Raw genomic sequence first — 144,179 nt, forward strand, 5'->3', positions numbered from 1 at the left:
CCGCACTCAACGGGTGGCGTAGTCGATCAAGTTAACATCTACTGCCTTAGACTGCCACTTAGTTTGACACCCTGGGCATGGACCGGGTCACCGCCACAAGGACTACTACCCCTACCCAGATCCGGCTCCGAGTATCCCCTGAACATGACCCAGGGGGTGCGTCAGCAGCATCAAGATATATCAGATTTTTATGATCCGTAAGAACCTGAACGGGAAATTCCGCACCTTCCAAGAAGTGGCGCCAGTGTTCAAATGCGAGTTTAATAGCCAATAATTCCCGATTACCAATATCGTAATTCAGTTCAGTCTCCGAAAAATTTTTTGAAAAAAAGGCACAGGGATGTAATCCATCCCCGTTATCCTGAGACAATACTGCGCCAACCCCCACAGAGGAAGCATCAACCTCAACCAAAAACGGCTTAGTCACATCAGGCTGCATAAGGATGGGAGCAGAGGTGAACCTCTCCTTGAGATACACAAAAGCTTCAATGGCCTCAGAAGACCACTGAACCGCATCAGCACCTTTCCTGGTGAGATCGGTCAGAGGTTTGACAATACTAGAAAAATTTTTTATGAATTTTCTGTAATAATTGGCGAAACCTAAAAACCTCTGTATCGATTTCAAACCAATAGGCCTAGGCCATTCCTGTACAGTTTGAACTTTAACCGGGTCCATCTCAAAACCTTCGCTGGAGATAATGTAACCCAAAAAACTAATTCTCTGTACAGCGAACTCACATTTCTCCAGCTTAGCAAAAAGCGAATTGTCCATTAATAACTGTAATACCTCACGTACGCTCCGCCAATGAGACTCCATATCCGGCGAATAAATCAAAATGTCATCCAAATACACAACCACATTTTTGCCGATCAAAGGTCTAAGGATGTCATTAATAAGATTCTGAAAAAATGCAGGAGCATTAGTAAGACCAAAAGGCATAACCAGATTCTCAAAATGACCCACAGGAGTGTTAAAAGCAGTCTTCCATTCGTCACCCTCCTTCATGCGCAACAGATTGTATGCCCCCTTAAGGTCAATTTTAGAGAACCACTTGGCCCCCATTAACTGGTTAAACAGATCAGGAATCAATGGCAGTGGGTAAGGATTGCGTACAGTAATTTTGTTAATCTCACGAAAATCCAGACAAGGACGTAAACCGCCGTCCTTTTTTTTTACAAAAAAAAATCCAACCGCCACAGGAGACTTAGAGGGCCTAATGTGACCGGCGGCCAAACTTGTCTGTATGTATTTCTCCAAAGCCTTCCTCTCAGGAATACTAAGGTTAAATAAACGACTTTTAGGAAGAGTCGCTCCAGGGACAAATTCAATAGAACAATCATAGTCTCTATGGGGAGGCAAAACCTGCGATTCCTTCTCAGAAAAAACTCTCCAAAAATCCTGAATAGGAACAGGCAATTCTCCCCTATCCAAAGCTGCAATACGCTTGTTACAACACTTGTCATAACATTTATGGCTCCAGGATTTAATTTCACTGGTAGACCAATCCAGTACAGGATTGTGAAATTTTAACCAGGGCAATCCCAATATTACAGGAGAAGGCAAGTTATTCAAAACTACCAAATCCAATTTCTCATGGTGAACACCATTAATAGTGAGAGGAAATTCACAGACCTTGAGAGTAATATTCTTCAAAGGGGAACCATCCACAGAAACCACAGCAATGGGAGATGATAAAGGTTCGGGTTTTAAATTGAGTCTTTCCAAGAATCCCCCATCAATTACATTCAGAGTAGACCCACAATCAGCAAACACCCGAAATTCCATTAATTTTTCCTGAGCAATCGTGGAAGCAGCTAAAAATACACCCTTGGAATTTAAACAGGCAATACGGGCATGACTGACCATTTTCTTTTCTTTCTTCATACGAAGCTCACAGCCTTTAATCAAATGACCAGATTTTCCGCAATAGAAACACAAGCCTTCAGAAAATCTACGGTCTTTTTCTTGAGAGCGAGGTGCCACCGATCCAATCTCCATCGATTCACCACTGTTAGTACACACATTCTCATAACCAGAAACTGACATAGCAGAGGATTTGCTCTCATTAACCCTTGCACGCAGTCTCCTATCCACCCGTATAGTTAATTGCATAGCCTGTTGCAAATCTTCAGGTGTAGGATAAGCAATTAGCAGGACTTTAACCCTTTCATTGAGCCCAGCAAGAAATAGACTTTTCAGAGCAGAATCGTTCCACCCTGTTTGAGTAGACCAACGACGGAAATGAGTACAATATTTTTCCACATTACCTGATCCCTGTCTCAAACGTCTTAACTCAGTCTCAGCTGATGAGACACGGTCAGGATCATCATATAATAGTCCCAAAGCAGAAAAAAAACTATCCACTGATCTGAAGCATGTATCACTAGGTTGCAAAGAAAAGGCCCACTCCTGAGGCTCTTTGCGCAAAAGTGACATTATGAACCCTATGCGCTGGGATTCATCCCCAGAGGACTTGGGTCTCAAACGAAAATACAATAAGCAAGCATTTTTAAATGAAAAAAATTCAGGTGTTCACCAAAAAATAAATCCGGCAAACATACCTTAGGCTCCAAGAAATGTGCTCCAGGACAGTTACTCACGTGCTGACGGAGCTCGGCCACCTCCAGAGAGAGTCCCTGCAGGTGTTTAGCCAAATCCTGAACCGACACCATGATGGAACAGAAAAATCTTTCCTTAGAGAATTTGCAGGCTGGACTTACTGTTATGTTCTGCTACCAGAGCTAAGGAAAGAGAGGAGATCTGTCCCTACGATAGAACTCAGCTTAATCCCTACGATGTAACAGGGAACCTGATCCTGCGATCAGACCTGCTAAAGTCCTAAGCTAGTCTGTACGGAGACCTATAGATGTGGGGAAGGAATCCCTACAAGTACTAAGGACTGGGAGGAAAATGGGACACCTCCTAAGAGAAATAGTAGCAGACAGACGAACAAACAAAATATATAGAACATAGAGGTCCGTAGACCAAGCAAACTAACAGAGTTAGATACAGAGCACAGGCTAGCTAGAAAGTAGTTATACAATGAAGTCCAGCAAAGCCAGAAGGGCGGAGCAGGATTAAATAGGCCAACAAGGTCATGTGACCAGCAAAGGAAAAAACCTAAGAGCAAGGTTCTAACACACTGTGTGTGAGGCACAGGGCAGAAGAGAGAGAGCCAGCGAAGAGAGTGATGACCTGGGAAGGTACATAAGAAAGGGGTCCTGTTCAAGTGCACCTAAGTTATCTGAGAGTGGGCTAGATCACTTCCCCGGAGGACACAGGACGATGTGGGCAGTTATAATCCGGAAATTGTAACCTGGAGCATCTTGATAACTGTGAGTAAATACTTGAAGACTGCACCCCGCTGTGTCCTTGACTTAATTACTACGCCACCTGCCTTGCACTACACCAACAACATCTACCTCATCAAGTCCTATATACTGCCCTGGGGCTTAGTTCTGCCCGTGGAGAGCTGAACCATCTTTGCTGCGTCACCAACAGCCCCAGTGGATCTGAATAGCAGCGGCGGCCACATATAGTCGCATACCACGGGTGGCATCACAAACTTTATTCCCCTTTTCTATATTCCCACAATTGACTGTTCTTTATTAACTGCCCTGGGACATGGACCGGGTCACTGCCACCGTAACTACTCCAATAGAACCGACCGGCCCGGCTACCGAGTACCCCACGGCCCCAGGGGGCGCGTCAACTTTGGCGCTGTGAACAGGATGTACCGACCCGTTAACCGGGTCTTGTGTGCTACAAAGAAATGGCACCAAAATAGGCCCCTCCCACTTGCATATGTGTCACCCCAGGCCTGGATGCCACAAATATTAAAGGCTGTGTCTGAGAGCAGGAGGGAGGTTCCCTGGTTAGGGACCATTAGCATGCAGCACCTCCTGTCCCAGGCCAGTAGGGGGAGCTGGCTGCCCCTATAAAATCTGGAACTGGGGCAGGGTTAGGGAGACCAGAACCCACTTCTGAAGTGAGCCGAAGGGTTCTCAGAGGAAGGGACAGGTCAGCAGCAGCTGAGGAGTCCGTGAGGCAGAGGAGAAACTGCAAGCCAGGGACAGAGGCGACGAGAGCCGGTCCTGGCTGAGAGAATCACACAATCGGACATTGGGGTCCGAGGCTGTCAGGGTTATAAGCCCAGCAGCAGAGAACCAACCCGCGAGGGATTTCAGGTCCCTTGGCCTAAGAAGCCTGGAGGCTCCGCCACACAGAGGGACCAGTACAGCGAGGAGAAAGCAAAAGGTACCCAAGGCCCGAGTCGCAAGCCATACAGGCGAGAAGTACACGGCCAGCTCAGGGACGTGGGCTATTACACCACGAAGAAGGGGATAGTCAGAAAGAGCATAGAGAGAACGGTAGGCCTACACACTCACCCTGACCAGTGGGGTTCCCCGAATCCTCTCAGACACCCAGGCCCATTCCTAACCGGTACTACTGTTGGGTCATTAATAATATCTATAATAAAGACCCTGAACTGTTTGAAGCGGACTCTGAACTCTTACTATTGCGGCCTGCACTATCACCCCCAACATCCACCTACACTACCCTGGGGCTAACTCCTCCCGTGGGGAGTTATCCTACCTCTGTGCTGCACACCAACACCAGCCCCAGTGGCCTGCCCTGCAGCGGCGGTTATCCCTGACCGCAATCCACGGGTGGCATAGTTGGACATTTAAAGCACTGATTGATAGACTGCCACAACTTGGTCTGACCACCCTGAGCCACGGGATCGGGTTGCCACTACTACCCCCAGCATCGTACAGAAGCCCGGTTCCGGGTACCCCACGGCCCAGGGGGCGAGTCACATAGACTGTACCAGAGTTGTCTGTCACTCAGGCTGAAAGGTGCCAGCCTTTCCCTTTGCATCAGACTGAGGGGGGGAGACTGTCGCCTCCCCCTGCAGAGGGCTGTGTGATCCCATCCATCCATTCCAGCTGCTGCAGCTCTGTGCTGTGTGATCCCAACCATCCAGCTGCTGCAGCCCTGTGCTGTGTGATCCCATCCATCCATCCATCCATCCCAGCTGCTGCAGCTCTGTCAATACAACACAAGTGTGAGAATGCTGGGCACCGTAGTAAAGTTCAACCTGGACAAGGGCTGGGGTTTCATCCGGGAGTCCAATAGAGCCCAGGACGTATTTGTGACCAGGAGGGATGTAGAGTCGCACCTCCAGCAAGGTAATCCCGATCGCGACCTATATCCCGGTGATCGAGTCACTTACACCCGTCACCGTGGAGAACGTGGGTGGTACGCACTAAATGTACACAGAGTGGAAGAGGAGAAGGACGTACCCCTGCCATCAGAAGCTGATGACCTGGCAGGGCCATCCAGTGGTGACCCAATGCATCCCCGGAGGGAGCACCACCACTGAACTGAGTTAGAAATCAGAAAAAAATGATATTGTTACCCGGAAGGGTATTAGCATAATTCTTGTGTGTCAGAAAGTTTTATAGTACCGGGATAAGAACAGGACATTATAGGTTGTGGACAGTGAACAGCCAGAACTTTTATTGTAAAAAGTTAGCACTTCTTAAGGTGCTTCTTGTTGGTTTTATAGACCATTGAACAAAAACCCGTTTGGCGTGGCCGAACACCTGGTCCAACAAGTGAATCAGCTATGCCCTGCAGCCACACCCAGGGCCTACGTTGGGGGTTTTAGGACGGGTCCCTCATTTTGCACTTACACCAGTGAGATGGACACCCTGATAAGGATCTCAGTCTGCTGAACTTACTTGAAAAAGTGATAAAATGTTTTATATCTGAAAGAATGTTATTTAAAGTGATCTTATATTGATTTATATACCGATAGTTACATGTAACGTTTAAGAAAAAGTGCCTCCCATAAAGGGAAGAAAAAGTTATCTACTTTCTAGTTACCGTTTTTACCTGTAAAAGCATTTTAAAATTTTGTCTGTCTTAAAATTCTTGTTTTACTCTGTTCCAGCTGTGTTTAATGGGGGGAGGGGGGGGATGTGGCGCCCCTGCGGGTCCAGTTGCCACAGAGGTACTGCATCTCAGCCAGAGGTGTGGTACCCCACTCTCAGGTAAGGAGGGAGCACTACCCGGGACCCAACCACTCACATCCAACACTACACCACTTCATAAGGAAAGGTCCAGATAGCTCCTAAGGGAGAGCACAAGCCTGGTCCCTGTTAGGAAGGTGGAACTAAGTAGAGGAGGTGGGTGGAGGAAGTAGTTTAGAGGAGCACTGACAGAACAGTATAAAAGCAAGGGTAGAAACATCTACAAGGAGTTGAGTGGAGTTGATTGTTCAGAGGACCAAGAGGAGTAAGGTCCTGACGGCGAAAGGGATCAGTAAAAGAGGCCCAGGAGGAGAGTGAGGAGAGAACACCAGAGCAGTGAGAAGGGCTCCAGAGATAGAAGGGATCCTAGGGGCACGACGAGTGCGGGATGCCACCTGTGCGCCGGAGTTCACACTGACCGTGAAGGGATCAGGCCGCAGAGGGGGACCGGCCCCAGACTAGTTGAGGACTGCAAGACTCAGCTAGCAAACCGGAGGTTGCGGTATCTTCAAGTGCCATAGCCACACACATTCGCTGAAAAGGTGGCCTTATAGGACAAAAGGGGACAGACCGGATGTCGCCCAACAAGGCCCGTGGCCACTGGCTCCGGACACTGTATGTGAGGCACAGGGCAGAAGAGAGAGAGAGCCAGCACAGACAGAGACGACCTGGGAAGGTATGACGCGCCTCCAGGGCAATGGGGTACTCGGAAGCCGGGCCTATGGGTGCCGGTGGGGGAGAATATCACGGTGGCTGGCCCGGTCTGTGGCCCAGGGCGGTCAACAAAAAGGGGAATTATTTATAGGGGATTTGTAAAGTGTTCGTGACGCCACCTGTGGAATGCGGCTAAAGGGAGCCGCCGCTGCGGAGCAGTCCACTGAGGCAGATGTTAGGACAGCTTCTGATGGAACGGCTCCCCACAGGTGGAGCGGGCCTCAGGGCAGCGTGGGGAGATGGATGGTGGTACCGGTGAGAGACGGCCAGGACAGTTCAGGGAGAAATGACAGACACTCACACGGGGGTTCGCTTTGGTACCTTTACTGGTGTAGATGCAGGTATGGTCCAGGGTACTCTGTACGAAGAGTGCACTTCTGGACTCTCCCCAGTGAGCGGGTATAGGGCCTCCTGATCCATTGCTTTCACTTGCTAAGCTTCTGACCTGCCTGGAGCTAGGCCTGGCTTAATTACTGTCTCTCTCTCTTGCACCAGCTGACCTGGTGGTAGGGCCTTCTCTTGGAGATCACTCTCCCTGGACGCTGGGGCCTCCGTGACTCCTAGCCCTGGTACAGTAGTCAGCGTTGGTCGACCTGGGACTTGTAGTCCTCCAGGTATCCGGTGGTCCCTACTGGGTATAAAGGGACCCTGTAGGCGCGGACCCAGTATCCGGTGTATTGTTCGGGGTGAGCCTGGTACGCTCCTCTGCCCTCTCAACTCCTCTCTCCTTTCCTCTTTGCTGTCGGCCACACTCGGGGCCCTCACTACTCAGCAGCAAACGAGCTGCGTCTTCACTGGTCTAAGTGCCAGCACACTCTCAGACTAAACACTCCAGTAAAACTGAGCTGCCTGGCTCCACCCTCCCAATTTATAACCCTATCAGGGGTCCCTCTAGTGGTCTGAGGTGGTAGGGTGGTGTGTGAATGTGTGAGGGCCTCTTGTGGAGAAGTCCATCCATGCACCCTACTGGGTTCTGTGGCACCTGTGTGTAGCAGGGCGCCACATTTTCCCCTAGTACAATTCAGTACTCCTGGACTGAAGCATTTTGTAACAGGTTAACAAATAATTATAATAACAACAAGTATGACATCATTAATAAAGTTACAGTAAGTCCCGTAACCTGGTGTCCATTTCACCGATGAAGGAACATGAGTGACCCGCCTGAAAACCCTCAACGTAGGCCCTGGGCGTGGCTACAGGGCATAAGTGATCCAGGTGTTGGACCACGTCTTCGGCCACGCCAAACGGGTTTTTGTTCTGTGGTCACTGAAGGGGCACTCCAGGGAGTGCAACTATGTATAGGAACAGTTTTTGGGCTGCTCACAGTCCTCAGCCTACGAGTCTTTATACCATTACGGGTAACTAAAGGCACCTGTTAATTTCAGTTTACATAATAAACAATAAGCAATACCCTACTGGGTAACTATTTACACTGCAGGTATTTCTAACTTATTCCTTGTACCTGGCAGGGACCTGGCCTTTTGTACTGCGTGTTGACCTACGTAGTACTGGGGTATTGTTGATGTCTGTGTTTGTACTGTCTGATACCCTATCAAATCTACTTGTGGGCAAATTGTAGAATTGTCTTAACCTCTCGATGGGACTGGCAAGTACACTGGTCACTGGGCCTACTGACTCTTCTTCTACCGGTGATCCTTCTTCCGGGGAATCTTCCTGAGCAGGCTCTTCTGGGGCACTTACAGGTCTTATTTGCAGTGGAGGGTCTTCTGGCTGTTGGTAGAAGTGCTACCAGGAGATTTTGCAAAGGCGCTGCCTTCTTGGTGTAGTCCTTTACAAGCCTCCGGTAATACCCGACCAGTCCCAGGAACTGACGTACCTCCTTGAGATTCTTCGGTTCCGGCCACTTCTGGATGGCAGTGACCTTCTCCTGGTCTGGTGCCACTCCCTCCGAGCTGACCATGTGCCTCAGGTACTGAACCTTCTGTTTGAGCAGGTGGCACTTGGAAGGCTTCAATTTCATCCCATACCGGGACAATGCTTCAAATACCTCCGCCAGGTGCTTCAAATGGTCCTCATACGTCTTGGAGTACACTATCACGTCATCCAGGTATAGCAGCACGGTATCGAAGTTATGGTGTCCCAAACAGCACTCCATCAATCTCTGGAACGTTCCAGGGGCATTGCAGAGTCCGAACGGCACACTGTTGAACTCGCAGAGTCCCATCGGTGTAGTGAAGGCCGTCTTCTCCCGGTCCTCCTCAGCAACTGCTACTTGCCAGTACCCACTAGTGAGGTCAAGGGTAGAGAAGTAATTTGCAGACTTTAGTGCAGTCAGGGATTCCTCTATACGCGGCAAAGGGTATGCATCTTTATGTGTTATGCGGTTTACCTGTCTGTAATCTACACACATCCTCATGCTTCCATCCTTTTTCCTGACCAGGACCAGGGGAGCTGCCCAGGGGCTACAGCTATCTCTTATTACCCCTGCTTTCTTCATGTCATGCAACATTTCCTTCGCTTTCTGGTAGTGTGCTGGTGGTATGGGCCTGTAACGTTCTTTGATGGGTGGATGGTCACCTGTGGGTATATGGTGTTGTACCCCTTTGATCCTCCCAAAATCAAGTGGGTGTTTGCTGAATACCTGTTCGTATTCCTGGACCACCCTGTGTACACCTTGTTTTTGATGGACAGGAGTGGTGTCAGTCCCAACATGGAGCTGTTGACACCAATCCCCCACCTGGGTTTCTGAGTCATTACCCTCCACTGTGTCTGATGAGGTTAAAGACTCTACTGTGTGTATGGCGTCATCATTCACAGTATACAATCTGGCAACAGTGGCGTATCTTGGTAATTTAACTTCCTCCTCCCCACAATTTATGAGACGTATGGGTACCCTCTAGCAGTTAAGAGTGTAGGTCTGTGCTCTGAGCTAATGGGCTCCACTACCGCCTGGTAGTTCTGTTTCTTGAGACCTATTGCTGCCCTACACCAAATCAGCATCTCACTCATTGGGGGGATCACAATGGGTATCGGGTCTGTCACCCGTACATTACCAATCTCACCACCTGTTAGCTTTACCTGTTGCTGGTACAGGAGGGCTCGAATCTCTCTCTGGAGCACCTTCCTCTGCCCTGGTTTGGCAGTGTCAGCAATCTGTTGGAGCAAAAACAACACTTCTCCCAAACAGTAACCAACAATATTCGTACCAAGTATCATATACAAGTCTGTATCACCAGGGTTAGATTCTACTACAATCAGTCCTTGGTCCTTTAGTTCCGCTCTCCCCACCTTCACTGTCACGTCCTTAACCCGACTAGGTTAAGAGGAAGGCCGTTAGAGGCATACACAGAGAGGTTCGGGGCTGGCGGGCGGAGTTCATCTACGGACCAGTACCTTTTGTAGAGGACATCAGGTATGATGGTTACCTGTGAGCCGGTGTTCAGTAACGCAGGTGTAGCAATGCCGTCCAGCACGATGAACAGGAAAGGCCTCCCTCCTATGAACCGATGGCACCATTCCCCCCTTTTCTTTCCTTGTGCTTCACATATTTTTTGTGCATTGCTACTATGAGTTTTTTTACTGTATATATGGGGTTATTCCCTATTTTTACTAATTTTTGTTTGTCTTAGTTTTTATTGTATGTCCGGAGAATTGGGTCTTCTGTGTTGAATGACATATATTCATGACTGGCCTGGACTGTATATGAACTTTGTCGAATGCTGGTGGACTGATCATTTAAAGTGCGACATGAGAACATTACTGCCTAAACTTGAACATCCTATATGCTGCATCAAGATGGTGGACTGATCATTTAAAGTGCGACATGAGAACATTATTGCCTAAACTTGAACATCTTATAAGCTGCATTAAGATATTGGATACACTGTTTATTTATGCAGATGTTGATTTTAGACCTAAAAGCTGTACCTTCTGGATCTGCCTGCACGCATCAGGTGCTGTGCGCGTGCTCCGCTCTCTCCGTTGTGGGTCGCGCGCTCAGCTGTCTGTGCGGGGCTGGTGCGCGCGCGGGCGCCTGGTCACTTCCTGTGCCGCGCGCCTGCGCTTGCGCACTAGCTCCTGACGGCATGGGCGCGCGTTCTGGGGCGGGGGGTGGCGGCGCATGCGCCGCTCACAGGCACCAGGCCAAGCCTACCCACAAACCAGGTGATCGGTCACGTGAGGCCACACGTGACCGACACTATGGCTGATAAGAGCTCCGCTCTCCCATTCCTTTTCATTCCCCTTGAGGAAGCGGCCGTTGCGGGCCGCGAAACACGCGTCGGAGTCTGCCATTGCGCGCCACTGGTCACTGGTTTACTTTTGGCCCCTTACTGGGTAAGATGATTTGAAATCATATATTTCTCCTATGTGAATCCCCCTTATTGGCAGGTAGTATTATTGTTATGTCACATGGGTTACATATTTGGGTTTGTTTGGTATTTATGCATATTTATGAAAAACAGTTAATTTATATATATTAAATTCCTTACTACTCATTCCCTTTAGTGATTTACTTTCTATCTGCCTTTATGAATTTTTAGATATAACTTGGGATTTTGGGGATGTGACTACTGGCCTTTATACCAGTGACCATCGCTACCATCTATATGTAATTTTAACTTTTATTATCTACATTGTTTTGAGTATTTTTAATAATGATGTAATAAAATTGTAATTTTTTATGCCGACAAAAAAACTCTTTTTTCCTCAATTTCGATTACATGTATTATGAGTTGGCATATTTTGGCGCTCAGGGAAAGTACCTTCTCCCAGATGTGCCAATACGGCTATAATAGGGTTAAACTGTTGATACCATCTTGATGGGCCTGGTTGATTTAGTCCTGGGTGTCGGCCCTCGGCCCCTGGGTTTGCTCGTTTAAAGGACAGTTCCGCGCTGTGTGGCCTGCCTTGTGGCAGCGGTAACAGATGAAGTCTCCTGGAGGGCGACGTTGGTCGTTGGTCCTCTCACGGGGTGGCGTTGTCCTCCTCCGGGGTGGTGTTGTCCTCCTTCTTCTCCTCATCCAGGGGTCATCCTCAGGGCTATCGGCGAGTAGGATCCTTCCTTCCGGCTCGGGCTCCGTCTGTAGCTGCAAGGTGCTCAGGACAGTGGCCAGGGTTTTACTTAGCTGGCACACTTCAGAGCGCAGGCTGTCCAGCTCGCTAGGGGGCACTGTTTGCGTGTTTGTTTCAGTCGTCAATGAAGGAGCAGTGGGTGCTGATGCCACTGGGGTGGCCCCACCCTGGTAACGCTGGATAGCAGTCCCTGATGTTTCCAGGGGCTGTAGACCCTTAATAGCCATGTCCTTGAGGGTGTCAAAGGTGGCGTCTGGATGATCTAAAGCCCACCACTGTACAGCTCTGCTCTCCTCCTGGGACCTCAACCCCCGGATGAACTGTTCCATCAGCATTTTATTCTCATCCTGTATGCTGGCTGGACTAACCTGTTTTAGGGCCCGCAGGGCTTCCTGTAAGCGCCAGGCATAGTCCCGGATACTGTCCTCAGGTTTCTGAACACAGTGGTAGAACCTCATCCGGAGATCTGTCTCAGTGCGGTTTTCAAACACAGTTTGCAGTCTCTTAAAGATAGTGGATACTGATTCCTGGTCTGCGGCTGGCCAGGTTTCATCTTCCCGCTCTGCGGCACCAGTCAATTCTCCCAGCACAACAGCAGCTCTCTGTTTACCAGTCATAGAATACATGTCCATGGGTATCAACGGAGTCACGACCCCTGCCAAGTTGAGCATCAGGAGCGTTAACCGGTGCTCCGGCGGCTTGCTGGTCGTCGGCCATGGTTGCGCCCCCCTAGTAAACCGTAGCCTACCTTCTTCACTTTTTATCGGGTAGGCCGCAGCTCCGCGGGCGACGGTCTTCTTCCAGGACCTTGCGTCGCTCGCGTCTGACGTCAGAGCGTCCACTGGACTCCTTCCAGGACCTGACGCTTCCTGGTTCGACGTCAAGGGTGGGGCGTGTCCTGGGCTTTGCGCGCTTCCAGCGGTTATGCCTCTCCGATTCCCACGGTTACGCCCCTCTTCTTCCCGCGCGGCGACAGGAAAATGGCGGATAATGGTGGGAAACCTCGGGAATGGCGGGAAATATTCACCACAGTAAGTGTTACAGTCTTTTAAGGCGCACAGTACCCAGTGGCAACGGGCACGGAATCCTGTTCGTGATGCCAGAAGTTGACGCGCCCCCAGGGCAATGGGGTACTCGGCAGCCGGGCCTATGGGTGCCGGTGGGAGAGAATATCACGGTGGCTGGCGCGGTCTGTGGCCCAGGGCTGTCAACAAAAAGGGGAATTATTTATAGGGGATTTGTAAAGTGTTCATGACGCCACCTGTGGAATGCGGCTAAAGGGAGCCGCCGCTGCGGAGCAGTCCTCTGAGGCAGATGTTAGGGCAGCTTATGATGGAACGGCTCCCCATAGGTGGAGCGGGCCTCAGGGCAGCGTGGGGAAATTGATGGTGGTACCGGTGAGAGACGGCCAGGATGGTTCAGGGAGAAATGACAGACACTCACACGGGGGTTCGCTTCGGTACCTTTACTGGTGTAGATGCAGGTATGGTCCAGGGTACTCGGTACAAAGGGTGCACTTCTGGACTCTCCCCAGTGAGCGGGTATAGGGCCTCCTGATCCGTTGCTTTCACTTGCTAAGCTTCTGACCTGCCTGGAACTAGGCCTGGCTTAATTACTGTCTCTCTCTCTTGCACCTGCTGACCTGGTGGTAGGGCCTTCTCTTGGAGATCACTCTCCCTGGACGCTGGGGCCTCCGTGACTCCTAGCCCTGGTACAGTAGTCAGCGTTGGTCAACCTAGGACTTGTAGTCCTCTAGGTATCCGGTGGTCCCTACTGGGTATAAAGGGACCCTGTAGGCGCGGACCCGGTGTCCGGTGTATGGTTCGGGGTGAGCCTGGTACGCTTCTCTGCCCCCTCAACTCCTCTCTCCTTTCCTCTTTGCCGTCGGGCACACTCGGGGCCCTCACTACTCAGCAGCAAACGAGCTGCGTCTTCACTGGTCTAAGTGCCAGCACACTCTCAGACTAAACACTTCACTAAAACTGAGCTGCCTGGCTCCACCCTCCCTATTTATATCCCTATCAGGGCTCCCTCTAGTGGTCTGAGGTGGTAGGGTGGAGGTGTGTGAATGTGTGAGGGCCTCTTGTGGAGAAGTCCATCCATGCACCCTACTGGGTTCTGTGGCACCTGTGCGTAGCAGGGCGCCACAGGTACATAAGAAAGGGGTCCCGTTCAAGTGCACCTAAGTTATCTGAGAGTTGGCAATTGTAACCTGGAGCATCTTGATAACTGTGAGTAAATACTTGAAGACTGCACCCCTCTGTCCTTGACTTAATTACTACACCACCTGCCTTATGTTTCGTTCAATCGAAGTGGTCAGTCCCTCAGTTCGCCAGGGGGACTGGGACAGGAGAATTTTACAGCAAGAGTCCAGATGCTAAACTACTCTAGCTTTGTGTAGCCCCTCTTCTCTATTAGCCTCCAACGACAAAATCATGATTGGCCCCTCTAATTAAATATATTTTAATAAATTTATAGTTGTATTTAATCCCAGTGTGCATATTTTGTATACTGGTTGATTGGGACATTTTTTATCTATTAATATTTGGTTGATAATGGATTCTGTATTAGGACTCTAATTATAATATGCTACCTATCAATATTCCTTTGCCTATTATTATATAGGTATATACACACATTTGCCTAATTATGGTGGAGTATTCAGCATATTCAATATTACTATCTCATTATCCCCCCCCCCACCCCTCCTCGTCCTTACCACCTAGTGATTTATTTACAGTATCTAGTTGAATATTTTTATTCATCATTGTAATGTTTCAACTAGATAGATTATCTATGATATACTCTGATATTTATTAATTTATTTGAATAAATTCTATGATGATGATATTGGGTGAAAAGAATATAGATGGTATTTTCGATCATATTTGGTGGCACGATTTTGGTCACTATATTACGGTGAGTGTGAGCAGCGCGATTATGTTGCGGTCTATCTTCACTGTTCCATGAGCTTACGCGATATATGTTACAGCGTGTGTTATTTGATGTCAGTACTAGCCCTTTCCGCGTCCCCACCGCTTTGGCGGACGTCCTTGTACAAACTGTGGAACGCAGCTTGCGTTCCACATCCTAGGCAATACCGGTAGTTACGCAACCGGAAGTGACGTATGACACAGCAATACGCGATGGGGGAAGATATGGATTTTGGAACGCAGTTTGCATTCCACCTCCTAGCCAATACCGGCAGTTACGCAACCGGAAATGACGTATGACACAGCAGTACGCGATGGGGGAGTACATGGTTTTTGGAACGCGGCTTGCGCTCCACACTCAGGGTAATTCCGGAATTATTTACAGGTGAACTCTTTCCGTAGTTTTTTTAATCTTGTGGCGCACATCATCCGGAGGGGGGTGTATAAATAGATGGTGTTTGCTATTCCACACACGGCTATACTCCGGTATGGAAGCACTTATTGCCAGTTTTCCTACTATGGTCTTTCTCCTCTAACATCTTTTTGTCCCCTGATGAGCCCTGTATTGAGGAGGGGGTGAAACGCGTTGGGACCAGTTTGAAGGGACACTTGTTTGCTGATGGCTTCATACCACCTTGAGGGATTAAGAAAGCGGATGCCTGGTGTGTTTGGAATCATTCTGTGAAGTCCTTGATTGTGGATCCTTTTTTGGACTGGGACTATACAGTTACCTATTGAGGGGTCTAAAAGACATATCGCTCAAGGCATCTGCCGGAACCTCAGATGGACTAGAGATCAGATAAGTCCATTTCTCTTTTTTGGTGCTTTTTTGACCAGTATATTTCTTACTTAATGGTTTCTATTGTTGCTCTTATTTATCTATTTAAACGAGCAAGGATGGGGGGGTGAGATCCTACTCTATTGGTAACGCATTCATGGGTTTTATTCCTCTGTGTATTTATATATAATTTTTTTTTGTTCCCCCCACTGACATAAATGTTGTGTGATGTCTGATGTTTAGCATGTCAATTATGACATGACTAGTATTTGTTGCTGGCCATTATGTATGTTATCCTTTGTGTGTTTGTTTAGGGATACCTAGGGATAGGTGAGGGACAGCCTCCGAGGAGCGGGGACACCAATCTGCATTGTTAGGGTGAAAACACTCCGCTGTCAGGTAGGTAGAGTCATTTTATTAGGGCCGTTTAGGGCAAGCCTGACGGCATAATTTACTACCCTTACTATCCCTCCCTCATATGGTGCTTCTATTGATATGTGTAGTTATGTTTTGTCCCATTTGTACCACTGAGTACACTTTTAAGGGTAATTATTAAAAGTTACGGTAACTTTTATTGGGTATATGTTCTTCTTTGTTTGGTTTACTTGATATTATATATCCTCCTTTTTTGCCAACTTGTTTTGGTGTAGTTTTACTGGTTTTTCTACGGTTATAATCCGGCAATTATAACCTGGAGCATTTTGATAACTGTGAGTAAATACTTGAAGACTGCACCCCGCTGTGTCCTTGACTTAATTACTATGCCACCAGCCTTGCACTACACCAACAACATCTACCTAATCAAGTCCTATATACTGCCCTGGAGCTTAGATCTGCCCGTGGAGAGCTGAACCATCTTTGCTGCGTCACCAACAGTCCCAGTGGATCTGAACAGCAGCGGCGGCCACCTATAGCCGCATACCACGGGTGGCGTCACAAACTTTATTCCCCTTTTCTTTATTCCCCCAATTGACTGTTCTTTATTGACTGCCCTGGGCCATGGACCGGGTCACTGCCACCGTGACTACCCCAATAGAACCGACCGGCCCGACTACCGAGTACCCCACGTCCCCAGGGGGCGCGTCGCTAACACTTATATGCTTTTTTCTTGACCATTTTTTTCAGTGCATTACAATTCACAAAACAGGTTGTTTGAAGTCTAATGGTTAGTGCACATTTCATCTTTCTTAGATGGGTACACTCTGTAACCCACCTGACAAAGTGCTAACTAAACACTAAGAATGAACATATGCCCTGCATGCAATGTGAAAACGACATATGTTTTGTCTTTTGAGCTACTTTAAACCGCTTAGGGTTTCCACAGACTCAAAGCTGTTAAAAGAAATGACCTGCCCAATCTTCAGGCAGCTTCTTCTTGGAAACCACTCATTAGTTTATTCAATACAAGTTAAAAAAAAAGCTGGAGTCAAAAGACCGAAAAGATGCAAAAGCAACCGCTTCAGGGTAAAAGATGCCGGCATGTCCTGGAGCATCTTCCGCCCAATAAGCTCAATGGGTTTGCACACGTCTAAAAGATATTGCGTGCACATAACCTTGGAGTAAGTTTTGACCACATCAAAAAATTCTGTGTGAAGATACCCTAATATAGGGTGAAGGTATTGTTTTTTGTGCTGCAAAAACCTTGCTAAAAACGGCATCATAAACCGTTAGAAAAGTGGATTATGAGCCCAAATTTACATTAAAAAACACTGTTTGCAAGAAGATATTGAAATGAGAAAGTGAGAATTTTTTCTTACATATTTTCCACTATCAAATAGCGGCAAAAAACATTTTTGCCATGGTTTTTATAGTAGTTTTTAGTAAAGTTTTTACAGTACAACAAAAAATACACCATATAATTATAACTGTATAAAAAAACATTCTGAAAAAAAACACGTCAAAAACTGCATCTAAACAGCGTAAAAAAAAAATAATCTTTCAAAAACACAATAAAAACTACATATATAAGAAGCAGATTTTTAGTCAGAATAATCCATGACAAAATTGTACCCTAAGGGTATGTTCACACTTGAGTCTATTTGATGAGTTTTAGGAGAGAATCTCTTTAATCAAAACTCATGTTTTTTTAACTCCTTGTGCGTTTTAGAGATTATCTGCTCCACAAACTGAACAGAAAACACTGTATAAACATAATTTAAGCATATGTGCACACGACTTATAAGAATTGCACATAGATGACCTCCATATACTGTCCGTGATTTTCACAGACGCATAAACTTGTATGTGTACTTTTTATCCGTGACTCAGATCAAAAGAGAACATGCCTGCGTGATTTTTTGCAGACCACTTGGTTTGCAGAAAACATGTGACGCGCCCCCAGGGCAGTGGGGTACTCGGTGTCCGGGCCTATGGATGCTGGGGGGGAATATGTCACAGTGGCTGGCCCGGTCCGTGGCCCAGGGCGGTCAACAAAAAGGGGACAGTTTATATGGGATTTGTAGTTTGATCGTGACGCCACCTGTGGTTTCTGGTAATTTGTACCAGCGCTGCTGCAGACCTCTGAGGCAGTTGATAGGGCAGCTAGGATGGAGCAGCTCCCCACAGGTGAAGCGGGCCTCAGGGCAGTGTAGAGTTTGATGGTGGGTGGTGATGCTGGGGCTTGTAGTGCAGTGGGGATGGCGCATCTGAAATAACTGACGGAGGCAATGGAGTGCAGTCATCCGAGTTTTACTCACAGTTCTTGTTCAAGGTTCTCAGGTACACTGTACGGGTGTCAGCCTCCCGCGTCGCACTGCGTCCACCAGAACAGGGGTTCAGCTCTTCCTCAGATATGTCAGGAGCGCTTGACGGAACCCCGCTTTCTTTATGTTCCTAACTAAACCGACTTCCCGCGCTGGGTATTCTCCCTCCTGCCCTATGCTTCTTCCCCACAAACAGTCCCGATCGGGTGCTCTGAAGTCCCTCTGGGCAACCTGGAGTTCCCGGACCTACTTGACCCTCACGGTGACTAGGATGAGGCTGTGGCGACTGCACCATGGAAGTGCAGAAGCCTCCGGTTTTTCCAGCCGAGACCTAGAGTAACACGGCTGGGCCAGGGACCAGTCCCCTTCTTGCGGCCTGATCCCTCTGACACCTGGCAGATTCGGGGCGTACGGGTGCTGTCCTGCACTCACCGTACCCCCTGGGATCCCTTCTGTAGAACGGAGCCTTTCTCCTCTGCTCCCCTCCTGGGCCTCTATCACTAGGCCCCACTTGTAGAGCAGAGCTCCTGAAGAGACTCTGCTCCCCTCCTCTCCTCACTGAATCCACACTGACTAGCCTCTGCCACCCTAAGATGGCTTCCCTTTATATACCTCCTATTATGGTGCTCCCCTATTCTACATCCTCCACCCACACCCACTACTGGTTCCCCCTACCTTTGGTTCCCCCCACTCCAACCAGGGACAGGGCTCAGCAGAAACACAGTGCATGTTGCCCCTCCGGCTGGCCTGGAGCAGTGTACTGTTGAATGCGGGTGTTGGGGTTCCGGGCAGCACTCCCTCCTTACCTGAGAGAGGGAGACACCACACCTCTGGGTGAGGTGCAGTACCTCTGTGGCGACTGAACCCTCAGGGGCGCCACACATGAACATGTGAAAAACTTCATAGACTATAACGGGTATGTGTTCTATGCATGAAAAACACTACTGTTCATGTTCATGATTCACAAACATCTGAATGAGGCTTTAAGAGTTTTTTATGTGAAATGGATCATATCACAGAGTATTTGAAACCAGGGGCGTACATAGAAATCATGGGGCCCCATAGCAGAAGCTCTAATTGAGCCCCCCTCCCCTCCCCCCACAAAAAATAAATATCTGTCTGTGTCACAGAAGAGCAGATCTGACAATTTTCCAGCCTTTACATAGTAATTTTCCTCCTGCTGAAGTCCTAGATTCTTCTTTCATTGCCCCCATAAAGTATGATGCCAATAAAAGAACCCCCCAAACACATAATGATACCCCCATGGTGCATTCCTCCACGTTATCCTCCACATGCACAGTATAATGACCCTACTGTGCCCCACCTCAACTCCCATGCCAAAGTATGGTGACCACAACACAGTATGATCTCCCAACTGTGACCCCCACAGAGCCCTCCATGCAGTATAATGGGCCTACATACAATATAATGGCCCCACACAGCTCTCCAAACAGTATAATGGCCCCACACAGCCCTCCAAACAGTATGATGGACCCCACACTGTGAGCACAACCCCCATCTGTGGACGTCGGGCCCTCATACCACCCTTATGGAGTCGGTTTCTAACCGTTTGTGCAGACGCATGCACATTTGTGGTCTGCTGGAGGTCATTTTGCAGGGCTCTGGCAGTGCTCCTCCTGTTCCTCCTTGCACAAAGGCGGAGGTAGCGGTCCTGCTGCTGGGTTGTTGCCCTCCTACGGCCCCCTCCACATCTCCTGGTGTACTGGCCTGTCTCCTGGTAGCGCCTCAAGCCTCTGGACACTACGCTGACAGACACAGCAAACCTTCTTGCCACAGCTCGCATTGATGTGCCATCCTGGATGAGATGCACTACCTGAGCAACTTCTGTGGGTTGTAGAGTCCGTCTCATGCTACAATGAGTGTGAAAGCACAACCAACATTCAAAAGTGACCAAAACATCAGCCAGAAAGCATTGGTACCGAGATGTGGTCTGTGGTCACCACCTGCAGAACTATTCCTCTATTGAGGGTATCTTGATAATTGCCAATAATTTCCATCTATTGTCTATCCCATTTGCACAACAGCATGTGAAATTGATTGTCAATCAGTGTTGCTTCCTAAGTGGACAGTTTGAGTTCACAGAAGTTTGATTTACTTGGAGTTATATTCTGTTGTTTAAGTGTTCCCTTTATTTTTTTGAGCAGTGTATATAAAATAGGGAGAATAAAGATATTTGTCTCTCCTTATCTTTGTCTTCTCACCCTTTAAACTGATTCCCTTCCTAGGGAAATTAGATTTATATCTCTCCATATTTTTGCAGTAGCTAAACTGCTCATTGGAAACAAATGGAAATCTCCTTTTATCCCTACCATTAATGATATCTCATTGATAAAGTCTCAACACATAACACTTTTGAACTAACCTTTGCCCTAAAAAACAATACTCTTCCAAAATATGAAGCCAGATGATCTCTATGGAACCTACTCTTTCCTTTGAATGTAGATTACCTTTCTTATGATAAATCCTAACTGTTAGCCAGTTGTTGTTTTTTTTTTGTTTGTTTTTTTATTTATTTATTTTTTTCTAAAACATGAAATGTGTTTTAAGTATACTATAATGTACATTGTTTTATTTGCGTTAACATTTCTCAGATAATTAATTTGTTCTCCCTCTCCTTTCATTTCTTCTCCCTTCCCAGTTTATTCTTTCCTCAGTTAACCTGTCCCCCTATTATTTCTCCTCTTTTCAGTCCCCCTTTCCTTTTTTCAATTTTCCTTCCCTTCTCTACCCCTTTTCCTCTCTCTTCCCTTCCTCTTTTTTCCTTCCTCTTCTCCTCTCTCTTTCGTTACCTTTTCCTTTAGTTTAGATAGGTTAAAGTATAGCTTGTTTTTCTCATTTCCTAGCTAATATTCTTCCATTGTTTGGTTTTCTTCATTATTCTTATGTATTTTATCCCCTTTTTGTTTTTATTCCCCATTATGTAAAATTTCCCTTAATAAAAACCATTTAAACAAAAAAAAAGGGTGCTTCTACTCAATACTGAGCAAAGGGTCTGAATACTTATGACCATGTGATATTTCAGTTTTTCTCTTTTAATAAATTTGCAAAAATGTCTACATTGGGAAGATGGGGTGCAGAGTGTACTCTAATGAGAAAAAAAAATAAACTTTTTAGAATTTACAGGGGTCTGAATACTTTCCGTACCCACTGACACCAAACACCAGAACCACCACCCCTAATGGGGCCATTATTCTGTATGAAGAACTATGTGGGGACCATTATACTGTATGGATGACTATGTGGGGCCATTATTCTGTATGGAGGACTATGTGGGGCCCATTATAGTGTATGGAGGACTATGTGGGGCCACTATTGTGTATGGAGGACTATGTGGGACCATTATTCTGTATAGAGGACTATGTGGGGCCCATTATAGTGTATGGAGGACTATGTGGGGCACATTATTCTGTATGGAGCACGATGTGTTGCCCATTATTCTGTATGGAGGACTATTTGGGCCCATTATTCTGTATGGAGGACTATGTGGGGCCCATTATTCTGTATGGAGGACTATGTGGGGCCCATTACTCTGTATGGAGGACTATGTGGGGTGGATTATTCTGTGTGGAGGACTACATGGGGCCCATTATTCTGTATAGAGGACTATGTGGGGCCCATTATTCTGTATGGAGGACTATATTCTGTATACTGGTGGGCCCACGACTTTGTCCAAGTTTTTAATTTTGGCCCTTTGTGTTTTTGAGTTTGACATCCCTACCTAATATGTAAATTAGGTTACTTGGTTTTTTTCATTGTGATTTTTAGATGTGTTTTTATGGCGTTTTAGACACTGAGTTTTTGTTGTATTGTATGTCATGTTTTAAATAAATCTGCTTTGTTTTTGATACTTCCTGGTATTTGGCTTTGACTAAACCTTTTTGATACAGCCATGTGCGCATTAGATACCTTTTTAGTTCGTTTCTGCAGCGGAAAAGCACTAAAAACACATATGTATTTTTTACAGCGGATTTTTCACATATAATGCAATTCAATGGGTAAAAATGTGCACACAAAACTCAGCTTACCCATAAGAGAAATTGACATGTGGATTTGAAACATGCACCGCGGGTTAGTTTACACTACGTTAAAAAACCAAACAAAATGGGCATTAGATTTCTATAAATCCCATCCACTTTCCTGTAACTGTAAAACACTGCGAAAACACCCATTGTAAAAAAAACTATTGTGGGAAGTTAATCTTTAACTTCATCAGATCAAAATAGACAATACAATGGACATTCATATTTACATTTAATACCTACAAAGAGGCTCCACGCCCATAGTTATGAGACTCTTTTCATGAATACAGTGTATGATTTTTTTTATTATGATATCATGTCTGTATTTTTCATCTCTGCACTCTGCTCGGTCATTGGGCACACCATAACACCGTCTTTTGTCCCTCATCTCTTTGAAAGCAGTGGCTTATACCTCCACTGTAATTACCAACTAACAGATGTTTTGGCATCCTACTAATTAAACATTCGTTAGTGAGAAATCAGAAGCTTTGCTCCTAACATATGCTACAGTCTGTCTGCTTTGTGGAGTCATCAACTGCAGAAGTGCAGTATGTGGTCGCAACAAATCTGCGCTCCGGCTTATGTTGTGCTTGCTCTGATTTACTTCATTCATTTTAAACATGGAAATGTGAAATGTATAGAATAAAACACCAAGTAACCACAAGTTTTTCATCAGTTACTTCCTGTTCTCTAACCGCCTCTAACGAATTAGGAAAACTGTAAAGAAGGCGGGGAACTAACACTACAAAACCTAGTAGAGTGTAAGTCCCTTAGCCCTCTCTGTAGTAGACTTCATTATAGCATCCTCCCAAAATGTGCACCCTGAAGCTTGACACATCAATTACAGACTTAAATAAAATATGAATCTGTTTATTGGGAGAGAAAAAAACAATATATTTCATAAGTGCTGATTTACCACAACATGTTGGAGTAAGTTTAGACATAGTGTAAAAATATCTGCAATGGTTCTGCGGTAAAATCTTGCCTTGCATAAGAGTAACTCTGTGACAAAATACCCATACTACAGATGTGAAATGCCAACGATTGTTCTTGAATCACACTGTAATCAGATGGAGCCGGGTCACATATTTCACTATAGCTCCCATAGATGTGAACAGAATGGAGCCATACATTACACCACTGCACCCATAGAAGTGGACGGAGCAGTGGTACACATTACACCACTGCTTCCATGCATATGAATAGAGTGGGGGCATATGTATCTAACCCCATCATGTGTGATACGCTCAGCTGAGCCCTATATCTAATCCCATCATTTGATACACTACACTGAGCCATGTATCTAATTCCAGCGTGTGTTACACACCACATATCTAACCCCAGCGTACAATACAGTAAGCAGCACCAACTAACAGCTGCCCTTGGTGACACTGTAGACGTGTCAGTATCACTTTGCAGTCACCAAAAAAATGGATGTGTATATTGAGCCTAACTTTATCCTCCCATATCCTTTTGCAAACACCCAGAAGAGGAGAGTAATGACATCACACACATGTGAGCTGATCCCGCCCACTTTTACTGCAGTTGTAATGTGAGCTTGCAATACATTAGGTTTTCATAGCAAATTTCAGCAGCTGCTCTCCCTAGTGTTTAAAACTGGACAATATCAAAACTTTTTAAATTATTTTTCAGATTTTACTCCATTAAAAACAAATGTTTTTTTTTAAAATTAAATAAAAAATTAAAGCTGTGCCCCCCAGATTATCTCCACAGCTTCATATTGTAAGCAGAATTACAGCATGTGACTCGCCCCCTGGGCCGCGGGGCACTCGGGACCGGGCTTCAGTGTGAAGATGGGGGTAGTAGTGGCAACCCGATCCCGTGGCTCAGGGTGGTCAGACCAAGTGCTGTGGCAGTCTATTTGTATGGTTTTGAATGTCCGACTACGCCACCCGTGGATTGCGGTCAGGGAGGACCACCGCTGCAAGGCAGACCGCTGAGGCTGATGTAGATATGCAGCACAGGGATAGGATAACTCCCCACGGGAAGAGTGTAGCCTCAGGGCAGTATAATAGGATGCTGGGGGTGATGGTGCAGGCGCAGCATAAATCACACAGAGTCAGTGGTGCAGTCCAGGGTCTTTTACTCACAGTTGTTATCCGAGTCACTTCTGCAGGGAATGACTGCCCAAGCCGTGCTGCGTCCACCAGGTGAGGAGCTCGGTCAACCCCCAGGCAATTCAGGAGTATGGCACAGGACCCCCTTCTGTCCTTTCTCCGGCCTCTCGTGCCCCACCAGTGACCACACTTCTGTCCAGCTGCCTCGGGCCTTCTCTTGGAGAAACCTGTCGCCGGTTTCCCTGACCCTATGTGGTGCCTTCCTAGTGGGTGTAGCAGGGGGTCGCACCAATAGATGATCACGACCTCCGGTCTTTGGCTGAGGCATGATTTACCTCCACCAACTTAGGAATCCGGTACCCTTATTCTGCCTGACCCTTCACCCGATATCTCGTGGGTTCTTAGGGTCCCTTCTGCCTTCTTGTTTCTGGAGCCTTTCTACTCCTCTTTCCTTCCTTCTCCTTCTTCTCTCTTCCCTCAGGCTCCGGCCTCTGTGCTAGGCCTGCCCAGGGAGCAGAGCCCATTCAGCAGCTCTGCTCCCTGCCTTCTCTTCTCACAGAACACTGAACTCCCTCCTAAGATGGCCCCCACCTTTTTATCTGCTTCACTGTGTCTGAGCTCAGGTGACCTGCAACCAATGAGCTCCTTCCTATGCTCCAGAAACAGTCCCCTACTGCTCCTACATCACTGGGTTCTCTACCCCCTCCCCACTCCAGCCAGGGACATGGTCAGTTGTGCCTACATATATATATAAATGGGAGCACTGTCGAGCTGTCCCCCGGAAATGGGGTGTGTGTGGTGTATGCAGCTAACTGAGCCCTGGTCCTTACTCCATCCTTACCTGGGAGTGGAATATCACACCTCTGGTTGAGGTGCAATACCCCTGTAGCAACCAAACCCTCGGGGCGCTACACATGCATATATGAAATACACTGCAGAGAAATTAGAGCATCCTGTCCCTATAAATTCAGTATGTTACATGACACTGGCCAGCAGCCAATAGGATCGCTGCATTTGAATTTGAAAAAAAACAAACTGTCAATCATGCTCAGTCTGTTACAGGACAGTGAGCAGTGAAGATGGATGTCGGTGAGTGCTCCCATCCCATCATCTGATGTAACTGACAGTGATTTATCTCATCTCCCAGAAGCTTCATTCATGTTATCTGGAATCCGCTGATGATTTTATCCTTTCATCTAAACTTAAAATAGGAGAGAAACTGGGCAGAGCAGACAAATCTGCCATAACGGCTTTTGTCACCCGCCGCTAGGGGGAGCTATCAGCATAATATATATCTACTGGTGCACTGTGCTCCCCCTAGTGGCTGCAGGAAATTTTATCTTTAGGTTACACAGGACAATCTGCTGCCAGTATTATTTATTGCCACTAATGTCAATGGGATTAGTGTTCTGGCACTGTTAATGAGGGTATGCGCTGTCAATGAGGCCTATTTGGCTGTCATTTTTGTGGACTTACCTGTAATTATATTTACAGGGCACCAGTACAATCCAGTGAACCATATGTGTTATTACCTATACTAGTGCCACTAGTACCTTTATTAGCACCCAGTAAAGGCTACGCTCCATGTGGTCATATTGCCTACATGTATGAGTGTAATGAGGGTCAGTCTTTACGCGCTGTCAATGAGGCCTATTTGGCTGGCATTTTTGTGGACTTACCTGTACTTATGGGCATGAAGAACACATGCATGCCATACATCTTTATTTACAGGGCACCAGTACAATCCAGTGAACCATATGTTTTCCATGTGGTATTACCTATACTGGTGCCACTAGCACCTTTATTAGCACCCAGTAAAGGCTATGCTCCATGTGGTTATATTGCCTACATGTATGAGTGTAATGGGGGTCCAACACCGGGGGAACGCTCACTATGAATATGTGTGGAAAGCTGCAGTGTTTGTGTCTTTATCAGATCTGCGACTAAATCTTTTTTTAATTCGCAGATTTTTCTATGGCTTCTACAGAAGACGATATATACAGGATGGCAGGGAGCCGCAGATCTCTGAGGGTCAGCATCTTCATCATAATCGGACCCCTTGTCCTATTCTCCATCCCTGATGAGTGATAAGTGGACACTCACCGGATTCTGTTTTCTTTAGGACATTTACCTCCGCCAGGAATGTGTTTTCGAACCTGGACACTTCTCATGTGAGATTATTTTTTTAAATTAAAATAATTCCCAGTTTATCGGAAAATATAGTGCCATTTCTTTAATCCAGCATTTGATAATCCAGAACATCTATTAGTACAGCACAGAATAGCAACACAATGTAGATGGAGCAAAAAGTTAGAAAATAGTTCTAAATAGATTATATGCTCTTCTATGCCCAGAATCGTTCAGAATCTATCAGGTCATGTTGATGTTGGAATAAAGGAATTTTCCTGTAATTTTAATGATTTGATGCCTCTTGACATTGTGTGATTGATCTCCTTATCTGGTTGTGTTTTCTTTCTAGATGATCCCAGCACAAAAGAGGAGAGAGAACAACAACTTCTGATCTATTGCACCAGATTCCTGCCATCACTGATCTTCAAGATGGAGGTCACTGATCATAACGCATATTATGTCATCCATGTTCTGGCCATAGATGTAAAAGAACGTCTCAGTAGACAACTGACTGAATCTATTCTTTTCTTAGCGCCTCATGTCGACCAACCGTGAAGCTCAGAAGAAATATCTGTCAGATCCTTTGGATGAAGAAAAACCTGAGCCAACATCAATGACGCCAGAGGAGCAGAAAGAGGAAGAGATGAAGATGTCCAAGGAGGCAATGAAATATTGGGAGGTAAAATAGCTTGAAGAAGATGAGGCAGAAGACACCAAGAAGAAAGAAGAAGAAGATGAGAAGGCATCAGAAGCGAAAGAAGAAGTTGTGCAGAAGAACAGCAACTCGACTAGAAGTGTTCAGCAATCAGCAGCAGCCGGCACGAAGACAGAAGATCCGCCAGAAGTCCATCCTTCAATACATGAACACCAACCTCAGAGGAAGGAGGAATATCATCTGGACCATCCTCCTCAAACCAATGCGACGTTGATGGACTCTATGGAATCAACATTCCAGCTGTAGTAACATCGACACCTTCAAATCTAAAACTAATAAAAAGCATAGACATAAAATAGCAATTATTAGATTAAAAAATATTAACAATGCTGTAAAAACATTATAAAGACTTTTATAATATTAGGAGTAATAATAGTGTGTAATATTGTAATAAGGAGCAATAACTATAACATTAATTGTATAATAATGCTAGAAACCTAAAAATAGCAGCAGGTTTGATCCAGGGTTCTAGGACTGATCGCCTTTTCCCGGGCTCAAGAAGGAATTTCCCTCTGAGACACCAATTGGCTGAATGTGTCCAGGGGTTTTTGCCTTCTTTTGGATCAAAATCTTTAGGAACAAGAACCTAGGTATTAGGAAGGTTACAGTAGAATTGGCACTAGTGGAATAGTAATATAATATAGTATAAAGTGTAATATTAAAGATCATAAAACAGTAATAATTTCACTAGCAAAGTAATAATAAAATTATACTATAATATTAGAAATAAAATATTAATAATATTTATTCAAATTGTAATAGGTATTAGGAAATTTGATCCAGGGTTATAAAACTGATCGCCTTTTCCCGGGGTCAAGAAGGAATTTTTCCCCTGTGACATGAATCGGCCAAAAGTGTCTAGGTTTTTTTTGCCTTCTTCTGGATCAATAGCATTAGGAATAGAAATCAAATTAATAGTAAATAGAGAAATAATAGAAATATTAGTAACAATAATCATAATATTATTAATAGTGAGTTACAAAAATAGAAATAAATATTTAAAAAAAAATAGTGGTAGTAATAAAATAGCTATATAAATTATAATAGTATAGCATTATTAGAAATAGTATAATAATAGCATAGTATATTATTAGGCATTAGCAGGTTTGATCCAGGGTTTTAGGACTGATTGCTTTTTCCCGGGGTCAAGAAGGAATTTTACCCATGACACAAATTGGCTTAATGTGTCCAGTTTTTTCCTTCTTCTGGATCAACAGCTTTAATTTTAGCGATCCCAAATACTAGAGTAATAATAGCAATAATAAGTACAATAATATTGTAATAGTAATGAAAGGATGTGATTGTGATGATAAGAATAGTATAAACTTAATAAATAGATTAGTCTGTTAGTGTAGGGCCCCATCTGATGAGGTTGCCTTGTCGTTGGCAGATGGGCGTGCACAATTTGATCAAAATGTGCACTAAGAACCTCAAATTTATAAGTATAGTAAATAAGGAAGTAATAAATAATTATAACTTTGTGTTGTCTCCTTTATTTTCCTGTAATAAAGAAAAACAGAAAATCCAACACATTTGAACATTTGTATCTGTAAATCGCAATTGTGTTAGGTTAAAATCGCAAAGCAACACCAAAGAAATCGTTATAATCTATCTTGCAATGAGGCGCACAATGTAACTGTCACCTGACACATGCCGCCATGTAACCCTAGCATAATATATATTACTGGTAACTGATTGGTGGTTATTTAATAGCCTCTTTATACCGGCCGACCATCACACTTCCATGCGCACAGTACAGAGGTGATCTGACTCATTTAGCAGGACCTGGTCCATCAGCCATATCAGCTGTCTGTGGCTGGAAGGACAGAAGTCCTGAGAACTGCTGAGAAGTCCTAAGAGTCGCTGGCCAGGTACAACGTCATTGTTGTGCGGTGATGTACATATGACGTTGTGCCAGGATGGCTAATAAAAAGAAGAGCCGCAGATGCCGGGAGGTAGGTGATGATTTCTAGCGCTCCTGTCCGATGGCTACAGATTACTGACATTGCTGATTGGCCTGTGTCCTGCAATCGATTTGCACTAATTCTCTCACAGAACAATTATCAATACAATCATTTTAGGCACATACTATAGAATATCATTGTCCTCAGCAGGACATTGTGCTGCCAAGAATGATGATCTTTAAACAACCTTCAAAACGTCATTTGCTGGGTGATTTGCAGCCTATTTAGAAAGGCCGATATCAGGAAACAAGCTTTCATAGGAATGCTCATTACTGATTATCCGCCAGTGTAAATGCGCCCTTAGTTTTATTTTAAGGTGTGAATAAGCCCCTTGTCCACAGCGTCCCCATGCAGCTGCACAGGGTTCATATTAGTGGGTCCTTTCCGTTTCTTAATCTGGAGAATTCGTCAGTAATGTAAGGAAAATTGTCTCCAAACTGAACAAACCCTTTAATTCTAAAGCATTGAAAGATATAAAGATTGGTCCTGAGAGTCCTGGGATGAATTGTTCCATCATGGCTGGAGAAAGAAACAAAAAGCTATTCAATTGCTGTGTCTGGATTTGTGCAGGCTGTGAGCCGTGTATGACAGTTCTCAGGGCCGTTCTCCATAAATATTCACCCTTATCATGTTTGTGCCTTTTAGTTAACCAACCAGTAGATCAGGTGCCACATGTGGCTCTCAGGATCCCCGTACGTGGCTCCCCAGCTGTTTACACCTGTAGACACCATTGTGCTCTAGTGGCACCACAGAGATTGCGCCATTACCACAACTTGGTTCCTAAATTAAAAGCATGTCAGTAGAAGTTAAAGGGGCTGTCTCATGACTGACAACGATGACATATCCACAGAACAAGCCTTAAATGTCTAATAGATGATGGTATCCAACTCTGGGACCTTTATCTATCTCCGGAATTGGGGTCCCCCAATAACCAGCTCAGACTATTGCCCCAGTGGCAGGAGACATTGCTGCTCAAGCGTGTCTCTCTCTATTCACTGCAATAGTGGAGTTCATGTATTCATTTATTGCAGTGTGCTGACCCGTAGTGTGTGAATATATAGGCTTATAGAATGTCTGATGCCTTATCATGTACATCCTTCAATGGGTTGTACATTACATTATAGACTAACAAAACAACAACAGATCGGAGGATATGAAAATTGTCTAACATAAACAAAACCCCCCAAGAAAAGATAGCCTTTTAATGATAATGATTAAAAGGAAAATACTAATTAGTTTCCAGACAGTAAATTATAGATGGCCCAGATGGTAACAATTGATATCCACTGCTAAGCGAAATACGTACAGGGAGAAGGGTTCAGAGGGATAAGGGAACAGAAAATAGATACACTTCCTTAACGATGTACCCTACAAATGACCCAAATTGACCGCGGAGGTTGGCACCCTAGATAAGCACGCACGATTGGCGCCCCTAATCACCATTGTCTTGCCATAGGAAACCCTAGAGAGCCCTATACACAAATAAATCCCTTATATGAATGAAATCCCCCGATATGAGGAAGACAGAAATAATATCATACATATACAAATGGACTAGTAATAATATCCAGACAAATACAAATGGACTAGTAAAGTGACTATCCCAAAAATATCACAGATTAAACACTATATTACGAAAGGTCATCAATATAATAGCTCAACCGGCTATAAAAATCTATTAGTGCTCCTGAAATCACCCTGCAAGGGTGTATAATTTAAGGTATATAGCTCATAGAAGATAGAAAATGGCACAGGGCAGAGACGTAGCTAGGGTTCAGCTCAGGGGGGTTGGTAAAGGAAACAGCTGGGGCTGATATTATCAAGCTAGAAATTTCCATGGATATTGGCCCTTCCCAACCTAAAAATACCTGTCCACAGCCTCCCCAGAATTGGCACATCCATTAGATGCATCAGTTTTGGCGCTTTGCCCAGGGCTTCCCAATTGCCCTGGTGCTGTGGCAAACGGGGTAATATTTTTTGGGGTTGATTTCAGCTGTGTAATGTCAGCTGGCATCAATCCTAGTGGTAAGTAATGGAGAGGCATTTGTCAGACACCCCCATTTGTAACCTGGTAATCCAAAAAAAAACACACACAGAAAAAAATACTTTATTTGAATAAAGATTCTCCCACACTATCCCTCGTTCACCAAATTATTTAAAAAAATGTTCATACGAGGCTCCTCTGATGTAGTCCACGATCCCTGATGTCTCTGGCATCTGTGAATAGTTATTCACAGACGTCGTGTAGTGAGGATAACTCTCATCAGAGCCACTGGCTCAATGCTTCGCTCAACGAACTGGTATTCGTCGAGATCAAATAAGGGTATACCATCTAAGCGTCTATCATAGTTTGTCAAAACACTACCTGAGTCAGAGCCACAGTCATGGGATGAGATGCAACAACTACCTGTCCATGAAAAACTGAAGTGGATTAATGCTGCTAATGAGGAAATGAAGTCCCTTCATGAACTTCAAACTTGGAAACTCACCAAACTACCACAAGGCAAGTAAGCAATCAAATGTAAATGGATTTTTAAGGCCAAGTATGATTCCGAAGGCAAGGTTCACAGATATAAAGCAAGATTAGTCGCAAAAGGATATTCTCAAAAATATGGTGAATATTATGATACCATATTTTCTCCAGTTGTTAAGCACGCCACATTCAGGACTCTAATGGCTGTAGCTGCTGTACAAAAGATGCTTGTCAGATATTCGGACATCAAAACTGCCTTTTTAAATGGTGACATTGAAAAGGACTTGTACATGACTGAACCTGAGAGTTATATCAAAGAGGGTGAAGAGAGTCTTTTTGGCAAACTACAAAAATCTATCTATGGTCTTAAGCAATTTGCAAGAGTGTGGAATAGCAAAAATGAACAAAGTCTTATTGGAAGAAGGATTTAAAAGAGGTTAAGCAGATCTGTGTTTATACACAAAATGTATAGACGGAAAGTGGATGTATATTATCTGTGTGTAAAGTGCCTGAGCGAGGTAGTCGTGGACGAGCTGCTGCTTCTGCAAGCTCTGGCACCCTACAGGAAAATTGTGTCCCTGTCTCGATGTGCTGCTGTGTGTGGAGTGCATCACACTCACTTGTGGCCCATAGGCCTCCACTGGCTCCAGGCTTTCATCTTCCGGAACCGCAGCACACAATACAGGGGACACCGAATACTTTAAAACAGTCAAACTTTTACTGAGCAGTTTATGGTCATTACAATGAAGAATGTAGGATAAGGCATAACAGGTTACAGTCTTTCCCACAGGTACTGGACATAACTTCAGCCCTAGTTCTCGGTCTGGGTAGAGCATCCCTCTCCGCCCCTGAGAGTTTGAGTCCATGTTTTCCTGCAGCACCGCAGGCTTAGTGCACCCTAAGGCTCTGATGTCCATCTTGAGGTCCCCAGGCCGACAGACGGATACACATGAAAGGGTTCTATGGCAATCCACTGCCCTGAGTAACAGACTCATTTTTCAAAATGACCAATTTACCACATACAAGGGACAAATAGCGTCACACCATGACCAGACCACATATTACCACCACATAGTGACCAAATAATACCACATACAAGGGACAAAAACCGCCACACCATGACCAGACCACATATTACCACCAAATTGTCACCGAATAATACTACATACAAGGGACAAATGCCGCCACACCATGACTGGACCACATATTACCACCACATAGCGACCGAATACTACAATACTGATTATTAATAAAAAAACACAATATTATCATAAGTGCCATTATACACGGGAACTCTGTACATAGTGTCAGTGTACAGGTAATACAGTGATCACCAGTGACATTATACACAGGAGCTTTGTATATAGTGTACAGGTAATACAGTGATCACCAGTGATATTATACACAGGAGCCCTGTACATAGTATATAGTGTATAGTGTCAGTGTACAGATAACACACTGACCGGTGACGTCTCTAGGTGAAGCCCTTCATCTTCGCTTTTCTCCTTCGTCCAGTACAGACCGCCATCACTTCTTCCAGCCAGGACTCGTCTCTGCATAAAATAACACATAGTTATCTAGAGCACATTCCCCAATTTCTACAATACACAGCTGAATACAGACGTGCACCCACCATTAATATATAATTAGTTATTATGCAACCCACCATTCCAAATATAAATTGTAATCCACCCCTGTGCCTCCACTAACTTAAAATAGCCACTTTCCCCACCTAATAAATATATAAATTAATTAGAACCTGTACTGTTTCCTCCAATTTATTACCAGTCACACTCCGGCATCCTCAACACCCCCTTCTCTGTACCTCTTGCTCACCCGATTCATTATATTTACATGCACTCTCTGCCCCAATTCATTGTCATGTCCATCCTCTCCCCACCCCCACCCTCTATTCATCATCATTTACTGTCCCCCACTCCCAATTCATCATTTGCTCTCCCCCCAACTCTCAATTCAGCATTTGCTCTCCCCTGTGATAGATCATGTGATAGTTCACGTGAAATTAATTTGGCACAATATTAATATATTAATTATAATAATTTTTTTACATTAATTGTATGACTTAATATTGAGCACAATTAAGTATGCTGACATCCCCTATATAAAGTATGAGACCCTACACACAATATGAGCTGCCACAATCCTCCTATACACAGCAGGAGGCTGCACGTAGCCATCTATACACAGCTGGAGGCCGCAAGGTGCCATCTATACACAGCAGAGGCCGCACGTAGCCATCTATACACGGCGGGAGGCCGCACGTAGCCATCTATACAAAGCGGGAGGCCGCACGTAGCCATCTATACACAACGGGAGGCCGAACATAGCCATCTATACACAGCAAGAGGCCGCACATAGCCATCTATACACAGCAAGAGGCCGCACATAGCCATCGATACACAGCGGGAGGCCGCACGTAGCCATCTATACACAGCGGGAGGCCGCACGTATCCATCTATACAAAGCAGGAGGCCACACGTAGCCATCTATACACAGCGGGAGGCTGCACGTAGTCATCTATACACAGCGGGAGGCTGCACATAGCCATCTATTCACAGCGGGAGGCTGCACATAGCCATCTATACACAGTGGGAGGCCGCACATACCCATCTATACACAGCGGGAGGCCGCATGTAGCCATCTTTACTCAGCTGGAGGCTGCAAGGTGCCATCTATACACAGCAGGAGGCAGCACGAAGCCATCTATACACAGAAGGGAAGCCGCACATAGCCATCTATACACAGCTGGAGGCCGCAAGGTGCCGTCTATATACAGCGGGAGGCCGCACGTAGCCATCTATACACAGCAGGAGGCCACACGTAGCTATCTATACACAGCGGGAGGCCGCACATAGCCATCTATACACAGCGGGAGGCCGCACGTAGCCATCTATACACAGCAGGAGGCCGCACGGCGCCATCTATACACAGCAGGGGGCCGCACTTAGCCATCTATACAGAGCAGGAGGCCGCACGTAGCATCTATACACAGCGGGAGGCCGCACGTAGCCATCTATACAAAGCAGGAGGCTGCACGTAGCCATCTATACACAGCGGTAGGCAGCACGATGCCATCTATACACATCAGGGGGCTGCACGTAGCCGTCTATAGAAAGCGGGAGGCCACACGTAGCCATCTATACACAGCGGTAGGCAGCACGATGCCATCTACACACAGCAGGGGGATGCACGCAGCCATCTATACACAGCGGGAGGCCGCACGTAGCCATCTATACACAGCGGGAGGCCGCACGGCGCCATCTATACACAGCGGGGGGCCGCACGAAGCCATCTATACACAGCAGGGGGCCGCACGTAGCCATCTATACACAGCGGTAGGCAGCACGGTGCCATCTATACACAGCCCGAGGCCGCACGTAGCCATCTATACACAGCAGGAGGCCACACGTAGCCATCTATACACAGCAGGAGGCCACATGTAGTCATCTATACACAGCGGGAGGCCGCACGGTGCCCCCCAGATACAGCGGGCAGCCGCACATAGCCATTTATACTCAGCGGGAGGCCGCACGGCGCCATCTATGCACAGCAGGGGGCCACACGTAGCCATCTATACACAGCAGGAGGCCACACGTAGCTATCTATACACAGCGGGAGGCCGCACATAGCCATCTATACACAGCGGGAGGCCGCACGTAGCCATCTATACACAGCAGGAGGCCGCACGGCGCCATCTATACACAGCAGGGGGCCGCACTTAGCCATCTATACAGAGCAGGAGGCCGCACGTAGCATCTATACACAGCGGGAGGCCGCACGTAGCCATCTATACAAAGCGGGAGGCTGCACGTAGCCATCTATACACAGCGGTAGGCAGCACGATGCCATCTATACACATCAGGGGGCTGCACGTAGCCGTCTATAGTAAGCGGGAGGCCACACGTAGCCATCTATACACAGCGGTAGGCAGCACGATGCCATCTACACACAGCAGGGGGCTGCACGCAGCCATCTATACACAGCGGGGAGCTGCACGTAGCCATCTATACACAGCAGGGGGCCACACGTAGCCATCTATACACAGCGGTAGGCAGCACGGTGCCATCTATACACAGCCCGAGGCCGCACGTAGCCATCTATACACAGCAGGAGGCCACACGTAGCAATCTATACACAGCAGGAGGCCGCACGCAGCCATCTATACACAGCGGGAGGCCACACGTAGCCATCTATACACAGCGGGAGGCCACATGTAGTCATCTATACACAGCGGGAGGCCGCACGGTGCCCCCAGATACAGCGGGCAGCCGCACATAGCCATTTATACTCAGCGGAAGGCCGCACGGCGCCATCTATGCACAGCAGGGGGCCACACGTAAGCATCTATACACAGCAGGGGGCCGCACGTAGCCATCTATACACAGCGGGAGGCCGCACATAGCCATCTATACACAGCAGGAGGCCGCACGGCGCTATCTATACACAGCAGGGGGCCGCACGTAGCCATCAATACACAGCAAGGGGCCGCACGTAGCCATCTATACACAGTGGGAGGCCGCACATACCCATCTATACACAGCGGGAGGCTGCATGTAGCCATCTATACTCAGCTGGAGGCTGCAAGGTGCCATCTATACACAGCAGGAGGCCGCACGAAGCCATCTATACACAGAAGGGAAGCCGCACGTAGCCATCTATACACAGCTGGAGGCCGCAAGGTGCCGTCTATACACAGCGGGAGGCCGCACATAGCCATCTATACACAGCAGGAGGCCGCACGGTGCTATCTATACACAGCAGGGGGCCGCACGTAGCCATCAATACACAGCAAGGGGCCGCACGTAGCCATCTATACACAGCGATAGGCAGCATGCTGCCATCTATACACAGCAGGAGGCCACACGTAACCATCTATACACAGCGGGAGGCCTGCACGTAGCCATCTATACACAGCGGGAGGCCGCATGGCGCCATCTATACACAACGGGAGGCCGCACATAGCCATCTATACACAGCAGGAGGCCGCACGTAGCCATCAATACACAGCGGGAGGCCGCACTTAGCCATCTATACACAGCAGGAGGCTGCACCTGCCATCTATACAAAGCGGGAGGCTGCACGTAGCCATCTATACACAGCGGTAGGCAGCACGATGCCATCTATACACAGCAGGGGGCTGCACGTAGCCGTCTATACAAAGCGGGAGGCCACACGTAGCCATCTATACACAGCGGTAGGCAGCACGATGCCATCTATACACAGCAGGGGGCTGCACGTAGCCATCTATACACAGCGGGAGGCCGCACGTAGCCATCTATACACAGCGGGAGGCCGCACGGTGCCCCCCAGATACAGCGGGCAGCCGCACATAGCCATTTATATTCAGCGGGAGGCCGCACGGCGCCATCTATGCACAGCAGGGGGCCACACGTAGCCATCTATACACAGCAGGGGGCCGCACGTAGCCATCTATACACAGCGGGAGGCCGCACATAGCCATCTATACACAGCAGGAGGCCACACGGCGCTATCTATACACAGCAGGGGGCCGCACTTAGCCATCAATACACAGCAAGGGGCCGCACGTAGCCATCTATACACAGCGATAGGCAGCATGCTGCCATCTATACACAGCAGGAGGCCACACGTAACCATCTATACACAGCGGGAGGCCTGCACGTAGCCATCTATACACAGCGGGAGGCCGCATGGCGCCATCTATACACAACGGGAGGCCGCACATAGCCATCTATACACAGCAGGAGGACGCACGTAGCCATCAATACACAGCGGGAGGCCGCACTTAGCCATCTATACACAGCAGGAGGCTGCACGTAGCATCTATACACAGTGGGAGACCGCACGTAGCCATCTATACAAAGCGGGAGGCTGCACGTAGCCATCTATACACAGCGGTAGGCAGCACGATGCCATCTATACACAGCAGGGGGCTGCACGTAGCCGTCTATACAAAGCGGGAGGCCACACGTAGCCATCTATACACAGCGGTAGGCAGCACGATGCCATCTATACACAGCAGGGGGCTGCACGTAGCCATCTATACACAGCGGGAGGCCGCACGTAGCCATCTATACACAGCGGGAGGCCGCACGGCGCCACCTATACACAGCGGTAGGCAGCACGGTGCCATCTATACACAGCCCGAGGCAGCACGGTGCCATCTATACACAGCAGGAGGCCACACGTAGCAATCTATACACTGCAGGAGGCCGCACACAGCCATCTATAAACAGCGGGAGGCCGCACGGTGCCCCCCAGATACAGCAGGCAGCCTCACATAGCCATTTATACTCAGCGGGAGGCCGCACGGCGCCATCTATGCACAGCAGGGGGCCACACATAGCCATCTATACACAGCAGGGGGGCGCACGTAGCCATCTATACACAGCGGGAGGCCGCACATAGCCATCTATACACAGCAGGAGGCCGCACATAGCCATCTATACACAGCAGGGGCCGCACGTAGCCATCTATACACAGCAGGGGGCCGCACGTAGACATCTATACACAGCGATAGGCAGTACGCTGCCATCTATACACAGCAGGAGGCCACACATAACCATCTATACACAGCGGGAGGCCTGCACGTAGCCATCTATACACAGCGGGAGGCCGCACGGCGCCATCTATACACAACATGAGGCCGCATGTAGCCATCTATACACAGCGGGAGGCCTTACGTAGCCATCTATACACAGCAGGAGGCCGCACATTGCCATCTATACACAGCGGGAGGCCACATGGCGCCATCTATACACAACGGGAGGCCACACGGCGCCATCTATACACAGCGGGAGGCCGCACGGCGTCATCTATACACAGCGGGAGGCCGCATGTAGCTATCTATACACAGCGGGAGGCCGCACATAGCCATCTATACACAGCGGGAGGCCGCACGTAGCCATCTATGCACAGTGGGAGGACGCACGTAGCCATCTATACACAGCGGGAGGCCGCACGTAGCCATCTATACACAGCGGGAGGCCGCACGGCGCCCCCCCAGAGACAGCTGGAGGCCACACACAGTAACGCACGCACACAAACATATACAGACATATACATACATGCATAAATACATTTGAAACGCAAAAATACATATAAACAAACAGACATCACACAATGATATCTGCCTGCGCACACACACTCAATCACAATCACACACACTCACTCACTCACCATCCCCCGGCTCGGCTCCAGTCATCCAGCTCCTCTCCGGTGCAGCAGTGCTGGGCGCACACTGCGTGACGTCATGCTAGCAGACACGGCCGCGCACAGGGTCGTGTCTCCTAGCTGTGACGCGGCCGGGCCAGCACACAGGGAAGTTAACAGGTGCAGTGCTGGCCTGGCCGAAGAAGAAGTAGTGCCGTGCGCTGCTGCTGGGGAGCGGTCTGGGACCCCCCCGCCTCTGCCTGCCGGTATGTGCCGTATTGGCGCCCATATATTATAATGAGGGCAATCTGGCCATGTCCCCCCCGGAGCCCCGGGTGGTAGCCCAGATTGCCCTCATTATAACCCGCCTATGTTCACACCTATGGCGACATGTTTTTAAAATGCTTGAAGCTATACCCAGGCACCATACTTTTTGCTTTTTAAACTTAGCAAAAAGTATCCATTCTGTCTGTGTAGACGCACAAAATGTATAATTTGGCCCAATATGTCCAATTGTAATAAGGCTACGTTCCCACAATGAACTTTTTGTGAGTTTTTGATGTTGCAGATTTTCTGCACCCATTACATAAAATAGGTTACTTGTAGTGTTTCTAAAATACACAGCGTAAAAAAAACTTATTGCGGAAATGTAGCCATGTATCCAGCCATTGATAATACTGATTTATCTCCCCAATAGGGCAAATAAGAAGTAACTAATGGACAGTCAGGCAGTATTACATTAGTTGTATATTAATGCACTCAGACAGGGAGGGAGCACGATCAAAACCAGCGGCAAAGAGGCAAGGACAAACCAGATCAAAGTCTGCAAAGCACATGGGACAGAAAACAGGGGAGGGTTCCTAAAAAGGGGTGAGAGGGCAGGGAAAGGGTGTAGAGTCAGAGAGCAGTGCCAGAGCACAGGCAGGACAGTGAGAGGGAAAGCTAGCGAGGAGGAGGGAAGGAGAAGAGAAGTGGAAGGAAAGAAAGACTGCTCAAGTGACATACAACAGACACACAAGAAGGAAAATAAAAGGGAAGGAGTGGCAGCAACAGGGGTGAGAGGTGGAGTGAGGGCAGGGGATGATTAAAGAGGCTAGAAGGGAGGAGATGGCAGAAGGAGGAGAAGCTGAAGGGAGGGGAGAGATAAGAGGAGGAAAGGGGTGAAAGAGGGAGGGCAGAGATGAGATGGGAGGTTTGTTGCAAAACAGCTCTCTGGAAGTGATGACACCAACAGAAAAACCTTCCAATAACTTCCTATGAGACCAACAGCAGTAGAAGACTCAGCACAGTACCAGATACACAGTGGGGGAGGCTGCACAAGAGGAGGCACACACATGAGGCTGGACTGCTCCCAGGGGACACTGGATATACCACACATAGGAGACAATCATAGGAGGCTACACAAAAGTTGTACAGTTGGAAGCAGAACAGAGTCCTGCACATGGAGGCTATACAGCACAGATGGGAGGTTGTATTACACAAGAGTTGTACAAAGGAGGTGCCTGACTACTGAGGACACACAAGGAAGAAGCACTGACTCTGCTGGAGGTGGCATACAGGTTACACATACAACCAGGAGCCCATGTTATAGCAGGCTGCAGTGAGCTGTATGGGGCAGAAAGACTACAGGAACAGGAAGAATACAAGAAGTGACTGTATAAGGAGGAGGGCGGCTGCTGATACACAGAAGGTAGAGGATCATAGCTAAAAGGGCAGCAGAGCACCTACAGCGTATATACTGGGTCACCGAAAAACACTTCTGTAAGGGCATCGTCCCTCTGAAACTTCGTGTCCTCCAGAGGTCCACCTCTCCCACCTGGAAGCCCAATGAATATGATGCGAGGACCAAACCCAGGACTATACAGGAATCTGCCAGGACCTTACCAGGTAATCTTTATGACAATTATACCAGTAATCCTAAATATCTACTGCCATATAGTGTCTGACTTTTATTGGTCCTACTAGAATATCCAAGAAAATTGTTTAAGTAGTAATTCTAGGATAAGCATTAATATCCGGATCAGCATCACAAAGCGTAAAGATGAATTCGCCAACACAGTGAGCGTCCTCCTGGTCATCTGATAATGTCTGATAATCCGCCACTAACAGCACAAAGATGAAACATGAAATGGGATTTCACACAGCAGGGATACATTTCCTTTTTGTGGGGAAGAATCCATAGATCCAAGATTCTTTACCCGATAAATAAGTTTTATATACTTTTCTATGACTTGTCTTAAACTCCAGAATATATGATAATCCAGAATGTATTAGGTAATAATGATTAGGAATAAAACAATTTGTCTTTATAATCTGGTAGGTTCACCACGTAGTACACTCTACGGCGTCATGAATATGGCCAAAAGAATGTATGGAGCTCAGTCGCTTGCCAAATGTATGGAGCATTGCTTCCATGGGAGCCCAGCTCTATACATAGGCCGCCCAGTGGCACACTGGTCCAGACAGCCCCATGGCACATAGCTGTAAAGGTCTCCATGTGGCACACTGGTCCAGACGAGCCCCATGGCACAGAGCTGTACAGATCTCCATGTGGCACACTGGTCCAGACAAGCCCCATGGCACAGAGCTGTACAGGTCTCCATGTGGCACACTGGTCCAGACAAGCCCCATGGCACAGAGCTGTACAGGTCTCCATGTGGCACACTGGTCCAGACAAGCCCCAATGGCACAGAGCTGTACATGTCTCCATGTGGCACACTGGTCCAGACAAGCCCCATGGCACAGAGCTGTACAGATCTCCATGTGGCACACTGGTCCTGACAAGCCCCATGGCACAGAGCTGTACAGGTCTCCATGTGGCACACTGGTCCAGACAAGCCCCATGGCACAGAGCTGTACAGATCTCCATGTGGCACACTGGTGCAGACAAGCCCCATGGCACAGAGCTGTACAGATCTCCATGTGGCACACTGGTCCAGACAAGCCCCATGGCACAGAGCTGTACAGGTCTCCATGTGGCACACTGGTCCAGACAAGCCCCATGGCGCAGAGCTGTACAGGTCTCCATGTGGCACACTGGTCCAGACAAGCCCCATGGCACAGAGCTGTACTGGTCTCCATGTGGCACACTGGTCCAGACAGCCCCATGGCACAGAGCTGTACAGGTCTCCATGTGGCACACTGGTCCAGACAAGCCCCATGGCACAGAGCTGTACAGGTCTCCATGTGGCACACTGGTCCAGACAGCCCCATGGCACAGAGCTGTACAGATCTTCATGTGGTACACTGGTCCTGACAAGCCCCATGGCACAGAGCTGTACAGGTCTCCATGTGGTACCATACAGGCGCTGTGCCATGTGCATGCAGATTTCCCGTGGTCTAGGCAAAGAGAACAATATTGTTACACCTTACAGTAACTGAACCGTTTAGGATTTTCCATGACCGATTGTAATACTGAGTGCATTGTTTTCTTTATGAAAGGAAAAAAAAAGCTTGTTTACATCTAAATACGGACTAGAGAAACACAATTTGTAAGAAAATCCCCCCTCTCCTCTCGGAGATGTCACTCGAGGCTGATGATTTCAGCTGTCATTTATTCGCCGTGAATTTTTTGATTAATATCATTTTATTTCTGTAGCACTGACATTATTCCGCAGCACTTTACGATTGAGAGTGGACATGTGGAAACAAAATAAGACATTACAGAGAAACACATAATTCAGAATATACCAAGAAGAGTGAGGGCCCTGCTCGCAAGCTTACAGCCTACAAGGGAATAGGAGTTTTATTTGTAAGGTTTAAATGGAATCTGTCTGTAGGATTTCACCCCCCAAACTATTTATATGTGCATATAAGTCCGGCAATACCTTTACATTCCCAGTCCTTTCCTCCTGTACTGAGAAATCAGCATTTGAATTAATATGCAAATGAAGCTAAAGGACTATGGTAGATCTGAAGCCTCTGTCACTCCAGCTCTATTCCCCGCCAAGCGCCGCCGCCTCCTGCTTGACTGACAGCCTCTATGCTTTGTGACTTCAGACAAAGAAGCCTTCAGTCAAGCAGGAGGAGGCGGCACTGAGCGTGGAATAGAGCTGGAGTGACAGAGGCTTCAGATCTACAAATAGTTCTTCCACCTCACTTGCATAACAATTCAAACGCCGCCGATTTTTCAGTAAAAGAATAACAGACTCGCAATGTAAGGATATTGCTGGACAGATTCTATTTTTTGGCGGTGGCAGATAGTATTTAGCTATAAATTGAAGCTTATTGTACAAATGACCAATTAATCAGTACATTCAGTTGACCAACTGGTTGGACAACTGATGGCTAGTTGAAAGTGGAATTGTCAAACTGCGATGTTGTGCTATCTAAAAGCACCATTAACAGCTAAAGGCCTGCGCTCCTGATATCCAAAAGGGCAACAAAAACATTTGAGCCATTTGGCTACTAGAAATGCAAAAGGTCTACAGTGGACACAAAGTACTTTTGTCCTCATACATGCATCAGATTCTGTAAACTCTCATTGACATGATTGTGCCTATACTCTTTAGTACACAAATCTCAAATACTTTACCCACAGCCTCCTCTGGTTCCAAACTGTGCCACTACCTATCTATGCCTTTGCCCTCATAGATCTGTGGGAAAAAATGTGGTTGACAGCATTACAGACTAAACTATGGAGGGATTCTTCCATAAAAGCCATCAGAGCAGAATGCAATACATTCAATTTTACACTGCATTATAAATTATGTTAGTGTCCGAAGATAAGACGTTAATGTCAGATGCTTCTGTTGGTAAATGATCATAGTTAGCAAATTGGTCATAGACAACTGCTTTAAATAACACAACTTACTGATGGCTACTAAGCTATTTTTGTTTGTGAATTACAAAGCTTTATTTTGATAAGTTTAACTTTTAATGGGTCATATCAAAACATTTGAAGACCTAAAGCAAAAATACAACTTTCTGTCATTGCTTCCCCTATGTTATTTTTCAGGAAGCTCTGGACTTCTTGTATAGTGCACTCATTTCCCTGCAGTTCACTCTTTGTCTGCTTCTAATCAGAAAGCACATTGAAATTTCATTAGAGCTGTGTGAGGAAGCCGTCTAATCATCATGTGTAACTGTGATAGAAGTTAGTGTTCCCTCATGTGAATAGCTAGTATGGAACAGTGTGAAAATTTGTCATACAGGAAATTCTGGTGCCTGTATGAGCGACAAATCCCCTCAAGTGAAAAAAATAAAAGCATTTCACCATTCCCAATTCAACTATTGCTATGGAACTGTCCCATAAGTGGCAAGAAAAAGAGCAGGTATGTAGAGTTGAACAAAATGATTTGCAGAAACCTGAGGAAGAGGCCACATTGCTATGCTGTGGACGCCAGACACAAGACCTGAGGAAATCCTCTTATCTGCCGGCATCCCTAATGTCTCTTCTGGTCAGTAGGCCAGGTTCAACGTCATGCCATAGCATGAAGAGGCGCCGGGGATGCTGGCAGGTAGGAGAAGGTTCGCGGGGCTATGGTTCGTCGGTCACGGACTTCCAGTGTGGCCTCTGAACCAGCATCCAGAGAATCTTTTTGCTCAACTCTACAGATAAGAGATTGACATATAATTCTATATTGGAGGATTATGAGAATCTTTAGATGTAGGTGAAGTTTCCCTTTAATTAATGATATGGTATGTACAAAAATTAGACGTTATCCCCTATCCTGAGGATAGGGAATAATATTGGGGTCGGACCACTGGGACCCCTACTGATCTCTGAAAAGCCCCACCTAAATGGAGTGGAGGTTGGGCAGGCGCACCTCTACTCCATTCATTATTAAAGGGACTGCAAGAGAGAGCTAAGTGCTCCAGTGTCTGACACTGAAATGCTTGGCCTTTTCAGACTGTGGATATACACTTCTGTTTAGGTCTTCTGTAGTTCTTTGTAAATGGTTTAACAAAGCACATGTAAGTCTTTTTGAAAGCAGACCTGTCACCAGATTTTAAAATACAAACTAGCAACATTATTAAATAAATCTCCTAGACCTGATGAAACTGGTATAGTTGCTTTGAAAATCCATGTCATAAATAAAATAAATAAGCATTTTAGACCAGGACTAAGACGAGATGGAAAAACTTTCAGAAAATATTATAAAGCCACCCAGATATGTAATTTGAAAGTAAGTACACCAGCTTCATCCAATCAAACATTTCCATTTAATTATGTATGTGCTTTATATTGAATATTTGGTGACCGATTTCGGAGTGCCATGACTTGGAAGTATCCAGGATGGAATGTGTTCAATTTGAGGCAGAATTGCCCAGAAAGCTAGTAGACAGCAGATGAATCTGAATACTGAGTGGTGGTACTAACTAGGCCTTTGTTTGACTGCTGTGTCTCAACTTGTCTAAGCGCGGTGTTGTCGAGTGATTTATAGGCTGCGCAGGTGGGTGAAAAATAGGAGAATGCGATCAGGCAGAAAGTGATTTTTTTTTTCATTAAAAAAGTCAGTAAAAGCCTGCAGTGGCGAAAGAAAGCTCATCAATAACTCAGCATTGCAAATTATGACAAAGCCCTATTTGTGCCAGAAAGGGAAACAATAAGTATGTTGGGTTTTTTTGTGCAGTTTTAGGAAGTTGATGTGAAGTTATTGAAATATAGTATCTAGGAATTAGGGTTTAAGTTGATTTAAAGGGTAGACTTGTGAAAATAATCATAGAAAGGAGGGTCCCTCAATCAGAAATTCAGAACCACCAAAGTAGACTTTCTACAGTCGTCTTATGTTTTTGCAGCCTCAGGATGTTTTTATATTATATCAGCTGTTGGCCGGGGCTGCCAGGAGTCAAACCAGGGTGTGATGAGCTGATTGCCCTTCTGGTCACATCTTGAAAGGGTTGTCTCATATAAAACAACATCCCATATAACTCCGTGTTGAGGAATTTTGCCCACTTTTACAACCACATTAGACAGTCAACACCAAGTTGCAAACCTAAACCCTTCTAGAAACTTGTTGCCAGTACTGAGGGATAAAACCCTAGTTCCTAGGGAGGAATTAGGCTATGTTCACAGAGTTTTTCAAGTAGTTTTTGTAGCAGAAAGTGAGCAGAAACTTTCCTAATCCTCCTCGAATAAAATTGAAGTTTTTGCTCTGAAAACTCAGTAAAAAGTCTCCATGTGCACATACCCTTAAGCTTTTTACCAGCTGAGTTTTTTGAGGAACGTTGTAAGGAGATCTTCTCGAATTCCTCTTCAAAAACACTTGCAAATTTTTTTTCTCTTCATTTCTATGGCAAATCAACTTTGCCGTTCATATGAGGAGTTTTTTAGTTTTGTTTTTTTTTCTTAATTTCCTAAAGAGATTTTGGAAAAACAAGGGGATGTGACTTCTCTAGAGCAGACCTTGAAGGACTCTGCTCCGAACTGTTCACTGTCAAATCAAAAGCTCTTCAGGAAAAGAAACATTAGCATTTCCTAAAGTGATTTATGTAAAAAAAAAAAAAAAAAAATAGGAAACATTTTAACAATCTAGAGTAAAGGAGTATATATTGTGTCATAGTATCCAAAATATTGACAAGAATTGGCTTTCAGATTAAACATTGTATCTTTCGTTTTCTTCTAACTCATATTTCCCCTCCCCGACTTATAAACAGCAGTATCGTATGACTACCTCATGACAAAACCACAAGATTAATATTTGCAACGCAAGAAAGAAAAAAAACACAACTAAAAATGTACAAAATAAACTGACACACATAATATAGAGAATGTGTTATATGTAAAAAGCGGAAGTAAGTGAACTGGTATTTGTAGCATGGAGCGAGAGGGATTGAGAGTCACTACATGCAGTCATATTCCATAACATCTTACACTAAACCTTGGCCCCTTGTTTGTCTCATTTCCCTCCCACATTAGCAATAGAAGCGTTAAGTGAACTGCCACTTCCCAGCATGCAATGTGCAGTCTTTGGAGAGGAATCTGGTCTTTCCAGCTAGGTGAGGCATGCAAACAGCACACCTGGTGCAGGGGAGTGGAGAGGGAGAGTGGGAGGGAGGTGGCAAGCAGTCAGAAGAAAGGCCTCCTGAGAAAAGCATAAAAACAGCAATAATACAGTATAAAGCAAAGGCTTTGCCTAGAGAATAAAATGCATGTACAAGGCCCTAAGACCTCATAAATAAGTTGTACTAAGGTCCCAATTTGTACAATGCTGTAACATGGACGGCATCCATTCCATTAATTTCACCAGGGGTTGTAGTGGTGCATAGGGCTTTACTGATGGGAACGTGGCTTGCATTATTTGCTGTGTTTTTTTTGGTGTTTCCTTTTATTCAGGAAAATATATATCTTTGTAGCCAGTAGGTAGAAAAATATTTAGATTTCAGAGTCCTCAGTGGTTGATATCTTTTAATGGCTAAGGCCACGGCCCCACTATCAGTATTCGGTCAGTATTTTTTCTCAGGAGTGGGAGCCAAAACCAGGTGAGGAACAATCAGAGAAAAGGTATAATAGAAACAAGTCACCAATTCTGCATTTATCACCTACTCCTGGTTTGGGCCCCCACTCCTGAGAAAAAATACTGACCGAATACTGATAGTGGGGACGTGACCTAACTGCAAAGATGGTAACAATTGCAAGCTTTCGAGACTATGCTGCTCTCTTAATCGGGTATAGAGTCTCTTCTATACCTGATGAAGAGGCCTGAGTAGTCTCGAAAGCTTGCAATTTGTTATCATCTTTTCAGTTAGCCATTAAAAGGTATCAACCACTGAGGATTCTCAAATCTAAATATTTTCCCTTTATTCAGAAATCTTTTTGTTTTCTTACCCTATCGGAAAAAACATGAAAAAATAACACCTAGAGTATTCCAAGTTTAGACAAAAATATTAGGAACTAAGAAATGTACCAAAAGTATAAAGAGACACTGCAAAAATGCACCATTGGTAATGTGAAAAAACAGCAAAAAAACACACACAAAAAAATCTTTATGTGAAAGACCCCCCCCCAGCTCCATCGCACAAAGCATTTTGAGAAAGTCACGGTGGCTTTTATTTCCACTGAGACCAGATGTTGGCTGTAAAGGTTCACACATTCATGAGATATGTTCTGTGCTCAGATTGTGGATCTCCTGATCTGAACTAAATGCCTCATAGCTAGGCATACTGTATGAGGCAGCTGGTCCAGGTAAACAGACCTGTTGTTAATTCAGGTTGGAGACCTGCTGGTTGAACCAGGTATTTCAATCCGAGCAAGGACCATGTATTTCAGAAGTGTGAACCTGGCCTAAGGAAATATTTCTGAACTCATACAGTGATTTGCACAACCGAATCATGTCTGTTTTTAATACAGTGGCCCCTGAGGGTCCGTAGATCATGAGCATCCAATATTAACCATTCACCATGTCCCTTGTGTGCATGGATTTCTCCAGAATCTGAATTTTTGTATATTATAATGTGCTGTAGATGGTGAAATAGTTGAAGTCTTTGGAATTTTACATTAAAGAATATTTTCTGAACTTGTTCCACAATTTTTAGATGCAGGTGTTCACAGATTGGTAAACCTCTAACCATCTTTGCTTCTGAGAGACTCTGCCTCTCTAACATGCTCTTTTTATCCACAATCATGTGACTTAGTTTAAAATTGATCCTTTAGCTGTTTTTCATCAGCACCACTTACCTTTCCAGCCCTTTGTTAACCCTGTCTCAACTGTTTTGAGATGTGTTTGTACCAACCGCCATATATTTGTGAGATGCAGAAGAGGTGAGCGGATGGTTTCTACAACCCCGATTCCAAAAAAGGTTGAGTTGCTGCCTTCAATTTCTAAATTAGTTTCGTTTTTGTTTTTTTTTTTCAAATTAAATGTCTAAATTTTAACTTTTGATTAGTGTTCTATGTTCTGTTGTGAATATGCCTAGAAGAGATTTCAAAATTATTGCATTCTTGTTTTCATTACATTTTACACAATGTCCCAAGTTTTTTTGATATTGGGGTTGTATTGTATCTGCTCACCTTCTATGCATTACACACACATGGCGATTGGCAACAAAAATCTAAAATTTTGACTCATCAGAACACAGTACAGATTTTTACTCATCTAACATCCAGTCATTGTGTTGCTTGGCCCAAACAAGTCTCCTTTTCTAGCTTGCGGTCCTCAGTAGTGGATTCTTTGCAGCAATTCAACCATAAAGGCCTGCTTCTAACAGTCTCTTCTGAACATTTGAGATGCGTCTACTACTTTATGACTGTGCATCATTTACGAGGGTTGCTATCTCGGGTGCTGTCAATTTGCATTTTCTGAGGCTGGTAACTCTGATGAACTTACCCTCTGCAGCAGAGGTAATTTTTAGTCCTCCATTCATGGGGCTGGTCCTCATGAAAGACAGCTTTTTCATAGCGATTCATTATTTTTATTACTACATTACAGGATGCATGTACAGTACAGACCAAAAGTTTGGACACACCTTCTCATTTAAAGATTTTTCTGTATTGACTACCACTTGAAGTTCATCAAGAGAATGCCAAGAGTGTGCAAAGCAGTCATCAAAGCAAAAGGTGGCTACTTTGAAGAACCTAGAATATAAGACATATTTTCAGCTGTTTCACACTTTTTTGTTAAGTATATAATTCCACATGTGTTAATTCATAGTTTTGATGCATTCAGTGTGAATGTACAATTTTCATAGTCATGAAAATACAGAAAAATCTTTAAATGAGAAGGTGTGTCCAAACTTTTGGTCTGTACTGTACATAAAATGTAGCACAGATTCATCTCAACTAAAAGCCTAGATCCTTAGATCAGAAGTAGAACAGACATTTATAGGACATTTCATAACTTTCCCAAATTCTTATGAAAAACTTTACAGCACATCCTGCATTGTACTAATGTACCCAATATATTATATATTTTAGGAGTCGGGGTCTGTCCATTTTATACCGACTCCACCAAAATGGACACCGAATTCAACTCCACAGCCCTAATAAGCACCTTCATCCCTGCGACATAGAAGCAGATAATGATTTTCTATTAGATATGTTCAATCTGTACATGTATATAGCCAGTGGCATAACTATAAAAGGTGCAGGGGTTGCTGTTGCATCTGGGACCTGAAGCCAATAGGGGCCCAAATGGTCCCTTTGGCCCATATGAAAAGACCAATATTAATAAAGATAGTGGGGGACCACGTTTCCAGATTTTGCATTGGTGCCCACGAGCTTCAAGTTATGTCACTGTATATAGTTCTATATATTACACATCAACTAAACCATTACCGCAGCTGACACGCTGCATACCAGTCACGTTATTTCCATTACTTGGTACATCAAGTACAATCTGGACCACAAAAGGATGTGAGCAAGACCCTTCTCTGCATCAAATGTAATTATGTGTATCTCATACTTAGTAGCATGGTACTTTCTCTGGTTATTGAGTTCATGCTTGTGAACATAGTTTCAAATGTGGTAATGATTTTATTTCTCCTAGGCCACATTCTGACATGGTGAATGTGTTGTGGATATTTAATGAGGAATCCAAAAATCAGCAGTGAAAGTCAGTTGAGCTTTGTAAAGCAATGACAGCCTGAAAAATCCAACAGGGCTGGATAATTTGTGACGGCTGTAAGCGACCCCAATAGATGCAATGTCACACAAGTACAGTCACATTTGTATTTTGATGGGATGTTCTACTTTCTTTCCAGAGTAACATTTCTTTTATGCAGTGGTACCTGGCAGAAGTCTTGAAAAATAAGAAACAACACTGTAAATATTGAGTCTTTCCATTAACTTTTAAAATACTTATAACTGTACTTCAGTAATCATAGCTACATCTGACTAAAAGAGCTAAAAACACTGAAGCAGTAAACGTGAAAACCAAATTTTGTGTCAGTCTCAAAACTTTTGGCTACAACTATACAAAACAAGTCATAAGGCTAGGGATACGAGACGACTTTGGATGTGACGTAGGTTGTGCAGCCAAAGATCGCTGGATTCTGCTGCTACATCACATCATGATCCGAGCCAATGGAGTTACATTACAACCCACAAGGTACTACGACAAGAAAGTTGTAAAAAGTGAGCAGGTTTTTTTTTTTTTTGCAACTTGCTTGTTGCAGTTACCTTGTAGGTAGATTCGACCCACTCACTTGCACTATGCTACGATGTAGCCATGGCATAGAGTGATTTTTATTTAATTTTTTTGGGCTGCGTAACTTGCTCCCAAAGACACCCTGTATCTTCAGTCTAAGGCCACGGCCCCACTATCAGTATTTGGTCAGTATTCCGTCAGTATTTTTTTCAGGAGTGGGAGCCAAAACCAGGAGTGGGTGATAAATGCAGAATTGGTGACTTGTTTCTATTATACCTTTTCTCTGATTGTTCCTCACCTGGTTTTGGCTCCCACTCCTGAGAAAGAATACTGACCAAATACTGATAGTGGGGCCGTGGCGTAAGGTCACGTTCACACATTCAGTATTTGGTCAGTATTTTGCATCAGTAATTTGTAAACCAAAATCAGCAGTGGAACAATCCGAGGTAAAAAGTAATAGAAACACGTCACCACTTCTGTATTTATCACCCACTCCTGGTTTTGGCTTAGAAATATTGAGGTAACATACTGACCAAATACCGAATGTGTGAAGATGGCCTAATTGTGTTTATCTTATTTAATTATTGTACTTCTGGGCTTTCTGAGCAATCATGTTATTGCCGTACTGTGCTGAAATGCGTGCCCAGTTAAAAAAATGTTGTTGCATACAGGGCTCTGCAGTCCAAGTCTATGTCCATTTTGGTACATTCGGAGTCGGTATAAAATGGACCAACTCCTAAAATATATAATAAATTGGGTACAGTAGTTCAATGCAGTTTGTGGGGAATATTTTTTCATAAGAATTTGGGAAAGTTTTGAAATGTCCTATTCCTGATCTAAGGGTCTAGACTTTTAGCTGAGATGAATCCGTGCTGCAGTAAATGTATCACTTAAACATGAGCCATGTGTGAGGGAGTCGGAGTCGTGGAGTCGGTGTCATAGAAATTGAGGAGTCGGAGGTTTGGCTTACCGACTCCACAGCCCTGCGTATACGTGTGTATATTTAAAGGGTTGGCTCAGGTTCTTTCTCCAGGAGTGCATCGCTCCTCTGTCTTTTGACTACCAGCTTGTTGGTGGTTGAGGAGCTTCGGAAGATTGAAAGTTTGGACCAGCACCTTGGTTTTGCTACTGGACAGAACTGTGGTTGTAGCTTTGCCTCTGTAGCATCGTAGGAGTGCAGGGGCACATTCAGCCATTGCAGGCTGTAAACCAAAATGCTCTTTTCCTAGGAAACTGACCACATCTGATAGACTGAAGAGATGGGAGGAAACCTAAGCAATAAGTAGTAAACTAGAGAATTTAAAATCCCTCACTTCTTTGCAATTGGGAGGATTTTTTATAAGAAGTAAATTGCAAAGTTGCTTGATTGAACCCATTGAGATAAACCCTTTAGGCTATGTTCACACTCAGTGATTTTTCTGCATTTTTTCTGCAGCCAAAACTTTCTCTTTTGGCAGTAAAAACACTGCATTCAAAACGCCTCATTTTCACACTGTTTTTGTCACTTTTTTGGCACCATTTTTTGTGTGCTTTTTCTACAGTACATATTTAATAAAGTTAGTTTTATTCTTTTTCAATGCTTTTTATGGGTGAAAAAAAAGCAAAAAAAAGCTTAAAGTATAGCTATGCCACAGATTTAAAAAATGCTGCAGTTCTCAAATTCAGTCAGGAAAAAAAACAAGCAAGCGTATGAGATTTCTGAAATTTTATAGCTTTTGCTGGCACTGCAAAATGCAGCTTTCAATTTGCATAAAAATCACAGCAAAAAAACGTTGCAAAAATGCTAAGTGTGAACATAAGGGTTCTATTTTAAATATTAATTGTATTAAATAGTCCTCAATGTCATTGTGATCAAACGTTCTAAAGAAGCTTCTACAACCTTCTTCAGTTCATTTTTTGCCTTGCATAAATGTAATAAATCTTCATTTGAGCTGATACAATATCTACACTGCTCAAAAAAATAAAGGGAACACTCAAATAACACATCCTAGATCTGAATGAATGAAATATTCTCATTGAATACTTTGTTCTGTACAAAGTTGAATGTGCTGACAACAAAATCACGCAAAAATCATCAATGGAAATCAAATTTATTAACCAATGGAGGCCTGGATTTGGAGTCACCCCCAAAATTAAAGTGGAAAAACACACTACATGCTGATCCAACTTTGATGTAATGTCCTTAAAACAAGTCAAAATGAGGCTCAGTATTGTGTGTGGCCTCCACGTGCCTGTATGACCTCCCTACAACACCTGGGCATGCTTCTGATGAGGTTGTGGATGGTCTCCTGTGGGATCTCCTCCGAGAACTGGACTAAAGCATCCGCCAACTCCTGGACAGTCTGTGGTGCAACATGACGATGGTGGATGGAGCAAGACATGATGTCCCAGATGTGCTCAATCGGATTCAGGTCTGGGGAACAGGCGGGCCAGTTCATCTTGCAAGAACTGCTGACACACTCCAGCCACATGAGGTCTGGCATTGTCCTGCATTAGGAGGAACCCAGGGCCAACCGCACCAGCATATGGTCTCACAAGGGATCTGAGGATCTCATCTCAGTACCTAATGGCAGTCAGGCTACCTCTGGCAAGCACATGGAGGGCTGTGCGGCTCTCCAAAGAAATGCCACCCCACACCATTACTGACCCACTGCCAAACCGGTCATGCTGAAGGATGTTGCAGGCAGTAGATTGCTCTCCACGGCGTCTCCAGACTCTGTCACGTCTGTCACATGTGCTAAGTATGAACCTGCTTTCATCTGTGAAGAGTACAGGGCGCCAGTGGCGACTTTGCCAATCCTGGTGTTCTGTGGCAAATGCCAAGCGTCCTGCACAGTGTTGGGCTGTGAGCATAACCCCCATCTGTGGACGTCAGGCCCTCTTACCACTCTCATGGAGTCGGTTTCTAACAGTTTGTGCAGACACATGCACATTTGTGGCCTGCTGGAGGTGATTTTGCAGGGCTCTGTCAGTGCTCCTCCATTACCTCCTTGCACAAAGGCGGAGGTAGCGGTCTTGCTGCTGGGTTGTTGCCCTCCTACGGCCCCCTCCACGTCTCCTGGTGTACTGGCCTGTCTTCTGGTAGCGCCTCCAGCCTCTGGACACTACGCTGACAGACACAGCAAACCTTCTTGCCACAGCTCGCATTGATGTGCCATCCTGGATGAGCTGCACTACCTGAGCAACTTCTGTGGGTTGAAGAGTCTGTCTCATGCTACCACGAGTGTGAAAGCACAAACAACATTCAAAAGTGACCAAAACATTAGCCAGAAAGCATTGGTACTGAGATGTGGTCTGTGATCCCCACCTGCAGAACTACTCCTTTATTGAGTGTGTCTTGTTAATTGACAATAATTTCCATCTATTGTCTATTCCATTTGCACAACAGCATGTGAAATTGATTGTCAATCAGTGTTGCTTCCTAAGTGGACAGTTTGATTTCACAGAAGTTTGATTTACTTGGAGTTATATTCTGTTGTTTAAGTGTTCCCTTTATTTTTTTGAGCAGTATATATTGTTGCATTCGGTGTGCCTTTGTGTAGACATGCTTTACATTTGGATGTAATTCCAGCTCATGTAGAATTGCCAGCTGCCTTATTATAAATCACACAAGCTGGGATTTAGTTATCATTGTTGTATATGGAAACATTTTAAGGGGAGGATTATAAAACACTCTTGTGTACGAGGTTTTGCTTTTTATAAAACTTGAGCTAAATATGCACCATTGAATGCAGGGCCGGCTCCAGGTTTTCGTGGGCGAAAAAGTCTCAGTGGGCCCCTTTCACACACACCACGATTCATGACGCACAGATACGGCGTAATATATATATTACATTTCTCCGCCGTATCTGTGCGTCATATATATTACGAGTATAGCTCAGAAACCGGAAGATCCTCGCAGCGCACAGTGCAGACCGGACAGTATAGTCCTCCATACAGTATTATGAGCCCCATATAATGCTCCATACAGAATAATGGACCCCATATAATGCTCCATACAGGATACTGTCCCCCATATAATGCCCGATGCAGGTTGGGCCCCATATAGTGCCCCATGCAGGCTGGGCTCCATATAATGCCCCATGCGGCCATGCCTGCTGGTCCCCAAATAATGCCCCATGCGGCCATGCCTGCTGGCTCCCATATAATGCCCCATGCAGCGATGCCTGCTGGCCCCCATATAATGCCCCATGTGGCCATGCCTGCTGGCCCCCAAATAATGCCTCATGCGGCGATGCCTGCTGGCCCCCATATAATGCCCCATGCGGCCATGCCTGCTGGCCCCCAAATAATGCCCCATGCGACCATGCCTGCTGGCCCCCATACATAAAAAAAAAAATCAAATACTCACCTCACCTCACCTGCTGCTGCTCTTCTCCAGAGTCCGGACTCCTCAGCCGCACCGCCGGCGTCTTCCCGCTCTCTGCTGCACTGTGACTGCTCAGAAGAGGGCTCAGTTTAAAGATGTCACCAAGCCCTCTGACCTGAGACGTCACCGTGCAGCAGAGAGAGTGAAGACACCGGAGCTGCGGAGCGGAGACCCGGGGAGGGGTAAGTATTGTGCTGGCCACCGGCCGGGGCCCTGACCAAGCGGAGGAGGCCTACTCGCGGGAACTGGCACCGCAATCCTCCGCTCACAGGCCCCATAGCGCGTCGGGGTGCATGACAGCGAGTGGGCCCACCCGCCTGCTCAGGGCCCCGGGTGCTGACACCGGGCCTGATTGAATGCACAAGTTAGTTTTCTTTTTACAGACGCAATTTCCGACAGTCTGCTAAATAATTTTCATCAGTGTTCGGTCAGTTTTTATAATCAGTAATTTTCTTGTATGCCAAATAATAAATGAATTTTCAAATCTTCTCCTACCCATTACAGTGTCAAAAATGGACAGGACATGGATAACCCATGGATGGCATCAGTGTGCTGTCTGTGCTTTTCACAGACCTAAAGAAATAGGGCACAATTCATCAAAGATTTTATTTTATGGCGTCAAAAGCTTTGAAGAGTTGTATAATTTTTGCACAATTTGAGGCTTCACTAGAATTATGCAACTTTTTGCATCAGTATGCCATTTTTGCCCAGCTTTGACAAATGGACGGAGCTGGGATAGGGGCCTGGCGACCGCTACTCCTCAAATGCACGATGAGCAACCGTGTTGGCCAGAAATATAACTCCAGCAGGGACTGGAGTATGATTTGTGAAAAGGTGCACACAGAGAGGTGCATTCCACTTGTCCAGTGCTCCTGATTCATGAAGAGTCATGTGCTTCTTCATGAATCAGGAAGGTCTGACTGCAGCTCACATCTGATCAAGATCAATGTATCAGGCCAAATTAACCCCTCTGCAGTTAAACCCGGGTATAGTTTGGCCCAGGCCAGAGTATACCCGGGGGATAAACTGTCCTAGGCCAAACTATACCCGCGGGTGTAAAATAGCCTAGGCCAAATTATACCCCTCCAGATTACAATATACCCCTCTATTTTATGAGCCCTTGTAAATTAGATAGACTTTAGATGCCATTTTTTAATAACCTAAAACTGACTTAAGCTATGTGCCCACGATGCAGAAATGCTCCGGATTTTTTCCTGAGCGTTTCTGCATCACCCTGGCAGAAAAAACGCATGCGGATTGTACATGCGGATTGTACATGCGTTTTTCCTGCCAGGGACAAGCGGATGTGAAGCGTTCTTCACTTGCATTTCCGCATGCGGGTTGACAAGTGCTTTCCAAGAGATTTTAGCATCACTCTTGGAAACAGCATGGATTTATATAATGTGACCGAAAGAATGGTAAAAAATAAATATATACTTACCTTCTGATGGCCCCCGGTGTCTTGCTTCCCTCGGTTCTCCCTTGCCGGCAGCGGTACACTGAAGGACCTGTCGACGTCAGCGTCGCGTGACCCGTCACATGACTATGACGTCAGCGCAGGTCCTTCAGTCCATCGCTAGCTGCCGGCATGAAAGGACGAGTGCAGCGGGGGCCGCCAGAAGGTAAATATAATCTTTATTTTTTATTTTATTCTTTTTTTCACAGTTTCTATGGTACCCGGGTCCGGAGGAGAGTCTCCTCTCCTCTAGACCTGGGTACCATCCGCACATTGAACGCATGCATTCCGCATGTCCTTATCTAGTGAAGCGGAATGCATGCGTTCTAATGCAAGTCAATGGCGGCGAAAACGCAGCACTTCCGCAAAATAATTGGTAGTGCTGCGTTTTTTTCCGCAATGATAATCCGGAGCGGAAATTTCCGCAGCATGTGCACATCACATGCGGATTATCATTGGGGGACATGGCAGGCCTTCTACCATGCGTTTTTTAAGCGTTTCTGCAGCGTTTTTGCCGCTGCGGAAACGCTTAAAAAACACATCGTGGGCACAAAGCCTTACACTTAAGGCCCCGTCACACTAAGCGATATCGCTAGCGAGATCACTGCTGTGTCACTTTTTTGGTGACTCACCAGCGACCTCACCAGCGATGTCGCTATGTGTGACACTTTGCAATGATCAGGCCCCTGCTGTGAGGTCGCTGATCGTTGCAAAGTGTCCTGGACCATTTTTTGGTCGTTGGCCTCCCGCTGGCCAGCACACATCGCTGTGTGTGACCAGCGGGACCAACGATCTGGCTGGTAACCATGGTAAATATCGGGTTACTAGGGGCACGCGCGCACTTAGTAACCCGCTGTTTACCATAGATACCACTCTGCTACGGTGAGCGGAGGCTCCAGCGCACCGTAGCAGAGTGGTATCCATGGTAAACAGCGGGTTACTAGGGGCACACGCGCACTTAGTAACCCGATATTTACCATAGTTACCAGCCTGCTCCTGCTTAAGCAGCAGGCTGGTAACAGGAGCAGGACATCGTGGAACGATTCTTTCCACGATATCGCTGCTCCCCTCATCGCTCGTGAGCCTGCCTGTTTGACAGCTCACCAGCGATGTATTAGCGATGCAGCAACGATCCCTGACAGGTCGTATCGTTGTCGGGATCGCTGCTGCATCGCTTAGTGTGACGGGGCCTTTACTGGGAAGGTTTTTGTGTTGTTAATCACATGATGAATATTGATCTTACAATACAATGTGACTGGTAACGGACAACAGTCATTACATTTGAGATTACACTGTTGTCCATTAAGATAAGTGATTTTACCTTAGAATGCAATTGTAACTTGATCTTATCACTTCACTGTCTCTGATTGGTTGAAAAGTGTGCAGATCTCTATCATACTCAGACACACAGCTGCTTTTAATGTGTAACTACCCAGAAGTGCTGTAAGATTATTTACCTCATTATATCTTTGTTAAACAAAAACCCAATAGGTTCAAAAGTAGCATGGTAAAGGGATCAGCTCAAGGCATGTGCCTTGGATGACCCCGTAAAGCAACTCCACAAGGAACTAATAGCATATAGGAGGAAACTGGAGTCTTTATGCTTATTAAAATATAATCTTTATTAAATAAAAAATGTATAAAAAAAACACACAAAAATGACCAATAAAAAGGCATGGCAGAGAAACAAAAGTGCCAGCAACTCAAAACACTAATGTCACAAAGTATGTACTATGTATGATTCAGATATGTACCAAATAATAATCTTAATAAAAGGTATACATAGACAATATAGGTGTATAAAGTCAACACCTGGGTACAATGGGCATTGGCCACAATAGAGGGCCTCAATTATCATTACCATCAGACGTAAAAATTTACCATCATGAAAAGAAAGTGCAAACATGCCCAGGTGGAGTTGTCAGCGGCAGAATCGGGCCCCCAGGATCCCCGACGCGCTTTTCGCTGCTTTCTTGTCCTGCTTCGTCATGGGGGAATGCTTTGTGAGTTGACTAGCAGGACCTTTAGTTGCCGCGGCAACCTGTCATGTGGTGTAAAGCCTGGCCAATCATGTGGCGGTGTAAGCGACGCATGCGCATCTGAACGTCCACGTCACCGTGACATCAGCAGCATTGGAGGTGTGTGTGTGCAGAGGCGTGGATAGTAACTATGGCCACCGGACGCACACACCGCAATGTGGAGACGCCGTGGGGAGGTGGGACAATGGGCGAAGGGCAGGCGCATGCGCTCATCACCAAGCATGGAGCAAAGTGTCTCATTATATCTTTGTGGAAATCTAATATTTTTACTGATTGTAATGTTTCTGGCTCAAGTAATAAGTCTATGTTTTTAGAACTTTAAGAATTAAGTCAATTATCTTCTTACATAACTTGCCTGACAAACTTGAACCCCCAATAACATTAAATTAAGTAATTCTTGTGTATATCACTCAACGCTGCTGATATCAAGGGAGGTATAATCTGGCATGAGGGGGTATGAAATGGCCTAGGCCATAATATACCCGGGGTATAATCAAGCCTAGGGCGCTTTAATCCCGGTGATAGTCTGGACTCGGGGAATACTATGGCCTGTTACACCAGCATGAAAAACACCAGTCTTGATTAAGAGCCAATAGATTTGTGACTCTGATCAAAAATAGACATGTTTTTTTGCAGATACTCGGGTATGTGAGCAGCACTGTAGGCTGTAATGGCTACGAATTCTATCATTGAAAAACAATAATAGAACCTGCATCAGAAAAACTGAGGCGAGAATTGTACTAATTGTACAGTAAAGCACTGCAGACAGCACTTTACTATACAGAGAAACACCAGAAAAAAGTATGCTATACGGATACGTTTTTTTTTGCAGTGGCTCTCTTTGAGGAAACACAGACCGAAAAGGGCCCCTCTGCAAAAACAGCATATGGGCCCTTTGCAGTTTATTAGCTGTAGTGCAAAAATCCACCTGCTTTGGAGGTAGAAATGGGCCCTCTTACCTCCTGGGCCTCTGCTGCACCAATGATATGTCCGCCCCTGCATACCACTGTGGCTACTGTCAGGCATAAACTACCATTGAGCTCTGAGTATGTCCACCATAGGGTACATGGACACTGCAGAGCCCTCTGTGTTGTGCTGCCTCTGTCCATACACTGTACCTATGTTTGTTTCACATGAAACACTGAGAGAGCTTATGGGTCTTGTGGCTGTCTTATGGTAGATTGTGGTAGATTTGTTGCAGGAATTGCCGCTAAAACAGCCCCATTGAAATGGATGAAACTGAATTTATGTTGTGCAGCATGGAAATATAGCCTTAAGGCTATGTGCCCACGTTGCAGAAATGAAGCTGAAAATTTCTGCTTCATTTCTGCAAGTCCTCTCCCGGAAAAACGCATGCGGAATTCCGCACGTGTTTATCGCGCGATTTCCATATGCGGAATTGCCTTGCGTTTTTTAATGCATTGCAAAAGGCAATTCCGCTTGCGGAAACGCAAAATTAATGAACACGCTGCGGATTTTTGAGCGCAGCATAAACGCTGCGGAAAAATTCGCAGCATGTGCATAGAACTTGCGGAATCCCCTTGGGGACCATGGGGGGCGGATTACCTAGCGTTTCACAAGCGTTTACGCTGCGGAAATTCCGCAGCATAAACGCTTGAAAAACGCTACGTGGGCACCCAGCCTTAGGGATTTTCTCAACCTCAGTCTTCAGGCGCACATTGCTCCCCGGACTGCTGGTTTCCTGCTTTTCAGGGGAAAGGGGTTTACTCCTGATTGACAGTTTAGACTTTTGTCATTGTTGCTCTGCTTGTTCAGGCTCTGATTGCCTGAACTGTGCACTTTCTGATGTTGCTGTGAGGTAGCTTTGCATCTGCAACATTGGAGAAGCACAGGGGCGGTGAAGTTGCCCATATCCAGAGACATTGTCACTGCTGATAGTATATGCAGAGGTGGCCGGTAACTTAGTCAATAAGCTCTAGACAATAAAATTAAAAATCCCTCCATTCTTAAGCATAGAGAGGATTTTTAATAATAAGTAAATTGCAAAGTTGTTTTTTTTACAAGCACTCTGCAATTTTACCCACTTAATATGATAAGAATAGCCCTTTAAAATTCCCCAACACCTCATTCGGCCAACAGCTCTTCCTCCTGACTTTCTCCCGTAAACATGCATGCTCAGTTTGGCAGAGAGTTCATGTGTTTTCAACAAGGGAGAGTAAGTTGCTGGCAGACAATTCAGACATCAGCCTATCTCCTGCAGAAACAGTGTGATAGGTCCTCTTACATATTAGATGGTCAGCCGATTCTGGAGAAATTGGTGGCTTTGGCCATCATAAAATGGATTGTCCATGACATCAAGATCAGATTGTTGATACCCTTTAAGGGAGGCAGGAACACCACAAATGTATACCCAAGAATGACCACTAATTTAGACTGCAAGGATATCTATCACCAATTGCTGACTTCCTATCACTGATCACAAAAACGAAAGTCCCATATACAGCGTTCACATATCTCCCCTTTTCTCATAGATTGTAAGTGGCACTACAATGTGAATGCTCTGTTGCTGCCCTATTCAGATGGGGAACTTAGGACCCCCTTTCTCGTGATCAGTGGTGATCAAGAACTAATTCAATAAAGGTCATTTGAATTAGGCTGTTGCTGTAACTGGGGAACAACTTGATTCATTAGAATTTCGAGATACTTATCTCCTGTGACTGTTCCATCAAAAAATATTGGTCCTAAAACACCAAAACTTGAAATACCACCCCAAACATTGACACCAGGCTCATTTAGTTGTTGCTCTAATGTTAAATGCATGTTCTCATTATACCAGTAAATACAATTATGTCTGTTAATATGGCCGGATAATTTGAAAGAAGCTTCATCACTCCACATAATGTTATCTAAAATTACTGGATTTTCTTCAATTTCGTTAAGCATAATCTCACTAAATTGCAGCCGCCTGTCTGGGTCACCCTCCAATAAACCATGAATTAGATGCGGACGATAAGCTTTCCACCCAATAGATTTCAGGATTCGCATGATAGAAGCTCGTGAAATTCCCAATTCCAAAGAGGCTCTTCTGGTGGACTTTTTTGGACTCTGAACAAATGTTTCAGCAACAAGTTGTTTATTATCTTCTGTACAGACTGTTTTGGGTCTACCAGTTTTTGGAGCATTAAGGATTGAGTCAGTGGCATTGAATTTGCCACGAATGCGGTAAATGGTTTGTCTCTTTGGGGCTTGAGTACCAAATGTTTCAACCCAATTTGCTCTAACGGTTTCAGCATTTTGAGATTTCCAATATTCTGTTAAAATCTATTTTCTTTGATCTGTATTTTAATTATTTGCCATTATGTGTTATCTGAATTACCTGAAAAGAAAACAGATTTGGGGGAGAGCTATCTGTGAAAACTGGATCTGTGAAACTGGCTCAGTTGCCTTTAGCAACCAATCAGATTCCACCTTTCATTTTCCAAAGAGTCTGTGAGGAATGAAAAGTGGAATCTGATTGGTTGCTAAGGGCAACTGAGCCAGTTTCACGTTACACCATGTTTGATAAATCTCCCCCTTCATAACCTTATTACTCTTTCTGTCCCCCTACTTTTGGACCACCCTGTATATATATCACTGTATATGGGGTATTTCCCCCCTCTGTTTATCCCCCCATACATCTCTGTATATGAGGTACTTCCCACCTCAGTGTATCCCCATACATCCCTGTATAAGGGGTATTTTCCCCCTCTGTTTATCCCCCATACATCCCTGTATAAGGGGTGTTATCTACCTCATTGTATCCCCCATAAAGCTCTGTATACGGGTACTTCCCACCTCAGTCTATCCACCATACATCCCTGTATATGAAGTATTTCACCCCACTGTTTATCCCTTATACATCCTTGTATAAGGGGTATTTCCCCCCTCAGTGTATCTCCCCATACATCCCTTTATATGGGGTATTATCCACCTCAGTGTATCCCCCAGACATTCCTGTATATGGGGTACTTCCCACCCCCCTCAGTGTATCCCCCATACATCCCTGTATATGGGGTACGTCCCACCTCCCTCAGTGTATCTCCCCATACATCCCTTTTATATGGGGTATTATCCACCTCAGTGTATCTCCCCATACATCCCTTTTATATGGGGTATTATCCACCTCAGTGTATCCCCCATACATCCCTGTATAAGGGGTATTTCCCTCCTCTGTTTACCCCCTATACATCCCTGTATATGGGGTACGTCCCACCTCCCTCAGTGTATCTCCCCATACATCCCTTTTATATGGGGTATTATCCACCTCAGTGTATCCCCCATACATCCCTGTATAAGGGGTATTTCCCTCCTCTGTTTACCCCCTATACATTCCTGTATATGGAGTACTTCCCACCCCCTGCAGTGTATTCCCCATACATCCTTTTATATGGGGTATTATCCACCTCAGTGTGTCCCCCATACATCCCTGTATATGGGGTACTTCCCACCTCAGTGTATCTTCCTATACCTCCCTGTATATGGGGTATTATCCACCTCAGTGTGTCCCCCATACATCCCTGTATATGGGGTACTTCCCACCTCAGTGTATCTTCCTATACCTCCCTGTATATGGGGTATTATCCACCTCAGTGTGTCCCCCATACATCCCTGTATACAGGGTATGTTCCACACATTACTCGCTCCCATCATTTGTACATTACAGATGGCATTCTCATTTCTCTGCATGTAAATCACAGTATTTGTGGTTTCTACCTCACAAGGCTGAGGTGTAAATCACATTTCTGTACAAACATCACAAAGTTTGGGATATAAATCACCTCAGAAGACACAGTTTACAGTGCTGTGGTAGTAAATCAGGCTTATGCATGTATAATTCACATTTTATCTGCAGAACAGCACATGCCATCGGCTTCAGCACAAACAATCCTCTCAGACAGTAAACATATGCTATGCTTATGGGACTGCTCGTTCTTAAACGTGTATTATAGAAGTCTGACGTAATAGATTATTTACTGTGATTCGCTTTTAATTGAACAGTCCTCGCACATAGGCTAATTATGCAAGTAATACGTATGTGTCGTTGTTAACAATTGACATAATCAAAATGGCCTAAATATGGCCTAAATATCATAGTAAAGCATCATGGATCGTGTAGTTCCAAATCCTGGAACGCTGTAAACAAGTACCTAGAAGAGAACTACAAACCCATAATGCACTGCGGTCACATGACACACAACGACCAATGAGATTCAGAGGCAGCATACTGAACACCCTGGAGGTTCTGGTGAAGTATGTGGAAGTCTCCAGAAGCTTGTTACAGCCAGATAACAACTGTCCCGGTCAACTCAGGGTCCATCGCTGTGTTATGTGTCTGTAAATGGGCGCAGTGTACTTGTAATGATCGGTGACACTTTCGTTTTCGACAGACCTCAACTCCCGGCGTGCTTAGATATTCTGTGCTGGCATTCTGGGACTTGTAGTTTTGCTTTTTAAGAAATCCTAAGTAGTGTTGAGCGAGTATGTTCTGTCCGAGTATGCTCGGGCCGAGCTCCGAGTATTTACAGCTGCTCGGTGATATGGTTGAATCACTCCCGTGTGCATGATTTGCAACTGTTTGACAGCTTTATTACATGTGAGGAATGTGTAAGAAATAGACATTCCTCACATGTAATAAACCTGTCAAACAGTTGCAAATCATGTGCATGGGAGCGAGTCAAACATATCACCGAGCAGCTGTAAATACTCGGAGCTCGGCCCGAGCATACTCGGCGAAAGGATTAATAGTACATACTCGCTCAACACTAGTCCTAAGCTATTTTATTGCATTGTAAATTATCTAAAATATATATTTACAATGTGCAATACCTGAATTAGAAATCACTCCCTCAGCATGATTTTGTAATGTAAATTAAAGGCATGGCTGTAATATAGAAAACATTTATGCCTTTGGCGAAGAAATGCGCTTTGTTCATCTTTAATCACCAAATTAAGTTTTCTGCTAATTAGATTTCGGTGCACAGGGGCCGGACTGTGCACTGGGTCTTCTCCTTGTCTGTGATTCCTGCCTCCTCTGCCTGCTTGCTGTCTGTGATTCCTGGCCCCTCTGCCTGCCTCCGGTCTGTGATTCCTGGCCCCTCTGCCTGCCTCAGGTCTGTGATTCTTGGCCCCTCTGCTTGCCTCCAGTCTGTGATTCCTGGCCCCTCTGCCTGCCTCCGGTCTGTGATTCCTGGCCCCTCTGCCTGCCTCCAGTCTGTGATTCCTGGCCCCTCTGCCTGCCTCCGGTCTGTGATTCCTGGCCCCTCTGCCTGCCTCCGGTCTGTGATTCTTGGCCCCTCTGCTTGCCTCCAGTCTGTGATTCCTGGCCCCTCTGCCTGCCTCCGGTCTGTGATTCCTGGCCCCTCTGCCTGCCTCCGGTCTGTGATTCCTGGCCCCTCTGCCTGCCTCCGGTCTGTGATTCCTGGCCCCTCTGCCTGCCTCCGGTCTGTGATTCCTGGCCCCTCTGCCTGCTTCCGGTCTGTGATTCCTGGCCCCTCTGCCTGCCTCTTGTCTGTGATTCCTGGCCACTCTGCCTGCCTCCGGTCTGTGATTCCTGGCCCCTCTGCCTGCCTCTTGTCTGTGATTCCTGGCCACTCTGCCTGCCTCCGGTCTGTGATTCCCCGGCCCCTCTGCCTGCCTACGAGTTGGAAATCTCCTTCTGAAACAGACGAGGCAATTTACAGGGCACCCGAGAAAAATTGCAGTTTACAGTTTGGCATTTAAGATGTTGGAAAACAGAGGGGGATGCTGTTCCAACACCCCACCTTTCGTACAAAAAGTGACCCAATGCGTGGCAGTAGGTTGTCATGACAGCCAGGGACCTAATTAAGGCCCCCCGTGACTGCCATGTTACTACACCTATGAAGCCCAGCCACTTGTTCGTAGGAGATTGTCAGATTTGCAATACAGCAGTATCGCAGTGTATTGTATATGTGATCAAACAATTGCAACTTCAAATTCCCTAAATAGACTATTTAATTGAAAATATAAAAAAAAATAATAATGATGAATAATTAATACTACGCCACCCCCCCCTTTTCCCCAGGAAAAAAAAAGTAAACTTTTAAAGGGAGTCTGACCTCATAGTCATGCTGCCAAAGCACAAGACAGCATGAATCATAGTCCGGTTCATTCTTTTAAGTCAGGTATGTTTTGAAACGCTATGGCGTGGCCGGGACCATGAGATTCAGGTGACTAGTCTAAGAGGCATGATCTCGGTGGGTTTTCCTGACCCCGCTCCCCATAACTGACAGGGTTGCCCTGTACACACACATAGGGAGAAACATGTCACTCAAAGGGGGCAGGGAGAATCTGACGGTGACCGGCCTCCTGGACTAGTTATTCCAGTCTCAAGGTCACCGACATTCATTTATATGTATGTATGCTCTCTCTGAAATGCGGCAGCTTTTTAGAGTAAAACATACTTGGCTGAAATGACCGAGCTGGACTCACAGTATGACCACATAGTTTTTGATTGCCTCAAAAAAGTTCTATGAGAGCTTTCTAGTAGAAACCGATTCAGGAAATAAATGCTCCTTTATTGAAGAGTTTTTAATTTCCTGAAGTGGTTTTGAAGAGTTTTGGAAGAATTTTTTTCCTTTAGTGTTTTGCAGCTTTCTGATTGGAAAGTGCCTAGTTTGGAGCAGATTTCATCAGGAGCCATTTCAAAGAAATGACACGCACTTTCTTTTCTCCAACTGGGCATTTTCAAAACCTTAAGTGGGAAAAAAAACACTCATATATAGAAAGAATCTTTTGATCATTTTTTTTCTCAGTATTTTCAAAAAATTCCTCAACAAAACTCTTGTGTGCACATACCCCAATTTATGCTGCTCATGGTTTGGGCAACATGAATCACATGTCAGGTTCCCTTTAAATTGCCCCCTATTATTTTTTTAATCAAAACATAAATAGTGAAATCTAAAAAAATGAAAAAAGGTAAATATTTAGCATAGCATAATTGTCTGAACTAAAAAAAGGATAAAAAATATTTATCCCATACAGTGAATACTGAAAATGGAAAATGATAGAATCTGTGTTTGTTACTTTGCATCCACTGAAAAAGGGAATTAAAAGAGATCAAAAAGTTTTATTTACCTCAAAAATTTCATACCATAAAAACAAGTTTTTGTTACAACTTTGTTGACTGTAAAACTCAAAAAGTTAGGAATCATGGCAGAAGGGGAGGCAAAAATGAATGCAAAAAGAAACTAAAAATGGCCACATCTCCCAAGGCGAAAGATGTATCTTATTCTTTACACATCACTACAGTGCCAAACTACACGCAGGATAGCCTGTAATTATGGAGACACATTGGTCTGCATAGGAGATGTACACTATTTTATTTATTTTTTATGTATTTTTTTTTACTTTAGCTTCAAAGGGTTCAATAAAAAATTGCTGCAAAATTGTACCCTTTGATTAAAATTACACTAGTGCTTGTATTGTTCCGTGCTTTTTAATGCAGCTTATATTACAAAACTACTGTACGTGTTCTGTTTCTCAAAGCGTACCTCTAATAAAGTTTACAAGCGCTTTAACAGATGGTATGGCTTGGTGTATTTCGATGCACAGCTTTGTCGACTGGAATGACTGAGAACTATCGTTATGGTCAATTATTCCTATGCAAATGAAATAAACAATTTCACTTTTTATTATGGTTTTATCTTAAGGCTATATCCGCCATCTTTCTGATTTTCATTCTCTTACTGATATTTTTTTTTCAGCGCCCCGGTATGATGCCTGGTGCTCGTATGCCTGTACCGGGCATGCCGGTTGGATCGCCTATGCTCCCCACATATGGACCAGGATCGCCTATGCGACCTGGTATGAATCCTATGTTGATGGACTCATTTAGAAAAAGACTTCTGACCCCACAAGGCCATCCTTCCATACCAAACCAAAGGAGGGGGTGAGTAGTTGTAAAAAAAAAGTTTTTTTCATAGCATTTTATTAACTGATATAACTAGTATAGTTTAGAGAAAAAAAACTTTATGTACCCAAGGCCTTATTTTTCAGAATCTTCCTCTCATGGAGCAGAGAGTAGCTGTAAATAGTGTCTTAAGACTACTTCAGATGTCCGTGATCATCGATCCGATCTCGGATTGCAACCCACAGACTGGCCAGGCGTCTTCTGAGCGTAACGGCTTCATATATTTTTATGAGGCTGTAACACTGGGGGTCGGGAGATGTGCGGCCAGTCCGTACATTATGATCCGAAATTGGACCGATGATGACGGACATCTGAAGCAGCCCTAACTCTGCAGGATCTGTCCTGTATTACACATTCCCTTTTTAATAAGCGCTGTGTAATGCTTCCTTTCTCCTGTGATGGCGCTGCAGGAAAACTACACACTTAGGCCAGTTTCACACGTCTGACATTCACGGATTGCAATATCCAAACTCAACAGCTTCATTGGCACATATGAGGCTATTGAGATCTTTTCAGGAGACCCGCAGTCGGTTCGCACAGATGTTTGAAACCAACCTTAAGCTGCATTTACACTGAAAGATAAGTGTGAGCATTCTTAAAAACTATCGTTTCATGATTATCTTGCAGTGTAAACAGGCTGTTCATCACCCTATGAACAAGTAAAACTCTCATTTGTCGGGTGAAATGATCTTTTGCGCAGCACTAAAGATCATCATTCTTTGCGATGCACCTTTCTGTGTAAACAGGACTCACTGTTGAGAACGATGGCATCCTATGCTCACTAAATGATCTATTACAAGTCTACTACAGATCGTTCAATGCATATCATTTACTTTGGTCTGCCTGTGTAAACAGGCTATTAAACGACCGCTGATCGGTCAAGGCTTATTGATCGGTGATAGTATGGTGCTGCCGGTTGGTCCATGTAAAGGAACCCTTACTCCCAGGTTTTCCAATGGCCTTTATCCAGATCTTACCAGCAAGTGTCATGGGACACTTCAAATAAATAGGGATTGTCTAAAGCAGACAACTCCTTTAAATACATTAGTACTTTGTAAGATTTTGCAGCATTTTACACAGCTTAATAATTAGTCGCTTATGATTTTATCTAGAATGAAGAGAAGGAAAATGGCTGATAAGGTTTTACCACAGAGGGTACGTATCATTTATTACCTACTTCAATTTCCTTAAGAATTTCCCATTTTTTGCAAATAAAGTGTATTCACTGAGTTCTTAAAGGGAATGTGTCATGAGTAAATTACCTATTATTTAAATCGGGTTTTCTAAATGTATTTTTTATACTTTTTTTTATTTTACTTATCACTATCTATAATTAATAATAATAAGAAAAAAACGCAGAAATCTTGGCACATTAAAAAAACTCAGAATACCCCTTTTAAAAAAGAAAGTAAACGACAAGTTCATTGTGACTTGTGTTTGTTTTATGACCTTTATTTATGGGACCGTTTACATTTTTACATCTCCTTACCTTTTATTTCTTCTTGGCAGATCCGAGAGCTAGTCCCAGAGTCACAGGCATATATGGATCTCTTGGCTTTTGAGCGAAAATTAGATCAGACAATTGCCAGGAAGAGGATGGAGATCCAAGATGCCATCAAGAAACCTCTGACTGTAAGATGAGTGATGACAGGGAAGGCTGGAGGGGGGATGTGTCTAAAATCTTTGGAACGTTGATTTCAATTTCTTTTCCAAGTTATATAAATGGTTTAGGCGTTGTACCATGACTTCAATTTTTTACAGAACCCATGACTGCTATGATTGTTTTTTTGTTTCTGATACCTTTTTTTTCCTTTTTCACGTATAATATTTTTTTAGGTTTCTGTCCGGTACTGTATCTTCTTTTTACTGGATAGATTGCCGCACCATGCTAAATTATTCTGACATCAAAAAGCTATGGAATCCTGAAAATTTAGCATAAATGTGCACAAAATGTCCTGCTCTGTTCACATCTATAGCTTTTATTTATAATGAAAGCTATAAAGCTGATACGTATTTCTCACACAACTCATTGACTTATAAGTGGTCCATCAGGGATCCATCAAGATTTGCTGCCATTTTGGCAGCAAGAATATCACTGCCTGCAAAGATATTCCTGCCAAAAGTCTCAACACAACCTCCCACTCAAGAATGAGCATGGAAAGTGCACAATGTACAAAACACACAGGAAAATCTTTAGATTAGGACCACAATCCTGAACATAAGAGTTTTTACTTCTTACTTTAGTTGCATTTATATTTCTCACTAGCTTAATTTGCTTATTACAAGGGGACAATATTCCAGTATTGCGTAAAGGGGCACACTGTCCAGTATTGCATAATTGGGCACACGGTCCGGTATTGCGTAATTGGGCACCCTGTCTGGTATTGCGTAATTGGGCACACTGTCCAGTATTGCGTAATTGGGCACACTGTCCAGTATTGCGTAATTGGGCACACTGTCCGGTATTGCTTAAAGCTTCACGCTGTCCAGTATTGCGTAATTGGGCACGCTGCCTGGTATTGCATAATTGGGCACACTGTCCGGTATTGCGTAAAGGGGCACCCTGTCCGGTATTGCGTAATGCGGCACGCTGTCCAGTATTGCGTAAAGGAGCACCCTGTCCTGTATTGCGTAAAGGGGCACGCTGTCCAGTATTTTGTAATTGGGCACACTGTCCGGTATTGCGTAAAGGGGCACCCTGTCCGGTATTGCGTAATGCGGCACGCTGTCCAGTATTGCGTAAAGGAGCACCCTGTCCTGTATTGCGTAAAGGGGCACGCTGTCCAGTATTTTGTAATTGGGCACACTGTCCGGTATTGCGTAAAGGGGAACGCTGTCCGGTATTGCGTAATTGGGCACACTGTCCGGTATTGCGTAATTGGGCACACTGTCCGGTATTGCGTAATTGGGCACACTGTCCAGTATTGTGTAATTGGGCACACTGTCCAGTATTGCTTAAAGGGGCACGCTGTCCAGTATTTTGTAATTGGGCACACTGTCCTTTATTGTGTAAAGGGGCACCCTGTCCGGTATTGCGTAAAGGGGCACCCTGTCCGGTATTGCGTAAAGGGGCACCCTGTCCGGTATTGCGTAAAGGGGCACCCTGTCCGGTATTGCGTAATGCGGCACGCTGTCCAGTATTGCGTAATTGGGCACGCTGTCCGGTATTGCGTAAAGGGGCACGCTGTCTAGTATTGCGTAAAGGGGCACGCTGTTCAGTATTGTGTAAAGCGGCACGCTGTCCAGTATTCCGTAAAGGGGCACGCCGTCAGGATCCTCTGGTATTGCTGGTGAGAGCGGCTGGTCAGGTGACTGAAAGTATGCGAATTGCATACTTGCCGTCATATGCCGACTAGACGTGCTTGGCCTCGCTCAATATAAGTGAATTGAGCGAGGCTGAACATGTCTAGTAGGAATGTGGCAGAATTATGCAAATCACCTATTTGCTTTCACATGACCGCCTGCTCTCGCCGGCATCCGAGAATGCAGTAAGGATCCAAAGGTCTGGAGTCTGAGTGATTGCAGACTTTTATGAGAAGACTGGACAACCCCTTTAAAGTGGACTACATTATTTATTCAAATGAGCTTTGCAAGCAAAATTGATATTCTTAGTTTATACCGAGTGCAGGGTCCGAAATAACACGGTTCCTCTTTTTGGTGCTATTTGAACCCCTATGTCATGTTTTGCTCCCTGAGGCCATGCACTAGATGTAACACAATGTATCTGGTTTGCCAGAAGCCTTACTTTATTTTTTGGGGGCTGATGGACTAGGCATTTCTCTATATGTATTTGCACAGAACATGCTGTCTGATATGTGTCTTTGTGGTAATTTTCAGTCCTGGGTGACATTGTTACGTTAATTTGATAAAATCAATTGTATATTGAATATTTTGTCTTTGATTTAGTTTATGGATAAGTGGGCGATAAAAGAGAGGTTTAATAAGTTCATATCTCACCTTATCCAATGCCCAGTTTTTTAACACTCTTCTTACTCTACAGCAAAAGCGTAAGCTGAGGATATATATCTCCAATACTTTCACTCCAGGCAAACCTGACGGAGAGGAAGCAGAAAAGATCAGCTCCTGGGAGCTACGGGTTGAAGGAAAACTGTTGGAAGATGTAAGCATGAGTCATTTTGCTGATGAGGATTTAGTCATCATACACTTATCTTCTCATACACAGGAGTGCCATAGCTGGCTGTTAAGCACTCACTGACATGTACCTCTATTGTCTATGAACTGCTATGGTTAGGGCTGCCAGAGTGGTTGATCCTTGCAGTGATAATGAAATACAAATACTTTTAAGAGATAAAATACTTTTCGACATGGTTTTAGAGGTCCAGGTTCTGTGCTTCCCCTTTATGTGATATTTTTCTGGCTTTCTGCAGTAGTCACTAAGGGAAGCTAAGGAGCATAGTGAAAGGGTTATTCTCATCTTCTATCTTCAGGAGCACATTGCTCCTCTGCCTTCCAGCTTTCTGCATGATGAGGAATGCTGCGCTCTTGAAGATTGATAGTTTGGACCAGCAGCATGGCTGAGTCGCTGGTCTGAAGTGTGCGATATCTGATGCTGAAAGCAGCAGCTGCTTTTCCTCTGTAGCGCTGGAGGAGTGCATTGATCAGCTTCAGAGCCATCCAGCCAGCTTTGGAGAGGTACTTGCAAGCTCTTCAAAAAAAAGAGCTTGTAAGCACTTTTCTTGCCTAGGAAACCAGCCAATGCTGATAGACTTCAGAGGTGGCCGGTAACATAGGCAATGAGCTGTAAGCAATCGAACTAAAAATAGACTTTTTTTAAACAGATAAAGGTTATTAAGAAATAACAGGTTGACATACAAATCACATTACAGCATATGAAGGAGACAATCATGCACAGTGTATCACTAGGATACAACAGTATATAAAGAAGAGGATATTAAAAGTATATCCACGTATCATATGCAGTATACATACGTTTTGTACAATGAGTGCAGATATTAAAGGGGTTGTCCAGTCCAAATCGATAAGTCTGTGTGACTGCAGACTTATCAATTTCCCCAGTGCACGCACTGTGTGCTGCAGGGATTCGCCGGTTTCTGAGCTGGGATCGGAGGGTATATATGAGTTATACATACTCCCGGCCAGTGGGCGCGACCTCGCTTTCATACATTTGTATGGAGCAAGACCGCACCCACTGGAAGGCCGCGTCACTAAACGGGGTGCGGCCAAGCTCGATACAATACCCGCGCCCATTGGTAGGGAGTATTTATAACTCATACATACCCTCTGATCCCAGCTCAGAAACCGGCGAATCCCCACAGAGTGACTGCAGACTTATCGATTTGGACCGGACAACTCCTTTAAGCAGATCTGAGTACAAACAAATCCAACAATAACATAACAATGACATGACCACTGAGCCAAAATCTGAGGAGCAGCTTCAGTCCTGGAGGTAAGTATATGGGTTTTTTTATTCTATAATTGGAATTTTAGCAGTTAATAAGCAGTGGTGGACAGGTGGACAACCCCTTAGAAGTCTGTTTTCCATGTGCTCCCCCTTAGTGGTGGCGAATAATAACCCAAATAAAAACTTGAACTTAATGGTGGTGTGAAGCAAAGGAAAGGTTTTGAAGCACAGTAAAACTTTGAAGCATCATGGGCAAATAGTGACTGTAGTGTGGGCAAATAGTGACTGTGACTTGACTGTAGTGACAGGTAATTAAACTTTTATCTGGCATCTGGTAACACAGATAGCTGATGCCGGGTACCTCTACAGAATAGTAATATCATGGGATATTTAACAAGTATTGATAGCCCTGATCAGAGTTCGTCCCCTTCTTATACAGTATTCCTACATTTGCAGCCCAGCAAGCAGAAAAGGAAGTTCTCTTCATTCTTTAAAAGTCTTGTCATCGAGCTGGACAAGGACCTTTACGGACCGGATAATCACTTGGTGGAGGTAAGCGAAATAAAGGGCCTTGGTTAAGATGGCAGTGTTCAATGTACACTTATAGGTATCGTTTGGGCATGATTTCTACACATTTCTGGGTGTCTCTCTAGGGTACAGCATTTACAGTTCATATATTTAGATCAAGCTCATACATTAATAAAATATATACTGAAAAAAATATTAAAAATAGTAAGAACATATAACAGTGTGACCCATCCATGTGCGCTTGTAACTGGTATATTGTAAGCACTCAAACAATGGAGGTATCATACAATTATGGCAGGCAGTATGCCAGTTACTAAGCCTAACAGCTCCAACATTACCTTTAGGTTGGAGTCTATAGATAGATAGAATAAATAGATAGACAGAATATATAGATATCCCATAGACATATAATTTTACAAGCCCCCTACATATAATAAACGTTCACCCTTTAGTGACTTTCATGTGGCACTAAAGCTAAACCTATTAAATAATTAAAAAAAAATGATGTCCCCTATTTTGATACCCAGCCAAGATAAAGATGACACACACAAAAATGTTATTTTAAAAAACAGTCCCCCACACATCATTCACCAATTTATTAAAAAAAAAAAAAAAAAACATGAAGATCCAACATAGCCCCCCGAATCTAAAGTAGTCCAAAATGGGAACCTGAAAGACAAAAAGAGAGATGTAAAGAAATAAAAATAGGTAACACTCCCTCATTCACCAATTTATTAATAAAAAAAAATCCCTGCAGCTCCGACGAAATCCATGGCGTTCCTACGACGTCCAGCGACTCTGTACAGCAACCTATGGAGTGTCACTACTGGTCATGTCTCACGCTAGATGACATTAGTAATTCAGTAGCGTCATCATGCGTGAGACATGACCGGGAGTAACCTATGAGGCATCATTCTCAGAAAACGCTTGATAGGTTGTAGTAAAGATTCAAAGTTGCTGGCTCCCTTCAGACCCGGCGGCTCTGAGCAGCGGTGACTTCAGTAACTACACCGCTCATCAGAGTCGCTGGCAGCTCTGATTCTGTACTGTAACCATAGGTCACTACCGGTCATGTCTCACGAGCGATGACGCTCCTGAGTTACTGATCTCATCGCTCATGAGACATGACCGGGAGTGATCTATGAAGCGTCGTTCTGATAACGATGCTCCATAGGCTGCTGTACAGAATAGCTGGACATTGTGGGATCGCGATGGATTACGTCAGAGCTGCAGGTATTTTTTTAATAATAAATTGGTGAATGAGGGAGTGTCTGATCGGTGGGGGTGTGACACCCGATCAGTTGTGCCAGGTGTCGGCGGTAACCTGAACTGCTCCATTATGGAGCTGCACAGCACAGCTCCATTGACAGAATGGTGGCTGCAGCTGGGTACTGCACATCCGCCCCCTATTCAAATCAGTAGGGGGCGGATGTGCAGTATCCAGCTGCGGCCACTATTCCGTCGACAGTGTTGTACTATACAGCTCTGTAATTCAGCAGTTCCGGCCGCCACCACCGGAAACTGCTGAATGGTGGCGATGGGTGTCGCACCCCCACCGATCAGACATTGATGACCTATCCTAAGGATAGATCATCAATGTTAAAGTACTGGACAACCTCTTTAACTGGTTTGGGGTCTAATACCCCTTTGATACAGAGTGTGACACAGATGACTGCCCCCTACTAATAACCTGCTGGTCAGATGTAGTGATATTATGATTTATAGCATTCAGGTGCCGGATGCATTATTATTATTATCTGCTTCTTACAGTGGCACAGGATGGCCACCACACAGGAGACGGATGGCTTCCAGGTGAAGCGTCCCGGAGATGTGAATGTGAAGTGTACCCTGCTCCTTATGCTGGATCATCAGGTAAGAACTGAGAAAAGGAAGAAACAGCTCTGTATAGAATAAGGGGATGTTATACACGCAGCAAGTTTTCTGACCAGGAATTACGTGATTAAAATCCATTGCGTATTACAGCAGCAGCATAATGTGTGAGATTTCCCAGACACTGAAAATAAAATCCACAGCACATTTCACTTTATCATGCACAGGGTATAGTGTGAGGACACACATTTTTGCCGTGAATTTCGCTATGGATTTTCGGTTGCTTATAATGGCTGGTGTCAGAGTCTGGTTCTTGCTGGTTAAAACAAGTAACAGACAGAGGGCAAAATGTGGTGTGGTTAGAAGTAGTAAGACTTTCTCCTGAAATAGACTGCATGTGTTGTGCGGCTCCTGTGGACCTCATCAGTAGTAGTCCATGCTCAAAAGTGCGACACGTGGTCGAGATATTGATATGAGTGGGATGTATACATTTAATGCAATCGTTTTCTTTCTCTTTTCCTCCATATTACTTTGGCAGCCTCCTCAGTATAAGTTGGACACTCGCTTGGCGCGCTTGCTGGGTGTTCACACTCAGACCCGTGCCAACATCATGCAGGCTCTGTGGCTATATATTAAGACTAACAAGCTGCAAGACAGTCATGAGAAGGAATACATCAACTGCAATCGCTACTTCAGACAGGTAGGAGAGTCATCAGATGCTGATCACTGAGAAGCCAAAGCCAAGTCCTCATATCTTTTAATACTACTACAGAAGCGTACGTCTAGAGCTACTTATCATTCACAAGATAATGTGCATGTATTCTGCTAAAGGACCAACATCCTTAAAGGGGTGGTCTCAAGTTTGGAAGTTAGCTTCCCAAACGTTGGGGGTCCAGCCGCTGAGACCCCGACCGATCCAAGAACTGGGGCTCTTCAGATCCCCGTGTGAATGGAACAGCGGTCAATAATGTGCACATCTGCTCCATTCATTCTTGTCCAATTAAGAATGAATGATGCGGATTATCAACCACTGCTCCATTCACACGGGGCTCTAAAGAGCCCCAATTCTTGGGATCATTCGGGGTCACAGCTGTGTGGCCCCCAGCGATCAAAAGTTATCCCCTATTTACAGGATAACCTTAAAGGGGTATTTTCAAGTTATTAATCAGCCTAATACACCATTATGGGTAGAAGTAATGTGTATATGAGCATTCATCATCTGTCAGGGAAAACAGGGACCAAACACATGACCCATCTGTTCTCCAGGAAATAAGCTGCCGCCAGAGCTGTCTGGCAGCTGCTTACTCTGTTCTTATTGAAAACACATGAACACTCAGCCAATATGAACATTTATGTGTATTGGTGACTGGAAGAGATTGCCATCAGCCAAACAAGCATAGAGCTGACAGCTATTGCATGTGTATGGCCATTGTAGGATTGTTTCTCCGCTATCTCTCCTGCTTATGTCACTTCTGCTGCTTCCTCGTCTAATCTTCTTCCACTTATTCCCACAGATATTTAACTGTATCCGAATGAGATTCTCAGACATTCCCATGAAGTTAGCCAGTCTCTTGCAGCACCCAGACCCTATAATAATTAATCACAGCATTAGGTAGGTGCACCTAAGGTAAATGGGATCATTTTTTCTAATAAAAAAAAAATAACCTAATACACAAGCTTACTTTATATTCTATTCACCGTTTTGCCTAGTGTGGACCCAAATGATCAGAAGAAGACGGCCTGTTATGACATTGAGGTTGAAGTGGATGACCCTCTAAAGTCCCAAATGAGCAACTTTCTTGCATCTACTACAAACCAGCAGGAGATCGCCAGCCTGGATACCAAGGTTAGACTCCTCAATCTTTGCCAAGATCCATAAACCAACCTGTTCTCTTCCTTCTATTAATTACGCACGTTGATGTTTGACTTTTAAATGTATTTTCTGACTTTTACCCCTTTCAGATTCACGAGACAATCGAATCCATCAACCAGCTGAAGACACAGAGAGACTTCATGCTAAGCTTCAGCAATGATCCACAGGAATTTATCCAAGACTGGCTGAAATCCCAAAGCAGAGACCTCAAGGTAATGCTAAAATCTATTCACTTACATTGGTTTTCGGTATGATGAAAGCTCCTCATATACAGTAGGCTAACGTCAGCCAAATCTGCCAAGGATTTGACCAACAGTCAAATGTGTTTGGGGACTCTTGACAGATGATTATCTGGGGAGTTAAGGACCTGACATGTCCGATCCTTTTGTTCTCCCTGAGATAGGCTGCCACCAGACATGTCTGGCAGTGGCTCTCTCATATATCACAGGAGCGCTCAGCCAATTGAGTGCTCCTGTATATGGGGGAGATGGCCGAAATAGCTGCCGGACAAACAATCAGCCGAACTATGCTTATGTATTCAGCATGTGGGCATAAGTATATTTGTAAATACCTTGTGTTGCTGATACTGCCTGTGAGCGGCGCTATCGGGCTGACGTCACGACAATGAATGGGGAGAGGGAGAGCGTGCGGTGGATGCTGGGCTGTGACGCAGGGGAATAACCCCGCCCACAACCCAGGAGCCACCGGTGGAACGCGGAAGAGAGAACCCTGGCTGCCGCCTGGACTTGTCGTGACATCAGCGGATGTCACCGCCGGCTGCAGCCGGGGGGTCACATGATGCCTGTGAGCGCCCAGTGATAGCGCCGCTCACAGGCATTGTCTGCAACACAAGGTATTTACAGAGATACTTATGGCCACATGCTGAATACATTGGGCAACTTAAAAAAAGTACCGGACAACCCCTTTAAGGTTTCAATTATATGGGAATTTTTATACATTAAAGAGGTCGTCCAAAATAGGTCATCAGTATCAGATCCGTGGGGGGTCTGACACCAGGTATCCCCACCTATCAGATCTGGTGGCAGCTGGATGTAATAAAGCTGCGCTATTCAGCGCTGATCACATTTCCATCCTGCTGTAACCAACAGCAGCTGATGGGTGAGGGTGTCACACCGACTGATCTGATATTAAACTCCTATCAATCAACATCATTACTCTGGAAAACACTTTAAGGAAAAAACTGATACAGGTGATTTATTACATTGTTGTTTTATTGCTTATTTTAGATCATGACAGATATGATGGGAAACCCAGATGAGGAAAGACATTCAGAGTTTTACCAGCAACCGTGGGCTCAAGAAGCTGTGGGAAGACACATCTACTTTAAGGTCAGTTTCTACAATTAAAAGTTGTTAACTCCTTCTATCCCATTCATGACATCCCCATTAACAAATGCAGTTATGGAATAATGAAGAAGACTTAAGCTGTCCTTAGATATTAGACAGCAGGTGGCCAGACGATTGCTTGGCTAGCAACTATCTCACCCAAATTTCACACACACATGAACTCTCGGCAACACTGAGTGCTCCTTTGTTTTCAGTGAGAGTCGTATGGCAGCCTCTTATCTCTAGGGATAACAAAAGGATTTTGTGTTGAAATTCAACAGGCCGGATTATTCTCTACCTCGACATCATCATCTATTCACATCTAATTTAGCGGTTGGCCGATCCTGTCGTAATCACAATTTTATCTAATGTGTATGGGGGCATTAAGGCTATGTGCCCACGTAGCAGGTTTGATGCAGAGCGTTTTTGCATTTCTCTGGCAGAAAAAAACGCATTCAGATTTACATGCGTTTTTTCTGCCAGAGAGAAGCGTTTTTTCAGCCTTTTCGCATGCGTTTTTTCAAGCAGTTTTCCAAGCAATTTTCAGCATCTCTTGGAAAGTGCTTGACAAGTTGATCACACACTATAAATCCATGCAACCGGCATGGATTTATAATGTGTGAACAACTGATGCTTTAAATGCAGCATCTATAGTAAAAAAAAAAAAAAGAGAATTAAAACGTTAAAAATAAAAAAAACCTGTATACTCACCTCTCCGCCGGCCCCCAGTCTGCTCCTGGCCGCGTCCTGTCTGCTCCCTGCCGCGTCCGCAGTGTACTGTCAGGACCTGCGATGACTTCATTTAGTCAGCTGATGGTCACGCGACCATCACCTGACCGCCGACGTCAGCGGTCGCGTGACCATCAGGTGACTAAATGACGTCACCGCAGATCCTGACAGTACACTGCGGGATGCCAAGGAGAGAGGACGTGGCCGGGAGCAGACCGGGGGCCGCCGGAGAGGTGAATATACAGGTTTTGTTTATTTTTAACTTTTTTATTTATTTTTTTTCACCGCGTGGTAGCCGGGATGAAGAGGAGTTGTAGTCTCCTTCATCCCGGGTACCATATGCTGCAAATTCGCGGCCATTGAATTTAATTGAAACGCAGCAAATCCACATATACCTGCGGGTTTTCTGCGTTTCAATGTTCCTCAATGGCCGCGAATTTGCGGCGTAATCGCGGTAGAAATGGTCATGCTGCGTTTTGCAACGCAATGCGAATTCCCCGCGCTAATTAGCGCATCATGTGCACAGCACATCCGAATTCACATTGCTTTGCATGGCAGACGGTTTTCCAAGCGTTTTCGCAGCCGTAAAAATGCCGCAAAAACGCTACTTGGGCACTTAACCTAAGGGTTTGATTGCCTCTGCAATGGTGCACATTCAGAAAGCAGACTCTGTTGTACCCTGAGTTTACTTATACATGGTAAATTACATACCACCCCAATTACTAGCAATCTAGCTAGAGCAGATCAGGTCTCCGTTAGTCAGAGCCAGCTAGGGACCAAGAAGAGAAGACAAAAGCGGTTTATTACGGATTCTGTCTTCTCTTGTTCAGGCTACTTATCGCAGTGAGAGCTTTGTAGTGTATAGAAGCGTTAATGACGGTTTTATAGTAGTGATTAAACACATCAATTAAGGCTGTGTAGTGTATAGAAGCATTAATAAGAGTTGTGTAGGGAAGGACTTGCGGTATTGATGTGCAATACAGTGTGGTGCATGTCTTTTGCAATGATTCACTATGGTAAAGAGATGGTGCAGCATCCATCTGGGCTGTAGCTCATAAGCATATAGTGCATCTTTCAAAAATGATGTTTCAAATTAATCTTATAGCTGCTAAAATGTGTCAAGGCAAAAAAAATGGCAGATCATTAAGGAAGACCTGTCACAAGGTCAGAAGTGACCAATTTTAACTTAGATTTTATTCCCAGTGCTCCCTTGAGTACTCTTTGTTTTTTTAATCTACCATATGGCGGTATGGTATTTAAAATTAATTTTTATGGTCTTTACCAGGGGGGCGATGCTCACAGGATTCTCTGGGGGCATCTCAGCATAATTACCCTGTGAGCAATTCCCCCTAGGAAAGACCATACAAGTTTGCATATTGGGGATACTACTTAAAAAGATACACATGTCTGAATCCAAAGGGTGTATTGAAAAAAAAAATACTCAGGCGAACAGTAGGAATAAAATAGGAGTAAAAAAAAATTCCACTTTTGACAGGTTTTCCTTAAGGCCCTTTTAGGGCTAGTCATAAACTGGTTAAGAATGTCATACCCTTTAGATAGTTGTCAGGTGCAGTCCTTGTTTGATAGCTATCTGCCCACCATTACACCATAAATCTGGCCAAAAGTGAATGTTTATTTCAATGGCAAAACACAGAGGATCAGCATGTAGAAATCCGGGCAGGCCTTTCTGAGTTTGCATATTATTTTCTAAGTATTTCACTCATCTCCTGCAGAAATTCATTTCACTGTTTTTTTTCGTTTTAGGTCCAGCAAAAGAGACAGGAACTTGAGCAGGTTCTGGGGATTCGTCTCACCTAAACCCTCTCCAGAACTGGCTTTCTATACATTCCATGTGCCTTGTTTTTAATGTCCTTTATCTGTAAATGTAAATTTTTATGTTATGTACCCAGTCATAATGACTGTGTGTAAGCTCTCAGGTACGATAGGGATGTGCTGCCTTCATTTTATTAACTCTTTGCCTTAGACAATCAGCAATGCCAAAGCTTAAATCAAAGTCCTACATTAGTTTTGTCCTTCCTGTGCTTCCACATAGAGCAATAATCATCGGGTGGGTAACGTCTGCATACACACTGCACAGATTTACTACTAGAAGGTTAGGCTGGCACTGCTTTCAGGGCTACAAAGACACATAATATAGTCGTAGCTCACTAGAACAATACATGAAATGAGGATTCAGTTTTTCTAAATGTAATATATATATAGTTTAAAGCGATAGAGCAGAAATATATGGCATTACATGCAGCTTTAATTATTAAAAAAAAAAACACATCAGGAAGGAAAGAAATAAAATTATTACCATAGCTTCAGTGATGCAGGACTGCATCGCCATAATTGTGTTGTCATCCCAGTGCTGTAAGAAAAGCTCCTAAAACTGCCATGTACAGATGGTGAAAAGCTGAATTTATCATTAGTAGGTTCATAGAAGGGCTGCATCAATTGGTTCTATTGCAGATGTCACCTCTGGACCGCCAACGGGCTGTGTTGCTCCAAGTATGGATCACTGCAGAACACTATGGTGACCTAAGGTTCCTTCAGAAGAGCTAAAGAAATTCTGCGACCATCTGAAAGCAGTACGTGGTTCGACTCAAACCAACTTGGATCACTGAAGGTCCCACTAGTGATCCAAGTTTAGAACAGTGGGACCATGGGAGATCCACTTGGAATAAAACCCAACACAGAGACATATAATGCACTTAGCAGGTGATCCAAATAGTTAAAATATTATCTGCACCATCTGTTTATGCCAAAATAAGGAATCAAAACATTAAGCTGAACTAAGACATCCGTGTATCACGGTTCATGATGCACAGACTGTCCACTCGCCTCCTGACCCAAACTTTACAGCCTCATAGGTAGGTGTGTAAGTTCAGGTGTACATCACGGTCCGAGTACAAACCGTGATGCACAGACCTCTAAATTTGGCTTTTGGTTATGTGCATACAACATCTTTTTCAGGTGGATTGTGTCCCTAATCCACCTAAAAAAACGCTCTATAAAATAAACGTAATGCACAGCAAGGTCAAAGCGACATTGCTGCGCACATGTCGCATCTTATGTCACTTCTTTTAACTACTTCAGAGCTCAGAAACACTGTAGTGGTTAAGGGAAGAGACGTGCTTATTCTTCCCTTCCATTGGGAGAGCGGCCGCAAGAGCAACGGCGAAACCGCCAGCTTTTTTCTGAAGAGGCTTTGTCATGGGAAAACTCGGCAGCATCTGAAAGACGTTGCATGCACACTTTGAGTTTTTGAAGGGACATCGTGTTGAGAGTAGTAGTGCTCATGCAATAGTCTGTATACTTGGACTGAAGTGCCAAAAACAAGTGACATTTAATATCTTCACATTACCAAAGCTCAGGAATAGGAACCCTGTGGAGATTCGCAAAACGTCAAAGTAAGGTTGGAGTTTCTTTCTTTCTGCTTGTAGATATAAAGCAACATCCAAGTCAGTTTCTTAGTAGCCATTTTGCATGTATATTCATTAGATCAAGCATAAGAACCATTTGCACTATATTCTGGTGGAGGATGCTGGGTACAAGGGTTTTGGGTTTAATTTGTTTTAGTAGTTTTTGAGGATATTGTGAATATTATGTTTTCCTCTTTCTAGGGGCCTTAATATGCAAATTGCTAATATATGAGATCTTTGCACTACTAAGTCTAAGGTAACCACCAGCAGCCATGTTTGCAAGAATATTTTTTTCCCTTTTCTGCTGGTGCGTTGCATCATTTCCTGTGTATAAAACATGACATCTCACAGCCAGCTTAACGGAGGATGCATGGGATCGATGCTGTGAATTTGCCTTGCAAAATGTAATCAATCGTGCAACTTGGAGCCATATTGTTATTTTCTCAGGGCATGTCCTATGGATGACTGCAGATGTGGGTTGTTCTTCCAGTTCTAATAGGAACTCTTACAAATTTTGTGAAAGTTTATTCAGGAAAAGTTGTGATATAGGAACAAGTTATCTGTAATTGCTTGAATGTATGTTAGGATAGGCCACACTATCCAGGGTCTGCTCAGGCAGCAGCCATCACTCACCCACCTACTCATTAGCTGGGTTATTATTGGATGAGTGCTATGGTGAAAGCCACACGGGCGCAAGCTGTAGCCATCAAATAAAGGTGCGACATTGCAGGGGTAAATATTTTAGACCTAAGTTATCAAAGCAATTTAGCCAGAATTCTAGCATAAATCGCTTTGAAAGTCAACATTTTTGCGCAACTCGAAGATGTGCAAAAATTTGATGATTTGGAGTCCCCACCAGCTCCAGCAAAATGGACAGAGCTGGGGCGCAACACCACAGTTCATCTAATTCATGACAAGCTGCGGCGTTCCTTACACCAGAAACCTTAGAGGCGTGAATCAATCAGGAGCGTAGGACTCCAAATTCCCACTCATCAAGAAGGCCAAGAAAAATCACCAGTCTTGATAATCAAGGCCATAGTTGTGACACAGCTTTTACTGCAGTTTTATATAAACCACGTAGAATATTCCCCCATTATTCTTTCACAATAATCTAGCCCCTGTCTCTGGCTTTTAATACTATGTTCACACTTGGCTGATTTATTGTAAAAAATACTACATATGAATGGAGTGTGTAAAAAAAAAAAAAAATCCGCTCACCGGTATGGCTCAGATTTGTAGCCGCAGAGATTTCTGCAGCATGTGAACATACCTTGCAAACTGCACTGTATAGACAATTGCACATTTTTGTTCCCCTCAGAGGGCGAGCGGGGAAAAACAAAAATCCATCCAGTCTGAACTTACCAGTTAGTAATGTAGCATTTGTTTTGCATTAATACTTAAAGGGGCTGTCTAGGACTAATATTGATGACCTATCCAAAAGGATAGGTAATGAATATGAGATGAGTGGGGGACAGACACCCACACCGATCAGTAGATGACTGCGATGTATTCATGTGAATACGAGATAATTTACAGTACTCGGTAGTGGCCACTAAAGTAGAAGGCTGCTGAGTTTCCTCCATATCTGTCAGCAGTTTACACCATGCAAAACTACTGGCAGGAATGGATTGATCTGTTTAGAGTACAGACCGGCCGTGGGTCTTCTGACCAGAACTGAAAAGCCCTGTGGACACATACAAATCTGTTGATTTCGGGTCAGGCAACCTGCGACCGGTCTGTAGAAGGACCGTGATACAGGGATGTGTGAACTGGCCTTGTTTGCAGCATGACTCTTGCAATAAAGTGTCATTCTGGCACTGGAGGCAGTCACTAACTCTATTGTTCTCTCCCGTCTCTGTAATGAGCACTGTACAACTCCTGCACTCTTTATTGATGGCTGTAGCGTCCAATCTGTAGCCCACCACAAGCATTAATCAAGAGGGGAAGGGACGTTAAGCGTTCACTAGAGAGGATGAAGAGAACTTCAGAGCGGAAATGAAACTTCTGCTTTAGACAGGTCTCCTATCCATCCTGACAGTTTCCCTATAAACAAACACGCGAGTTATTCTGTGCTCAGAACAATACAGGTTATTACTCCGGTAGTGATAGATGCTACACATGCTTAAAAGAGGTTGGCCACTTTTTTTTTTATTGATGGCCTATCCTGAGGATAGGTCATCAGTATCTAAAAATTGGTGGGGGTTCAATACCCGGCACCCACGTCAATCAGCTGTTATGGGAATATGGGTGGATCTGCAGTACTCAACAGATGCCACTATAGAAACGACAGAACCAATGTGTTCCGGCTGCATCAGAGAACTTCCTGACCGCGCCGGTAACGGCTGATCGGCGGGGTGATGGGTGCCACATCCTCACCGATCAGATATTGATGGACTATCTGTCAATTTAAAAAAAAAAGAAAAGAAAAAAAAAGTGTATTGGCCAACCCTTTATTACTAACTGCAAAGTCTGACCCCCCTGTATGGCCGTTCCCGTCTGTGGCAGATAGGCATGCGGTAAAATGGCTGCAGTCGTTTCTCATCTGTTAGTGATGAGCAGCTTACAGCGCTGCGGGAGCGGGGTCTGAATGTTTTTTTTTTTTTTGCTAAATATTTCTTTGTTGTTGTTGAATGGTTCAGAAATAACAATAAAAAGCTTTTCTTTTTTTAAATTTGTTCTGTTCTTTATTAAAAACAGATGACAGATTCCGTTCCAGTAATATTACAAAAACAAATCCAGATCTAGATCGCTAGTAATTGAAAAGACATCTCACAATCCAACTTGCTGCTATGTGATCATCAATTACACACCCGAAATACAGAATAAGGGCTTTTACATGCATGTCAGGGTAACGGGATCGGCAATTGATGGCGTCCTGTGACAGGAGCTTTTCCCTTTGGATACAGCCCCCTGGCAGGTTACAGTAAGATGGAGACAATAACAGCTCAGTTCTGGGAGTAGAAGTGTTTGCCCTCGGGTGCCCCGACTACACAAGGGAGGCTGGAAACAGGCGCAGCAGCTGTACATCGCACACAATGGGGCTGACAATAGCTCGTATGGCGTGTTCATTTCCATAATTTCTTTATAGACATGTTCTTCTCGCTGTCTTTCTGCATCACCTGAAAATAGCAGCAATATGTTAATAGCCATTTCAGTTTATGTACATGAATTAATACTTGGGTAGAGTCTGTATTGTTCCTATATTAGTTGTATCGATGCTGCACAAAGCATTGCCTGTCTGGAAAACTCCGCACAGAACTAAAAAGGGCAAAGGAGCGTATTGCTGTCTAAGTGCGATCCGACAAAACATCAGCTCGCTCTTGGATTAATGTTAGTCTATGGGGCAGTACACGTCCCATTTTTTTTTCCCTCGGACAGAGAGAAGAAAATTGCTATATACTCGAGTTTGATCAGATATTCCAATCGCACTCGGCCACGCAAGTCAATGAGTGCGTGGGAAACATCGGATTTCACTCGGATGACATCTGAGTGCAGTCCGATTTTCACGCACTCACAGTAGAGAAGATGGAGAAATGTATTTCTCCATCTTCTCATCTGAGAGAATCGGATCGCACTGTGATCAGAGAGTCATTGACAAAATCTACCAGATTCTTTCAGATGAAAGACTCTACAGCCGTCTGCACCTGCACTAAACATACACGGCTGTAATAGCCAGACTGCGATTCACGCTGCCCATGGTTAGGTCAGAATGAAGCTCCCCTCCCTGATCTCTTTGACTGACAGGTCTCTACCTATACACACATACATACACAAAGATCAGGGAGGGGAGATTCATGTGGACCAAACTAAGGGCAATTTTGAAAAACTGCAGCATGACAGGGAAAACAGTAAAAGGCTGTCCTTGGCGTATGCATCTTAGATGATTTCTTTGAGTCCACTCCCAGGCCAGATTTTAAATGTTTCCTCAGAAATGCTGCAGTTTCAGACACAGTTGTAATAATGTAGCTGGTTTCTGGCTCAAGCTGACCGAGCCACAGGTACCATGAATCTCCTGTCAAGTTCCCTTTAAAAAGGGGATCACTTCTGAATCAGTAGCAGTATATCTCAGGAGAAGGGAGACATAGATTTCTTCTATTTCCAGACATCAAAGACCAAGAGGCCTGTAATCCATCCTGTGCGCAATAAAAGGCTCTGGCTTCTGAAGCTCCCACCATCCATTAACACAGAGAACCATGTGAGGGTCTGCTGTGCACACACGGACCTTGACTCCATAGAAGCTCCATCCTGTAGTTGGGTAAGGGAGTGAAATGGTAGGGAGTGTGGGCCATGGTAGCATATTTAGGCCACACATGCTGCTCACAGTAGCACGAGCAACATGTGGCCTGGTGGTGTTGTGATGAAAAGGAACACTTTGGCCGTACCGCTGGTTCCACAACCATATCAATGTAACATCAAGCTTTTAGTGTAGCTGCAATGAAGATTAGAAGGGCCCGGCTACTGTACATTATGCCACCCCACACCATAATCTCAGGAGTAAGGACTACTGTGACGTTTCCTCAAAGTCCTCTTCATGACCTCACGCCACCGCTCTCAAAGGTTATCATGGTGCAGAGCGGGATGGCAATTAAGGTGTATTTTCTGCACTTCTTGCTTTTGTCTTGTATGCAATGATTGCCAGAGATTGGTCTGGAGACCACCACATGAACAATGCCATGAAGAGGCCTTCATGGGCAACGTCACACTGGTCCTACTACCAAGACTATGGTGTGGGATGGCATTATGTACGGTAGTTTTACCGCTCTAGTCCTCATTACAAGTGCACTAACTGCTCAGCACTACAATGTTTTGGACGTGAAACCAGAGGTACGGCCATTTCTCCAAAGTGTCGAGCCTTTTTTGTAACACACCAGGTAGCATGATGCTGGTGTTACTGTGAGCAGCCTACGTGGTCTAAACATGCTACCATGGCCTGCAGCGTCTCTGGACTTGTCTCCTATGGACACATCTGGGACATTATTGGTAAGAAATTGCAAAGAGAGCTGACCGCAGCCGATCTTGAGGATTTGTGTGCCCAAGTGCATTCAGCGTGGCAAAACATTCCTCAGACAAGTATTAGTAATATGTTATGACTCCTGCTATAAATTATATAAAAGTATGGAGACCAATGATTCCAAGCTTGATGCAGCAACAACCCTGGGTGACTTTAGGGATGCAGCTCCGTTTTCTCCCCACTCCTAATCAGCCACTCAGGAGCCAGTGTTCACATAGTGTATTGCAAAGTGGCAGCACTTCATCTGACAGCCCTATCTAGTATTAATATACAGCAACATTCTTAAAATATTATGGAGCTATAAGTCCCAGCAAACCAAGTCAACTTGAAGCTTTATAGCAACCACAGAAGTTCATGATGATTTTTTGCACTTAAAAGGGGTATTCCCATCTCCAAGATCCTGTCCCAATATGTAGTAGGTATAATAATAATATTAGCAAATACCTACAATTAGAAATGTAGTATAGTATTTTTGATTCACTATCTCTGTCCTCATGTGCAGGCCTTGCAGGACCTTAGGTATCCATGGTTACGACCACTAGCAACTAGCTAACTAACTGACTATCAGTGGACGTAACCATGGATACCTAAGGTCCTGTGATGCCTGCACATGAGAAAAGAGATAGTAAATCAGAAAAATACACTACATTTTTAATTGGAGATATTTGCTAATATAACTATGTAATAATATTACTACGTATTGGGATAGGATCTTGGAGATGGGAATACCCCTTTAAATATAGATACATGTCAGATGTTCATAGAGCAGCTCCGATATAACAAACTCCTCAGTGATTGCAGCTATATTTATTAGGAGTTTTTACATGAGAAAGCCATTATTACAACTGTATTATCTCGTCTAAGCAGAGACAGGCGAAGCCATCATCTTACCTTTGCTACGGCCATTTCAAAGTCTTCTTGTGTGACATGTACCCTTCTCTCACGCAAAGCGTACATACCTGCCTCTGTACACACGCCCTATGATCAGAAGAAAGCAAGCGAGAAACACATTACTCTGACAACAGGGGAGCGAGCGTGTAATTATAGTGTTCTTACAGGCATATTACATGTACGTAGGGAACAGTGCTCAGACTTCGAACACCCAGACAGTCCACGTTCTAATCTGCAGTGATGTTCTAAAACGTCACTGCAGAGTAGAGCAGCTGCTGAAACTGGGATCCAGCTGTCAGACACAGCCGAGCTTCCCATAGATAAGGCACAGATGGTTTATAACAGTCTCTGCCTTCTCAATCACTATATACATAGCATGAACAAGAGCTATGTATACAATAACAGGAAGTGCTAACTGTGATTACTCCCTCTGACCAAGCAGGCAAATGATGTCTAGGACTAGTGAGGTGGCAGGAGCAGGAATATTTTTTACAGAAAGGGGAACAAACTTTAAAATGTATCTTAGTGATCCTTTGTTGTCATTAAGAAAAAATACATTAAAAATGTGAAAAACAGACACACATGTCCTTTATTGTCCCACTGATATTGCTTGGTACAGGTAACATTTCTCCTTATGGAGAGTGACACACCAGCTCTGGCACGTCAAGGTAAGGAGGCTTATTCACCATGCAATGCTCCTCTGGGAAATTTAATAACGTGCCAGAGCTGGTGTGTCAATCTCCATAAGGAGAAATCTTAACCCTTAGAACTCAGTCCAGAGCCTCTCATCTAGCCAAATCAGTTCTCATACTTTGCACTGACTAGGGACAATAGCCCGAAACACTGTGTCTGCAAACTGAGATTCTGATTTGGCTTTTATCCTAAGTCATATTGCACGACTCGTTAAAGGGTTGATTGTGACTTGTAGGTTTGCTGCTTCCAATAGGTGGCGCTATAGAGTACAAGTCCTCTTTTTCTCTGAAGAGGCAATTTGCATATTGATACAGGTAAAAAAAAAAAAAAAAAAACTGAAGCCCCATGTAACGCAAAAAATGCAAGATTTGAATTTCCAAATGAGTATTTTATTTATTTTTTTTACAGCATGTACAACCTCCCCACCCCACCTTTTCCTGAAAATGTGACGGTGGTAAATAGCCTGGCCTGAACTGGTTAATATTTTAATAATTTATTGAAAAGGACAGAATGAATATAAAACAGTGAAGCTGATACAATATTTCAGCATAGTCTGAACATGTCATGTGCTGTTAATCAGCAGATCAATAGGTTCTGAAGCTGTGCGGCAGCCACACTGAATGTCCGGGTGCTGGGAGGAATTTAACTTTATTCAGCCTCCGGCTTTCAGTCATAGAGGCGCGTTCAGGCACGTCAGTCACAGTGCACACCCTGGCACTGATTCACAGCCAGGTCAGTCAGTGCCCAGGCGTGGTTATGGCCACCATTCACCATGTACTGAGCGATGACTGAAGTCGCGCCCAGCCATACCTTCATGACTGAAAGCCGGAGGCCGAATAAAGTACATTTGCTCTCAGTAGCTGGGGCATTCAGTGCAGCGGCCGCACAGATTTATTAACCTGCAGAGTTACCCAGGTCAATAGCGATTGACAGGTTCCCTTTAATGTCTGACACTGGGGGCCTCGCCAAAGATACAGATTCTCCTTACAGAGTTCTAGCTTACAAAGCTGTATGATGCGTTTTAAATTTACAAGCTTCACTGTGCAGCATGTTATGCAGGCAAATAAGGTTATGGAGAGAGCTATATAACATACATATTAGATATCTTCTGTTCAACGACCCCCAAGTCATCCACAGTACAGTTTAAAGGGGTTGTCCTATAACTGACATTAATGGTATATGCTATAAATATATAATAGATGCGAGTATAGGACAAACACCCATCTCCAGAATGAGGGTCTCCCAAACCCTTGTTGTGACTAGTCCCTCTGCTGCAATGACAGAAGAGATGGCTTCTTCACTGACTTTAAATAATGTGGCAAATGCATTATTTGTGCTTATATTTGCAGCAATGCCATATGGGTTTGTTTATTTATTTAATTTATTTTTTTTTTTAACACTTTTGCAAAGTTTAATTATCTTCCAGTTTTTAAGGCAAAATTGTTTTTTTGGGCTATTTTTTTTTAATTTACTCACGGAGATCATTTGGTTGCTTCTACAAAGCATTATTGCCTGCCAGTGTTAAACTGATAGGCAATCTATGAGGTTGTACCTTTTGCACATCCTAACAGGAAACGGGCTTGGCAAGGTTGTGAGCTTTTTATGCTTCAACTGCCCCAAATTGATCGGCATCCTGTGATCACTCTGCGGGGAATCATTAGGGTGACAGAGGAAGCTCCTTGCTTCGGTCTAATCACCTATTGATCTCGGCATCTGGAAGGTTAACAGATAAAGAAGCCCTCTAGTGTCTTCCCTTCCCTTACGGGCTCAGTAATCTAGTACCGTGATCACAGGATTTGCAGCACCACCTGGCATCGACATATTTCCTGCAGTCACCGTATATACAGTATACAGTGACCTACAGGCCACCGCTGTGACATCTCAATGCATGCAGGGGTAGGGAGAAGGATACTTGAGGTAGTATTACCAACAATGTATTATGTTATGGGCAAAGGTTTCAGATGGAAGCAGCTAAAATGTCACTAAGAATTGTGCTCTGCTGGCAACGACAGGTCACAATGGATTCCTGAAGAGTCGCCTACGTACATGTGTTTGGAAGCAAAATGAAAAGAAAAAAAAAAACAGCTCTGAAAATTACTGCCATCCATTCCCATTAGAAATACTCAAAATATGGTCATGGTGTAACAATATAGGAATGGGTGTTAAACATAGATATGTCCAGGGGGTATTCTGGGATTTCACAATATTTTCCACATCTGTTTCCCAGTGATCTGCGTCCTCGGGCGGTGATGAGCGCTATAGAGCAGTCTCACAAATATCCATCTGCTCCCTATTAATCTGTCATCTGCGAGGACCTGGGTGCTGAGCCAATAGCAGAGACGATCCTCTGCTTCAGTTGTGTGACTGAGCCGTCACTCTCCAAAAGTGTCCCTAAATTCCTACCTTCACCTCAGCTCCAGACGCTCCCGGCATAAGCTCGGCAATTTTACGCAGGTTGATACCACGTGTCAGATTCATCTTTCGGGAATGGATCTTGAGAATGTCCAAACGAGCCTACATAGAAGAAAAAACATTTTAGTCTACACCAGGCCCAAACCGAACGTAAGAGGAACCATCATGACAGGCTGTAAAGTCTGCAGGAACTTGTGGGGACACAGTCACTTTCTGTACAGAGTCTACACATTTTGGTAGAACCTGTGCAAAACATATACATGAGCAGGCAAATCTGCATGAGGCAAAGAGGTTCACTCTTTGTAGCACCAATGCTTAATGTATACAGAGAGAAATCATAGAAATGTCCTAGTGAAGATACAGAAAACTGTACTAAACAGACCAAACGAAAAGAAAAAGAATCCATACACCCAACAGTGCAGATAATTACCTCTTCATTAGGAGGGGGGAACTCAATCTTCCTGTCAATGCGACCTGGGCGCAGCAAAGCAGAATCCAATATATCAATTCTGTTGGTTGCCATAATGACCTGGGTAGAAAGCAGAGTGGAAAGATCCATTAGTCTAATACAAAAAACATATGCTCCATGCCAAGAACTAGTGGATAAAAGAACAGCGCTGTGCAGACAGACATCCATCCCAGGCTATATGAACACTAGATATCAGTATACATGCCATGATTGGGACACTTCATAAGCGGTAAATGCACTTTTAATAAATTTTTCAAACAAGCGCGACCAAGTATGGGATTGACAAGGCTACAGCTAGGTGGTTTCATAACTAGGTCAGTGATCATACTCCGAGTGGTAATAAATGGTTGCACATCCAATTGGAAGAGTGATTCAAGTGGGGTAGTACAAGGCTCTGCTCTGGCCCCAGTGTTTTTCAACATTTTTATAAATGGTCTAGATAAGGAAACTGAAGATAAACTAATCAAATTTACAGAGGATGCAAAGCTAGGAAGGATAGCTGACACTAGAGAATACTGAGAAAGGATTCAGAAGGATGTGGATAAGCTGTTTAGCTTGCAAAAAAGAGGGCTAAGAGGAGACTTAATAGCGGTCTACAAATATCTGAAGGGATGTCACACTGTAGAGGGATCATCCGTATTCTCATTTACACATGGAAATACGAGAAACAATGGGATGAAACTGAAAGGGAGAAGATGCAGATTGGATATTAGAAAACAGTGACAGTGACCAATGAGTGGAACAGGCTGCCACGAGAGGTGGCGAGTTCCCCTTCAATGGAAGTCTTCAGAGGCTGGACAGACATCTATCTGAGATGGTTTAGTGACTCCTGCATTGAGCAGGTGGTTGGACATGATGACCCTGGAGGTCCCTTCCAACTCTAACATTCTCAGGTTCTGTGTGTACATGAGAAATAACACTGTCTTGCTGTTATAGGACTTGTATCCTTAAATTCTCATCAGTTTTTCCCTCTGCAGGTGCCCTCTCTTCTTGCAAACGACTGATCTGGTAGGAGGACACTAGCAGCTAAGAGGTCTCCTATACACAACATAATACAGAGGGAGACCTGCTCTTCATTCCTTAGCTAACCCAAAGACTAATGTACCATGGAGGAAATTGTACATTACTGTAGACCAATATAGCTGTAAATCAATTTCGGGGGGGAAGGGGCGGGAAGACTTGTTAAGAAGCTCGGCATAATTTTTCTGTGTCTCCCTCTGCCCATTTTCTCACTCTGTTCCTCACCACTCCACCCCTATCCATAGAGCAAAATAGGTAAAAGTAATCTGACACCTCACTGTGCTGGCAGTCTCTTTGGCCTGGAGCAAGACGGAGATGAAAGAGGGATTTTTGGTACTCACCGTAAAATCTCTTTCTTGGAGCCTTCACTGGGGGACACAGGACCATGGGAGTATGCTGTTGTCACTAGGAGGTTGACACTAGGCAAAAAAAGAAAAAAGCTCCTCCTCCGCAGTATACACCCGCCTACAGGCACCAAGCTCACCAGTTAGTGGATAAAGCAGTAGGAGGAACTTAAAACAATTAACTATGCAATGCCCAACGGTGCACAACCGTGGAAACTAAATTCAATGCCCAACAGGGCCTACTGTACCTATGCCCAAAATCAGGGAGGGTGCTGTCCCCCCCCAATGAAGGCTCCAAGAAAGATTTTACGGTGAGTACCAAAAATCCCTCTTTCTTTATCGCTTCAATGGGGGACACAGGACCATGGGATGTCCAAAAGCAGTCCCTAGGGTGGGAGAACAGAAAAAGGCAGCCACAGACTAGGTCTGACTGCAGGCAAAAGCTGCCTGCAGAACCTTCCGTCCAAGACTGGCATCAGCCGATGAATAAGTGTGGACTTTGTAAAACCTTGAAAAGGTGTGGAGTGAAGACCATGTTGCAGCCTTACAGATCTGAGAAGCTGAAGCCTGATGGCGAACAGCCCAAGAGGCCCCCACCGCCTGGGTGGAGTGAGCCCTTACCCCCGGAGGGGGAGATTTGTCAGAGACGCGATATGCCTCCAAAGTGGTCGAACGTATCCAACGGGCGATGGTTGACTTGGAAGCAGGGAGACCCTTGCGACGCCCCTCAGGAATGACAAACAGGGCGTCCGAACGCCGAAGGGAAGCCGTTCTAGAAAGGTACACACGTAGAGCTCTGACCAGATCCAGTTTGTGCGGGGATTTCTCCCGAGGGTGCACTGGGCTCGGGCAGAAGGAAGGCAAAACAATGTCCTCATTGATGTGGAAAGAGGAGACTACCTTTGGCAAAAAGGAAGGCAATGGCCTGAGCACTACCTTGTCTTGATGGAAGACCAGAAAAGGCGACCGACAAGAGAGGGCTGCGAGCTCTGCAACCCTCCTAATAGAGGTAACAGCCACCAGAAAAGCCACCTTCCAGGAGAGAAGAGAGGCTGAGATGTCCCGAATGGGTTCAAATGGGGGCTGTTGAAGGACGTTCAGGACCATGTTAAGGTCCCATGGATCCACCGGGGGACGATAAGGCGGCGCCAGGTGAGCTACCCCTTGCAGAAACGTCTTGACCTGAGGACGGAAAGCCAAGTTACGCTGGAATAGAATGGACAAGGTAGAAACTTGGCCTTTGAGAGTGCTTAGAGAGAGTCCCGCCTCCAGGCCAGACTGAAGGAAAGCCAAGATGACCGGTAGCGAAAAGGACATAGGAGCTAGCTGATCCTTCTCGCAGTGACGAAAAAAGGCTCTCCAGGATCTGTGGTATATGCGCGAGGTTGCGGGTTTCCTGGCACTAATTAGGGTCTGGATGACGTCCGCAAAACCCGCCTTTCTCAACACTGCGGCCTCAACAGCCATGCCATTAAATTCAGAGAACGAGAACTCTGATGAAGAATAGGTCCCTGAGAGTGGAGGTCCGGACAGTCCGGTAGTCTCCAGGGGGAGTCGACGATCAGGTTTACTAGATCTGCGTACCAGACGCGTCTGGGCCAATCCGGGGCTATTAGAATTACCGGTACTCCCTCTGTCTTGATCTTTTTGACGACCCGAGGGATCAATGGTAGAGGGGGAAAGAGATAGGGCATCTAGAACTGAGACCATGAGATGACTAGCGCGTCTTGAGTGATCGCGGGATCGGGCTACGAAGGATGGAACCTTGTGGTTTAACCAAGACGCCATGAGGTCGACGTCCGGCGTGCCCCATCGTAAGCATATCTGATGGAACACCTCGGGATGGAAAGACCATTCTCCTGAGGCAAGGCCCTGCCGACTGAGGAAGTCGGCCGCCCAATTGTCGACCCCCGGGATGAGTACTGCTGAGATTGCCGGAACAGTGTTCTCGGCCCAAACTAACACTCGTCACCTCTTAAGACGGACTTGCTGCGCGTTCCTCCCTAACTGTTTATGTACGCCACCGCCGTGGCATTGTCCGATTGTATGCGGACTGGGAACCCTGCAAGAATGTCCTGCCAGTGACGCAAACCCAGGGAAATTGCCCCTATCTCCAATATATTGATCGGTAGGGAGGCTTCGTGATGACTCCAACGGCCCTGCGCTGTGTGGTGGAGGAAGACTGCCCCCCAACCGATGAGGCTGGCATCGGTCGTGACCACCTGCAAGCGAAGCGGTAGGAATGATCTCCAGGGTCTGAAGGAAGAAGGACGAGTCCACCACATTAATGACCTTCTCACATGAAGAGGTAACCTGATGCGTCGATCTAGAGACGACGGGTTCTTGTCCCATGCCGACAGAAGGGCCAGTTGAAGAGGACGGGTATGGAACTGGGCAAACGGGACAGCTTCCATAGCTGGCACCATTTTTCCCAAGACACTCATGCACAGGCGAAGACGGCGTGGATTTGGGTCGGAGAGAAGGTGAATCCTCCGACGGAGAGAGTTTATCTTCTCCCTCGGGAGAATGACCTGGGCATGGGTCGTGTCGAACTGCATCCCTAGAAAGGTTAAGCACTGAGATGGGACCAGGGAGGATTTGTCTGTGTTGATCAGCCAGCCTAACCGAGAAAGCGTGTTCAGAGTCACCTGAGACTGTGGAGGCAGTCCCTGAACGTGGGACCCTTGATCATTAGGTCGTCGAGGTAGAGGATAATTACAGTCCCCCTGGCTCGTAGAAAGGCCATGACTGTCGCCATTACCTTTGTGAAAACCCTCGGGGCGGAGGCAAGCCCGAAGGGGAGAGAAGTGAACTGGTAATGTGCGTTCTGGAAGGCAAATTGAAGGAACTTCTGATGTGGTGCGCAGACTGGGAAATGAAGATATGCATCCTGAATATCCACTGAACATAGGTATTCCCCGGCATCCATCGAGGCGATTACCGACCTGAGAAACTCCATTCTGAAGTGCCGTACACGTATCTGTCGGTTTAGTTGTTTAAGGTCTAAGATCGGCCGTAGTGAGCCGTCCTTTTTTGGAACGACGAAAATATTTGAGTAGAAACCCGAACACTTTTCTTGAAGGGGGACTGGAACTATAACTCCTGAGCGCAGAAGGGAGGCAATGGCCTGAAGGAAACCGGGAAGTAGAGATGGATGCGGGTGACGGGATCTGAGAAATCGTGTTCTTGGAATGGCGTTAAACTCGATCTTGTAGCCTGAGGTCACCATCTCCTTGACCCAGGCATCCTCTATTGCCGATACCCAAGGGTCTCGGAACAGAAGTAAACGGCCGCCCACCCTGGGAGAAAACCCAGGTGGGGGTGACCCGTCATGCTGAGGAAAATCTGTTGGATCGTGATCGGGATCCAGAGGGCTTGGAAGAGCGACCCTTTGCGCGCCAGTTGGGAGTGGGCCTAAAGGTAGGCTTACGTTTGTCCTGCTGTGCTGGGGTACGGTCCTGTTGAGAGGAGGGTCCTGGTTGAGCGAACTGACGAAAGGACCGAAACTGAAGGTAACGTTTCCTAGGAAAGGGGCGATTAGGTCTCGGCTGAGGAAGGGAAGTGCTCTTGCCCCCAGTGGCATCGGAGATGATCTGGTCTAATTTAAACCCAAATAGTCTGGAGCCCTGAAAAGAGAGATTTGTTAGTGATTTCTTGGAGGCCGGGTCGGTGTTCCAAGCCTTCAGCCAAAGAATCCTAACGTATGGCGATGATATTGCTGGAGACGCAGGCTGAACAGGTAGCAGCGTCAAGGGACGCCGTGAGAAGATAGTTCCCTGCGTGGGCGATCTGATCCGCTAGGTCAGCCAGATCGTCTGGGGAAGTCCCGGTGAGGATGCCCTGCCTAAGCTGTTTGGCCCATGAGGAGACTGCTTTTGATACCCAAGTTGAGGCGAAGGAAGGACAAAGGGAGGTGCCAGCGGCCTCGAAGGCTGACTTAGCCAAGGCCTCAACCTGTCTCCCCGTAGTGTCCTTGAGGGAAGAACCGTCTGGAAGGGACAGTACCGTCTTAGCCGAGAGATGAGAGACAGGAGGATCCACAGAAGGGGACTCCGTCCATCTGCTGACGAGGCCGTGGTTAAAGGGGTATAGTATGTCTAACAGTTTCTTTCCAGTGAAGCGCTTCTCAGGATGCTCCGATTGTTTCTGAAAGACACCATCAAATTCTGAATGGTTAGAAAAGGTGCATGCCGGGCGCTTGATTCTCTTGAAGGAAACGGAGTAGTCCTGAGAAGGGCTCTCGTCCTCTTTAACATGCAGAGTCTGACGGCCGATATAAGGCTGTCAACCATGTCCTGGACTCTAGAATACTGGTCCGTGTCGGATCCAGAGTCAGAATCTGATTCCATGTCTGATCCCGGAGCGACCCCTGGGAAAGAGGTGTGAGATGCAGGGAGCAATTTGGAGTCTAGAGAGCTGGAGGATGAGCTTGTGTCAGTCCGTTTCTGAGAACGTGCCCTCGATTTGCCCTTAGAAGGAGGGGGCAGGGGTGCCTGCGAATCGTCCGTTGGAACGTTCGGAGCACTGGTGGCCGTGGATAGCATGGGCAAACGTTCTAGGACCTGCACCAGAGATATAGATACCTTGGTGAGGTCAGAGAGACTGGGACATAGCAACAGCCCACTCCGGAGGAGGAGGAGTTACCTCGTCCTGGGCGGCGGGGGGGGGTCTTGGGGTGCCAGCATGGTGGGAGGCTTGCAGGTCGAGCAGAAAGCCGTTGTCAGACCCGCGGGCCACGTAGTACTGCAAAGAGCACAGTCTTAATATGTGACTGTGTGAGTGGGACGGACAGAAAGCTCCCTGGGATCGGGCATATGTGCCTAACCAGGAATACTGCAGAGGAGGGAGCCTATGTTGTGTGGAAGTGGCAGAGTAGGGCCTACCCGGTCTGTAATGGGCACGGTCCCTTATCCCCCGTCGGAAAGTCCGGAGCCACAGAGACAGGAGCAGGGCTGCGATGATGAGGCAGTCACAGAATGATGCTGCCGAAGCCAGACCGAGAGCAGGGTAGAGGGGCGGAGCGTGCTGCCCTGAGCAAGCTAGGGGAGCTAAAGAAAATGCCGCGCAAAAAAGGACAGAGAAACGGGGGGGGGGGGGGGGGTTTGGACTGTGGGGGGACGCCATGCTATTGTGAGTCCGAGGCCCCCGGTTCGCTTCCCGATGTCTGTGAGGAGAGGGGGCGTGGCCAAGCGCTGCTGTAAGTGAGCGTCGGCGGGGAAATGTGATGCCCCCCTTATTATCCCAGGGTTTACGGGGCTGAGGAGGCAGCAGGGAGGGATTGTACCTTTCCCGATGACTCTTCTTCCTCTTTCCCTCTGAGGATGTACACAGGAGGTCCTCCGTGGATAGGGGGGATCCTGGCTCTTCCTCCTTCCCGCACTGACCGGTCCTGGACAGTGCAGGAGACTGTGTCAACCCCAAAATCTGGGGGAAGGTGACCGTAGTGACCACCGTCTCCCTCCCAGGCCGCTCCGAGGAGGAGGCTGGGGTGGGGAATGGGCAAGGACTGGCCACCGAGAATCACCCCGAGACACCCGAAGGTGACAGGGGATAGGGTCCTGCCCAGCGGGTCCGAGAGTGGGCGATGTGGGAAATGCCACACTGCTCTCTCGGTTGCTTGAGAATGGGGATAACAGGGGACGCAGTGTTCCCTGTTAACCCTGAAGAGCTGTATCTGAAAAATAAAGAAGAAAACATTAATAAAACACAACAGGGTTGGATCAGTAGGATCCAGGTCTACCTCCTACAGACACTAAGCTTAAACTGGTGAGCTTGGTGCCTGTAGGCAGGTGTATACTGCGGAGGAGGAGCTTTTTTCTTTTTTTGCCTAGTGTCAACCTCCTAGTGACAACAGCATACACCCATGGTCCTGTGTCCCCCAATGAAGCGATAAAGAAAAACATTTTAATGACAAGATGTGGATGTATTTTAGTTTTTTTATTTTGCTTCTGGAGTTTTGTGACTCTTATTTTGATGGAAACGTCACATGACCGTATTGTGGCTGCAATTTTTTTGTATCAAGCAATTCCCATTCTTTTGAATTAAACTAACAACTAGATAGATAGATATAATGTTTTTAGGGCAAGTATGCTTGAAATCCCAATCATGTAATACAAAGAAATCTAAGAATACTTTAAGGAAATCCTAAATGTAAAGAAATGAAAGTTAAGAGGTCAGCCATGTTTATTAATGCATTAAGTATAACATTACCTTAATATTCTTTGTAGCCTCAAAGCCATCCAGCTGATTCAGCAGCTCGAGCATGGTACGTTGCACTTCACTGTCCCCACCAGAACCCCCTTCCAACCGTGATGATCCAATGGAATCAATCTCATCCATGAAAATAATGGAAGGAGCGTGCTCTCGAGCCATGACGAAGAGCTCTCGCACCATACGAGCCCCTAGTAATGTACCAGAGGGTAAGAATTAATACATCTAGCCGGTAGCAATGCACTTTCTAGTAACACAATCATTCTAGTTAGTGTCGGAACATATTTGACACCTGACTTGTCTATCTGTATTCAGAAGGCCATAATATGGCTCGGTGCAGGAGCTGTAAACTTATAGCCAACGACATAATTAGCTTCTTTAAAGCACACCTGTCAGCAGGATTGTGCTCAGGAAACTACATACACTGTCAGGTGGGCGACATTACACTGATTAATATGATACCTTGGTTGATGAAATCTGTCCAGTGGTTCTTGTGTAATCTTTTCAGTTTGCAGATAATGATATGCCCGTGCTCCGGGGCAGCCTGTGGGGGGCGTTCTATCTGGTGCTCTGCTTACATAGTCATCTGTATGCGCTTATGACATCTCACTGATCGTTCACTGACCTGCCTCCTATTTTACATAATGCATCTAGTAGTACGGGGCTAGGTAAAATAGGAGGCAGGTCATTTTAAACGGTGTAATGTCACCCACCTGACAGTGTATGTGGTTTACTGAGCACAATCCTGCTGACAGGTGCGCTTTAAAGGGAACCCGTCATGTCTTTTTTAGCACGTAAACTGTCCCCAGTGTGTCGTTAGTGATGCAATGTGCATCACTAAAAAATTTTTAATTAAAAACGGCGGTCTAATCATGTGCAAAAAGCACTTTATAGAATTATATCGTACCTGCTTGTTTAGTCATAGGGGTGTTTCATTTCATTCAGTCACTCTTGTCGCCGACCACGCAATTTGAATGATGTTCCCGAGGCTGCGCCTACGTCAATCAAATATGCTTTGAAAGATCCTGCGCTTGGGCAGAGTCGATCGGGGGGCCGCGCTTGGGCACTGAAGCTGTATGTAGTACCCAGCTTCACTGAATATGCGGTAGGAGCCACTCGTCATAGCACGGTTCCATGATCGACACTGGCCAATAACAGGATTTTTCAAAGTGTATTTCAGTGACATAGGCGCAACCACAGGAACATCAAATTGCGTGGGCAGCAACAAGCATGACTGAATGAAATTAAGCACACCCCTATGAATAAACATGTTAGTGATGCACATTGAATTATTAACATCGCAGATAGTTTACATGCTAAAAAGGACATGACAGGTTCCCTTTAAGGTGTTATGAGACATGGATTTCTCCAAAACGATAAGATCCAATCCAGTTCAGGGTTCTAAACGTATAGCTCCTGTAGTTTTATCTGATTGCATCCTTACGAACAGTCTATAATCTCTTGTAATTTCAGTGGAAAACATGCCTCATGCAGAAAACAGTTATACTCACCCTCCCCAATAAACTTCTGAACAAGTTCGGATCCAGACACACGGATAAATGTGCAGTCTGTATGATGTGCAACAGCACGGGCCAGTAGCGTCTTCCCTGTACCTGGGGGTCCATAAAGCAGCACGCCCTGCGAGAAAAAAAATCATTAAGACAGCCACTTTGTAAATAAAGTGCAAAAAAAAAAAAAATCAGGACCTCAACTGCTTCTTACAAAATAATCCAAAACCTAGAGAGCTACAGAAACTCTATAATGCGTGAGCGCATAATATGTACATTATAATATATTATATGGACACACACAAACTCCATGAGACCCCTTAAGATAAACACTTTAAAATAAGTCTCTGCAGTGTTCTGTTTACGGCTAAATCACAATATAGATCCGTTACATCTACTGAAGGAGCAACTAAGAAAAATAGGTGATTTTTCCAGAGAGCAAATGCTGCATCGTTGCAGCTCTCCACTTTGGTTCCCTGACAAGTATCCTAAGCGTCAAATCCCTACCCTACCTCTTTTGGTGTCAAGATCATAAAACAAGGACACAGTACCAGCTGAATCTCAAACCTTAGGTTGTGCAATCCCAAGTGCCTCAAACAGCTCGGGGTGTTTCACTGGCAGCTCGATGACTTCCTTTATCTCCTTGATCTGCTTGTCCAAACCTCCAATCATCTCATATGTGGAGTCTGGAACCTTCTCCACCATCATCAGCGACACCAGTGGGTCCACCTTATTGGGCAGGATTTTATGCAGGGTGTAACTGTCATTTCTTAAAGCCACTCTGCAGTTTGGGGTCACCTAAAAAAAAAGTTTGGAGGGAGGGGAGGTTTGCAGTAATAAATATCTTACAGCATATATGTCACAGTACCACAACACCTAGTTTTCCAGAGAAAATACTCACGTCATTTATATCAATGTTTTTGTCTATGTCTACAACAAACTTCCCCTCGGGATGGACCTGTAATGTGACAAGTCAGTCAGTTACATGGTCTTTTTACACGTCATCAGTAATGTGTGGTGTATACCCTCACCTTGACCAACACCTTCTTCTTGTCCATGGCTCGCACCACTTCTCCAACGTAGGATCCCTGCTCCTGAAGTAACTGCAGCTCCTCACGCAGCAGACGCACTGGAGAAAGCAGAAACCAGGACTTAAATTCAGAGCATATATATACACATACACAAATGGTAAATAATATTGTAGAGTATTTAGACATTATTTTATAAGCTCCCATTCTACATTTATAGACATTAATATGGAGTTGTTCCCCTCTTTGCAGCTATAACAACTTCCACTCTTTTGGGAAGTGTTTCTACAACGTATGAGTCGGTCTGTCAGAATTTTTGCCCCCTCATTCACAAGAGGGTCAGGCTCACAATATCAGTATTAGCACATCCCAAAAGTGTAGGATGGGGTTGAGGTCAGGGCTCTGCACAGTCAGTCATGTTATTCCACACCAAACTCCCCCAACCATGCCTTTATGGGCCTTGCTTTGTGCACAATCATGGGAACAGATGAGGGCCATCCCCAAACTGTTTCCACAAAGTTGGAAGCTACAATCATCCAAAATGACTTGGTATACTAAAGCATTAAGATTTTCCCTCACTGAAACTAAGGAGCCAAAACCTGACAGCCCCATAGCATTATCCCTACTCCACCAAATATTACAATTGGCACAATGCAATCAGGCAGGTATCGTTCTCCTTGCATTAACCAAACCCAGACTCGCCCATCACATGCCAGATAGAGAAGTGTAATCATCATTCTACAGAACACGTTTACACTGCTTCAGAGTCCTGTGGTGGCGGATTTACTCTACTCCATCTGACACTTTGTGCTTGGTGATGTAAGGCTGGATGCAGCTGATCAGCCATAGAACACATCCCGTGAAGCTCTCGATGCACAGTTTTTGTCCTGATGTTAATACTAGAGGGGGTTTAGACTCTGCAGAGCATTGATGACTATTCTGCCCTCTGATCCTCAGCACTCTGTGAACCCACTCTGTAACTGTACGTGGACTGCACATAAGTGGCTGAGATTCTTAAACACTTCCACTTCACAATAATATCACTCACAGGTGATTATGGAAAATTTAGGAGGGAAGAAATGCCATGACCTGACTCGTTTCACTGGTACCATCCGATTACAGCATCGTGCTGGTATCTGTGAGCTCTTTAGAACAACCTATGCTTTCATAAATGTTATTAAGAGCAGACTGCATGGCGAGGGGCTGGATGTCATACATCTGTCTGACAATGGAGCGGAATGAAAAACCTACATACAATGATTAAGATGTGTGTCCCAATGCTTTTATTCAACATGTGATAAATATCTACTATACAACTCATGATTTAAATAAAGTAATGATGTTACAATTCTGCTCAAGTTATCAGTGACTATGGCATCGGTGCTTGCTGGAGTTGAGCTCTTACAGTCACAAGTCTACAATGTATGCTCTATGTACCAACCTCTGAGGCATTTTTTTGGTGCCGGTTCCTACATGTACTTATTCTCCAACTTATTTAATTTCAGGAATCCTCAGATTTAAAGGGGTTATCCAGGGTTTCTCCGTTCCACATCAGGTAGTAAGAGATGCTACTAAGATGCGTCCATTGGTTGCTATCCAGTTCTTGAGTACAGTCAGGCATTTTGTACCTATCCTATTCATCAAAGTTAACCCGACAGCCAATACCTGCTGCACAATTCACAGGCTGCATGCATCCGGCATTGGCTGTATGATCTCAGTCATGTGTGTTTGACTCAAATACTGGGGATTTTCACAGAAAAAAAAACACTTTAAAAGCCACCAGGGACAGAGACATGCTGAAGACTAGTCGGACAGACGGATTCCCATACAAGTATGTAGGCAGAGACCTGTCAATCCAGAGCAGCGGGAGGAGAGAAGCTGCCGGGGACTAGTCTCCAGTCTTTTAAAATAGATTTTTCTCAGAAACGTCGGAGCGTTGCAGAGTCACACATACCTGGCTGAGATCATACAGCCTGGCAACATGTATCAGCTGCTGTCAGGTTCCCTTTAAAGAATATGCTGTGTACTTATACCTGCCAGGCGGCTGGCAGACATCCCATCAGCAGTGGCTTCCAACCTTGGATGTGGACATAAGTGGCACTGGATATCCCTTTATGATAACAGTTGTCACGTTGTATACAGGTTCCCCTAAGTATCAACCAGAAGTCACTCATGGACCCACAATCAGCTGATACAATGTTGGCACTTTCATATTGTAGCAGGAACTGACAATGATGAAAATGTACATCAGGTTTTCGCCACAAAAAAACAAAACAAAAAAAAAGCATAAAAGGAAAGCAGACAAGCCTAACCCTTATAAAAGCAGTTTATGACGGACTATAATCCAACTACCAATCATACTGTAAAAAAGTGAGCCACGACACCAGTATGAACAAAATCCCATTTCAACTTTTCGGCTTACCTTTTGCATTGAGCTCGTTTCTCTGGGCTTGAAGACGTCTCAAATTTTGGCTTTTTTCATTGACAACCAACTAGAGAGAAAACATTTATGATTGTTTCAAATTAATTGAAACAACAGTCAGGGACAGCAGAACTGATTGAAGAAACAAGCTGCCGTGTACGGTACATTTACAATACAATGAAAAAGTTGTTTAGACTTTGGGTATATTCACATGCAGAATAAAAAAAATAAAAATCTGTTCCAGATATTAAAGGACGTCCGCAACACACGACACAGGAAGCAGGTTTTGGAATGCATTAAAGCTGCAAGGAAGTGGGAATCTCATGTTTTTACCTGAAGATCCTCGATCTTTGACAAGTAATACTGACGTAAGCCGGTGCCACCGCGAGTCTCGTCCATTTCCATCTGCATGACAGGAGAAATCATTTTAATATTCTTTATTTTTCTATTATAATGTAAGAGTACAGATAAAGATAAATATCAGACACTGGGTTCAGCTAGGTTAGTGGTAGATCACCACAATAAGTGATCGCACGATACCTTAGAGATGGCCTCCCCAAGTCCTGAGAATGACGCACTGTGAAACTACAGTAAGGCCCCGATTCACTAAAATGTTTGAGACTTTTCAAAGCTTTTTACATCAGAATTGTGCAGTAAAAGCCGTGATGAATCGGGGTCTGAGAGCGCCGTCCTTCCCAACTTAATCCAACCTCTCGAGGCTCGGTGGTGCCGCTACTAGTGCCCCAGGTCTTCTCATCCCTCGTAACATATCACAGTCCACAGGAAATTCACTCCATGCAGTAACAATGTGCAAAACATGATTTTACTTCATTTCCACATCACACATTTACTAAAATGGCAATAAAAACAGAATAAAGTGATCATATAGTCACCCACAAATACCAGTGCATAGGGGCTTGTACCAAAATTCCTAACATGTGAGACTGTGAGGAAGTGAACTTCCTATGGACTCGTGTGAGTGACGACACTAAAGAGAGTATGTTTTAGAGGATTTCTTGGGTGTCCTGCTTTTGGGGCAAGCTCGTGCTGTATCCGCAGTATTACAGCTGCAATCCCTGTCCTGTGACCTGAACCATCAGACATGTAGGTGTGTGTAAGTTTCCGGACCAAACATGAAAATGAAGTCGTGTGAGCCTTCCTTTAATCCCTTCCCATCACAGCCAATTTCCGGTTTGTTTGTTTTTTTCATTTTTTCCTTCCCTTTCAAGAGCCATAACTTCCGGCACTTTTTTTTTTTTTTTTTTTTTTTTGCGGGACGAGTGGTAATTTTGAATGCCAACACTCATTTTACCACAGAGTACTGGAAAATGGACAAAAAACTCCAACTGTGGTGAAACTGCAAAAAAATTAAAAAAATACAAAACTCATTTCTGACACTTTTTTTGGGGAACTGTTTTACGACATACATTATGCGGTAAAATGACTTGGCAGTATGATTCAGGCGATACCAAACTTGTCCAAATTTTTTTTTTTATATTATTTTAGTGGTAGAGGAAACAAAAAATAGAAATTTGAAAAAAAAATATGTTTTTGGGTTTTGTCGCCATTTCCCAAGATCCGCAACAGTTTCCGTTTTTGTTGGCTGAAGCTGTGTGTCACGGCTTATTTTTAGCATGGCGAGACAATGTTTTTATTGATAACATTTTTGGATAGATATGACATTTTTATCACTTCTTACAGTATTTCTTGCAATATTGGGGGGGGGGGGAGAAACGCCATTTTGTTGTAGTTAATTTTTTTTCTATTTACAGTTTTCACTGATTGGGTCAGTTATTTTGATAGATTGATATGGGTCAAACTCACGCCATACGCCTGCTACTGACTTGTAAAGGGTTATATCCTTTAAAAAAAATAAATAAATAAATAAAAAAAAAAAGGACAACTTACCGATCGCTGGGACCCCTACTGACCCCAAGGACAAGGACCTGCAGTGCTATGTCTTGAATGGATCTGATGTGTGCATGCTCGACCTCTGCTTCCCCTGGCAGTCCCACAGAGAATGAACGGAGCAAAACACTGTGCTCTGCTTCCCCTGGCAGTCCCACAGAGAATGAACGGAGCAAAGCACTGTGCTCTGCTTCCCCTGGCAGTCCCACAGAGAATGAACGGAGCAAAACACTGTGCTCTGCTTCCCCTGGCAGTCCCACAGAGAATGAACGGAGCAAAGCACTGTGCTCTGCTTCCCCTGGCAGTCCCACAGAGAATGAACGGAGCAAAGCACTGTGCTCTGCTTCCCCTGGCAGTCCCACAGAGAATGAACGGAGCAAAGCACTGTGCTCTGCTTCCCCTGGCAGTCCCACAGAGAATGAACGGAGCAAAGCGCTGTGCTCTGCTTTCCCCTGGCAGTCCCACAGAGAATGAACGGAGCAAAGCGCTGTGCTCTGCTTCCCCTGGCAGTTCCACAGAGAATGAACGGAGCAAAGCGCTGTGCTCTGCTTCCCCTGGCAGTTCCACAGAGAATGAACGCAGCAAAGCGCTGTGCTCTGCTTCCCCTGGCAGTCCCACAGAGAATGAACGGAGCAAAGCGCTGTGCTCTGCTTCCCCTGGCAGTCCCATGAATGGAGTGGAGGTCGACCGCAATTCTCCGGTTCCCGAGTCCTGTTATTGGGATCGCTTCAAGTCTCAGACATCCCCGATTCTATGTGTGGGGAAGACGACTTTGACATTTAAAAACGAAAGTTTCCCATTCTAACGGTCGGGCATTCCACAGTCTGTCTGCTCTAACTGTAAAGAACCCTTTTCCATTCACATACTGGAATTGCCTTTCCTCAGAAGCCATTGTTCACCCCTACGTACCTAACATGAGGAATTACTCAATAACAAGCCATATCACCACAATGGAGGCCACAACTGGCTGGCTTCATTGGATGAGACTAGAGGGTCCCAGATGGAAACCACTTACAGGGACTGTCAGGCTATGTGCCCACGATGCAGAAACGCTGCTGATTTTTTCCGCTTCTCCCTGGCAGGAAAAACGCATGCGGATTGTACATGCGGGTTGTACATGCGGATTGTACATGCGGATTGTACATGCGGATTTTACATGCGTTTTTCCCGCCAGGTAGAAGCGGATGTGAAGTGTTCTTCACTTGCATTTCTGCATGCGGGTTATCAAGCGCATTCCAAGCGATTTTAGCATCACTTGGAAAGTGCTTGACAACTTGGTCACAATATGTAAATCCATGCAACCAAAAAAAAACAAAAACATTATACTCACCTTCTGATGGCCCGTGGTCTTCTCTCTGGTGCATCCGGTCTCTTGTACAGTGCGCGGTGGTGTAAAAGGACCTTCCATGACGTCATTTAGTCATGTGACTGGTCACTGACTGCCGACGTCAACAGTCGCATGACCTGTCACATGACTAAACGACGTCATGGAAGGTCCTTTTACACCACCGCGAGACGCCAGGGAGTCAGGACGCATCGTACAGGAGACCGGGGGGACATCGGAAGGTAAGTATGATGTATATTTTTTATTTAAATTTTTTTTTTTTTTTCCGGTACTATGGTACCCGGGTCTCTATGAGAGTCTCCTCTTCTCCAAACCCGGGTACCATCCGCACATTGAACTGTGTGATATCCTCATGTGCACATGTAGTCATGCGGATATTAAGCGATTCAATGCAAGCCAATGGCGGCAATGACGCTGCGTGTCCACAAAATTAATGGACATGCTGCGTATTTTTCCGCAATGATAATCCACAGAATGTGCACAGCACATGCGGATCATCATTGGAGACCATGGGGCACGTATTACCAAGCGTTTTTAAGCATTTTCGCTGCGTAAACTGCGCGGCAAAAACGCTTGAAAAACACATAGTGGGCACGCAGCCTGAGGGATCCATGATGGGTCAATCTCTATGAGGTCACCACTACAGACAGTGAATGAGCGGAGCCACAGACGGGCATCCATTCTGTAACAGGGTTAAGAGTTTCCCGCTTGGCCGATCGGTGCTGGTCCCAGCGATCTGTCACCCACGGATCTCCAAGATATCACTTATCCTGTGCATAGGTAATAAATTGCTTTCACTGGACAGCCCCTTTAAGGCCCACACACTATAAAACTGAGGTCTACAGGTGGACATGCCTTTTAAATCTGCATGACACCTTTTTATGTAGCACTACAAGTCCCAGCACAGCCCCTCTGATATGTGGTGCTAGCAGAGCTGTAAGACATGCAGGCTGCTTACTATCCGGTGTAAACAGGCTCCAACTACGATAAAAAATGCCGCACACATCTGGGGCCAGGATCCGCAGCCTCCATTACGCGTCTAGCATTACACATACGCACGCCCGTACAGCCGGTACCTGCTCGGTTCCGTCCACCGCCATCTTGAATTCACCCGGCGGAGCCATTCTCCTTCTCACCGTGACTCAGGAGCGGAAGCGGCGCAGACGCAGCTACGTACGAGCGGACTTCCTGCCCTGACCATAGAGTCTCGTTGAACAGCGGCAACGTTATCTGAAAGCTCCTGGGCGCCACCTGCTGAACGGGAAGGGAATGGCATGAAGTGGAACTCGGAAATGCTGCACAGTCATAGGAGCGAAGTCCAAAATAGTGACGTAAGGGGGTCACATGACCAAGCCCATACAATGTAATAAAAGAAAAATGGGCCAGAAATTCAAAGTGCGGTAAAATGCTTAAAAAACACAATTTCTCCATTGGTGGCAGGAATGACCTGACGATTAGGGTGATACCAGGCTTGTCAGTGGAGCCGGGTCAGGGCTTGTTTTAGGGGCAGGTGCAGCAACCAAAAAATAGCAAATCTGGTGGATTGATTTCTCTTTATGGCTTTTATTTACGGTGGTTAAATTCTTTTATATTTTGCATGAACAGAGGCGGATTTATGGATGGAAGCTACTGGGGTCTTCAGTAAGTCCCTGGCTGCCAGGCAAGCAGCCGGTGCTAGGATGGCACTGCTCACATGCCACCGTCAGAGATTTGTGTTCTTAGTGGCTATTCAGTGACCAGAGCGCTGATGTTAGAGGCAGGTGCTGGCTGTGTAACACGGCAGCCAGCATGTATAGAGCCAAGGGCGTAACTACAATAGGTGCAGGGGTTGCAATCGCACCCGGGCCCTGGAGCCTAAGGGGCCCCAAAAGTTTCTTTGGCCTATATAAAAAAAAATAATTCTATTAAGTATTAAGGACTTGCAATAATTTGGGGCCCCATTGGAGATTCTGCATTGGGGTCCATGAGCTTCAAGTTATGCCACTGTAAAGCGCAGACTCAGATCCTGAGCCCGCCCCATAGGCCACAGCCCCACTATCAGTATCTGGTCAGTATTAGGTCAGTATTTTTTCTCAAGCGTGGGAGCCAAAACCAGATGAGGAACAATCAGAGAAAAGGTATAATAGAAACAAGTCACAAATTCTACATTTATCACCCACTCCTGGTTTTGGCTCCCACTCTTGAGAAAAAATACTGACCAAATACTGATGGTAGGGCCATGACCTTAAGCATTTTCACAGTAGATTTCTCTACTTTCAGTGTAGTGATGAATTAAACAGTAAATCTGTTTTGAGACTGATTTTGGTTTGCCCGGCTGTAATAAAAATCATGACACTATGAATGTCTCCATAGAAAGGAATTGGGCATCACAGTGGCTCAGTGGTTAGCACTGTTGTTTTGCAGTGCTGGGGTCCTGGGTTCAAATCCAACCAAGAACAACATCTGCAAGGAGTTTGTGTGGGTTTCCTCCGGATTCTCCAGTTTCCTCCCACAATCCAAACACATACTGATAGGGAATTTAGATTGTGAGTCCCAATGGGGACAGCGATGCTAATGTTTGCAAAGTTCTGTGGAATAATATGGCGCTATATAAGAAATGTACACTACCGTTTGAAAGTTTGGGGTCACCCAGACAATTTTGTGTTTTCCATGAAAACTCATACTTTTATTTATCAAATGAGTTGCAAAATGAATAGAAAATATAGTCCAGACATTGACAAGGTTAGAAATAAAGATTTTTATTAGAAAGAATAATTTTCTCCTTCAAACTTTGCTTTCGTGAAAGAATGCTCCCTTTGCAGCCATTAAAGCATTGCAGACCTTTGGCATTCTAGCTGTTAATTTGCTGAGGTAATCTTGAGAAATTTCCCCCCATGCTTCCTGAAGACCCTCCCACAAGTTGGATTGGCTTGATGGGCACTTTTTGCGTACCATACGGTCAAGCTGCTCCCACAACAGCTCAATGGGGTTGAGATCTGGTGATTGCGCTGGCCACTCCATTACAGATAGAATACTAGCTGCCTGCTTCTTCCCTAAATAGTTCTTGCATAATTTGGAGGTGTGCTTTGGGTCACTGTCCTGTTGTAGGATGAAATTGGCCCAATCAAGTGCTGTCCACAGGGTATGGCATGGCATTGCAAAATGAAGTGATAGCCTTCCTTATTCAAAATCCCATTTACTTTATACAAATCTCCCACTTTACCAGCACCAAAGCAACCCCAGACCATCACATTACCTCCACCATGCTTGACAGATGGCGTCAGGCACTCTTCCAGCATCTTTTCAGTTGTTCTGCGTCTCACAAATCTTCTTCTGTGTGATCCAAATACCTCAAACTTTGATTCATCTGTCCATAAAACTTTTTTCCAATCTTCCTCTGTCCAATGTCTGTGTTCTTGTGCCCATAGTAATCTTTTCCTTTTATTAGCCAGTGTCAGATATGGCTTTTTCTTTGCCACTTTGCCCTAAAGGCCAGCATCCCGGAGTCGCCTCTTCACTGTAGACGTTGACACTGGCGTTTTGTGTGTACTATTTAATGAAGCTGCCAGTTGAGGAGCGGTGAGGTGTCGATCTCTCAAACTAGAGACTCTAATGTACTTGTCTTGTTGCTCAGTTGTGCAGCGGGGCTTCCCACTTCTCTTTCTACTCTGGTTAGAGCCTGTTTGTGCTCTCCTCTGAAGGGAGTAGTACACACTGTTGTAGGAAATCTTCAGTTTCTTGGCAGCTTCTCGCATGAAATAGCCTTCATTTCTAAGAACAAGAATAGACTGTCGAGTTTCACATGAAAGTTCTCTTTTTCTGGCCATTTTGAGAGTTTCATAGAACAAACAAATGTAATGCTCCAGATTCTCAACTAGCTCAAAGGAAGGTCAATTTTATAGCTTCTCAAATCAGCCAAACCATTTTCAGCTGGGCTAACATACTTGTGCAAGGGTTTTCTAGGGTTTTCTAAACATCCATTAGCCTTCTTACACAGTTAGCAAACACAATGTACCATTAAAACACTGGAGTGGTGGTTGTTGGAAATGGGCCTCTATACACCTATGCAGATATTGCAATAAAAACAAGACGTTTGCAGCTAGAATAGTCATTTACCACATTAACAATGTATAGAGTGTATTTCTGATTCATTTAATGTTAGCTTCATTGAAAAAAAAATTGCTTTTCTTTCAAAAAGAATGGAATTTCTAAATGACCCCAAACTTTTGAACGGTAGTGTATAAAAAGTAAAAATATATGAGGGGCGGACACAGAATAGGGCTCATGTGCAAGGACAGTATATGGGCCTTTTGCAGTCCAATAGCTCATCATAATGCACAATTACACCTGTTTTGGAGGTGGTAGTGGGCCTCTGTTATCATGCAAAGTGAAGGAAGGACTAAGTGCACAATGACGGTAAGAGGGAGATGAAGCTCAAACACTAGGGAAAGGGTGAGTGAAGACCCCTAGGCTGATCTGACAACACCCTGGCTCCCCTAACGTCCCTAAATAGGTTCCTCACCTATCGATCGCCAAGTAGGAAACCTAATCCCTGACTGCCCCTTGCTATAGGCCCTGGATAGGGAGGGGACAGGGTGAGCACTATTCAGCCCCCACTGCAACTAAAGACAATCAGGTAAACAGGCAAGGGAATAGACTTAGCTTGAGAAGACGCAAGAGAGATCATGCCAACTAGCCTCCAAGGGAACTCCAAGAAGACACTAGCCGACTACTAGTGCTTCAAGCCTTTACAGAGGAAAATAGAGCTATCACCGGTGACTCTCTGGAGAGACTGAAGGTATTTAAATATCCATCAAGGGTGTGTGAATAAGCAGCAGAAGGTGGAGGTCACTGCTAGGTCCTAGAGGGAGAATGATATCACTACACTACAGAAATGAAAAGATCAAGAAGGTGCCTGCAGAGCCAAGCGCAATGACCTTCTACAGATGGATCCAGAAAGACTGTCACATCTGAGACACCTGTGACATCTGTGCAGTTGCACTAATGATATGTCCACTTCTGATATGGACATAAATAAAGTATACGTGTGATCCCAAACAAGGTCGTGTACAGGAGCCGCATTTGATGGGGGAGAGTGGGGAGGCCTCCATACATATTAGATAGCTGACCGGTCCCACTGAAATCAGTGAGTTCAGACAACTTTTATGTTTATTAGACACATAAAGGGATAATCCACTAATTGACAAGTCCTTATCCAGCCCTTTGGGGATTTTGATAAAGGAAAAAAATCCCTATACTTAGTGAAGTAGCAGTGCCACTCCTCCGCTCTCAGCCCTGTGTCCTCAGATAGCCTTCTGATATGAGCAAGTCATGGGCGGAAGAAGAGTGTTTCTTCTGCTGAAACGTAAATGTGAAGGCATTGGCTGCAGCAGTCACGTGACATTTATGTTAGGAAACGAGCGGGGGATGCTGTTGCAGAATTTCCGCCGAATCATTAGCACTCATCAGACATTGTGGAATAGTGAAATGTTTTACTCTGTGGACATACAGCAACCATTATCTTCATCATCTCAGCATGGAAGATTACCAGGAAAAAGCACACAAACTAGAGATGTCATACAGTACAAGCAAGTGAGGAACTATATGCTTAACACCGTTCCTCCATAGTAAAAGGCCAGTTTCACACGTCCGTATATTTCCGGTACCGGAGATTTCCATGTGTCCGTGTGTGTCACACATGTGGCAACCATGTGCCGCCCGTGTGCCGCATCAGGATCACACGGACTGGCGCTTGGGGCTCAACGCTACAGTTAGCGCGGTTCCCAAGTGCCGGGTGTTGAACGCTGCCCTCATCATGGTTCCCTGCTGGCGCTGTGATCAGCACCAGCAGGGACAATGATGAAGCGCTGCAGCAAGTGGCACTGGAGCTGAGCTCAGTGAGTGACAGGACACCGCTCCTGAGCTCAGCTCTGGTCCTCGCTCGCTGGAGGGGCTCATTCTCGCCAGCTCCTCTGCTGATCAGTTGCATGGATTATAGCGGGGGACACTTAGGACAGGTGAATATATGGATTTTATTATTTTCTTATTTTTACAGGTGGACACTGCGGGAGCAGACACTACTACCCTCATCATTGTCCCTGCTGGTGCTTATCGCAGCACCGGCAGGGAACCATGATGAGGGCAGCCTTCAGCACCCGGCGCTTGGGAACAGGGCTAACTGTACACTGATTCCCAGGCACCGATCCGTGTCACACTGATGACACATGGATGTCATCCGCGTGTGTTCAGCCTGAGACACTTTTGCGGACCATGCATCCACAAGAAAACTGACATGTCAGCATGTGGAGCACACGGACACACGGTCCGTGGAAACACACTGACATGGGCACAGACTCATAGATTTGAATGGGTCTGCGTGTGTAAGTGTCTCCAGTATGTGTGGAAAGAGCCCTAAGCCTGCAGTGGTTGCATACTCCAACACACACAGGGCTGAGAGCAGAGGAAAAAGAGATTTCCCAAGAGAGAAGCATAAATTTGTTTTAGTTATAATCAGGACTTATAATCAATAATGTCTAATAGGTTATTTCTAAATGATTCCATAAGAACTAATTCGGCCATCTTATACTAATCTTCATGACTCCCTCACACATTAAATCTTGGTTTGGCCAAAAGTGCATATGAATGTGAAGGGATTAAGCCACCGCCAGTCCTCTTGGAACAACGGATTAGGCATGTTGAAATCCAACATGCCCAATCTTTCTTTTCCTCAATCCCCATAAACATTAGATGTTAGATACTGCCTCCAAATTCTGTAGGTTCTTTCTGTGTTGATCTGTGCCACCTATAGACTCTAGTGGATCCTGATTTTTTTCCAAAGTCACATTCAAAAAAGGCTGTTTTTTACTGGACCTTTAGTGTCATAGCGTGGAATGCTTTGGTACACTGATGGACCAATCCAACACTTGGTCCAATCTACACATACATGTTACATCTTTACATATAGATCTATCTGTAGAAAAGTTGGAAAGACAGGGAGGGAGGCACAAGCTATATTTCCCACACGCTTGAAATAGAATAGAGATCCTAATTAGAGATGGGAGTTGGATGAAGTACACAGAAGCGGTAACGCTATAATAAAGCCCATAAGAAGACCTCACAGACTCCATGTGAGGAGACTTACCCTGGACGCAGAGCAGCACAGGACAAGCTGGGAACATACTAAGGACCTTATTTTGGATGATGCGGCTCAGTAGTTTTGTGCTTTGCTGTTTCGGACATGTATTCTTTATTGCTGGAGAAGGTAAGTCCTTCAAGAAGGGGAGTAGACACAGTATGTGGTTGTGACTTGAAGCAGAATTGATTTCTGATATGTGCATAGCTTTATTAATATAACTTTCATGCGAAAATCTTCAGTTTTACTCGTTAGTTGATGCAAAAATGAACACACCTCATCACAAAAACTACTACATCTAGTATTTTGTATGACCTTCATGATTTTTAAGGACAGCGCCAAGTCTTCTAGGCATGGAATTAATAAGCTGTTGACATATTGCAACATCTATCTTTTTCCAATCTTCTAGAACAACCTCTTTAAGAGCCTGGATGCTGGATGGAGAGTGATGCTTAACTTGTCTCTTCAGAATTATCCATAGGTCTTCGGTTGGGTTCAGATCAGGAGACACTTGGCCACTGAGTCACTTGCACCCTGTTCTTCAGAAATGCAACAGTGGCCTTAGATGTGTGTTTGGGATCATTGTCATGTTGGAAAAGTGCACGTCTACTAAGGGCACGGAGTGATGGCAGCATCTTCTCTTTCAATACAGAGCAGTGCATCTGTGAATTCATGATACCATCAATGAAATGTAGCTCCGCAAAACCAGCAGCACTCATGCAAAAATACACATTGCTGAAAATGCCAAGAGTGTGCAAAGCAGTCATCAAAGCAAAAGGTGGCTACTTTGAAGAACCTAGAATATAAGACATATTTTCAGTTGTTTCACACTTTTGTGTTAAGTATATAATTCCACATGTGTTAATTCATAGCTTTGATGCCTTCAGTGTGAATGTACAATTTTCAAAGTCATGAAAATACAGAAAAATCTTTAAATGAGAAGGTGTGTCCAAACTTTTGGTCTGTACTGTATGTGCAACTGTTTTTGGTATCCCACCTTTCCCATTTAAAACTCTTCTGTTTGCATAAAGCCTAAGTGTGTGTCATGGATACTGATGTGCAGGTAAGAACTAATGTTTTTCACATTTTTTTCCATGGTAGTGGATGACATGGAAATAATGGAGGAGAGAAACATTTTAAAAGAGTTCCTGAAATACCCATTAAATAACCCAAAGAAGGACCTTGATCTACGCGTAGTAAGCTTTCATCTACGTCCGTTAACTAGAAAGAAGTCTACAAATAATGGTTTGGACAAAGTTGATAGAAGTCCTCACAGTGGTTACACCATACAACTGGACGAGAGGAGGAAGGGCGGACTGAACACATCAGCTAAACCCAAAACAAACTACAAGGTTCCTCTAAGCAAGATACAAAAAGTGTATGAAAAACTTCGCAAAAATTATTCTCAGAGGAAAGGTCAGTCAAAAAAACGCAACACGCCCCAAAGGTCTGATAAACTTGGAGAGGCAAAACCAATGAGCCACACAGAAGAAGGAGAGGGATACAAAGAGGTTAAACGTAAGAATTTAAGGTCCAGAAGAATTGAACTTTTCACCAAATCTTGGAGTAAGAAACAACCTAAAGGAGAAAAACAGTCAACATCTGGGAGAGTCAAAGTATTACAAAGAAGTGAATTACCAGGGAACTGGGTAGACCACCTGGAAGTACCACCTATGATTGATGGGGAGGTGTTAAATGAGGATGTCCTAGTGACATATCAACTTAGAGGAGAAAGCTCTAACGACACTCAACAAGTGGGTGTCCTACAGAAGACAGATGATGAAGAAAAGCAGAATTGGGTCATATGGGATGGATCAAGAGAACATGTTCCTCTGGATAATGCTAGACATAGAAAACTGAAATTCTTCTCAGAGAGTGGAGGAGAGGTGACATCTAAAGAACCCACTCTCTTAAAGGATCATCTGGAAGAAACTGAGGTGACTATTGCAAATGAAAATTTCAGTTTTTCTCCTAATAGAGGTGCAGAACATCCTTCAGTGATAGTCCTTCCTACAAGTAATGGAGTAAGTGAGCTTCCCCCAAATAATCTGCAGTTATGGAGAGTGCTGGTGCCTGTAGACAAAGAACCCATAATAGATGTATACTCTGATACCATACAGCCTGCGCAAACATATACCAAACCCTATGCAGGTGACCACCAGACTCCTCTCTTGTCACAAGGTGACTTTCTTGTCAAAGAAGAAGGTAGTGGGAGGTATAATTCTATAAGTCCGGACAATGAGCACAACATTGTGACTTTGACCCCAAAACAAGGTGAAGCTCAAACAACTCAAAAACCAGCGGAATCTCTCCTGACACAACCCATAGCAGATATTCAGCCGCCTTCATACAGCACATCTCCATCTCCTACCCAAAACAGCGAGGTACCAAGAGCCACAGGCAGCCAAACATTACTTGATGGGATATTCAGCCCACTGGAGGCTACAATGACCCATAATCCTGGACCAATATACTGTAACCCCGGATATAAGGAATATGGCGGTGTTTGTAAAAGTCAGTGTGACATTGGTGGCATCTCCTGTGGAAAGAATGGGCAGTGTGTTATTGTGGAACATATTGGGGCCATGTGCAGGTTAGTATATCTGTATCAGTGAAAAGTCTTACTAGTAATTAAACATTTATTTATTTTATAGTTTTGTCCAGCATGGAAAGTTATGAGACTTTGCAAATCACTTTATTAGAGGACAACACACAGAGGAGGAGACATGTGCTGACCCTTCACTGCCAGTATCAGTATTCCAAATGAGTATGTTCTGCTATCAGTGCAGCTGAAGGCAGGCAAAGAGACCGGGAAAAAGCAGGGGTTTGGAAGCCATTTACTTGTATTTTATTTTACAAGACTGAAGACAAATCCCCGAATTATTATTTATTTTTAGAGCACCATTGATTCCATGCTGTTGTACATGAGAAGGGGTTACATGCAGGATACAAATATAAAATATGGTGAAGAAACTACTATTGACAGACTGGTACTGAGGGGAGAGGGCTCTGTCCTTGTGGGCTTACAGTCTATAGGGTAATGGGGTAGGAGACAGTAGTTTGGGGGTTGCGGCAGCTCCGAGGGTGGTGAGGTGGGTCATTGCAGGCTGTAAGCTTTCTTCAAGAGATGGGTTTTCAAGTTCTGTCTGAAGGTTCAGAATGTGGCAGATAATCGGACATGTTGGGGCACTGGATTCCAGAGGATTGAGAATACTTGGGAGAAGTCTTGGAGGTGATTGGTTGAGGAACATACGAGAGCAGAAGACAGGAGGAGGTTTTAGGAGAACCAGAGATTACGTGTGCAAAGATATCGGGATATTAGTTCAGAGATATATGGAGAAGACAGATTATGGACAGAGTGATTTACAAAGTTTCATATACAGTATATAAAAATGAATGTTTAGCTATGGCTTATAAACAAAAGATTCTGAATAGAGAACCCTACCCTTGATGTTCATTACATCAAAAATATGTTCTTTTACTTTTGAAATGTTAATAAAATATCACTTACTAACATTATTTTTCAGATGTGCCCCAATGGACCAGTTTCAGTGCCCCAACTAGCAGTTCATGTTCCTCATCGGGTTTCATGTGTTTCAACCAGCCCCTTACTCCATCATGGCCGATACTGATACAGAGAAGGGGGCTGGTTTAGCTATTAAAATGAGTTAGTCATCCAGCTCCCTTCATACAAATCACTGGTCACATACTGACAAGGAATGTTGTCTCCTGATCTTTATCAATCTCAACATGCAAGTGGAGATGTGGGGACAGCAAGAGGTGCACTGAAAGCAGAACACTTAAAATATAAAATGCATTAGTAAGTACCATTATATAGACACAATGGAAACTATTTTTGTTCTGCTGGACACCCTCTATTACTGAATTAAAGCATTAGAATTGATGTGTAGGGTATTTCCCACTTTAATAGAAGCTTTAGAGTACTACCTGCTTCATGAAATCCTATAGGGGGGACCTTTAAACTTTTTACAATATATATTTTTTTTACCCTTTTTATGAAGAAGTGTGATAAAATCCAACAATACTAAACTTTTCATACATGTACACAGTATGTACTCCCTACAGCAATAAGAAATCATTTATATTTGGGCATTAACTGTGCTCACTGCCCATGTCTCCTTGGTATAGGTGCCAGCAGATGAGTTCTTTGTGTTATGGAGGCGAGTGCTGCTGGTCATCCCTCACCACGTTCCAGCTTGCGTGTATCATTGGCGGGTGCTGTATTCTTCTGTCTGTGTTCCTGGCATTTCTCCCTTTTTTGATTAGGAGGGTGGACATTAAGGCGATTTCTAAATCTGTAAGAACTAGGTAAGTTATTCAAAATATTCTTCTCAATAACCAGGTAATGGTGACAATTGATGAAAATTCACTTATATATAAAAATGCATAAAAGATAATTGATTATACAAATGAATGGCTATTTAGGAAAGTTGCAAAATGGCGCCCACATTGTGCATAACCCAGTCATCAAGACAGTATAGGATTTTTTTTTTTATTTGAAATTATGTATTTTTATTAATAAATTATTGATGCTTTCTCAGACTTTGGATTTCCACTCTGATGCCACAATCTAGCTCATCTTCTTCTTCTCGATCTGTGGACTTCACCTCATGTTCAGACTATGAGTCTCTGTCAGATCCCTCTACATTTCATTGCACAAAGGAGGTAAGGACTGATGTATATGAAAAATGTATATGAGAAATGTGACAGACCGGGGTGAATGTATAGGAGTGCATAGGTAGCAGTTAGAGAAAAAGATTCTCAGGACCCTGGTCCAGTGGACACATCAGTAGTCTTTGGTGACCAAGCATTATGAACCTCCTCCTACTTGCTGGCATCCCCCGTTCCTCTTTTGATCAGTAGGTCGCAGCTACATCATGCATGCATCATGCCGCAACGATGATGTCACAACGGCCTACTAATCCAAAGAGGTGCTGTCACGCAAGGTGTGGGAAAGACTAAGTGCAACACGAAGGGAAGAGGGGGAGGAAGCCCAACCACATGGGAAAGAGGGAGTGAAGACCCCTAGGCAGATCTAATAACACCCTGCCTAACCTACCATCGCTATATTGGATCCCCACCAATCGCCAAGCAGAACCCTAAACCCTGTATATCCCTTGAGCTTGGCCCTAGATAGGGAGGGGGAGGGGTGAGCACTGGTCAGGCTCCACTACAATCTAAAGACAACAAGGTAAACAAACATAGGGGATTAAATTAGCTTGAACAGAAACCAGAGGAGTAACGCCAACTGTCCTCCAAGGGCACCAGAGAAGAAGCCAGCCAACAGCTAGGGATCCAAGCCTGCACAAAGGAACAAAGTAGTATCACCGGCAATTGCCTGGAGCAAACTGAAAGATTTTAACTCCCATGCAAGGGTGTGTCAATCAGCAGGAGGAGGGAGGTCACCTCTGGGTCTTAAAGGAAGAAGGATTAAGAAGGTGTCTGCAATGCCAAGCACAGTGACCTTCTACAGCCAGTTCCAGAGCAACTGTCTGTTACACCTGACACACCCATGACAGTACCCTCCCTCTCTATGAGTGGCCTCCGGATACTCAGGACCAGGTTTCTCAGGATAAGAGGTGTGGAATGCACGAACCAACCTGGGGGCATTCACCTCTGATGCTGAAACCCACATCCTTTCCTCTTGACCAGAACCCTTCCAGTGCACCAAGTACTGTAGCTAACGATGCTGGAGATGAGAATCTACAATCCTCGAAATCTGAAACTCCAAATTACCACCAACCATGATTGGGGGCAACGGCAGGGAAGAGGACTCAAGAGGTTCTACATATTTCTTGAGCAGAAACCTGTGAAAGACATTGTGGATCTTAAGGGCCTGTGGTAGCTCAAGATGAAACGCTGCTGGGTTAATGACGGTGGTTATTTTATAGGGACCAATAAATCTAGGTCAAAGCTTCCAACAAGGAACCTTCAACTTGATATTCCTGGTAGACAACCACACAAAGTCATTCACACTCAGGTCCAGACCTGGTGAGCGTTTCCTGTCAGCCATACGTTTATACCTGTCTCCCATGATCTTCAAATTACTCAGAACCCCCCCGCCACACCGAGGAACTCCTGAAGCTCCTCCCCCACTAAAGGTACCAAACTGTGGATGGAAGCCGTATGCACCAAAGTGGCAATGATTATTAATAGCAATTTCTACCAGCAGCAAGTAAGATGCCCAACCCTCCTGGTTTTCAGAGACAAAACAACTGAGGTAAGTCCCCAAATTCTGATTAATGTGCTCGGTCTGTCCATTTAACTGAATATAGGGCTATAGTTATTAATTATAGGACTATATAGGATATAGGGCTATGGACTGTGGCCTAGCATCTACCGTTGTAGGATCAGGCTGTCTACAGTACTGGGGTGAAAGATTAAAGTGCCAGAATGGGCCTGAAATACCTGAAAGCATACGCGGTAATACAACTCTGTATGGGTGCATTTTGTAGGCAAAGTTTTTAGGGTTGTTTGGTTTATAAAACCTTTATTAATGCCCTTTTTTAAGGAGATGTTGAGTTAAATGCTGTAGAAAATAATTGTCTTAGCATGATGCATATGTAGCACCCCGAGGGCTCGGCTGCTACAGGGGTATTGCACCTCAAACCAGAGGTGTGATATTCCACTCCCGGGTAAGGATGGAGTGTGGACTAGGGCTCGTTAGGCTGCATGCACCACACACACCCCATTTCCGAGGGACAGCTCAACGGTGCTCCCACAGAAGTGCAGGCACGACAGCATCTGTCCCTGGCTGGAGTGGGGAGGGGAAAGTACACCCAGTGGTGTAGGAGCAGATAGGGGTGGGTCTCTGGGCATAGGTAGGAGCCCATTGGTTGCTAGTCACCTGGGCTCACACATAGAGGGAGGTATATAAAGTGGGCACCATCTTAGAACAGGGTTCTGTTGGTTCAGTTCAGTTAGGAGGAGAAGAAGAGAGGAGTTCAGCCAGAGAGGGCTGACAGGGAGCAGAGCTGCTGCATGGGCTCTGCTCCACAGGCAGGCCTTGTCAGGAGGCCGGAGCCTGAGAGAGAGGAGAAGGAACAGAAAGGAAAGTAAGAAAGGAACTGGGACAGAGGAGAAAGGAAGCAAGGAACGAAACATCAAGAAAGGCCCAGAGACACGAGGACAGAGGGAACCCCAAAGACCCAGGAGAGTGCAGGTGAAGGGCTGGCAGAGCAGGGTACCGGAACCCAAATTGGTGGAGGCAACAGATTCCTCAGCCAAAGACCGGAGGTTGTGACCACATCTTGGTGCGACCCCTCACTACATCCACCAGGAAAGTATACCGCATAGGGTCAGGGAAACCGGAGATAGGTTTCGCCAACAGAAGGCCCGAGGAAGCTGGACAAAGGTGGGTCACTGGTGGGGACGGCCAGAGAAAGGTATAGAAGGGAGCCCTGAGCCACGCTCTGGAATTGCCTGGGAGTTGACCGAGTCCCTCACCTGGTGGACGCAGCACGGCTTGGGCCGTCATCGCCTGCAGGATTAACCGAATAACAACTGTGAGTAAAGCATTGGAAACTGCAACCACACGTCTCTGTGTTTCATCGTCGCACCAGGACCATTAGGACTGGGACTCTCACACCATTACTCCCATCATCCACATTAGCTGCCCTGAGGCAATACTTCTCCCGTGGGGAGTTATCCCATACTTGGCTGCGCATACAACACCAGCCTCAGCGGTCTGCAGCGCAGCGGCGGTCCCCACTGACCGCAATCCACGGGTGGCGCAGTAGGACATTTGCTATTACATTAAGACTGCCACTGGTTTGACCACCCTGGGCACGGACCGGGTCAACGCCACGGAGACTACAACCCCCAGCGATCCGGCTCCGGGTATTCCCCGCACAACACAGGCCCAGGGGGCGCGTCAACTTTGGCGTAGTCGGCAGGATTCAAACCAACCCGCCACCAACGGGTATTGCGTGCCTGAAGAAGATTGTACATGTACCTTGAAAAGAAGTCTCCCACCATTTCCAGAAGTTTCCTGCCGTCCGGAGTCGTTTCCCGCCATCCGGAGCCGATTCCCGCCATCAGACGCCATCTTGGACCGTTTCCCGCCATCTTCATCAGTTTTTCCCACCCTGGCAGAGCGGCCACCATTATGTGCGCACCAAAAGACAGCAGGAAGCCGCCTCCCATCGTGGGCCAGGTCCCAGAGTGGCGCCAAAGAAGGAGCCCGCTCCCAGCAACAATGAGTGCAGCAATGGAGATGTCCATCAACGTAGGGGGGCTGCCCCTAAGGGTGATTGTCAGCAGATGCCCCCAAGACCACCCCCCATGGGGGCGGATAGGAAAGAAAACTGTGGGGCCGGGCGCGGCCTGGTTCAGTCTGGACCTACTGCACCCGGAGATGGAGGGAGCAGCGAACTCCACCAGCACCCTGGCCCGCAGCCTGCTGCAAGCTGAGCCACCCTGCAGCCTGACAGAGTTGCTAGCCCAGCTGCCCAGGGACCCGGATCTGTGCGCGCGCAGCGCTGGAAGATTTGAACAGAAGGATGGTCCGGGCGCAGCGGGATGTGTTTGCCGGGTGGAAGGAGGAGTTGGCCCGGCAGCACGAAGACAGCCAGCAGAGGACCCCGCAGGGACCGGGCAGCGCGCTTGCCGCTGGGCGCGGAGAAGAGGGGCCAGCAGCTGCGGACGACGCCGCGGAGGAGGCCACGGAGGCCGAGGCTGATAACGGGGACGCCACTACCCCACGCCCTGAGACCACCAGCCTGCCCCCACCCTCCGTTGCGGGACCCGAGGCCCCGGGGACCGTACCTGAGACCATGCCTCCACCGCCGCCAGCTAGGCCTCAGGCAGCAAGAACCGTCGTCACGCCCCGCCCCACGCTGTGCCCTCTGAACCCGGGCGCCGCTGCCTCACCAGCGCCCCCTGCCTTGGCGGTGTCACCCCCAGGTGCGACCAACAAACGACCACCGGCCTGGTCGCAAGGCCGAGTGCCCCCGGGCGCTGCCACCCGCCCGAAGCTCGTGGTGCCACCCCTGGGCGCGGACCTCTATGCGCAACATACCAGCCCGGACGGGCTGCCCTTCGAGTGGCCACCGGAGTTTGTCAACCCCTGTCTCCGGAGAGAACAACCCAAGAGCGAGCCTCTGATCCCGGCCCCGGAGCCCGCCAACATTGCTCCACACCCGCTGGAGGATGCCCAGTTGGCATGGGATCCCACCGGCGAGAATCTCATGGGGTTCACCCAGGAGACCCGTGCGGAAGCAGCCCATCACCTGGATTGCTGCCGTCAACAGCTAGCCACCTTTGAAAGGGAGCGGAGGCAGAGGCGCATCAGGGAGGAGCGACTCTAAGCCCGGAGCGCGGAGCAGAAGAGGAGGGCCCGACAAGACTCCCAGGCCATCCGCGGTCCCAGAGCCACCGGGACTGTAGTAAAATTCCAGCTGGAGCATGGCTGGGGCTTCGTCAGAGACCCGGAGGCTGACACCGACGTCTTCGTCACTAGAAGGGACGTTGAAAGCCACCTGCCGGAGGGACATCACGGCCGTGACCTGTACCCCGGTGACGTGGTCACCTACACCCGGCACAAGGGCGCAAAGGGACTGTATGCCCTCCATGTCCACCGTCTAACAGAGGAGGAGCTGCGGTACCGCCCAGGCATGGACTACCCGGACGGGTCTGAAGAGTACGAGGAAGGAGCATCAGGAGGACACCGTTACCAGTGAACGGTAAAGTGGAACTGTATATAGTTACCCGTCAGGGTACAGAGAACTGTTTATTGTTGTGGAACTGTTGACTGTGTGCAAGTTAACCCCCTCCATCCCTAACCAGGCTGAGGACTGTGAGCAGCCATTCCCCTATCCCCACTGGCCGAGGACTGAGAGCGGCCACCCCTGTAAATAGTTGCGCTTTCTAAAGCACCCCCTACTGGTTTTATACAAAAACTGCAACGTCTACCTCAAGATTTAATGGACTGTTGCATCTTTACCTGGTCGCAAGTTGCACAGCGGCCAGAACTCAAGAATATGTTTTGAAAATGTTTTACTTGAAAATGCCTTAATGTGAAAAGTCTATGTGCTGCTAAAATAGAAATGCCAAAGTTTTATATGGTGTTTTTGCAAAAAGAGTTCCGGTGGCATTAGCAAAATGTTTTATAATGGTTATACCAGTAACGTTAAAAAGAAAAGAGTACCTTCCATAAAGGTATGAGTTTTCGGTTAATGTCTTATATGCGAGTGCACTTTAAAAATTTGTATGTTTTAAATTGTTTTGCTCTTTTCCAGCCCGAGGACGTGCTGTGATTTACCAGGGGGGAATGTAGCACCCCGAGGGCTCGGCTGCTACAGGGGTATTGCACCTCAAACCAGAGGTGTGATATTCCACTCCTGGGTAAGGATGGAGTGTGGACTAGGGCTCGTTAGGCTGCATGCACCACACACACCCCATTTCCGAGGGACAGCTCAACGGTGCTCCCACAGAAGTGCTGGCACGACAGCATCTGTCCCTGGCTGGAGTGGGGAGGGGAAAGTACACCCAGTGGTGTAGGAGCAGATAGGGGTGGGTCTCTGGGCATAGGTAGGAGCCCATTGGTTGCTAGTCACCTGGGCTCACACATAGAGGGAGGTATATAAGGTTGGCACCATCTTAGAACAGGGTTCTGTTGGTTCAGTTCAGTCAGGAGGAGAAGAAGAGAGGAGTTCAGCCAGAGAGGGCTGACAGGGAGCAGAGCTGCTGCATGGGCTCTGCTCCACGGGCAGGCCTTGTCAGGAGGCCGGAGCCTGAGAGAGAGGAGAAGAAACAGAAAGGAAAGTAAGAAAGGAACTGGAACAGAGGAGAAAGGAAGCAAGGAACGAAACATCAAGAAAGGCCCAGAGACACGAGGACAGAGGGAACCCCAAAGACCCAGGAGAGTGCGGGTGAAGGGCTGGCAGAGCAGGGTACCGGAACCCAAATTGGTGGAGGCAACAGATTCCTCAGCCAAAGACCGGAGGTTGTGACCACATCTTGGTGCAACCCCTCACTACATCCACCAGGAAAGCATACCGCATAGGGTCAGGGAAACCGGAGATAAGTTTCGCCAACAGAAGGCCCGAGGAAGCTGGACAAAGGTGGGTCACTGGTGGGGACGGCCAGAGAAAGGTAGAGAAGGGAGCCCTGAGCCATGCTCTGGAATTGCCTGGGAGTTGACCGAGTCCCTCACCTGGTGGACGCAGCACGGCTTGGGCCGTCATCGCCTGCAGGATTGACCGAATAACAACTGTGAGTAAAGCATTAGAAACTGCAATTTTCCAATGTGTTTCATCGCCGCACCAGGACCATTAGGACTGGGACGCTCACACCATTACTCCCATCATCCACATTAGCTGCCCTGAGGCAATACTTCTCCCGTGGGGAGTTATCCCATGGCTGCGCATACAACACCAGCCTCAGCGGTCTGCAGCGCAGCGGCGGTCCCCACTGACCGCAATCCACGGGTGGCGTAGTCGGACATTTGCTATTACATTAAGACTGCCACTGGTTTGACCACCCTGGGCACAGACCGGGTCAACGCCATGGAGACTACAACCCCCAGCGATCCGGCTCCGGGTATTCCCCGCACAACACAGGCCCAGGGAGCGCGTCACATACTATTAAAAATATAAAAAATTAATAATTATTCTAAGTTTACCGATTCCCTGTCGCCCCTCTTCCAGCGTGCACCAAGGTCCCTGCCGGTCTCCTTGCTCACACTTCATACAGGCATGCCAGAACTATGGCGTAAAAGTGGGCGGCTTGAAACATTGCAGGAGAAATTCAGAAATGAACTTTGTTCCTTTGTAATCTGGATTGGTAATGACCCCAAAGATCAGATCTATTTTTTCCCATTATTTAATGTCTTAATACAGAAGAGTAGATTTTTATAAACGTTATAAGTCAGAGCAACAAGGAGCAAGGCCTTCTATACTGAATTCACTGCATATTCTGTTACCACCACTAGAGGGCAGGATTTAGCCATATTCTTCAGCACCCTGTGCCCAATGGTGCAGATATTCAGCGGCGGATACAACTAGTAAATACCTGCCAGACATTACATAAAACGTATTATCGTTGAATGTGCCTGTTACATATTGTGACACATGATGTGGGTATAATAATATGTGGTTTCTGTTTACTGTGGCAGATGGCACGTAACTTCACCATGTGGCAGTGTGAGAGAACTCGGCTTTGAGACCACATCACAATTTGGAAATAAAAGTTACCAAAAGTTGACCTGGAGGACCACTGAATAGCTGGATGAGCAGAAAATATTCCCGGAGGAGTATTTTCTTTCTATTGAAAACTAATACCTATGTCTTTCCATTCGAGATATTACATTTAATGGAGTAATTATCTTTGTAATTGATATGTGCTTCTATAAAAACACAATGATGTGATAATTAAAGGGAATCTGTCATCAAAGCAAAAGGTGGCTACTTTGAAGAACTTAGAATATAAGACAGATTTTCAGTTGTTTCACACTTTTTTGTTAAGTATATAATTCCACATGTGTTAATTCATAGTTTTGATGCCTTCAGTGTGAATGTACAATTTTCATAGTCATGAAAATACAGAAAAATCTTTAAATGAGAAGGTGTGTCCAAACTTTTGGTCTGTACTGTATAATTTAGCGCTCTTTAGTTACGGTAGTCTAGTTATGAATGCCACATATTACCACAGATCCGTCTCCTGCAGTGGCCACTGTTGGAGAATTATGTCGTGATCTACTGACCTTCAGTGGTTCCTTGTTTAGTTTAAGGTCTGTTTTTGTTGGATGTGCTGTAGTTTTGAATGACAGCATTCAACTATACTATGTAATATACTGAAAAACGGGAAAATAAAATCCCAGGTGGGCCTTCAGTAGGTCTAGGGCTGGCATAACAATGCTATCAGCATCCCGCAATCAAGTTATGGGAAGGATGGGTGAAGGGCGGGAAAAGGTATGACTCCCTCACACCTCATTTCTAACCTCTTAAACGGTGTGGCATCTAAGAGGTTAAACTGTTGCAATTAGAGCTCCAATCACAATAGCTACTCCCTGGTGCCAGCTGTATTAAAAGCCGGCATCTTCCTTGTACGATGGACTCCCGAGCCTGCTCCATATGTTCAGTGTGCACATACGCCACACATGTGGAGAATGTCGCCAACGGGTTAAAGTGAAGCTCCATATTTTATTAATAATTATTTTATAGTCAGAAAATATATCTTTAATGTCATTCATGTTTGAATTTTTTGAAGATTTTTTTCAGAGATTATAAATGGCTTTTCTCAGACTGTAATGCTGATGGCCTACCTTCAGGATGGAGCAGTGCTCCGACTCATGGCACTGCTCCAGATCAGCTGATTAAATGGTCGCAGCACTTGTACCTTTCCTTCTGTTTCCAGGCACAGCACCATCTGCTTCCAATCAGGAATTTGTCCTCCATTAGTCACTTATTGACGATCATCTACAACAATTTACCAAAAACCAGATGTATCCCCTTAGTGAATGGCTGTGCTTAATAGCTGAAACCCTGAATACTGCAGATACCAGTGGAGATTAGGGCTGGTATGTATAGATATCACATGCTGCATGACTAAGGCCAGGGTCAGATCAAGCAAAAGACATCTTCATTACCCACACCCATAATTGTTTAAGCAGCTAGTGGGACGGAGCCTGTCAGTGATGACAGTTCCCTCTTTTCACTGTCAGTGGGCTCATGGTACCCATCATGTAACAGCTGGTGTCCATGAATGACAGTAGCTGTCTAAAAGCAAATACGAGGCATTAAATAGCATCTGTCTTCTATTAGGTCCAGGAATCTTTGCTGAATAATTTTCACTAAACTGGTTTCACTACCTAGATATTGATGACCTATCCATGGAATAGATCATTAAAGGGGTGGTCCACTACCCTTCTCAATCCCTACGTTACCCCCTTGTAAAATAATAACATTTAGGCTACGGCCCCACTATCAGTATTTGGTCAGTATTTTTCCTCAGTATTTGTAAGCCAAAAATAGGTGAGGAACAATCAGAGAAAAGGTATAATAGAAACACGTCACCACTTCTGTATTTATCACCCACTCCTGAGAAAAAATACTGACCAAATACTGATAGTGGGGCTGTGGCCTTATACTCACTTCCGGTGCCGATGCTTTTCCGGCAGTGTGGGCACTAGCTCTCCTGGGAAATCTCCTGCAGCCAGTCAGCGCTGGTTTCACTCTTCTTGCTTAGGACCAATCATATGCAGGAAGTGAGAACAACAGAAGAGAGAGTGAAGCCAGCATTGTTTAGCCATAGGGATTGCATGACATAACAATGTCACGCAATCCCTGGAAAAGCTAGTGCCCACACTGCTAGAACGGCACCAGCACTGGAGTTGAGTATATGGCCACGGCTCCACTATCAGTATTTGGTCAGTATTCGGTCAGTATTTTTTCTCAGGAGTGGGAGTCAAAACCAGGAGTGGGTGATAAATGCAGAATTGGTGACTTGTTTCTATTATATCTTTTCTCTGATTGTTCCTCACCTGGTTTTGGCTCCCGCTCCTGAGAAAAAATACTGACCGAATACTGATCGTGGGCCCGTGACCTAAGTGTTATTATTTTATTAGGGTAGGAAATATAGGGTTTCAGAAGGGGTTGTCCTAGTAGTGGACAACCCCATTAATACCAGATTGGTTGGGGTCCGACATCCAGCACTCTCAAGGGAATTTGAAGCTCTGCATAAAAAAATAGAGATAAGACCACTATAAAAGTTGTGTGTATGCTGGATAAGGTAGATTGTGAGCTCCATTGGGGACAGCGATTGTAAAATATGAGAACAACATTACTAAAGGAAATAAATAACCAACTTTTTTTCTGTAAAAGAGAAGAAACCTACAAATAAAAGGAGACGTGGTGTTTCCGAGGCTGGGGGAGTGGACGGCTGCTGGCACTTCCTCAGTAACTTTGTTTGCTCCTGTGCAGAATATTCCACAGTGCCTTTATAAAGTGCTTGCGGGTTTTGGCATCTGTAATGAAGTCTTGTGGTTATTTCCTGAAGCAGTTCTTATCCTCTCTTCGTTTATTTTTATCCGGCAATATCCGACTCCTCAGCCATGTCTCCTGGAAGGCTGCTGCCTACATGTGGTGCAATCCTTATGTGAATCAATCATATGTCAGACCCATGTTCATCTTAATGGCTTGAGAGATTTTCTAAGGAGGTTCAAGCCAAGAAATACAGATGTAAAAGCTTGGAAAGTCTGAGATATAAGAATATTAGCATGGATCTAAAACTTGAAAACTCCCCCTGCCCCTTGGACTCTAAAAAGAGTAGGCAAATGTCCCATAGGGATGCTCAATCCTCCGAAAACCTCCTGCAAAGAAGCGCTTCTGTATGGTTCCTTGAATTGAGGGGGCGAGGAAGAGATGTAAAGGGGTCATGAAAAAGGCCATGGAAGACGTTGTCTGGAAAAATATTAAAGGGGTTGTCCAGTAAAAATAAGTTATCAGCAATCCACAACATAAGTGATAACTTGTTGATTGATGAGGTCTGATCACTAGGGCTAGCACTATGCATTAGAAGGGAGCAGATCTACCCACGTTAGAATAGAGTGGCAGCACATACTTGGCCGCCACTCCATTCACCCTTTAGGGTCTTTCGAATATTGTGCTTGGCTTTTTCCGGTAGCCGCATAGAGCATAGGTGGAGCGGCAATCAGGCTTGCGCAAGGTCGGGAAAAAAGTGTCTCCTTCAGAGATAAAAATTCTCTGTCCCGCCAATTGGTTCGGATTCCAGCAATCAGACCCCACTGATTAATAACATATCTCCTATTCTGTGGATAAGTGATAAGTTGTTTTCACTGGACAACCCCTGTAGGCTGCATTCACACATCCATGTGAGTGCTACCATCCGAGAGAAACAGAATGATTTTTTTTTATCAGGTGTCATCCTAGATGCTAGATTTTTTTTCCCCACTGTAGTAGGTACATTGTCTGAACATTTTTAATAAATTGAGACCAAAAGGGGAGTACCCCACTAGATATCCCTCATTAACAGGCCGTAAAACTTAACTTTTATTATGTACGGTATATAAATAAATAAGGGTAAAGAAAGTCAATTATTAAAGTATGCCTCTAGTTTGTTAGTATTGTGCTTATATATTGAGCCATTAATGCTTCTAAACGTCAATCGATAACATCCCAGGGTGCCATCATTAATGAGCAAAACATGGCATTCTGATTAAAATAGCAAGTCCCCCCTACATGTTTCACCGTATATACGGCATCATCAGGGGAAGGGACATAAACACTAATGGCCGCCTACCAAAAAAATCCCCCTATTTATAGCCTATGCAAATATAGATCCATCAATTGAGTATTAAGCAGGTGTTACCAATCATACTCAACAACAGTTCGTACCAATCTAGAAGCTGTTACATTCCATTGTTATTATTGTCGTTAATAAATTGACTTTTAACAATGGATTGGTTAAAAACTGATAAACCGTAACTTGGATGGAAAACTGAAGTTCAAAGTCTGTCGTCTGTGTGTCATCCATTTTACACAAATCCCCATAGACTTTAATTGCCAAGTCTGATCCACAAAACAGATAAGAGTCTCACAGACCAAAGACACAAATCTTTGTATGAACGAGTGGAACTCTATGGTTCCGTGTGCGGTCCGAAAAAAAAAAGCAGACAGCTTTAGGATGCGTTAAACAGATGTGTGAATGGAACCTTAAATTGAAAGTAGCCTCTTCGGAGAGGAAGAGGACTTGATCTCTGGTGCCACCAATTGGATGTAGCAATCCTAAAAGTCAATATCAGCTCTTCAACGAGTCTTGCCATTTGACTGAGGAAAAGAATCCAAATGAAAAACTCCATTTACAGATGGGTTTTTCGAGTAGGTAGGGGGATGCCCCTCCCTAGTGCAAAGCAAGTGATTTGACTTGTCTTTGTGAGAGGCCTCTAACTAGTGGTCTAAGGGGAAACATATCTTCTTGTGGAGAGTGCCAAGCTAGTGTAACGTTTCTCTTTCTGAAGAATGCTGGCTAGCCAAATCAGATATCCCGCTTTGCACTAAGGAGGGGCAAACACCCCGAAACATGTGTCTGCAAATTGATACATCCAGTATGTGGCGCTAGAGTTCAAGTCCTCTTCCTCTCTGAAGAGGCTATTTGCATTTTTAAAGCCTAGAGGTGCATTGCATGGCCTATACTTCTTCTTACGTCAGCTTAGCACTCTCCACAAGGAGAAACATTCCCCCTTAGGGTCTTAAATTGAAACATATATTTAATAGATTAGCAAGTCATAAGAGGCATAATGGCAACTGTATGACAGTACCAACAGACTGTTACTTTGGAGACAAATAGGTCTGTATAGAAGCTGTAGAAAAAAAACATGCAAGCAATTTTTAATAAAAAAAAGACAGGATCACCACTGAACTTTGGTTTGACAATCAGACCAAAAAAGCAACATGTATAGATCTCATCTCCTAAAGTAGATGTGTCAATATAAACATACAGTTTTGTGCCATGACATTTTCAGGTTTTTATATATACTTGTATATATATATTATTGCATTATGTTTCCTATGTTTTTCAGGTTTGTACTCCACATGTGATATATATTATGAATTTTTTGTACTTTCAATTTTATTGCATTGGTATTGAAGTAGCAGCTATTTTTCTTACTTTATGTAAAAGACTGTGTTTTTTATAGCTTCTTTATAAACAAGAGTATGGGAATATGCTCCGTGGGTAACATTGCACACATTAGTTTAACCAAGCTCAAGAAAAGGGATCACAGTGATAGTTTCTCCTTAAAAGGCTATTTTCATGGTGTTAAATTGCTATAGTTAGTTAGACAGCCTGAAAATAAGCAAATTTGCAATTGACTACTGCAATGATAGCCCTTATCTTACATAGTGTAAAGCTTGATTCAAAGGAGCTTGGTCAGCAGAGCCTGATCGAATATGCGCAGTAGTTGTATTCAAGAAGAGGAGTTGTTAACTCCTAATATACCAGTCAGCTCTCTCCAGCTCATTAATTTCTATGCAGCAGTTAGCTTCTCACCTCCCTCTCCCTCCCTGTCCCCTCCTTTCCAAACTGCTTTTATCAGTCCTGTAGAATCACAATCCCAAAGTCACCCAGCGTAAATAGTTTCCAGAACTCTCCTAATCACTTCTCTCACTTTCCTAAGCCATATGTAGCCATAATGTTCGGTGCAGCTTTCCACCTAATTGTTTTCCATCTATCTTGGTCCTTCCCTTGATTCACTGATTCTGGCTTTACAAGAGCTTTTACAAGATATTAAAATTAAAAGTGAGTTATCCTTTTTTTTCAAGAAACAGCACCACCCTTTGTCATTGTCTGTGTCTGGTATTACATTATTTAAGTGAATAAGGCTGAGCTACAATACTAGACACAGCCTTATCCTGACTTTTAAATAACGAGAACCAAGACCCTCCATGCGTGCATAGAGTGACATCTGTAAATATACACATATATAGGCTGCTATAGGTATAAATCTATGTCTCTCTATTCTCATGTATGTGTGCTGCTAAGAGTAAGTCTCCTTCGCTTTGTTTATGTCAGTATCGTTCTTCCACTGCAAGCCAAATAAGCCAGGCTGGGTATATCTGATGTCAGGAATCCTGTGATCGGCACATTTCCACATTTCTCTGAACTTTGTCCAATAGCTGAGGAGCCAGATGCTCATGTAGAGATGGAGGAGGGTCAGTGCTACATGTCCCAGAGAATAATCTGAAATGATCTTGCATAGCTGAGGCGTTAGAGGTTAGTAATGACAGTGATGTCATCTGGGCAGCGTGTCTGTGTGCAGCAAACATGTAATTACCACAATCTTCTGCGGATTGTATGCAGCATGTTCTATGTATGGGGCTGTTCATGTTCATGTGCAAATATAAGTTGCTTTTTGGCATTACATTTCAGCATTCTTCTAGCTAATCTTTTCAATTTGCTGCTCAATTTTACCTGAGTTCTGTAATACAATATGTCTCCTGAATATTTATTGGAAATCCTACCCTTATATAGCATCAAGTTCCTCCATATAGACTGGGTTTTTGATAAGCAAGTCATCTACGCTGGCCATACACATGCAATAGCCGAGCACTCATTTGGTTATAGGATATCTCTCCCGACTGCACGTTACAAAAGAATGCTCAGCCGAATCTTCATGTCTTTTCAAAGGGGAGAGAGGAGAAAGCCGCTGCCAGATTACTCTGCCAGCTGCTTATCTCCTGAATAACTTGAGTCTTTCATTAAAATTCAAAATGCCTGATCCTTATGACCCCTAGAAGACCCCTATAAACAATTGACCAATTCCAAGCAATATTGATGGGTTCAGCCGACTTTTGTCTGAATGTGTATGAAGGCCTTTAGACCTATTCATACCTAAAGTTAGAAGAGTAATGGCCCCCGTAAACATTAGACAGCTATCAGCCGAACATTTGAACGACAGCTATCTCTCCTAAGTCGCCTATAGACAGGAACGAGCACTCGTATTCTCTATGAGAGAGATTTATCTACAAGGAGAAGAAAAGAATCGGCCATTCAAATTCAATAGTCCTTTTTCTTCACTTCCTCAACATCATCTGTTGTCCGGCCTTCATTCCCACTGGAACATAAATGCTTGATAGTTGGGGGGGTCCACCTATGAGACCTTCCCTTGTTAAGAGAACCGGGGTCAGTAACTTCTATAGACGTCAATGGAGAGTGCAAAAGACAAGCGCAGCCACCTCTTCATTGATTTAGTGATTAAAGCAGTTGCTAATGGCTGCCATTATTTAATTTTACCAGGGGCATGGGACCCCCATTTTTCTAGTGAGGATTTCTGAAGTAAATTTGTTAGCCTGATTTAGTAGAGCAATGAGGGATCAGGATGTTACATGTTGAATATAGAGAGTAGGACATGGGTACAATATGCACATCTGGATCTGGTCTAAGATGATCAACATGAATGAACACTCAAAGACTAAATTATAAAATCACACTGAATTGTTTTTATATAAAAATTCTGATTGATATTTTGACATTTAGCAAAATGTATATAGTCTGGCGTTTATAAGAGTTTAGGCTGTTTTCATATAGAAACCAGATCCAACTGATATCTGAGAGCACATGGGACGAGGGGTTGTCTCTATTGGAGGTGCAGAGCCAGCAGTCGCCCTGGTACTATAGGGGTCTCAAAGACCCCTATACAACATAAGGCAACACTACTATTAAGAATGGCTCATGACAGGTAGGGGGTCCATGTTATATTCACATTATGTTATTTTTCGGCATTTTTTTGAGCTGGTCCATTCTGAAAAACATTAGAAAAAGTAGCCTCAAAACACTCAATTGAATCATCCTATTGATTTCTATGGGAAAAAAAGGACTTGTTTATATGTTCAGGCTTTTTAGTGTATTTTATAGGCCTCTGGCTTTAAAAAAAGTGTTTAAGAGAAGTGACGTCCATTCTTCAGGTGTTTTCTGTTAGCAAGACTTTTTGTACAGTACAATAGAAGTCTAAAAAACTCCCAAAAGATGCCTTTTGAGTGTTTTGTTAACATTTTCACATAATAAATACGAGCGTTTTATTCATTACTTAATAAATGACAATAAAACAAAAAAGCTCTGAAAAATTGATAAAAAATGTAAAGTTAGCAAAACGCTTCAATATGAAAAATAAAAAAAACCTCTTGCGTTTCCTAAAGCAGTTTCCACTTGAAAACCTCATAGTTTTCGACTACAGAAAAAGAAAACCATGTGAACATAGCCTAATAGATCTTGTATCTAGAGTTTCATGTTACACCTCCGTATGGGACCATTGTAAATGTATAAGTATACTCATATAATGTTCAGTTTTCTAACTATGATCAAGCTCGATGTATAGAAGTTACACAATAAATAAACTATGATACTTCTTCATTTGTGCAGTTGATGTAAAATAATTGTTTTGCTGATGTTTAACGACTGGTATTGCAGAGTTTTGGGCTAGGGTCACACGACCGTATTCTCCACATCTGAGAAAAGCGGTGGGATCTGTTTTTCTCGGATGTGGAGAAGAAAAAAAAAAGAAAAAGTTTCTCCATTCTGTTAGTCCATGACAATTGGACCGCACTTGGATGTCTTCAGAGTGCGGTCTGATTTTTTTTCATGGACCTTTAGACTTAAATGGTCGAGTGCGATCCAATTATCAGAGGCATGTGGAAAATGTAAAAAAAAAATAAAAAGCATAAAACATTTTTACATAATGACAATTACAAAATACATTTAACATAAAAACCCGATTTAAGCAATAAGTCTGATGCCATATTTCCTTTAACCCTCTATTTGCTAGTAATAACAAGATGAAAACTAATTCACTGCAGGCTGTAAACTGAGCTGCTTTTCCTTTTCAAGTTATGCTGACATCTGGTGGTCAATGTGAAAATGTGAAAATCGTAAGATTTTGTAACTAAGCGCAAAAGATGTCACTTTTTTTTTAGTTTGCTTGTACTTTATAATCCTATATTTATTATCCTATATGTAGGATAGCAGTACAGAATAAGTGAAACACCTCCCACATCCCACATAATGAGCACAGCTTGAACAGATCCGATTATAAGGGGCATGGTCTTTTCAGGTTCAGCACTGTCAGCACTCTTACAATTGTCTTATGTGTTGGCTCCTAATTTATGTTTGCAGTATTTTTGACCTGGCACAATACCAATGTGATTGTGTAGTGACAAGGAGCATATTCTGGGGACTAAAGGCATGTTCTCACATAGCAAATATGCTACGGATTTTTTGACTCTGACATGCTGGCAGAAAATACCCAGCATTCTACAGAATCAGCATTGTGGATGAGATTTTACCAAATCATATTCACATGCTGTGCAAACATTTTGCAGTCCGAATTGCACTGCAGTGTGGATTTTTAATCTGCTTTATATAAATTAATGTTGGAATTTTCACTGTGCAATGTATGGGATCAAATCTGCAGCTTTTATAAAATAAAATCTGTCAAAAAACATGATTTGGTGTGGTATTTACAATGCTGATTTTGGTCTGAAAATCTGTCACAAATTGGCCCAATATGGACCCCCAGGTTAAGGGTATGTGCACACGATCCTTTTTGGCAGCGTTTTGAATGCAGCACACTCTATGCTGCGTCCAAAGCGCTGCACGCAGGTGAAGCCGCATGTGTTCATTGAACACATGCGGCTTCACCACATCCTATCAATTGTGTGAAGACGCGCCGCATGTCCGTCTCCGCGGGTGATCCGCAGGAGTATGGGAACGCATAGTGGGCATGGGATCTGCATAAATCCCATCCACCATGCTGTAACATCTGGCCGCTGTGGGTTGCACGCAGCGCAAGTGTGCTGCATCCAATCTGCAGCGAACACTGATCGTGTGCACATACCCTAAGTTGCCACAATGAGTTTTTGGTGATATTTGGATGCAGCACTGCAAAAAAAAAAAAAATACAACGTCTTACAGTTCCAGCAAAAGTGAATGTAATTTATAGAAATCTCCTGCCCACTGTGCTTTTTTCATGCTGCATAAATTGACTTTCTTAAATATTTTCCCCATAGAATTGCATTAGATGCAGAAAATCCGTAGGTAAAACATGAGATACCAAAAAGAGACAAAAAAAACGCTATTGAAACTTGGGCCCACCAGAGAAAATCATTCCTGGGGCCCATTATGTAGGTACATAGAAATAATACAAGCCCACCAATTGTGAGATAAAATGTGCTGATATTGTGGTGTAACATAAAAACACAATGGTTCACATTTATCAAAAATGGAGTAATTTGAGAGAAATGTTGTGAACTCACTTCAACTCCATTATTTCATATTTATCAAATTTCGGCACTAGTGATAAATTTGGTGCTAATTATTTAAGCACAACATTTTAAGCATGGTAGCACACTTCTCGATGCTAAAAAAAGAGCTGACTTCCAGTGTGTCAAATGATGCATTATTATATAATTTTGTACTATTAGATAAATAAAATAATTTGCGCTGGGCTAATGAGCAAATAAAAGTAGGAGATGTATAAAATAAATAAATATAATTTTTATTAAATATTAGATAAAAAGAGGAAGTTAAAAGTAACTTAGTAACTTTATAGGATAGATGCTAGTAGACCAAATGAGGGGGTTGGCATAAGATTCCTAGGATGGTGGTTACGTCCCTGGATTCCTGTTTAGGGCTTTGTGTCGGTCATCCCCTAGTGAAAAAAGAGAGTAACAGTGAGTTTACCCATTAGGCAATAGAGTAAGTGTATGGGTAAAACTGAACTGTATATATCTGGTGTGTGAAGATGAGAGGAAGTTTCGGCACTAGGATGCTGGTAGGGCGGCTCAGGTAGTAATGACTAGAATAAAGGTGGATAAGGAGTTTGAAATCTGCAAGTGCCAAACTTAATGTTATATTTGAACTAAAAAAGGCGATTACCTTGGTGTGGTAGATGGAAGGGGTGCGGAGGGTGGCGTTCCTTAGGTCACTCAAGTGGAACAGCAGAGTGGTGCAGGCTATGGCTAAGTTGACAGGGTTAGAGGATTAGAATGCCTTTGCCTGAAATAGAAGAGGTAGAGGGTTAATAGATACCTATTGGTGATGGCACTGACGCCTACTGAGATTGCTGGGTGCTGATTTCCCAGATGTGCTGAGCTGGTACCGTAGGTCTCTGGTAGTTGTAGGTGACAGTAGTCACATGGACCTTGTCAGACTGCAATCCCAGAGAAGGAGGCTGCCAATGTGGCTGATATTGGTGTTAGTCCCATTTAGCAGGGGGACAGGAGTAGTCCCAATAGCAATGTTAAGGCAGAGAGCAGCGCTCTCAGTGCTCTATGAGCACATAGAGATGATGCCTGCTGTGTAATAAACAGAGTATAATATATTGTGCACAAAGAGGGAAGAGGTGCATGATCGTTCCGGTCACCCCCTTACATTCCTCTCTCCAATAAGATGGCCATCCCGGCCATGACAGCGCCTGTAAACCAGAATTAATACACATTTAAAACAGTTAATACCATTATTTATACTAAAATACACAACAGATTAATATGCTTCTTCAAGTAGTATCTCTTATTGGTCGGCCCTGACCTTGGTCCCACTCGTTTGGGACTCCGGAACATAGAGTTCAAGTTCCTGTAACAAGGGTCCAACTGACCATGATCCCCTTTCTCCTGGGACCCCTAAAAATGTCTGTGTTAAAACATACCAGGCGCGTTGGCCAACAATTCCCGCTCCAGGTTCACCAGGCACAGGAAAGGTCCTTTGTTTAAACTCAATGGCCGACTGGCCAACTCAGATCAGCTCCGACAGTCCAGGAGCAGTGACCTGGCATGATCCTTGGGTCGTCCTGACCGTTTTTTCCTCCCTCCTTTCTGCTGGGTATGGTCCCTTTAACAAGTGTGCTACTAATTACCACTGTAGGGAAAGTTCAGGAAAAATAAGGGCAGTTCATGGTTAAAAGGGCACAGTCCATACAGTGTTTGCACACAGTCCTTTGATGAGGGACACTTAATCCTATCAGGGTATTAGTCCTGTAATCCAGCAGTGGAATGTGCAAACATGCGCAAAGAAACTTGGAGGGGGAAAAAACACTTACACAAATAAAGTCATCTTCCGGCTGTCTGGCCAGCACCAATTCAGCGTGGTGCCATTAGGGCTTCTTGCCCTTTAAGAGACGAGGAACAGTCTCTTTGTCAGTGACCACATCCTTGGCCACCTCCGGTCGTTTCTGGGATGAACAGGGGTCCTGCCCTTAGGAACGCGGAACAGTTCCTTTTATATGTATTTTAATGCTACCAGCACAACATTAAGGGAGCTCGAAGGGATCGCTTCACTCAGGGATTCCTTTGTGGCCGGTGTAGTGAGCCACTCCATGGCCCTGGATGTAGATTATAGTGGTTCCTGAGGAGGAACCAGTGGATGCAGACCCCCCCGCTTTTGTGTCTGCTCCTTGTCTCTGGTGCCAGCATACTTCGGGACTCGAGCTGTACACTCCCCCGGAAAGCCAGCAGCGCCTCCCAGTGACTCCGAAACAGGGGACGCTGCTCTGAGATTCTTGCCATCGTTCTGGGCCACTGCCAGCTGTACCGCGGCCACTACAGAAGGCCGCACAGGCCGCTTCATTGCCTGCTGCTGTTCTACCTTAGACAGGATGGTGACGGCCACCACATATGGGCCTCGGGACCCATACTCTTTAATAAAGGACACTTTACTGCCCCCTAGCAAAGGACGCGGCTGTCAAAAGATCCGGCATTGACATAAACTGTCTCGCCGGTCTCAGACTCTTGGATAAAGCTGTAGCCGCGGGAAATGTCTAACTAGGCCATAAGTCACCCGGCCAGACGTGGCTCCTCCCCCAGTGTGCTGCAGTTCCTCCCGGATTCGTCGCTCTCGTTGCTTCTTCTCTTCAATCACCCCTGAAACCCATCGGATCTCCTCAGCAGTGGGGGTGCGCACCGCTTCTTGGTAAGAAGGGGGCTGGGGACAGGCGGTGGGATCCGGAACAACACTCACCACCACCACGTCCACCGGAGCTGGTGCTCCGCTGTCTTCAGGTTCCTCTGTTGTGTACGTCCCCCAGTCCGTCCAGCCCGGTAGCGTCATTTTGCTAGCCTCCCAGCACGTCATTACAGGCTCCTTCATGGCCTCCGCCAAAGATGCCGTATTCCTCCGCGGGTGCTCGAAGTGGAACCAGCCTGGTATAAAGGGCAAGCCGCTCTCCATGGGGTACTCATCCAGGTCAAATACTCCCCAGCGGCTGCTGGGTCGTCTCTCCGCTGCCTGCGCCAATCCCAATTCATCCGCCCAAGACTTGCACAGTATGACATGTTGCGGTATAGTTGCAGCTTCTCTACCTTCTTCCGCAATGGCGCCGCACTGCTTGCCACGAGGGATCCTACCTCCAGACTCCACCCGTCCAGACTCCATTCCTCCCAGTCAGCCTCTGTCCCTGGGATCTTCCTTAGCGGGCATGGTCTCTTCTTCCTTCGCCGCGCCCACCGTGGGCTGACATCACTCACAGGGGGCTGCAACTTCAGCCCAGCTCAACGTCCATACCATGTCATTTTTTGCGCCGTTTTGTGCCCAGGACGCCCCCGATGGGCTGAGCTATAGTTATCCTCCGTGCCATCATCCGCCATCTTAATCTTCACTACAATCTTCCCCGCATCCGTCTCCCAATGCATGACTCTACCCTGCTCGCAGCGCCAATATTGTGAGGGGCTCAGGGTGGTAGTGGTGGCGAGGGACTGCTTCTGTATTCCTACACCCTGGCTCCCTGACAAAGACAAGTGTCCCGATCCTCCTTTGTTATGTGTACAATGCATGTCACTCACATTTTGGTTGCAGGTCTCTGCTGCATCTGTTTCTTTCACTTCAGGAACCACTTCAGGCATATTAAGGGACTTCCACTCCATTTTGTAAAAACAAACTTTACTTGATGCTTTCAATTCAACACAGTAGAACATACAATAATAAGTAGTTATGTTTCCAGGGTAACAGTTCCTTGAACAGCACATGTTCTTGATGACTGTCTGTCCTAAGCTATCCCTTTCTTAGGTGGCCACTTTGGCCCTTGAGATGATTGAGACATTTGCAGCTTTATGAGTCCCGCTCAGTCTTCTCTGGACTAATCCCCGTCCGACTATTCTCCAGCCTGGGGAGGTTTTGAGGAAAGCTTCACTGCTACCTCTTGTGGACCGTAGGTCCCGAACGCTATGGGAAAGTCTGTGTCAGATTTACAGATCGACATTCCTCTGCTGCTAGACAGACCGTGCTCTTGCTGCTCCTCTGGATCTCCAACTGACTGACTTACAGGAACTTCCGCAGTCTTCACTCTCCTGCTTCTCCTACACTGAGCAGCTCCTAATTCTTGAACTATTTCCTACCTTAACTATCTCCTATCTTAAAATGCCCGCCTCTGCACTACCCTAATCTTACCTACCTAAACTCCCCCTACAGCTACACATCCGACTGTAGTCACATGCATGTTCATATACATATAATAAACAGAGAATAATACATTGTGCACAAGGAGGGAAGAGGCGTATGACCGTTCCAGTCACCTCCTTACATGCGCACACGCTGATCCGGCTAGGACCTGCGTGACGCGGCGGCACGTGATGACCACATAACCTGTAAGTACGGAAGCTGGAAAGGACCAAAAAAAATTTGTACAAATTGCAACTTTTTATGCATGTAAAAAGGTTTTAATACAAATGCATTTGTTCCGTGCCTTTTTTAAGACAGCCAGTGCCGAGATAAGTGCGCTCCTCTCCACATGCACATACAGTTGTGCTCAAAAGTTTACATATCCCGGCAGAATTTTTGCTTTCTTGGCCTTGTTTCAGAGAATATGAATGAGATATAACAAAAAAATCTTTTTCTCCACTCATGGTTATTGGTTGGGTGAAGCCATTTATTGTCAAACTACTGTGTTTTCTCTTTTTAAATCTTAATGACAACCAAAAACATCCAAATGACCCTGATCAAAAGTTCACATACCCTGGTGATTTGACACAAATTGGTTTGAATGGCTACTAAAGGTAACATCTTCACCTGTGACCTGTTTTCTTGTAATCAGTGTGTGTGCATAAAATCTGAGTGAGTTTCTGAGAACCAGACAGACTCTTGCATCTTTTATTCATCCAGCCACTGACGTTTGTGGATTGTGAGTCACGGGGAAAGCAAAAGAATTGTCAACGGATCTACAGGAAAAGGAAGTTGTATAATACAGGAAAGGGATGCAAACAAAATATCCAAGGAATTGATAATGCCAATCAGCTGCGTTCAAACTGTGATTAAGAAATGGAAAATCAGGGGTTTTGTAAAAACCAAACCACGGTCAGGTAGACCAACGAAAATTTCGGCCACAACCACCAGGAAAATTGTTCGGGATGCAAAGAAAAACACACAAATAACATCTGCTGAAATCCAGGACTCTCTGAAAACTAGCGGTGTGGCTGTTTCAAGATGCACAATAAGGAGGCACTTGAAGAAAAATGGCCTGCATGGTCGAGTCGCCAGTAGAAAGCCATTACTGCGCAAATGCCACAAAGTATCTCGCCTATAATACGCCAAACAGCACAGAGACAAGCCTCAAAACTTCTGGAACAAGGTAATTTAGAGTGATGAGACCAAAATTTTACTTTTTCGCCAAAACCATAAACGTTACATTTGGAGAGAGGTCAACAAGGCCTATGATGAAAGGAACACAATTCCTACTGTAAAGCACGGAGGTGGATCGCTGATATTTTGGGGATGTGTGAGCTACTAAGGCACAGGAAACTTGGTAAAAGTTGAAGGAAAGATGAATGCAGCACGTTATCAGCAAATACTGGAGGCAAATTTGCACTCATCAGCCCGGAAGCTGCGCATGGAACGTACTTGGACGTTCCAACATGACAACGATCCAAAAGACAAGGCCAAGTTGACCTGTCATTGACTACAGCAGATCAAAGTGAAGGTTCTGGAGTCGCCATCTCAGTCTCCTGACCTCAATATCATTGAGCCACTCTGGGGAGATCTCAAACGCGCAGTTCATGCTAGACAGCCCAGGAATTTACAGGAACTGGAGGCTTTTTGCCAAGAAGAATGGGCAGCTTTAACATCTGAGAAAATAAATAACCTCATCCGCAACTGCTGACTTGACAGATGTCCAGAAGGCAGTCACTGACACACTCCACAAGGTCCCCGAGTTCCAATTTTCATTTGGAAATCAAGGTCCCAGAGTCTGTAGGAAGAGTGGAGAGGCAACAATCCAAGCTGCTTGAGGTCTAGTGTGAGGTTTCCACAATCAGTGATGTATTGAGTGCATTTACTGATCATACATTTCAGTAGGCCAACATTTCGGATTTTAAAAACATTTTTCAAGCTGTTGTTATAAAGTATTCTAATTTACTGAGATAATGACTTTTATGTTTTCATTGGCTGTAAGCCATAATCATCAACATTAACAGAAATAAACACTTGAAATAGATCACTCTGTTTGTAATGACTCTATATAATATATGAGCTTCACTTTTTGTATTGAAGAACTGAAATAAATTAACTTTTTGATGATATTCTAATTTAGTGAGATGCACCTGTACATTATATCAGGATGGTGGACATTATATCAGGATGGCGGACATTATATCAGGATGGGTGACAT

At 45.0% G+C, this 144,179-nt stretch overlaps 3 protein-coding genes and 1 long non-coding RNA gene across 5 annotated transcripts; 2 read left to right on the forward strand and 2 right to left on the reverse strand.

The window, feature by feature from the left end:
• Window positions 1–26,670: 26,670 nt before the first annotated feature.
• On the reverse strand, window positions 26,671–71,639 carry LOC141272425 (uncharacterized). 2 transcript variants are annotated; one of them, XR_012322006.1, is made up of 3 exons: window positions 71,529–71,639; window positions 33,064–33,153; window positions 26,671–27,435 (listed from the first exon to the last, which is right to left on the reverse strand). It is a non-coding gene; the product is annotated as an uncharacterized lncRNA (long non-coding RNA). The 2 variants fall into 2 exon arrangements; XR_012322005.1 differs by lacking the exon at window positions 71,529–71,639 and adding an exon at window positions 38,780–39,213.
• Window positions 39,899–85,356, forward strand: SMARCD2 (SWI/SNF related BAF chromatin remodeling complex subunit D2). The gene is made up of 13 exons (XM_073683134.1): window positions 39,899–40,639; window positions 67,366–67,550; window positions 68,684–68,726; window positions 69,081–69,203; window positions 71,572–71,691; window positions 73,411–73,506; window positions 75,253–75,354; window positions 75,851–76,012; window positions 76,827–76,924; window positions 77,023–77,158; window positions 77,275–77,397; window positions 78,433–78,534; window positions 81,025–85,356. Exons 1-13 carry the CDS (start codon window positions 40,580–40,582, stop codon window positions 81,076–81,078), a joined length of 1,404 nt encoding a protein of 467 aa, XP_073539235.1. The 5' UTR covers window positions 39,899–40,579; the 3' UTR covers window positions 81,079–85,356.
• Window positions 85,342–109,181, reverse strand: PSMC5 (proteasome 26S subunit, ATPase 5). The gene is made up of 12 exons (XM_073683135.1): window positions 109,023–109,181; window positions 105,027–105,098; window positions 104,694–104,763; window positions 102,275–102,372; window positions 102,145–102,201; window positions 101,811–102,041; window positions 101,247–101,373; window positions 99,736–99,926; window positions 92,123–92,221; window positions 91,684–91,794; window positions 88,588–88,674; window positions 85,342–85,804 (listed from the first exon to the last, which is right to left on the reverse strand). The coding sequence occupies exons 1-12, from the start codon at window positions 109,068–109,070 to the stop codon at window positions 85,751–85,753; spliced, it is 1,245 nt and encodes a 414-aa protein (XP_073539236.1). The 5' UTR covers window positions 109,071–109,181; the 3' UTR covers window positions 85,342–85,750.
• Window positions 109,182–114,981: 5,800 nt separating this feature from the next.
• Window positions 114,982–135,943, forward strand: LOC141272419 (uncharacterized). The gene is made up of 5 exons (XM_073683125.1): window positions 114,982–115,186; window positions 116,159–117,650; window positions 119,207–119,386; window positions 119,620–119,743; window positions 127,194–135,943. The coding sequence occupies exons 1-5, from the start codon at window positions 115,123–115,125 to the stop codon at window positions 127,239–127,241; spliced, it is 1,908 nt and encodes a 635-aa protein (XP_073539226.1). The 5' UTR covers window positions 114,982–115,122; the 3' UTR covers window positions 127,242–135,943.
• Window positions 135,944–144,179: the final 8,236 nt, after the last annotated feature.

The sequence above is a fragment of the Phyllobates terribilis genome, unplaced genomic scaffold, assembly GCF_046119375.1.
Source record: "Phyllobates terribilis strain yellow unplaced genomic scaffold, ASM4611937v1 Scaffold_5__5_contigs__length_657084704, whole genome shotgun sequence".
NCBI lineage: Eukaryota > Metazoa > Chordata > Amphibia > Anura > Dendrobatidae > Phyllobates > Phyllobates terribilis.

Coding starts and splice junctions, on each gene's coding strand:
- PSMC5 (XM_073683135.1), bottom strand. CDS start 109,070: ATGGCTCCGCCGGGTGAATTCAAGATGGCGGTGGACGGAACCGAGCAG. Junction 105,099..109,022: donor CGGTGGACGGAACCGAGCAG/GTACCGGCTGTA, acceptor CCTGTCATGCAG/ATGGAAATGGACGAGACTCG. Junction 99,927..101,246: donor TCAGAAGTTTATTGGGGAGG/GTGAGTATAACT, acceptor GTACATTACTAG/GGGCTCGTATGGTGCGAGAG.
- LOC141272419 (XM_073683125.1), top strand. CDS start 115,123: ATGATGCGGCTCAGTAGTTTTGTGCTTTGCTGTTTCGGACATGTATTC. Junction 117,651..119,206: donor CATATTGGGGCCATGTGCAG/GTTAGTATATCT, acceptor TCCTTGGTATAG/GTGCCAGCAGATGAGTTCTT. Junction 119,744..127,193: donor CATTTCATTGCACAAAGGAG/GTAAGGACTGAT, acceptor TTACTGTGGCAG/ATGGCACGTAACTTCACCAT.
- SMARCD2 (XM_073683134.1), top strand. CDS start 40,580: ATGAATATGATGCGAGGACCAAACCCAGGACTATACAGGAATCTGCCA. Junction 75,355..75,850: donor TCCTTATGCTGGATCATCAG/GTAAGAACTGAG, acceptor TTACTTTGGCAG/CCTCCTCAGTATAAGTTGGA. Junction 77,159..77,274: donor TCGCCAGCCTGGATACCAAG/GTTAGACTCCTC, acceptor TACCCCTTTCAG/ATTCACGAGACAATCGAATC.